This window comes from Chroicocephalus ridibundus, chromosome 2, assembly GCF_963924245.1.
Source record: "Chroicocephalus ridibundus chromosome 2, bChrRid1.1, whole genome shotgun sequence".
Classification (NCBI taxonomy): Eukaryota; Metazoa; Chordata; class Aves; order Charadriiformes; family Laridae; genus Chroicocephalus; species Chroicocephalus ridibundus.
Genome location: NC_086285.1, coordinates 132,853,217 through 132,989,676, shown reverse-complemented (window position 1 = coordinate 132,989,676; position 136,460 = coordinate 132,853,217). Strand labels below are relative to the sequence as shown.

General features: G+C 42.4%; 1 protein-coding gene across 1 annotated transcript; it reads left to right on the top strand.

Moving 5' to 3' along the window:
• Positions 1-50,530: 50,530 nt before the first annotated feature.
• On the top strand, positions 50,531-135,452 carry SLCO5A1 (solute carrier organic anion transporter family member 5A1). The gene is made up of 9 exons (XM_063327033.1): positions 50,531-51,479; positions 84,739-84,871; positions 92,386-92,612; positions 101,100-101,264; positions 106,088-106,286; positions 119,706-119,865; positions 123,639-123,880; positions 126,068-126,132; positions 127,362-135,452. Exons 1-9 carry the CDS (start codon positions 50,531-50,533, stop codon positions 127,805-127,807), a joined length of 2,586 nt encoding a protein of 861 aa, XP_063183103.1. The 3' UTR covers positions 127,808-135,452.
• The last annotated feature ends 1,008 nt before the right edge of the window (positions 135,453-136,460 follow it).

Below are 136,460 nucleotides of genomic sequence, written 5' to 3'. Positions count from 1 at the left end.
GTTACACCAACTGCATTAAACCCCTCTGTCTTACCTTCTACAGTGTTCCTGATCCTGATATAAGTCATGGTGCTGGTTTATGGGTGCTTTTTCGGTATTTTTTCAAGCATTTTTTCATCTGTTTAATTTTTATAAAACCAGGCCAGCTTTCCAGTGTGGTGCAGAGGATATGCCCACAAGCAGCTGCATTAGTTCAGCTGAGAAAGCAGCGTACCATTGAGTAGGAACCGCAATGAATGGATAAGAGGGGGATACCTTATACCGGAACCACGAATGCTTGTGCCAATCTCTGCTAGGACACAACTTCCCGTTGCTCTTGGGGATTTACTTTATCAGCTGTATGAACCCAATAAGCTGAGTTTCAAAGCTGGCACAAAGTATATTCCATTCGTATTGACAACGTTAAACTACAACTGTTTCAGGAAATGGCAAACTGACATTTGGAAATGAGCTCAAAAAAAGTTTACATTTAGACACTTCAGGAATTCTATTATCATGTTGTTCAGTTCTTAGTAGCAGGAGAAGACGTGCAACCAACAGACATATTCCTTGAACACCTGTGTTTAGCTCTGTTGCCAGGGTTTTGCAGTGACTTTTATTGTGTTGGAACACAGTGCAAAGTGCTGTAAAATCCAGTGCTTCTCAAAATGTACTTATTCTGAAGGATTTTGTGCATAATTTTTAATTTTTTATATGCATACATTTCACTGCTTATTTTTAGCATCACAGTGTATTTTTAAACTGAGCATTTCAGTTCTTCATATCTAAAGGACTGAACTGCTTCAACATCATTTTTTTACCAGTTTTCTGTTAAAGAGCTAGGAAATGCTGACTGGTAAGTGAGTTTGTAATGGCAAAATACCACCTAAACATTTTTTTTTCTCCCTTCAACCAGTTCTGCTTCTCAAATTTCTTTTGAACATGAGCTAAATCAGAAATGAAATTCACTTTATGGAGAGTTAAAGGGGTAGGGAGTAATGCATATCTGTTTAATTTCAGAAAGGTGAGACAGACTGTCCTTGAACCCCCATGCCCCGGCTGCAGAGCTGGCTGGCTCACCACAGAGTCCAGTCAAAGGGTGAGTCAACATGTAAACAACAGAGATGGTTGGGCCTGATGTGGGGAGTGGGGCAAATTCCTGAAAATTCATCCACAGCTGACAGAAACACACGGCAGAAGCAGTTGCTTTTACCTGCTTCCTCTAAATTTGTGACATTTTTAGAGTTTGCAGAGTTTAGAGTTTGCAGTGTTACCTCTCAAATGAGGACAACAGGTTAGAAAATATCTTGACGCTAAACCAATGGGATCTTCACTGGGATTTGCTCCTTTGCTTTCCAGCTCAGGGCTGTCTCTAATAAAGACGGGATAAAATCCCCCAGAATTTCTTGTCTGGAAAATTGCTAAGCAATATTTCTTCCCAGCCTTCTTATCCTCAGTGAGGTGGAACCAAGTATTTTTAAAAGAATAAAGGAAATCATAATCCAATCCCCTTCCCCCCTAAAAAGAGGCATAGAAGGGCAGAAGAGATATGAAGATGTGACTTGATCACTTAATGCACGTGAACTGATGGCTACCTGCTATCAAACACAGCAGTTTCATTCCTTCATTCCTGGTTGTGCTCCACTTCCTTTGTGCCGCTACCGATGCTTCTTGGATCCCCCACAAAGAAGCAACTTAGGGAGCAGGAATGGTTTATTTTTTCCTCCTTTTTGTGTTCTTAATATTTTGCCCGTCTCACCCATGAACATGGACCCAGACAAATATCAGTGATGGTGCAGGCAAGAGGGAATTTGTCGAAAAGTCTGCCTCACAGCTACAGGAATAGCAACCAGATGTTTGATAAATTTATCTGTATTATGAAATAACAGGGGGTTTGTCACCCAGCAAGCTACAGTTTATTTACCCAAAGCGGAAAGACCTTGGGAAAGATTCAGGAAAATTCTTTTCCTCCTGTAGTAGCCCAAGGCTAGTACAAAGCTGGGGCAGAGGAAGAATAGGTCTTCACCATCCCAGCCAAGTGTCCTAATCACTGATCTATTCCCTAGTCTGGGGTGGAGATGTCTCTCCAAATTCCTGTGCTGGAGAGTCCTTTCCTGGTGAGAATTTCCTGGAGGGGGGTACATTCTCAGGTAATGTCTCCATCTCCAGAAGTCAGCATGAGGTTTAAAAAACAAAACAGAACAAAAAATCCAAAACTTTTGTGAGAAAGTTCCTCAATAGTTCCCACTTGAGACCAGTGCTTTTTGAAACAGTATTTAGCAGCTGCTGAAAGGCTGCAGTAATGTCACTGACAAAACAGCCAGGCAAAGGGAAGGTAAATGCTGTGCAGAAATAACCTGGTCTCAAAACACCTTGTCTCCCCTATCCTGCACATATAAATGGCAAAGTAGCAAAACCGTGACTAGAAGGAGAGAACCTTGCACCGATCGATTAATCCTTGACCCATTTGCTTCTCAGGTGGTTCTTTGGGGACTGACAAATAATGGATCCAATATTTGGATGCAATCAACACTGACATTATGAGAGTTAATAAAACTCATTATCCTCTGGCAGTTTACTCCCCATGGCAAGGGAAAGGATGTTAATTTAATGTTGGTTTTTTTTTTAATTAACTAATATTCTAAGTAGCCATAAGCCTCTGCCTGCAGTTTATGTTTTAAAAAATGAAAACAAAACGTACAGCAAAGCTTCTTGTGTAGCACAAAGCCTTAAAAATTATTCTACCAGCCAAGCAACCAAAATTAGCATGTTTCTTGATTTTTGAGAGCTTGCCTTTGGGAGATTATTTCAATTTCACTTTTTCTGGTTTCTTGCATAGTAAATTAATGGAACTTTATTTACGCTAACATAGAAACCATACAAAATGCCATTTACCTGCTCTGTTATTGGTGAAATGTATGCATAAGCAGAGATTTGAGACATCTGACTTATGACCGGTACAGAGCAAAGTGGAACAGGCAAATGGCTCAGGAGTTACCCACGTATGCAGGGAGGTTTGGATATAACTGCAAAAGAAAACTCGGACCTACTGGATCTGAAAGCAGAAGAAGGGCTTTTCAGCGTCTGTAGCTGAAATGGAAGGACGAAGGATGTGCGCGGGTGGGTTGTTCACCAGCCCTGAAGGGCAGATCCTTTCAATGAAGATGGGCACAATGCTACTGACCTCTGGGCCGTGCCAGACACCTTGTGCAAACATTCGTCTAAACTTTAATCACTGAAAGCTAAATTCCTGGGATGAGTTAACTAACGTGTATGGCCTTCTTGTAGATAGTCACTGGAGACATCCTCTTGTCCCACCTGGTTTGCATACCTTTTTGGGGTGGGAGGAATATCTCTGTGGAGGTGCCTATTCTGTCTCCACTGGCCGTAGAGGGAGTACGGGTGAGTGGGTCAGACCAGAAGCTTATCTGTTGGGTGGCTGACCAGAGGCAATTCCCACCCTTGTGTAGATGGGATTATTATGACTACTGATAAAACCTAGGGCTCTGATTAAGAAAGCTAAACCAGCATCTTTCTTTGGCATCTGTCATAATGCAAAGTCTGTGGGCAAAGCTTCATTTTATGTAGATTTTACGCAGAAGGGGGCTCTTGGCATATGCCCACCCCACTCGGCATTCAAGCTGGTAGAAGATTATTATTACCTTTGGTCATTATTTTGAAGTTGTTGAAATACATGAGTTATACTGTGTATATTCTGCTGCCAAAGCAGCATATCCAACTGCGTATTTCAGCACTGCCCCCTCCTCCTTGAGCCCAAAAAGCACTGGCCGGGGTGACTGTCATGGCAAACTGGTTGTTCCCTCCCCACACCTCTTCAAAACCACTCCAACACCCATAGTTACAGATATATTGCTACAATGGTAACAATGTACTAATATAGATCATTTTTTTTGAGAAGAGATTAAGTCAGACCAATACAAGATGTCTTTATACCAACACAAAAGCATTGTATAAATATGAATATATAAAACACAGACAAAAATTGGGTAGCATTAGAGATTCAAAAGTGTCCAGGACAGCGTGGTTTAAGAAGTTACTGCCTCCTAAAGGAGAGTTCTCATTTTTAAACCACTCAGGTTCTGCACTGCAACAATTTAGGAGCATGCAACTACTCTAGCCTTGTGTTTCAACTGATACTATGGTAATTTTGACCTGGACCACTACAATTTAAACTGTTCCAGGCAGATTGTTTGTGTTTCTGGCCATACCCTGTCTCTAGCTGGATAGGCAGGACTTAGTCATTTCAAACAGCATTTCTACCCAGGGCTGACTACTACTCAACTTTTCGTAATTTCAGTGGGTGTCTTGCCTTAACAAATTTGGGTCCAAAGACACTATGATAGAAATATACCCTGCCAAAGCCCCCAAGGTGTGTGTGACTGCCCTGGTGACTCATCACATCAGCTAGTTCCACTTACAGCTATGAACTAAAGCCTTGGGGAATGAAAAGTCAGCCTTATTTCAGTGACGTCAGTATGTCTGCATAGATTTAAATCAGAGTATTGCATCCACTGTAGTTTAAATATCTCTTCTGTGTGTTATGTATAGGCACAAATCCACGGTTGTTTGAAAACGAGCCTTTGCAAACTTTAGTTTTGCATTAAAAACACACTCCGGAGTCCATTCTGCTATTGGATCATCTGTCACTGTCTCCCTGCCTGCCCTGTGGCATTCCTGATCCATTAATTGATAAATACTTCATGGACATCAAGCAAGAGAGGTGTATCCCTTGGCAAGTACAAACACTTTATTTACATTGTCTACTGATAGGTCTGTGAATCACATGAAGTGTTTTAATATTTCCACGACAGAGGAAGTCTCAGGAATAATACTTTACAGCCACAGGACCAATAAAAAATACTTTACTCCTATGTGCATTAACCCAGTTGATATAATGCATTAGGCTGAAACTGGCAATGAAGCTGAAATCCAATTGAGGTCAGTTCTTTTTATATGTTGTTTCTGTTTAAGGGCTTTAAGACACTGCCAATCACCTCTAATTGCTCTAAACAGTCTGCATTAAGTGTGATTACCCTGTTGAATTCCCACTGTTGTTAGGGTCTTTATTTTAGCAAAAAGTCTAAGCACTTATCAGATCTTCCTAACAAAACACTTCAGCTGCAGCCCAATACCTTAACCCTGCTGTGCTATTGTCGACTTTCAACTACATCCTGCGTCTAACTATGCCATCTTTGATGGATCTATGTAAATATGGACTGAAAAGCCCCAGCGAAACCTTTTGTTAAGTAAATATGGAAATTCAAATAAGGACACAACACAAATGGTTTCATCATAAAGCTTGTGTACGGCCCAGCTTTATACAATATACTTATTTACATACCTTAAAAAAAATCTTTGTTATCAAAGCTATAGAAATACCAGTGAGACAAATTTTTGATCCCACAGGCTTATGCAAGTCTAGCTTCTAGGAGTTAGAAGATATGGTTGAACAATAATATGGAAATAAAGTTATAAATAATAAGAATGCATTTTAGATATAAAGGGGAGGGTGTGTATACAGAGCATACAAAGACCTTGCTTATGTCACATTTTTCTGATGAACCAAACAGTTCCTGGTGTGGGATTTTGCACCCATAGGTACTAATATACTGCATTTCACAAAGTCTTCATTTATTTATCCGAATACACTGTTCTCTGGTAAACGTTTGCTTTCCTGTTCATAGGTTGGGGATAATAGGACAGGCAAGCCTGAGCTTGCTAGCTTGGTTAAGATAAGCACAAATAAGACTATAGAAGTTAAATTAATCTACAACGATGGTTTAATTTGGGGATCAAGATTTCCTATCCTGGCTCACACAGTAACAGAAAAGCTGATCTATTTTAAACCCTGTTCATATAAATGCAACAGTTCTGGTGGGACAAAGTAGACATATGGTATAGGTACTTTGCTTTCTGTGCTGGAAAAGCCAGTTTGGGAAGTTCCCTCCTTGTGTGATTTTGGAATTCCTCCTCATGGTGATTTTGTTAGCCATATTACCCCAGAGCTGCATGAGCACAACATAGTGGGCTCTAAACTGTGGCATGTGAAGCAAATTGTGTGCAGGTGAGAGGAGCGAAAAAGGAGGAGAACCAGGAAGTTCTCAAGACCTTTTTGCCACCAGAGAAAATGATAGTATAACTGCATTCACAGTTTCAGATAAATTGAGCATAATGCTCTCCCCATCATTCCTTCTCAATTTTCATCTGCTTTTGGGGGCGCGAGTTCCAATACGGAGGAACCTGAAGAGTCTCTAGGATGTCATCATGGTTTCTCAAATCTCTTAGCTATAGATAACTGTGTTAGCTTAGACCACTGGGGTAACAAATGAACAATGATCTCACTGTTGTGTTAGCTTAGACCACTGGTGTCATGAATGAATGGTGAACTCAGTGTTGTTCCGGCTATTTGGTGGCTCCTGCTGGACTCCGAGGATATTAACAACTGCCTTTGCTAGTCTAAAGGTAAAGGTCTGTGCATGCTGCAAACACAATTCTGATTGCAGCATAGATTTATCCTTAGAAAGGAACATGTATTTGACCCCATATTTTTTTTATTTTGCATTCTTAATGGAATGGGTTTGCTTCTTAAAATCGCTTATCTCATCTTTTGTTTCATCTGTTTTATCTGCTGCTCACCTCTAATTTAATTCTACCTACTTACAGTAGGATCTACCTGCTTCCACCCAGTCCAGAAGCTCACTTGGTGTTCACCAGGAAGCCACAAGCTCCCCCCAGGTTCTCAGTATGTTGATTTTGACTTGTCGCAAAGCTTTTCTCCCACCAAAACCTTTAATGTTCAGTTCCAAGCCCTTACTTTATTACTAACAAATCATCTATCTATTTAATTTTTAAAATAGCGCACACGGACACATTATTAACGTGCTTGCTGAAAAACAGAGAAGAGTTTCATTTCACAATATAAATATTTCCCCAAAATATAAATATTTCCCAAAAAGATCTTCGGTCCTCTATGCTCATTGCAAAAAAAAATGGGATTCCATCGAGATATGCACATAAAAAATTATGAGGAAGAGCCTGTTTTATTTTGGCATTTGAAAGGTACATTGCAAGTATCCTTATGCATGTCACAAGAAGTAACTATATTGTGTTTTTTTGGTCTCAAACTCAGCAGTGAGTGGCTATAATCTATTTTAAAAGCACTATCGGTTAAGATACTCTGTGGCTTCTTATAGTGAGTAGATTAGCACCTTATAAATCAGTTCAGGAACCAGAGTTGGCCTAAAGGTGCTGGGAAAACACAATATTTGAGTGTCCCTTGTCCCAGAGACCTTTCAATGCAAATGGATGAGATAAGTGCACAAGGAGGAAATGGAAATCATGAGGCAGCACAGTGAGCTGCAGGATGGCAGCAAACATTATTAGATACAGTGGCTGGCGTGGGGGGAGCAAAGCACAGGGAGAGAAAATGAGGGAGTGAAAGGAAGAGGATTAGAATAGACAGCCAATGAGCAGAAAGAGGTAAATATGCACACAGCTGTAAAGATGTCTCTGGATGTTCAGTGACTTTTGATGCTTTTGTGATTCCATCTACTGCCCGAATCCTAGTTTTATCCCAAATCATGCACTATAAGTAAAGGAAGATGCAATGCATTTTCCACTGCTTGTACAATAGGTGTAGGAGTCCATGAATGCTCTTTTTTTACCCTCCTCCTATCACCATAATAGTTCATCCTGTGACTTTTTATGTTCCTCTCCTTGGGAAGTATCTACCTGCTTGGCATTTGGCCACAGCCCGTGTTCAGAAAGCCAGGCCTTCTCATGCAGGCAACATCTTGTGTAATTTCTGTGATACCTTTATTAGTTCTTATTCTTGTATTATATTAAGTTACATTATACATGAAGTCTTTGTTATTTATTGCCCAGTGGTTGTTTAGATGCTCAGGGGATTCTTAGAAAGAAAATTGAACCGTTTGATAGTTTAAAAAATCTAAGACATAGTCAGTCTTTCAGTTCTCTCAATGATTACAGTGTTTAAATCACATTTCTGAAAGGACTGTCATAGGCACTAACTAACTGTGTTGCCATGTCGAGTTCCTTCATCACCCAGGCATTAAATCCTACGTGAAATCCAGTGGCTGCTGAGAATCCATTCACAAAGAATCTGTCCCGTGTTATGCTCAGGCAGTCGTTGGCTACAATAACCTGAACTGTCCTTCTATAACTTGTTACTTAAGTTCTCTCATGGCTGGAGTGACAATCAAGGAGGAGACTGTGCTTTTGGTGAGCTCATGGTTTGAAGATGAACTGCAGAGCTTCCAATTTGCACATGCAGTCATATAACTAATATTTCAAAAATGTGAGACTTTCCTGTCCCTTGGGACGTAAGTAATATTTTCAGAGTAGAAAGTACCACATAAGGCCTTCATGTGTAGTCTTCTGGGTATTTTGTACCAGTTCAAAGTCTTTTTACTATACTAAAGATTTCCAACTGTGTGAGACAAATGCTCCTTTGAGATTCTCCTTTTGTGTTGGTGCTACTCAAAGACAAATGTGCAGGAGATGCCCTTTTTAAATTCTTTTCTGACTCTGCAGTAGCTTGAGGGATGATCAGAGATGACTTTAAAAGCTGATTATTTCTTTTGAGTTCCCTCATTCTCTCTACAAGATCACAAGTCTATGGAATTTTCTTCTGGCAGTTCAGACACTTCTCGGCATATCATGCCGACTTACTATTCTCATTTCACAGAGAATCTAAAACCTACGTTAATACCTGCAGCTCATGAATGAGAAAATGACATTACATATGTTATGATGCTTCTTCCTTGTTTTACCCTGTTGTTTCTTTGTAATAAGGCGGGAACTGAAATAGAAGTTGCATGCTCTAAGTGATCTGTTTAATAAACAGTGTGAATTCAGAAATAGTCACTGGAGCAACTGTACCATAAGGAGGAGGAAAGTGAGTACACAATTATGATCTCTGCTGCTTGAATTGCAACAATAGGGGCTAATTCTAAAAATTAAGTGTAGTTACTTGCTATTCACCAAGACAGCATACAGTCTTTCAAAACACACTCCAAAGTTTTCATGACTTAAAACCATATAATGGACTATAATATGCCATACTTAGGCTGTAGTTGTTGAATGTGGCCACAAAGATTTTAAGTACCTGTTAACTACTAGTTACAGGTATTTATATAAGAACGACCAACTCCCTGTCTTCCTCCCCAGTGCAAACTCATTAAAAAATATCCTGCACACAAGTAGCTACTAAAAAATTAAGACGTTAAAGAAGGACCACAAATTACGCCAACTCAGGTGCAAAGATTGCCCACAGAAGAAATACTGTAGAATGTAAATAGTCTCAATAACTTTAGAAAGGCTGATTACCAGCCAAAGGTCTAATGCTAGACCTGAAGATATTTTCGGAGCCCTAGGCCTAGTTTTCCTTCTATTTCCCCAATAGCCAAGAAGTCTTACACACTCCAAACACAACCATCTGCCTAGTCAATCAAGAGGATTTTATCTTCCCATCTGTGTCTATCTGAAAGGGGTGTGTGCAGCTCAACACATTTCCAAGACCTTACAGGACTGGGTCCCACTTTGCAATAGCAGAAGGACCCCAAGGAGGGGGCATATTCCCTTTTCCTTGGCATGCTACACAACATAATGGCCCAGTAGATTCAAAGTAGTCTAGGTTGACCAATTTGAATACTACCCAGTGTCTAGAATACCACCAATAATTATAAGAAGTTTGACTTCGCTTTTTGACTTGCTGTGGCCTTGCGTAACACGAGGCAATAAGGCTACTTGAGCCACCAGACCACTAATGGCAGTCATTCCTTGAGCAGCACTTTCAACAGGTTGATTAGCAAAGCCCTTTAGCAGAGATTAAACGGGTTTACAAAACTGATTTTGAGTTGAAGTGTATATTATAACTAGATTTTTCTTTAAAAACACAAACATATTTTATTACTTAGCATATGAAACCTTGCTCTGCATTTCATGGGAGCTAGTGGCTAGGCCTTTGGAGGATTTTATTCTGTCCTATTAAAACTGACAGTTCATGCCTCCACTGCCCTTTCAGAACTTTCTGGAGAGGATCATCTTGAGTGAGCTCTCACTGCAAGTGCAGGACGGCCAAGGGATCAGGGACAGCCAGCATGGGTTTAGGAAAGGGAGGTCCTGCTTAACCAACCTATGGCCATGTGACCCGCCTTCTGGATGCAGGGAAGGCTGTGGACATTGTATATCTGGACTTTGGTAAGGCCTTTGACACCGTCCCCCACAGCATTCTCCTGGAGAAGCTGGCGAATCATGGCATAGACAAGTGTACTCTTCGCTGGGTAAAAAACTGGCTGGATGGCTGTGCCCAGAGGGTTGTGATTAATGGGGTGAAATCCTCTTGGCAGCCGGTCACCAGTGGTGTCCCTCAGGGCTCAGTTTTGGGCCTGGTTTTGTTTAATATCTTTATCACCGATCTGGATGAGGGGATTGAGTGCACCCTCAGTAAGTTTGCAGATGACACCAAACTAGGTGGGAGTGTTGATCTGCTCGAGGGTAGGAAGGCTCTACAGAGGGACCTGGACAGGCTGGCGATGGGCCAAGGCCAACTGTATGCGGTTTAATAAGGCCAAGTGCTGGGTCCTGCATTTTGGTTACAACAACCCCATGCAACGCTACAGGCTTGGGGAAGAGCGGCTGGAAAGCTGCTCGGCAGAAAAGGACCTGGGGGTGCTGGTGGACGGCCAGCTGAATATGAGCCAGCAGTGTGCCCAGGTGGCCAAGAAGGCCAACAGTATTCTGGCTTGTATCAGGAATAGCGTGGCCAGCAGGAGCAGGGAAGTGATCGTGTCTCTGTACTCGGCACTGGTGAGGCCTCACCTTGAGCACTGTGTTCAGTTCTGGGCCCCTCTGTACAAGAGGGACATCGAAGCGCTGGAGCGTGTCCAGAGGAGAGCTACCAGGCTGGTGAGGGGTCTGGAGACCAAGTCGTATGAGGAGAGGCTGAGGGAGCTGGGCATGTTTAGCCTGGAGAAGAGGAGGCTGAGGGGAGACCTCATTGCCCTCTACAACTGCCTGAAAGGAGGTTGGGGAGAGGTGGGTGTTGGCCTCTTCTTCCAGGTGAATAATGACAGGACCAGAGGAAACGGTCTGAAGTTGTGGCAGGGGAGGTTTAGATTAGATATTAGGAAGAATTACTTTACTGAAAGAGTGGTCAGGCACTGGAACAGCCTGCCCAGGGAGGTGGTTGAGTCACCATCCCTAGAGGTGTTTAAGAAACGTCTAGATGTGGTGCTTCAGGGCATGCTCTAGTGGCAGAGGTTGTAGGTTGTTTGGTTGGACTCAATGATCTCAAAGGTCCTTTCCAACCATGAAGATTCTATGATTCTATTAGACGCTATGCCATTTTAACCAAAACCCTATTTCTTCTGCTTAAATATCAACGGAAAGATTTACATTTATCAAGAACAGTGGATATCAAAGGCTGGCTCACTTGTTGGTTGTTAAAACTGTAAAAAAAAAAAAAATCAACCTTCTGGCTGAAAATACACTGTGTTCATGTTGTAGTCATGCTGAAAATGCTAAATGACCCTTCAGACTTTGCGGAGAAACATTATCTATTCAATTAATGGGCCATAAAATGATTTAGGTAAAAGACAAGCCTGAAATGTCTTTAGAAATCCAAGAGAGGAAAGCTAATACTCTCTAATTTCTCAAACTTCAAGGATATAAAAGGTTTAGGAAATGTAGAACATCACTTGCACGGGATTCTGCATAACACTTTAGGAAACCAGAAACTACAAACTGGAGGGGGAGGAGAAGTACAATATCCTATATGCGGTAAAACACACATTAATGCATGAATGCACGCTGTCATTTTCCAGGGGTGATGCATTTAATACACTTTCCAGCTAAGATGACTGAAGAACAAGAAGGTCAAGTGATCTGACCGCAGACATTGGTCAATGGCTCTGTGTGATTGGAATTACTACTTTCCTGGCTCCCACAAACCACTACACCAGGACCTCTCATAAATATATTTGTTTCAATCTGTGAAATAATTTATTATCTGTCATGGCTATTATGCCACGACAAAACAGAAATTTTACATCTTTATTGAAACGTATGCAGAAAATGTTAAAAAAAAAAAGGAAAACCCAAGGACTTGACTTCCATTGATTCTGGGCAATTTGCTTTGAAGTTTTCATCCTATAATTGCTGAAGTTGCAATACAATCTCATCTGTGCAGAAAATTACTTGAATTCTAATTACATTTTTTTTCCTTGCATGTGTTTTTTTTGTCCTGAATATTTTATAGTATAATAGTTTGTCTATTATCAGTTAACAAATATCCTTTCAGTTACACCTCTGTATGGAGATTCTGACCATAGCTTCCATATCTCAGGTTCAAAGAAATTCCCATTTAATCTTTGTCAGGTTCCCTCAATTGGACACTGCACAGCCTTAAGGAGCAATCACGATGGGGTACAGAAGAGGGAGTCACGGGAGCTCCCTATTGCCACACATTTCATGGCAATAAACTGCAGCCGAGGCCCTGTGCAGCCGTAGAATCTTAGAATCATAGATTATCAGTCCAGCGAGCCGTGGTCAGGACACTGGGTTGTTATGATGTTTGCTTTGGCTAACTCAAAATCATTGAACTATTTGAGGAAAACTAATGATTTTCCAGATCTAAATAGGAGGATAGGAAAATGTAGGTGTCTCCAACCAGAAAAACAGCAATTAGCAGTGGTAAGGAGTCATCTGTGCTGTATACAAAATGTTGTCTTTGTCTTTCAAAGGCCTGAAAATACTCGGTGTACCACTGAGTCACACATGGCTGTCTTAATGTGGCTGGTTAGCTCATTATATATATAAAGGCACTAACCAACCTCAAAATATTAAGAAAGTTGGAACTGAGATATTTTAGGCAAACTTAACTTTCATGATTCCAGTAAATTTAATAGAGGTTTATTGCTCTAGGAGATAAACCCCAGTAAAATAGATTTCAGGTGCTGGATGTCAGGATAAGGAAAGCAAAATGCAAGAAACCAATAAAAATGCGTAAATTGTGTTAATCAAAGGCAAAAAGACCCCCTCTAGGGATAGTGAGGTTTTATAAATAACCCTAAGCTTGCTTTCCAATGGAGGTGTGACCTGGGTCTTCCAATCTTCCACATCCACTAGTGACCCTTTCCACGTTGTCGCTGCTCTGAGTCCCTGCCTGCTGGGCAAGAGCAGTGCCTTCTCCTGGTCGGGAGCTGCTGGGTGCTGCCTTTCCTCTGCAGGAACATTGGCTGGGGTCTTTTCCCTCTAGCCACGCTGCAGTTCTTGTGCAAACTGCAGCAATGTAAAATCCTTGAGACCTTTACCTCTCTCGGTTACGAGTACAATTGACCAAGAACTTCAGATGTAACCAGAAGTGACAGGACTGACAGAGAGACAGACATTGCGGTTGTATTATGCCTCCTGCTCCTAAGAAAAAGGAAGTAAAAAATAAATGAGAGAACAACTTATTAGCTCCGCCTAGTGATCGGGTTTTTTCTCACCAACAGGCTGAACATTTTTATACGGCTGTGTAATAACAGTGCGCGTCCAGCAAACCGCAAATCTTGGTAGAGTGGAAATGATGAAGAGTGTATGAGCTGTGTGGGCTTGTCTACCAGAATGACCAGCAAACTGTTCACCCTTCAGTAGCTATGACCAGCACTTGACACTGCCGTGCTGCTGCTGCCAGCACCATTTCCAGGTGAGGTCTCCTCTCGGGCACTCTGATCCAGATGTGTCATCATGAGAATGCTGTCAAGTCGAGAGCTTTCATACCCTCCTTACACGCAGGAGGTAAGACCAGGTTTTATCAAGATTACTTTGAGTTTTCTGTTAGTGCAAACCTCGCCAGGGATATGCCATGATTTCTGTTAGTGTGGTTTATAACTAGCCCACACTGGCTGAGTGCTTTATTATGCGGGTGCAAACGCATAAATACAGCAACATCATTGTTGGTGAAGGCATTGTTATGTTATGAAGGCGTTCCCGTGACTACTGGAGAGACAATGGGACAACCGATGATGGTGTGACCTGACTTTACTGACAGTTTAAATTCTGCTGCGTTATTCCGTGACAAGTACTATGGTTAAAGAAATGTTGGCTGACGCTGCTTTCCCAAGTTCTGGGCAGCGGCTTTATTGCCTGTGCTGAGGCCTTGTGAGAGCTGATGGATTAGCGGAACCCTGTGTATTTGCTGGGATGCTGTGGCAGCTGGTGACACAATAGGCAGCTCTCCTCCATGTAAGCCACTATCCCACAATGACTCCTTTGGTCAGTCTGACGGGATGCAAAGTGAGTAGGTTCTTGGTTTTACAGTAGGTCTAGACCTAGAATATCTAGGTCAAACTGGATGTGTTTGGACTAATTAAAGTCCCTCTTAATTTTCCAGGGCTGATAGTATTTTTTTTGTCTTTATCTTGAACCAATGTGCAGTTGGTGCATGCTGTGCTCTCCAGAAGTGAATTTCTGTGGTGTGTCAGCTGAGCCTTCCTTTTCCTTGGCTATATGATCCAGCAGAGCTTATGTTCATTTTTTAGTGTTTGTAAAGCTCTTTTCAGCTCTCTGAAGCACATAAAGCGCTAACGACCCAAGCCACGGCTGTTATGGTGTACAGTGTTTCTGCAGGAGTAGGCTACTTGGTCTCTTGCTGTTCAGGACAACTAAAAGTCATATAAAGCATTTTTTTAGAAGAATTTAACCATGGTATTTTGCTTATAGTTAGCCAGCAAGCAACATTTCTGTAGGAAATGTAAAATTTTGCAAGATTTGACTTTTTGATATATATATATATAAAAAAAAAAGGTGGACTGAAACCAGTAAATTGTTTGGAGTATGCTGTCTGTCTGCATTACTCTCAGGTGATCTTCTTGATAAAGATCATGTGTGGTGGATGAATGTTAGACTGACGCCCCGGCATGATCTGCCAGGAAACTTGCCCCAGATTTGGCAGAAGTTCTCTGAATATGAGGTGCTTCCAAAGAAACATTTGTGTGCGGAGTGTCTGTGTTCGTCTGTGCCATTTGGCTGCCTTCCTAACCCCTGGTTCCACCGTGGGAACCTCCCCTTGGCCCTCACCGCACTGAGAATAGGAATAGAAACTACTTTACTCACTTTCCTAGTTCAGCGAATTGAGATGGTTTCTGAGCTGCCAAGAGTTCTCATGTAATGGTGCACTGATACCACCCAGAGGGTTTGAGAAAAAACTTGAAAAGGACACCCCCCAGGGTGGCTTTGTGGTTCAGAACTTGTTCCTCAGGGTGGGTGAGGGAGATATTTCCCCCAAAACTTTGAAGCAGGGAGGCAGAAGAAGGGGCAGGGAGAAGCACAGAGCAATAGACTTTCCCTATGTCCACAGGTTTACAGTTCACAGAGGAAGTGGAGAAGCAGCGAGTGGCACCACTACAAGCACTTAAACTGGATGCAGAGGCAACACAGAGGCAGATTAGAAGCAGATGCACCCAGAGCGCACACACGTCTGTGCCAGGAAGACCAGCAGGACACACTGGTTGGAAATGGAGGGCAGAAAGACGAAGAGGCAGAAAGCAGAAGCAGGGAGGATGACGGGGACGCTGTGCTGGCTGCGTGCACGCAGCCACCGCCTCTCACACACATGCGGTCTGCGATGCCAGTGCAGCAGTGTGAGAGCTCAACTCCTCTACACAGCTGATTTCTCTTGTCTGAACTTTCAAAAACCTCAAATATATTTATTTGCTTGTCTCTGCCTTTCTTCGAGTATGTTTGCACATGTGCTTTAAATTAACCCCCGCTCTCTAAGGATAAATCACTGCACTTCAGACCTTCAGGTGGAAGCTTCAGCGGACTTGCAGTCAGGAGGCCGAGAGGTCTTCTGGTGAGCAGGGCTTGGACAGGACACGCTCGCAAACTACATAAAGCAGCGAAATACAATATAGTTATAAAAAGGAGCAGAAATGCCATATTAAATGGATATAAAATGTTATTTTCTCCCCTCCTTTATTTCATAGCATGAATTTCTGGCCTGTATGGAGCTAGTATGACCTTTGGGTGTTTTAGGTGACGTAATATTGCCCTCTTCTGGCCAAATATTGAAATGTCTTTTTTTGGTTGGGGTTAAAGAGTACAGTCAAGTCTTGCGCCCGCGAGAAAACGGGACGGCTTGGCCGACAGCAGCTACATGTTAAGTTAAGCTTAAGAGGCCTCTGTGGTAAGTGTAGAGTGCAGAAAGCCGCAACCACAGCTCTGTAACCCCGCCTGTCGCAGCGCTGCTTGGATGCACCAGTGTCGGTCACCACGCCTCACCACGGCTGGCATCTGGTGGCTCCTCAGCCCCAGGCACTGATTTACCTCAACTTTGCAAATCCCAGATTTAGATAACTAAGATTGGACTGCACAGTGCTTTTGCTATGCGTAAATGCAAGCACTTGTTGCAAATAACCACAAATTAATGTTGCTAGACATAAGTGCTGGAAAGCCTAAGTTAAGCTCCACAAAATCAGGACAGTGACAGTTATAAACTGAGGTTTTTTTTTCTTCCTCTTGCCTTCTGCTTTTTAAGTGCTTTTTTCTATAAGAAAAAAATCCTAAACTTTCCATGGGAAAAGATTTTGTACTGCCATAAGAAGAAAAAAAGGTCAGAATGCTTGTTTTCAAGAGATGGATCTTTATGAATAAAATAAAATCTTGAGACTTGCATTAAAATTGGGAAAATTGACAGCATCACCTGCATTATTAAAAAGCCTAAGCTGTTCATTTACACTTGAGGTCAGTTTGTCCCTGACCATTCCCTTGTCTGTCCTCTAGCCCTGGACTGCAGAATGTTAAATGTACTCTCCTTTTTCAAGACTATGATTACATTTAATATGCACAACCCACATGGACGCTATTCCCAAAATGCAGCAGAGCCCATTAAAGCTCATAACCAAATTCCCTCTCTCTCTTTTTTTATTTATTTGTTTTTTTAAGTTTATGGGAAAACATTCTATGGAAAATACTTGCCATTGCATACAGTAGAACATGCCTGCCAGTATGAATGAAGATGAATTTCTGATTTGTGTCTCACTTTTGGAGTATATAGCATAATTTAAATGTTTGGTAACAAAAAGGCTAGTTTTTATCACTGCAGCAGCAGAGGAAAGCTTGGAAACAGAACTCAGGTGCAACAGAGATGTTTGCTTTGGACCAGAGCCATTCTGCAAGTAGCTGTAGAAGGAAGTCTTCTCTAGTGAAGGACTAAATCTAGGATTTCTTCCACTACTGCAGTCAGACAGCCAGTGCCACCAAGATGCTGCCAGGAGGTGCTGAGGCTTCTGCCTGTCACAGAGGACTGGTGCCCTGCTATTACCAAGGCCTTTCATGAGCTCCCGGGGCAGATGGAGTAGCCAAGACTTTCATCACCTAGCTGAGGTGGGCTGCAGGTCCTGCACGAATAATGACTTCCAATAAGTTGCTACTAAAATCCCACAGGCTTTAAATCACACAGCCTTTTTGCATTTTCTCAGCGATCGTGCTGCAACTGTACCTACACACAGTTAATCCGAAACACTGGATGAGTGGCATCTGGAAGGGGGATCACTTTGTGGAAATTCATGTTAATACATATATCACAAGTCTTAAAAAATGAGGAGTGAAGTATATAATCCAAATGCAGAATTAGTAAGTTATTTGGTAGTTTAATCACAGTGTTCATATGGAGGTCACTGCAGGTACATCTAAACAGCAAGACCAGAGAGAATGTCTACTTCGAGCCCAGATGTCCACTCCTGTTATGGAGCTAGGACGTGTTTTGGGCATCTTTCCTCTCATATTCAGATTTCCATGGGATCAAAACGCAGCACAGATCCAGGACTCATCCAGCCATCTCCCCCCCATCCAGAGTACCGAAAGCAAACACTTAGCCTGTACATATGTCATTGGTTTTGCTCATACTTATTTATATAAGTTCTAACATTCAAGCCCACAGCATGCAGAATTCCCACTGATGTTCAAAGGTTTTTTGGGCTGGTGAAGTCCTGTAGAATCATATCTTAAAGCCTTTGTCTGGAAAGACTTTTGCACCAAGTCTGGCAGCAGTTGTGAGGCTCCATGTGAATACAGGCTCCCACCACACACTTTTGTATGTGCAGGTTAAAGAGACATCTGCTGCATGCAGTGACATGGTGACAGAGGCGGAGCACTCCCTCTTTATGAGGGAAGGAAAACCAGTAATACCAGAGGGTCATGCTGCCATCCAACCTTGACAGGCTGGAGAAATGGGCTGACAGGAACCTCATGAAGTTCAAAAAGGAGCACTACAAAGCCCTGCACAACCCATGCACCAGTACAGCCTGGGGCCACCCACGTGGAAAGCAGCGTTGCATAAAGACCTGGTGGACCTGGTGGTCATCAACTTGAACATGAACCAGCAACGTACCCAAGCAGCAAAGGCAGCTAATGGTATCCTGGGCTGCATTAGGATGTGCACGTTGCACAGGGAGGTGATCCTGCCCTCTACTCAGCACTGGTGAGGCCACACCTGGAGTACTGGGTCCAGTTCTGGCCCAGTATGAGAGCACAAGAGAGGCATGGATGGACTGGAGAGAGTCCAGTGAAGGACAACCAAGGTGCTGAAGGGACTGGAGCATCTCTCCTGTGGGGAAAGACTGAGAGAGCTGGGACTGTCCAGCCTGGAGAAGAGAAGGCTCTGGGGATCTCATCAATGTATGTAAATACCTGAGGGGAGGAAGCAAAGAGGACAGAGCCACTTCTGAGACCAGACTTTTGGACCAGATGCTAATAGATCTAGATCTATTAGATCTAGATCTAATAAAAGGCAAAATGTAATAATAGCTAGAAATGTGTCTGGTACATATTCCTGAACGGCGTTTGTACTAGTGAAAATGCCAGGATTTGCACATCTTTCACAAACAGTCAGCGATGGCAAACAAATGGCCCACTTAGAGCAGCTGCTGATTTCGTCAACATGTCTGTTCATGTCTTCATTTTCTTAGTCAGTGTAGGACAGATGGTTCAAGTATTTAGCTGCAGGTACAACCGCAGCTGGGGTAGGAAGGGTATATTTAATGCAGTGCAATCAACTTTCTAATCTATTTAAAGAGGGTTATCATTGTTTCTTACCACTCAGCAGAAAGAGGGGATGAAAGGACACCAGCACTTTCTGAAATAGAGCAGAAAATTGGGGTTGTTCTTGTCCTCCTATTCTGCCCTGCTCCGCAGTGCACACTCAAACATGCAGAAGTGCTCGTGTTTCTGGATCCCAGCGAGGTATAGATTTAGAGCAAATGAAATAATGGCACAATAATATAATAAGTTGATAGGAAAGAGCTGTTACAGTAATTAAGACTTGGTTATAGATCAGAATAATGGAAGTCACCCACCATCTAAGCACGGAAAGGGGAAAGGTTTATGAGGGAAAAGAGAAAACATTTTTCCAACCTAGCTATAAACTTTAGTTACAAACAACAATGGTATTGATTTTTTTGCCCATTCATATGTGATGTATGCATAATGAAAACATTGACATGGGTTCTGGACATACGTATAAGCAGGCAAAGGATGACAATTGTGAGGCAGATACATTTCTGAGATCAGATAGAGTATGTATGCAACCAATACACTTTAAAGAGACATGACTCCTCGGGGCATGTTTAAGATCTTTTCTCTGACTTGCTGTCTTTGCTCATGATTGTAAGTTTGCTCTGCAATAAATCTGGACATCAAGTCCTATGTAAAATGTGTTTCCATGTCCCTGCTGTTTCTTGTTGGTTTTTGACTGAGACCAGCTATGGAATAATTGCAGAGATGGTTCTGTGGGATGTGACTTTTTTGCTTGGAGTGGGTTGGGTGGCTTGTGCAGAAATACAGCATTCAGTCTGAAAAAGAAATTCAGAGAAAATGCTAGGATAGAAGCTAGAACTGGAAGAATACTGCCCAGGTATTTCCCTTTTCTTTCGTTCTGAAAAATGCATATTTGAACTCACAAAATCATGTTAGATTATTTACATTTTTCAGACCATTGAGCAATGGTCTCATTAAAAAAAATTAGTAAATTTTTTTCATTTGCCTGTTTACAGAGCAACGTTTCAGATTTTTTCTGTTGAGAGACAATTTCATTTAGACCTCCTGAAATTAACGTTTACCCTGTTTTACAGTAGATCAAACAAGGCTTAAACAGTGATGTATACATATGTGGGTGTGTATTCATGTTTCCCTCATGTTCCCCTAGCAGCTTTTGAATCCCATCCTGATTTTGGCCAGGTAGTGATCTCAGAAGTCATGAAGACAGGTGTTGCCTAGGGAAGCCTGAACAGGAGAAAGCTATGCTGTGTACTCACACAGGGAACACATAAGTGGAAAGAACTTCTGGGTGGCTGGACATGAGAAGATGCTTCTGTCAGCACTCACATTTTTGATATCAAAAGTTATTCACACCTAAGATCCAAATTCAAAGAAAATCAGTTTGCTCAGAAAAAGATACCAGCACTTTTTAACACCAAAGCAGTCGTTTAGGTTTTGGCTTAGGCAAGGGAACCAGTAAATCAGCTAGCCGCTTCCTGCCCCTTCTGGAAGGTACTATATTTCAGTGAGATACTTTCAGAACAATTGCCCTGACACAAAGGTCAGAGGCCAGCCAAGAAGACAGAAACGGTAGGAGACAAGGCTCTGTAGGCATCATGGAATATCATGGCTGGTGGCTCAGTTTTTGGGTTTACGCCAGGGCTGGCAGGACAGAGCAGTGCAAGACGGAAGGTACTGAAGGACGAATTGCCCAGCTGCGCACTGTTGCTGTTCGTTTGTGCCCGAGATTCCCACCATTTTGCAAGGCTATCAAGAGAAGGGTCTCATCTTACCTAGTTCATCTTTCCCCTTAAAAATCAGCTGGAGCGTCCAGAGCCTACAGTCAGAAGCAGGTAAGCAACTCCACGGGAAGCGTCATCCTATCTTAAACTGTAACTGCCTTCCTCAAGTGCCTATTTCTTCCCACTGACTGACAAAGAGGTTCACAAAACCAGCTCAAGCTGCAGCCCTAACTTATAGATGGATTGAATTAGGTGAGTTAGATCCTCTCCAGGTTGTCCAACAAAGCCAGGGAGTGACTGTGGTGCACAGACCCTTTTTGCAGGGATTGCAAAGCTTGCAGAAAGTACTGGCAAAAGTTTGATCAGTTCCTGCGCCAGGAGAACTGGCTCCCCTGATTACAATACAGCAGACAGTTAACTGCACTTTAAGTTCCTTCCTCATTAATATTTCCAGAAGTAGGAAGTGTTGCTATAATGCTATTTTTTAATGTTGGTTTAAATCATTCATAGCATTTACAAGGACTCTGTTTTGTCATCGCAGTTATTGACCAGTTATGTCTCTACCACACTACCACTGCCCTTTAAAAGATGACAGAGGTTTTCATTTTTAATGAAAACAAGCTTTAAAAATACTCTTTGAGAACACTTCATTTTCCTTAATGCAGTCAGCTGAAAATACCCAGACTTTCCAAACGCATTAATTTCTGATTTCCCTCTCCTCCCCTTGCTGGGTCAGGTTGAGACTTTAGGGCAGTGCTTGTGCGGTGGCCAGGGCTGTCTTCCTCCTGCGTGACACGGCGAGGGGCATCGCAGCAATGAGAAGTCAAATGCCAGCTGAAAGAGGGATGTTTTCCATGTGGCTCTTGCACATCCAAATTACAATGAAATGCAGGCTACGGCGAATAAAATGTACAATATCCCCACCTTAGTTTATTCTTTTTGTTTGTTTTTGTCTCCACAGAGGCCCACAAAGAATCACTTTAAGCGTGACTTACAAGTAGATGTATATGTATGCTCCTGCTCTCTGCTTCCCAGGTAATGATCCGGTCTGGAGGCTATAATTAAGACCACACGCTACCTCCTTAGTGACTGCAAGAGAAGCTCATTCCTGTTTTTTCCATCTGACAAATGAACAATTCTCCTTCCTGCCTGTCGGCTGTGAGGCAGACCAGGACCTGTTTCAAAGTGACTGGCCTGCCATCCGGTGATGGTGAACCATCCTACACATGATGAACCAGACAAAAGACATGGAGTTCCCTGTATCACTGCAGACATAGGGCAAGACCCTTCGGGTGCCCCGAGTCAGTGTAACTCCAACAGTTGCAGCAGAGATTTAGGACAAAGTCTGTGGTGTCCTTGCAGAGATTGCCGAGGGATTTTCTTTGCCTGTGCGGTTCTTCACATCACAGCTTGTATGGAGTCTCTTCAGCCCTCACTAGCATGACTCGGTACTCCTGTGAGGCAGATGGTGTCCAGATGGATAAGCTATCTGCCTCATCTCAGCCAGCCAGAACAGCCGGGGAACTTGTGCGAGGGCAGTAACTGGTACCAAGGGAGGTCATTAAGGGATTTCTTTGTAGAGGATGAGCTTTGGCATCCAGGACTTGCACATGGGAACTGTACTGTCTGACCTTTAAAACACAGTTTAATTAAGATGGACACTCAGTATATTTGCGTCTACAGGTTTAGTTACTGAGACACAATGCCACACAGCCATGGCTGCACCACTTCTTGCCCTGGGCTGGCTGGCGTGAAACCAGCCCTTGCGGCTCCGCAGCACTCCCGCATCTGGAGCTAACAGGGTCCTGGCTTAGATTTGCCTGCCCTTGCTGGGGTGGGACAGACCCTTTTCCCACGTGGGGGGTTGTGTAGGGAGGCTCTCGTATCCCTCTGTGCTGGGGTGGCAGGGGAAGGCCTGTCCCAAGTGGCCCCTAGCCATGCTGGGCAGCACACGCAGGGGTGCCCCTTGTCTGAAGGCAGCATGGAGTCCGGTGGCGATGTGGGACCGGCTTGTTCGATATGTGCATGGGAAGCGTGTTTCATTTTCCTTTCCACCTACACACTGGTGTACAGGGAGAGCCAAGGCTGCTAACTGTTGGAGTTATTTTGTCTTCTGGCATGAGGGGTGGACAGGAACCCCACCTGCACTGGCACCGCATGGCTCGTCTGAACACTTTCTTTTGTAGGTAAAAGCACTGTCCTCACAGGGCTGGAATTTGATCAATGTAATGAACCAAAGCTGGTTCCAAAGTAGGGCACTCGGGAGCAGAATCTGACCCCCTACTCTTTCTCTGCCTTTTGCCTTTCAGGCAGACAGTACAATGCAGTTATAAGGGTGACTGCAATGCTGTGGTGGTACGTTTGAATCAGAGTACATAGCATTACTACTATGTGGTTTATAATAAAGATACTGTGTCAGATTCTTTTCTTTTGTAGCACTACCTGAAGAAAATGATGTCCACTTCTGTCGGTATGGTGCTTCTCACTCCTTCTAGCCACAATTTCCAAAGCACTACTGCTTGCTGTAACTGTCCCTCAGCAGAAGTGGAAATCACAAGACAGATGAATGTTACCAGATGAAAGAGTCTTTTTAACACTGTCCATATCACTTTTGGTTTAGTGGACATTGCAGATCGTTGTACCTTCCTCTGGAACATGGGGTTTTCCTACAGGCGATCTCAAGGTGGAGTTCTTAGTTGTTCTTGTGATATTTATCCCAAACATTTCTATTTTCAGTGAGTCAGCTTGGGAAAGAAATCAGAGGCACTCTACTGCACTTGCGTACTATCAGCTCTTGTATAGACAAGCTTTTTGACTACATCCATCTACGTGTGAAATCTTTCATTGTCATTGATATAAAAGGTACAAAGACTAACACAGCAAAAAGAAAAATTCACCAACTGTGGTAATTAAAATTTGTAGAACTTTTTTTTTTTTGTAAATACACACTTCAGTTCCCACATCATCTTTGCTATTCACCTTGAATCAGCTAGGTTAGGACTAGAATTAATCAAGTAGACTTTGCTGTTCTCATCAAGAGTATGAGAAACAATGAACTGATTGGCATTTCGTACCATAGCAGGCTTTAACAATCATTAAAAAACAATTAGCAGTGATTTGGCTTGTTTGCCTATTGTTTTGAAGAAATGCTATGAAACTGTGCTATTGTTGATGCTAATTTTAAAGTAGATTGTTATCCAGCTGCTCTTCAGTGGTAATACCTCCAAGGTTGTGTTGGGACCAGCTTGATGCAGTTTGGATGAACTGACTGCTGAAATCACAGCTGTACCCTGAGCTGCCTGTTAAAACCTGCCCTCACTATGCCCAGCTCCTTGCAGACAGTTTCTTTCCAGAAGCTTTTTCCTTCTGCTTCACACCCAGAAGTCCCCGACCCTGTGTGCGTACAAGCCTGGGAGGAGGCGGCTGTTCACAGGTGCCTGTCCTGATGTGTCCCCAGGAGGCTGGGGACATCCTCAGGGCAGCTCAGCCCTGAATAATCTGTTATGGCTATTTACTGCCGCCAAGAATGAGGCAGCCCCATGCCTAACCGACAGCAATAAGAGCATCCAGTAAAGTCCCTTGCTGCACTTAACTACTGGTTTATTGGAGGCAGACTCCCGCAGTCCTGAAATATCTCTTTTGCTAATATCTTCCCTCAGTTCCCCAGGAGCAGCCAGGGTTATGGATACCCACACTGATAGATGTCTGATACACATGTTTTTTAATAACTGAATCATAAAATATTCAGTAACCCCCAGGACTGCAGTGCCTGGTCTCTAGCCATGACCTAGCATAATTCTCTAAGCAGCTGCCTCTCAGGGCCTGAGGGCTTAATTTAGAGTCCACTGAGGTGAGCAGGAGCTTTCTGTTGGCACTGGTGATGCTGGATCTTGCCCAAAGGCCCAGATCCTTCATCATCTTATTCCTGCAGGTGATCCTTAAGCAGTCTGTGCTAGGAGCATTATCTGTGTTACTGCTGCACCATGCTGGCCTCCCTAAACCTGAACAAGTATCTCCTGAATCTCTTTCTTCCTCATGTATTACTTGGGCGGGAATTTGGGTGTTATTTTTTCTCTGGGGACTCGGATCGATAAGCATAGGTAGAAAGTCCTGCTATGGATCTAGCTGACATTTGATGCTGGACCCGGTTTGAGCATCCCTAGGGAGCACGGCATCATGCAGGGCAGACCTATGAATTCTGGGGTTGTAGCAGATCTATTAACATGCCACATTTCAGCCTGACCTGTCCATTACAGTTAGACAACCCCACGTTACATGGTTGATGAAACATGACAGAGCATCACAAAGGGCTGCTACATAATCTGGAATAAATATTGGGACTAATTCTGCTTGGAGGTCTGAGGAGCAACTTTCACCAGTATAAAAGTGGTAGATTCCTATTAACAATGAGTTAAAAATGCAGAACAGTTGCTTTTTCATAGTGGAGGCTTGTGTTATCTGACTGCAGAGAAAAGGATATAAAGTTGGGCAAATTGCATAAAAAGTCCCCATGTCCCCCACAAATCACAGAATCACAGAATGGTAGGGGTTGGAAGGGACCTTTAGAGATCATCTAGTCCAACCACCCTGCCAAAGCAGGTTCACCTAGAGCAGGCTGGACAGGAACGCATCCAGGAGGGTTTTGAGTATCTCCAGAGGAGACTCCCCCACCTCTCTGGGCAGCCTGTTCCAGTGCTCTGTCACCCTCAAAGTGAAGAAGTTTTTCTTCATGTTGGGATGGAATTTTCTGTGTTCCAGTTTGTGCCCGTTGCCCCTTGTCCTGTCGCATCTGTTGACAGGATGCATCTGTGAGCTCCTGGGCCCACAGTTTGCTAGAGATAGGTGCTCTGGCTGAGTGTCTGCAGGTGTGAAACTGGAGTCTGCACGGGGAAAAGCTAAATGAGCAGCTGGCAAGGCAGGGACAGGAGACAGTATGTAAGGGAGGCACTCACAGGCCTTGCAGGGCATGAGGTCTCATGGCCACACCACATAAATCCCATTTCTTAATCACGTACAGAAAAGAGGGCTTGGTTAATCAATCAAACCTGATTAGGCAAACCTGTCTCAGAGCTGCAGGTGGTTCAACTCTACCTGTGCAGCTTCTGGCCGGTGGACTTTGGATCTACTGTCGGGACATGCAATTACAGAGAAAATTCCCAATTTGAAATTTGCCAACTTTGAATCTGTCTGTGTTATTTTCAGCTGTGAGTTCTTTTCTGCTTGGTTGCACTGTGTCTTTAGAGTAGGTTCAGGGTAATGTAGTCACCGGCTTATTTGTGGCCTTCTTTATTATCACGGCTCAAGTGAATGCCTTCTGCAAGGCATCACCCCTGAGGATACCACTCGCTGAATCAGTCTTGCGAGCTCTTGTAATGTACCTGCAGCCAAGCACAAAAAGGATTCACAGCTACTAAACATTTTCTGGCCACTGGAGGAACAGCTTATCCCAAATGCTGTTCTTGGAAACGAGAACGGCCCGTAGCATCAGCCCTGTTGTTTTTCTAGCGGCATCTCTGTGGCATTGGCGAAATGCACTGCCCATTAAACAATGTATGACTAATACCCTTAATGGCTACATTAGAGGGGGCCTCTTCTTAACTATTTTTTCCTTGATTCTTGGAGGTGAGGCTGTGGGATTAAACAGTGCAGCAAGAGCCAAGGGCGTGGGGTCAACTTTCAAAACGGTACACGATAGAACTGCAAAGCAGAGTACGTTAGAGAAGTTACAGGGAGGAGAAAACTGGCTGCAGCTGGACTCATCCAGGTCTTTCTCAGCATTTCTGAATGCTATCGATGTGTATTAACATAGTTTCTGTGTTTACTCAATATTTGGGCTACTGATAGTCAAAGGGCCAGATTTACAGCTTAATTGATTGACATGGGTCCTATAAACTCAGCCAAGTTTGTACCGCCTGATAGTCAAACGCCAAGTAACGTTTTTGAAATGTAATTTTAATCACTACCTGCAATCAATACAAATGCTATTTTTAATCACTGGACTTAATGGGGAGATTGTCACTGCAAGTGCTGTGAGCGCAGAGTAAATTCTGCTGTTGTCTCTCAGGCATGTTGTCATCCCTGGTCCCCTCACCCTGGGCATGGGTACCCGAGGGGCAGCACAGTCAGACTCAGCCCGATTTCTGCTGTTCCTGCCCAGTCCTGGACTCCTGTTTTGCAGGGAAGGAGCAGCCTCAGACTACCTGGCACTGTGACTGTAGCTGCGATAGATGCTCAGGAGCAAAGCCTTACTACACTGTCTTGACTTCCTGCCTGTAATGTTAATCAAGCTGTCTCCTTTGGGAGATTAAATTGGTAGGCACATTTTGTTGGGTGCTTTCCAAAGCAGCAATACCATTCTTTGAATCAAATGAACCACTCTTTGAAGCCAACCGTCCAAGTTCATGCTTTAAGTAACTTACATCTAATCTTAGTTCCATACTCTCAGTTGCTATTTAAACGATTTTCTGCATCAGGATGTTTTATTGCCGATGACACTGACTTTTTTTCTTCCTTTACTTTTTGTTCTGAATGAAATGGAAAATCCTGTACAGATACGTTTATACATGCCCTTTATGTACATTTATAAGGGCTTGCATGTGGGGCTTGTGACAGAAAGTGTTGGTCAGCCTTAGCTGGAAGGGTTTGTTACTAATGCTGTCAATAAGAATGTGTAACATACCAATAGGACAGGATTCAGCCCCAGTGGTGGCTGTGGAGATGCTCAGCTGTGGTAGCCCACAACTTTGCATATACCGTGACACATAACAGTAATAGGAGGTGCAACCACTCCACCTTCTCTCCAGCCTAAGTCCTCATACAAAGGACTTTAACTTCAGTAGAACAAAAGAATCTGCCCATGTGATATAGTTACCCAGTAAATAGAACTTAATATTCTTTTTGAGGCAATGATTCACATATATGCCTTCATATTTGTCTCCATATCTACCTTTTTCCTTTTTGTTCAAGAAGTTTTACAATGAACATAGTTTTCACTATGCTGATCATAATTTCTTTGAGACTCAAAGTGGAGTGCTGCTGTGATGGGAAATTCCACTGGATTAAGCCCAGGCAAACCTTATATGTTTTCTGATGTCCTATGACAAAATAAAGACCTGTGGTTAATGAACTGGTTTAAAAAGCACAATGAAGCATCAAGAATCCTTTCCCAGCATTTCTACTAAAGGCTAAGCATCACTCAGACTGCCTGATTTAGGAGGAGAACAATGCTCTATTTCCATTAACACACACAACAATCTCCCTGAGCAGAAGCTCAGGGAAGGAAGAAGACACAAATGAATCTAGACTGCAGTCCTATCCACAAAGGACCAGGAGGATTTTGAGATTTATTTTCATGCTTTTTTTTGTACTCGTTGTGTTCCTGAGTTAGGAGGAATACAAAATAGAGGACCAAAATCAAGGAAATTGTTGACCAAGGATCTGTCCACTACTATGACTGTGGCCTGGCAGAGATGAAGTCAACATATTAGCTAGAAATTTGTAATCCATTTGGTTGTTTGATCTCTTTGTAACTCATCATCCAGAATATCAGTCCAGTCCTTAACTCATTGCTTTAATAGCATAAGATTGATTTAGTCTGTTCCTAGAAGAACATCTAGCAATAAAGGTGTTCTCGAAGTACTGTAACAAACACGGTAGGAGCAGCAAATCTACAGCCAAGCTGGCCTATCCTAAACTTCCTACCACCTAGACTGGGACAGAGAGAGGGGCACAGTGAAAGCACTCTTTATCAGCATGCTGGAGTGGCTGGGGGACCAGGGAGGTCATCTACCCGCTGCCGAGAGGGAAGCTTTGCTTGGCAGGCATCCCTTTGGCGAGCAGCAAGTGGTTGGAAGGCAGATAGCACTGAAAACATCCATTATTGTGGCAACCTGCTTCAGAGCCATCGTTAAAAGGGTCCTGGGTGAAGATAGCAGGGAGGAAAGCATCCAGAATATTTTTTTTAAATCCTCATAACCGTACAGCCACAGACAAAACGGAGTGGATGGGTTTTAATTTTTGTCCCTCCTGTTTCTGTTTTGCCATCAGCTGTACGCTCTGCTTGAGGCACGCAGCTGCCATGGCATTTTGCAGGGACAATCTTTGTCACCGTTGTTGAATGAAGCTGCCTTTCAGGTGGAGATTTTTTGTTTCTTTGTTCTGATTTGATCCAGCAGTACGTTCTCTAGGAAGAAAACATGAATTGTAAGAATTAATCAGCCTTGATTTGGGATGTGCAGTGCGTGGTGGTGGTGGGCAGAGCAGAAAGCTGTCTGTTATTTCTCCCTTCTTTTTCAGCTGTCCAGATTTGTTTGAGGGTAGGGACACCATCGGAACTACTAAGAAAACTAGTCAAAAGAGGGATCGCAATTCTTTTCTACTGCCAATTGTGCCAGAGGCATCCTCTGTCATTTTGAAAAGCCTGGGCACATGCAGGGTGGGTGACTAATGGACTAATGCCCATAGCACAGGTTTTATTTCATTCGATTACGTCATCTGTAGTTTCAGCACTTTCCCTAGAGGGCTTCTTCACGTCTTTATATTTAAAGCTATTTTTGCCTAAGTGAACACTTATTGCTTTACAAGTCTAGTTACAGCTAAGAAGGCAAGGCATTAACAAGAAGAGGAAACAGAGACAGTAATTTCCTTTAAATACTGAATCCCTTTTGCTGGTGTCTTTGACAGCGACCTACTAAAGAGTCATTGCATGGAGTTAGGGTGTAGCAATATATTAGGCAGGACTCCTAAGATCCCTTTCAGCCTGTTTGCCACGATTTTACGCAGAGATCAGTTTCTTCTAGGCTGTTTTCAGAGGCACGAGATGTGCTGTTCTGGGCTGTGTGCGGGAAGGGAGACACAGCTGTCAGGGGCCAGGGGTTGTCTTTTAATTTAATCTTTCTTGCTCTAATTCACTGAAGTATGTTGTTTACGTTTGCATGGATGGGGGAATAACCTTATTTGTGTTCTGACAATCACTGTGCTGCTTTCCTGGAGGGGCTGATTGCCTCTTAGTAGAGAGGCACCAGGGTCAGAAAATAGCTCCATTTAAATATATAGTTATTTTACATTTAAAATAATCAACATACATGTAGACAAAATGGGCACAAGAGAGGCAGCCTTAACTCAGCCCTGTGATAATACTATACAGTAACCACAAAATCCTGATGACTGCATGGCTGGATTTTTTATAATCAGTTCCTCGATTCTCAGTTTCCCAGTTTATATTGCCTGAGCTTTGGATAATTACAATAGTCCCTTAATGTATTTTACCCTTGAATTATTGACAAGTGCTTTCAACCTTAAATCCACTTAAATGTAGAATAGATTTCTGAAGTGATCATTATACTGTCTTGTCTGTCTCTTCTATTACCCACCAGAGACTATATAATATTTGGATATTTACATTTATATACCAAGGAACTGACTGAAAAACCTCTTGGCTATGCACACATGACAAAATGTGTCCTTCATCACATGGAATGTGACTTGGATGTTACTTGTTCTCCTCCTCCAGTTCTTCTTTTTCGTTATTCGTTGTATAACTTCTAAACTCACCTTGCTTTCTTTCTTCTTTTTTTAATTGGAGTTTCTCTTGAGAAGGAAGTTTGCACGTATTTAATATGACATACCAGACATGCAATAGTAACAGGTACAAAAATAAACTTGACACTTTTTATTTAGTGAGAGATTTGATAGGAATACAATCAACACATTTTTCTGGCTGACAAGGGCAGGATGATTCCTCCCACAGTCTCAGGCTGAATGATTTAATTGATTTTGATAAGACTTGTGGTCATATTCAATTTTCCCTAACCCTATATTAATTTTAATATGGTTTTGATCTGATTTGAAGTCCTTCTCCTGCTTTGGACTATTGGGAATTTAAAAAGACCTTACTGCTAGATATTTACGGGTAAAAAATGAGAATAACCCCAGTATTTTTGGTGTGATGACCTGTGCTGCCCCGTCACTGTAAGAAATCACCAAATAAGCCCAGCGTGCTTGCTCCAGGCACAGCTACTGCCTGACTCCCCGGGGCTCCAGGAAAGGACATTTCCCTCCTCTCCTCCACAAGCTGCACCTTGGCTGACCAAGCAGAGCCTCCAAGGTTTACAGCCAGGTGTCCTCCTGGAGTGGACATCACGGTGCCTAAAGTACGGTTCAGATCTATAAACGTTCTGGACTTGCCTTCATTCAGAGGAGGGAAGCAGAGCCAGACGTGGGAGTGAGCTGAGCCCCTGGCAGCCCAGCTGAAGCTCCGTGGATGCTCTGCCCGCCCGGCCGTGGTTCCCCACATATTGATGTGTTCCGTGTGCAAAGAGGTCTCATCCACACACCTGGCACCTACGCATCTCATCCACGCAGCCCTGGGAATACCCTACACACGTTTTTGCTGTTTCCAGTAATATGCGTGAATGTAATTCCCAAAGCACTGTTTTTAAAACCAGTCCTGTGTATTTGATACTTCAGCAGAAGCCTTTTATAGAAGTGCAGAGAATGGTCTTGATGGGATTAAATAGTGTTCTGTATTTTCAAGCTTAGAAGAATCTGGATTTAGACCTTGGATCACCAAATAGGTAAAACTTTTCATGCTCAGGAGCGTATGAGTACACTTATAAAGTGGTTAATCTCTGTGTCAGCTGAGTTGTTTGCTGGCAATCCTTTGACAAAGGCCTGAGGGGTGTCATGTCTCATGTTTTTATATATATACAAAAATATATAAAAATTGTTTTCCTCACTGTAAATGTGAGATTATGTAAATCTCTGCCATTGATGACTGACTACTTTGGGAATCCTTTTAAGGTTACATCAAGTTTTCCCAAGTTACCTATAATGAGTGATACTTGGAAAGGAAAAGAATATTTTCTTATACTAACTACTGCAAATGATCGCTCTGAGGTGTTACCTCTTAATTCACTCTTCCCCCTCCCAAAAGATCCCCAAATCATTTAAATTGCTGCGCTGGCGACCAATCCCTTTGGACTACTACTTCATCTGTTTCTTTCTTCTCCCTTCCCAAGCAGTGTCACTATCTGGATTTAGACTTATGTTCCTTAAATGGATGAAACTCTGCACACTCAGCAACAGGCAAAAACGCATTTATAAATGGGTTAATCTCTTTGCCAGATGAGTTATTTTCAGGGAATCTCAGCCCTTTCCTCTCTTCTGGATTTCAATATACAGAGGCCCATGTAAAGCTGGTGATATAAATCAGGTCAGCTCTCAGATTAGAGGTGTGGGACCGAGGCAGAGAGAACGTAATCAGTGCCTGCACACTGCTACGATGCTAATGACATGGTTACAAGGGGTAACTTTAATCCCAGATGTCCTATGTGTTCTGCAAAAACATGTCAAGCCAACCTGCCAGGATTTAAGATAAATCCACTGAAATGAAGTGGACCGTGGCCTTTGCCTTTTTTTTTAAAGTGGCAGATGTGAGTTTCAAAAAAAAAAAACCAAACCAAAACCTCATTCAAATGCAGAGATTTAAAAATAGAAGCTAAAACAATTTCAACTTTCTGGCTAGATGGCAGATCATCTGGCTCTAAAAAAAAATAAAAAATTATGGCCAGAATATATTTTAGGAAACAGAAAAAGTTTCATTAGAGCAGTCAAGAATAAAAGCTAAAGGAATCCCATAATATTTCTGCAGTATGACCAGCATCACACAGGTTCTGGCCTTAACTGCCTGCAACAACTGTAATTCAGCATATGTAAAACTATGAGCTGGCTAGTTGGGCAGCTCCATGCTGTAATTATTTCAAACATTAATAATTAGTATTTGGGGAGAGTATTCTTGGTAAAATGGTCTTTTTTTAATTCTTTCCCAAGGTGCTTTGTTATGTAAGTGCACGGATCCCAGATTGGTACTTCTAATTAAATCAGAGGTTTCTTCCGAGGTGAGCACGTTAGATAACAGGGACGGAAAGCAGAGTGGCCAAGCACGCAAATCTTTGAACTTATTTTTAGCTCTTCATCATACTTGGTCCATCTTTCCTCAAATAGATCAGCTACTAATAGCAACAGTGGCGAATTCCAAGTATCTCCTACTGCTTTTGGGACTTGTTAATCCTTTTGTAGGTTCAGTTTGGATCAGATAGACAGATAGTTTACATGGGGAGCCCAACTTTTAACACCGATGCAGGCTTTGGCTTGAAAATGCCAGAGCCACAGCTACAGGACCAGGATTTAATCAAATACAGTAGACAGCACAGCACAATTAGCTCCCATTAGGTATCTGAACCTTTCTGGATATTAATGATGTTTGGGTCCTGCTAGCTCCATCTTTCACTGGGTGCTTTTGTACTTTTGCAGTTAAACTGATAGTGTATTTCTGGGTTTTATTAACAGTGTTTTACTGAGTTAACATAGCAATGTAGCGCAAAATTATATTGATCATTGGTCTTATGCTTACGGAGTTCATGGCTTTGGATAATACATTCTGAGAAACAACCTGATGTTTGGCTGAGTCAGGTAAATTAGAGAAATGATTTCTTAACGGAAAAAAAAAACAACCCAAACCAGACAACTGGGATGCCCCTGGGAAGGAAGATTGCATGACATGAAAACGTTTAAAGAATTCACTCCTTGTATTTAGCAGCAGATTTCAGGACGGGCTCCAGAGTGCCCAGAGCTGCCTGGGTCCTGCCTGCCCGGGGCTCTGTCCCTCTACCAAATGGGTACAAAATGTCCAGGGAGCACCGGGTGCTGCAAGGTGAGAGCTGTGCTTTTGGGTCGAGCCCCTGGTGCTGGTGGGGCACTGGTTGTGGTGGTCCCCGCAGGGAGCGGGGTCAGGAGGCACCTCTGGGGTCAGGAGGGATCAGGAGCTGTGGGGAGAAGACGAGTTGGTGGGTCAGGCCCCTGTACCACGGTGGCACTGAGCTGGAACGGAAAAGCCGTACTGGGAAAGGAGATTGGAAAGGAGAAGGGATTGAGAAGGGTAAAGGAGGGGAGGGCAGATATTTAAAGTTGACCCCATAACCAGGAGGTCAACGGTGGCAGGAGGAACTGTTGAAAGGTGTAGGTTAGAGGAGCAGGGTGACAAAAGTGGTCTTTAGATTGATGTGTGCTTTTAGTACAGGGATACATAGGTGTTACAGTCAAGACATTTAAAAAAGGACGGACAGCATCCTCTACCCATTATACAGGAGGAAAGAAAAAGTCCAAACAGCTGGAAAAGAGCTGCCTACTTCAGTCTGTAAAATAGTCAGAGGTGCAACACTTAATGCAAATGTAGGTGCGCTGGAAAGTGCTGACTTCGCAGCTTTTCTTTCTTCCCTCCTGGTGAGGATGAAGCATGCTTCCTGGGGTCAGTCTGCATTGGTTCTGCGGGGCCAAAGGAGGGGACAGGGTGGTGGAGCCTCTTGTGGAGATACACAGCCCATTTACACTACAGACGTGTGTGTCTCCTACCAAGTCTGAGCAGCTGGGTTTGGGCAAAAACCAAGCTGCGGAATATACCAGCAAGGTGAGCAGGTCAGCATCCTCTAGTCATTTCAGTGGAAATACCAGCAAAACTTCTGGACAAATAATTTATTAATTGAAAATGCGTTTGGCACACTTTGTTCAGCTGAATGTAAAGAAAATGATGATGGCTGGAAAAATGAGACCAAATTAAGCTAAACTTGCCTTTAGTTTAAAAAGCCACTGAAATAACCACACATTTGATTTGGGAAAGTTGTCATTTTTGCTATGTAGTTTTGCTAAGGATTTTTTTTTTTTTAACATGAAATAAAAGATCTCTATTTGAAGTTTGCCAGTTTTTCCTCCAAGTTCTAAGCTAATTACACAGATCTTGAAAGAGTAAATTAGGTATAAGACCTCAGACAGGTCTACAGAACTTATTCAAGAAAAAAATCCTTCCAGCTCTGGTAAGGAGTTATACTTTGGTTAGATAACAAAACCAGTGTATTTTTTTATAAAGAGGTTAAAATACTAATATTTTCTTCCTTGACACATTTTTTTATACCAGAAATTGGTTCTTCCATAAGAACATGACCATTTATTTTTGTAACTTTTCATTCCAGCCTTGGGAGTGAAGAGATCTGAGTTTTATCTAAGTTCACAGTCCTGGAATTTTGATTGATCTGAAAATAAATGAACATTTTTATTACAAAGTCTCCATCGGCTACAGAAGCATGCAGTACTCAAATGCTTCTTTATGCTCATAAATTAGTTTGTAAAAGCCTATTTCATAGCTTCCAAAAAACCCACAAAAATCTCTGGGAAGACATGTTTCTTATCTCTTTTGCCCATCAGTTATGGTCTGCAAGCTTCTTAAAATTAAATTCAACTTCAAATACTCCTCATTGAAAGACATGCGCACTGCAGAACTAAGGCCATGCCCCTGAAGACAAAACCCCTGTGTTGCTTAGGTAAAGGCAATTTCACCAGCTGACGTATGTCAGCAAACTGGCAGCTACCGTGAGCGCCTGAGCACGATGACGACGTGATTTCGTATTTATCTTATGATTGTGCTCACAAATCCATTTAGCTGATTTTTTTTTTCCTTTTTCGTATTTCCACTGAGGTTGTGCACGGTAGGCAGGAGTTGCAAAGCCTTGGACGTGCGCACGAGATTTAACGTAGGACATCATGTGTAAATAGACTGAGCTCGAGTCCTGTATCAGCAGACCTGTTAGGCGCGCGCTAAATTCCCAGACTATGCTACAACGCTTCATTGAATAAAGGCAAAACTTGTGGCATGCTTAATGGTAAATGCTTTGCTGGAGTGGGACCTTGCCCACCAACTTATTCCAGATGGGGTCTAATTCTGGAAATTGCTGTTCCCTGAAATATCAGCGTTACCTGCTGCACAATATGTTTTACTGCTGTCTCTGCAATTCCTCTGCTTAAATGTAGGGACTTAGATGTAGGCAATAACATGGGAATTAGGTGTATAAACTGTGTTATGCTCCATGGAAACATAACCAATGCAGCTGACAGACTGCTCACTGCTGCGTGCTCTTCAAGTCACCCCTAAACAGCAGTCTACACAAGAAGCTCCAAACTCTATTGAATTTGCCTAATGGAAGAATCTAATGCCCTTTGGATGTCCTTCCTGCCCTCCTGCAGAAGTTTGGAAAGGTATGGGTCTCTTCTGTAGCTCGTGTCACATCTGCCACCTTTGTGCAGTGCTCCCAGGAGTCCTGAGACACCTCCAATGGTACTTGACATCTACACTTGGCAAGTGAGTCAAGTACTTTATCTTTAGTGACTAGAGCAGGAACTTCTACACTTAGATTATACGTAGATACCTACATTTAGACACTAAAATGTTCTATAGGGTGGAAAATATCAACATTTACACAAAGTATTTTCATGTTATCCATACGAAATCTATTCCAAAATATTTATATTCTTTAATACTAAAAGCAACAACAGAGACTTGCCGGAGTTTTAGCACAGCTGATTAAAAATCTGTGCTTCCTTACCACTCACTGAATTGGCAGCCGAGCGCCGACCGTATGGGCTTCTTTTAGGGAAGAGAAAGGGCTCTGTATAGCTAAGAGGTGTCTGAAATTCTTCTCTGCCTACAGGGCTTTGAAGCTTTCCTTATAAATTCCTGACAGAAACTGACTGCACAGATTTTATTTTGCCAGCCAGACAAGATAAATGACTGTAGAAAATGTCTTTCTCCCAGGGCCAGCAATTCTGATCAAAAGAACCCAATGTATGGCCTTTCGCAAAACTAGCAAAAGGTATGAGGTTTCAATACCGATGTGCCGTGCATATCCTGAGCTTTAAGAAAGAGCTGAAAGAGCTTTTTGCAGCTGAAGAGTGGGGGAATAAAAAAAAAAAAAAAAAAGATTTCTGAGCACCTTGCCCCAAATGCAGGTTTGTCTAGCGTAGGTCAGGCTGTGAAACATTCATGCTATTCCCATAGTCTTAACTGGTTGTACCTTTCTGCGCTTTTATTTGGATGTGCTAGGATATGGCAGCCTTCAGTCATTTCTGTTATTTTAGAGCACTGTAGACAGTGTTTTACAGCCATTAACCTCTCAGCTATTAAAGCTATTAAACTTAAGGAATTTGAAGCATCTAAGTGCTGGGAATACTTTCTAACTTGTGCATTTCTCTCGTATCCTGAGGTACAAGAACAGATATAACAGAACTTGCGTGTTTATAAGGTCTGTCTGTATAAAAAAAAAATGAAAAAATAAAATTTAGAGCTTACTAATGCATTTGCTGTATCAGATGCAATACTTTGTTACATCACGATGTCTCCTTGATGATCTGGCACAAGCTCTGCTTGCATGATGCAGTTTTGCTCCAAAAGCTAGATTTGGGCCAGCTCGTTTGGCTGAACAAGATGAGGAGAGTACGGAGCTGTGCCATCATGCCAAAGTGAAGCTGGTAGGAACAATTCATCCTTCTGTGGTCTTCACCCTCTCCCTTGTCATGCAGAGACCACGTGCTGCAGGAGCCAGATGTCCTCCTACACACCTACCGGCTGACTTCCAGCACAGCTGGCAGAGCAATGGGACAGACCTTTTTGGAAGGCTGGATGAAGAAGGGGGCGGAGATGGATAGGAGGAATGGAGAATGGAAGCAAGCCTGACACTAATTATTGTACTGTAAAAATAATTTTCTTCAGGATTTCTGACTAAATAAGAGTAGGAAAATACACAAGGTGTACAAATCTTGTTTTTTTTTTCCCCCTAATAACTAAAAAATCCTATATATGAGAAATCTATCAACCAAACAGTAACACTGAAGGGTATAGAGATAGTCGCAACTTGTCTAGATAATACAAGAAAGGTAACCAAAGTCTTAAGCCTTCATCCATTTTATTTTTGTACAAAATCCCACTGACACTAAGCAAAACTGTTCAGAGCTATGTCATTGTACAGACGTACTAAGCATTTTCACATTGGATTAACTAACTGTTCACTGTACGTGTATGAAGTAAAGAGCAAAAGATATCTAGAGGACAACTGCTGCCTTCCCTGTGTGTTTCCTGAAGATGATAGTCCCTGAACCCAGCATGGATGGCCACATACTAGACAACTACAGTTAGGTGAGTTGGATCCCATTCACTGCTTTTAAAATCCCTTGGCCTGATAAGGGGGAAATGAACAGACTTTCAACAACATGAAACTATAATTTATCAGAGATAAAATGGCAATTTTCTTCTAGGTACTTACATTTTCTGTGTCTTCTGCAGCTGCAAAACCAGTAACTAGCAAATGAGAAACATACCACAGACCGATGTCATGTGAATGATGACAGCTTCAGCTGATGACAGTCTACTAACAGATATGTTTCAAAAGAAAGAAAGAAAGGAAGGAAGAAAGGAAGGACAAATTTAAATAATGACCTGGCTCAACACTTGATTATATTCCATATACTGCTTAAAATTGGTCTGTAAAGGTGTCCAATTAATGAGAAAATGGACCTCCTTGCTATGCAGTGTCTGCTCCAATCTTATCTAAATCAGTGGAGCTACATCTCTGTAGCCTCATTTTCAGGACAAAACACAGTGTTTATGCCAGTATTATCGCAAAGATGAGTATACTGAAACTGGCAACTCAACATGAACAGTGCTGAAGGCCTTAATATGGAAATCTTCTGTCTTTCAGCATCCGCAGATTTAATTTTGCATTTTGAGGTTTTAAAATTCATTAAACTATTCCTTGCCTTATTCATCTGAGTCATTCTTCAAACTCCTTCCAGCATTCTGTTTCTGATTAATAGTTATTAAGCAGTAACACCCATCATGTGAAAATGACTATTTTATCCTGGAAAATGTAGCAGTTCTAATAACTCTTAGTATTTCCACAGTGGAATGTGAACATATAGGATACAACCTGAAGCAATGCTAACCTTTTGAAATCTCTCTTTAAAGAATATTGTGTTTCTTTTGCATTTTCATTATGACTGCAAGCTACTATGTTTTCTCAATAGTTCATTTTAATAAAGCTGATCTTTCCTTATGTGTAGTAAACAATAAAGCTGATCTTTCTACTGCAGGAACAATCTATGCTGTAGAAATAATTAAAGCTATAATTGTGCAATATGCCAAAAAGAAGGGTAAATTGGATAATCCAGACATCTGTTTTTGTTCACAAATGCAATGTAGAGATCCATAAACCCATCAAGGGTAAATACAGACTGCTTTGTATTTAAATTCAAATCAACTACCTACAGAAGAGGATGTCTATTTTTTATTAGAATGGTTGGGTTTCAAGGTTCTTAACAATGAGGCTCAGTACATATTTCAGGTGAAACCATGGAAACAGCAGGAGCCATTTTACTCAAAATAGAAAACCCACAAATGACCTTGACATTTAAAAGCTGATGCTGCATGTTGCCATTTAGAATGTGAATGATGGGCATATTATCAAGTCCTCTGTTCCAAAATTGTTCCTGGTCTTCCAAGAAGGAGTATTTGAAAGCTGGGGACTTCTCTCACCCTCCCTTTTTATGGGTGCAAGGTAGGAAAGTAGAAAATATGGAGGAAGACATAACAAACTGTAAATGATGGCAGTGGAGCTTGAGAGGGTGGCACTTGGAGAAATTCACTTGCCTCTGAAGACTATTGTTTGAATTCTGTCTGAAGACCCAACATGTAAAACTTCTCCCCTCAGGTAGCTGAGTGTGAATAGCTTTTTGTTATCAATGTGTGGAGAGAGAGAATTTTTCTGCTGTACATTTCTGAATGATACTAAACATTTCAAAATACTGCTGAATTTAAGGATTTCATCCTTTCAAGGCTTGATGGACAATGTGATTTCTTAGTCTACAACCCCTGCATAAAACCTTAACTTCTTCCATCTTTAACCAGTTGAAAAATGCAAAGGTATTTTGGCTTTTTGCTGTCAAGCTATCCTTCTGGGAGCCATATTTCGCTTCCTGTTGGAATGATATGCTTTCCGCTGAAACGTAATTGCTGGTCCAAGGCTGGCAGGGGGACAGGGGTGTCAAACTTCTCAGCACAGGGGCTCTCTTAACAAAGCCCTGCTGGAAAACACACCTTCCAAGAGGGGCTGCCCACCACTGTTTGTCCCTGTCATGGACCCGCTGCCAGGGACAGGCACCTCGAGTGGTGGTTAGCACGTATGCCCTGGCATCGGCAGCCTGTGCCTTCGCCCTTGCCAGTGGGTAAGAGTGCGTCAATGCGACGTTTGAGTAGGGTTGGCGGTTCAAGACTGTTGGGTTAAGTTCTTTGCTGGCACTAACTTCTACAGAGACACTAACTGGAGGTCATGTTTGGGAGGACGGGGCTGGCACTCTCAGTTCTCCAGTCTGTTCTCCTTTGAGAAGACGACCATATTTTTTTTCCCCAGGTATTCAGGATCCCACAGACATAAAGTCAAAGACACTCCAAAAGAGGTTTCGGATGCATGTGGGTTCTTTGTTTCTCAGAAGACAAAAAATGGGCTGAGTGAGGCAATAACATGGAGAATAAGTGCCTGGCAATGGAGAATTTACCATTGGCTTTTGTGCGGCCAGGATTTTACACTTTGACTTTGGACAGCATTTCATCTCTTGGATGTAGCTAACACTTAAAAAAAAAACCCTCGTTGAATTCACCACTGCCCCCACCTACTAATTCATAGAACACAAACCAACACATTTTGTTGGGATTTTCTGCTTACACGATGAGCAGTAAAAGAGCTAGCATTGGGCACCATATAAGGAGAGAGCTGGAATGCCTACTGCAGCTTGGTTTCCTTCTCCAGTGGTTTTATACAGCTCCATCGAATTCACGCCCTTTCTTTCAGTCTTCAGGTCAGGTCTTTACCTTTATTTATTACTAGTGTGAGTATAGTCTGCGTGTGGATGTGCCCGTATGCACCTAAGTATTAATAGTGTTTACTGGTCTTCTCTTTCACTTTGTTGAGTAATATTTGTATTTCTAAATAAGATTTTTAATACTTAAAGAAGCCTGCTAACATTGCCCTTGAAGCTTTACTTATTTTGCCTTGTCCTCATGCTGGGAGCAGCTCTTCCTTTAGGTGACAGATAGGAAGCTCAATTTCTGACATTTCAGATCCAGCAGTGTCATGGCATGAAAGGCAAAGTAATAGCTGCAGGGACAGCAATGACAGACTAAAAACTTCTGAGTGAAAATCTGCTTTATGAGCATCTTTCTAGACAGGCTTTCCTTTTAAAGCTATTGAGGATTAATTTTGCATAGCCATTTTATATGTAAAATAATTTAATTCCATTCACCACAGGTAATGTTGCACGTTGAGAGTGACTGCGCTGCAGCATTTCTTGTACAAACACAAGCAATGTCCCTGTGGACGAGAAGGGTTTCTGAGGAGCAGTAAGGACAATAAGAAACTCAGTGTTTGCTGCTGCTGACAATCGGAGCAGCAGTCCCACTGATGCTGTATTTGACTCCAAGCCCACCATGAGAACCTTGAGGCCACACTCCACAGTGTGTCCTTGACCACTGCGCAACACCCATGTCCTACTGGTCCCTAGAGACATCTAGTAATAAGTTAACAATTAAGAAAAAACATTTATTTTGAATAAGAAAATAAAAGATTACCATCTGGGTGCCTGGCTTTGGCTGAATGGACTCATGTTCTGCGGCACACCTAGGTCAACACTGCTCAACCCCTAAATTTTCTCAAGTTGTATTATTGGTCACAAACATAACAGACGAAATAACATTTGCTTAGTATCTAAGGCAGGACCCAGTTCCCAGCTGGGGTGAGTGGGGGAAAGGGGCAGATAGAGACTTCTCCCGCCACAGCAAAGTGGAAAACGCATATGCAGAAGAGGGAACTGCAGTCCCTCAGGCCCTCCTGCAATTCTACTTCTGGCAATGCCTCGCTCTATTCTAGCCAGTATTTCTCATGAGAATCTCCCACCCTCCTGCTAAGATTTAGCCTGATAACTCAAGTTAAAATGAGAATAGGCCTCCCCAAAATGTCATGACAATAAGCATTTTACAAGTATCTGTGACCCTCAGCTGAAGAGCTGCACAGGCGAGTGATTTAGCTTAGCTGATACAGAATATTGTCATTTAAAGAGGCACTGCAACAGCCACCTTCCTCGTCTTGACAACAACGAGGTAGCTGGATCACATCAGGAGGCAGCAGTAGAGCCTGCAGTAGGAGACTCAGGGCAGGAAATTCACTGGAGAATAAATGGGGCTGGCTTGCTTTCCCCGCTTTGAGAAGGTCTCCTCCCAGCCTGACGTATCTCCACCCGTCTCTGGTGACACCCAGGAGGCACAAGAAACACCACCAGAGCACCCACCAGCTCAGTGGTCACCACATCTCTGCTCTGCTGCCTCTCACTTCAGCTCCAGTGCAGCAAGTTTCCCCGGTCCCTGCCCAAACGATGAATTCTGGATTGAACTCAGTGTTCACCCTCGGTGGCAGCTGGACAGCTGTTCCCAGTCCCATGGGTAGAACAAACCCAATGGTATTTTCCCAAACCCAGGGGAATCGTTTTGTCCTATAACTCAGATGAGAATTGGGGCCACAGATTGCTCAGGGCAATAGTCGGGTGGTCTTTAACATGGAATGGGAGGCTGCAATAGCTTAAATTTCCCATTGGCTTTCATATCTAAGCCTCCATGACTGCCATGCCTGAAAGCTTTCTTGGGTCAGCAGCTGCAGAGGCTACTGCTTGCTGAAATAAGCCTTCAGTATGCCCACATTAAAAACATGCCTTCAAGGATAAAAGGTGAATACTGTTTCAGCATATGGTTCCTCTTAAAGCATTTCCTTTGGTTCTTTTTTCAGCCTTATAATAATAAATACATAACTTCAGGATAATTTTGCATGCATTCCTCCAAGAGATCTGTGGGTTTTATTTGTATAGGGACCCTAAGGTTATAAAATATGCCCTGCTGGCAAATATTCTTCCTAAAAAACAACAAAACCCTGCTCTCATATCTGGCCTAAATCTGTTTTGAACATTGGTGCGTATTTACCAGCTGCTTTCCTGGCTACTTTTTTGTAACTTTGCTTTTTAGACTGTATTGCTTCAGACCAGATAATTGTAAATAGCTCACTACATTCTTTTCTGGTTTTCATATCCTAGGTAGAGAATTTAACTTAAGTGCTGGAGAGGTACAGTAGACCCAGGGCTTTGAAATGGCTTTACCACTGCAGAGGTAGGGAGTAGAAGTCTTATGGATTTATTTCAGACTATAATCTTCCTCATTTCAGTAGATTTCACCCTTTTCAGGTCTATTGAAATAGGAGGAAGCTTCTGTACTGGCAGTTGAAGAACATTTTTAATATTCTCAGATTTACTGAACCAATTATGTTAAATCACATTTTGGATGGCAACGTATTTCAACTTCTCTTCTTGTCACTCCTTCTTGGGTTACTCTTATTTTGTGCTACCTTTTTCTATATTCCTCAGTGTTCAATTACTTTATTGCTACTCACTAATTAAACTTGTTCATTATTTTATTTAAATGTATTGGTTCTGAATGACACGCACTTCCCCCGGACAAATGCTCTTTCCCTTGGTGTGAAGGCACAAGCTCCGATTCCAGGTGGCACATCGCTAACTCCCATCTGAGGTGACGAGCTGGGGTGACACCTTGAAGCACCAACTCAGACACGGGCACAGTCTAGAAAGACGTATTTGATGTGTCTACCTTTAAACACACTGTAGATTTACTTAGAAGCTGGCAATGAAATTGATTTTTTTTTCTTGCTCTCTGTTTAATGGTGCATTATAGATTTTGTGGGGTTTTTTGCCGTTTTGTACTAAATTCCCCATGTTTTGCAGTTGGTGATGTTTGTGGTCAGGGCCTGCTGTGGCCCACAGCAGACTAAAAGCCCATTGTGTCGTGGTAACTGGGATTGGGGGATGATGACTTAGGAGTTCCCAGACATTTTTATGTTCCTGTGTACTGACTTTCAGAGAGGATATTTTTACCCAGTGGCATTCTTCCACGTTTCTTCTATTGTGGCACTGATATTTTGTGATTTTGCCAGTGTGTTTCCCCTGAGAGAAACTAATGATCAGGTGGGGGGGAAAAACAATGAGCAAATGTTCTATTTTAATATGGAATTTTGAATTCGGATATGGGCAAAGAATTCAAACAGATTCAAACTGTTATTTCGAAGTATTTTGACTTTGTCACTTAACATTTAAAACTCGCACACTTAAAGGCATATAAGTGTAGAGAGGAGAATAATGTTTAAGGATGGTTAAGGTCATAATGCATGTATTAACCAAATATAAATGCATTAGCCTATACATGAATACAGAATTCTTGCCAAAAGGCCGCTGAAAGGTGACATTGAAATAAAGCAGCAGATGCTGAGAAACAAGATCTCTGTGAATGAGAGTGAGAGAAAAATCTGGTTTAGTCTTTGTTCATGGCTTTGATCCCGCATTCAGACGATGCTTCCACGCTTTCAGATGAATGCTTATATCATTTAAAAGGGGGATGTAGTATAGGAACAGGGACTTCTGGGGAAAAAAATGTGAATGTAAAGAGTGAAATGGCATAGAAAGGCACAGTACAACTCCCTTCTTCCTCTCCCATGTAGAGTCTGTGAGTATCTCATGTCTCCTTAATGCCTGATACTGTAGGGAAAAAAAACTCGCTTAAAACCAGAGGTATAGATCTTAGGAAACAATTATAAGCATTAAATGTGCCTTTGCATTCAAGGCATGTACCGTATCTCACCTTACTGCTGCTAGGCTACCACAGCCCTGTATACATTCCTAACAAAGTATCCTGCTGTTTAATAATCTGGTATATTTTACTTGTAAATAACTTGTAAAAAAGACATCTTTGATGATTAGCTGCTGGATTATCTGCCTTCAGATACTCCTTGCTCGGGACTAGAGTGCAGCACTTACAGCACTGCGCTGCAGGCTGAGATGTGGCTCAAAGCCACCCGGAGCCTTGTCACCCTGCTGTGCCTGAGTGAGGGGCTCCAGCCCAGCTCCGGAGCAGAGGAAAGGGTCTACTCCTCTCCCCAGTGCAGGGATGGAGGAAGCCCTCATGACTCTCCCCAGACCTGAGAGACTGCCCATATAGAGGTCCTGTGCTGACCCTGAAAGCTTCCTGCATCCTCCCCCTTCCCTCTGCCCCACCAGACAAATTCCTAGTGCAGTCTGACACGTTGCAGGATTGGGAATTAGAGCCCCTGCCTCCTAGTTTGTCACTTATCATTTATCAATATGATCTCCAGAGGTTAATGGTATGTAGAACAAGAAAATGTGCTTCAGTTTCTCCTTGTTTCTTCTATGCTTTCTCTTCTAGTTTTGTTTTTTATTTTTTCAATTTTATTTTATTCTTTATACTCCTTACATCTAAAAAAAACTGAGACTTTTTACATTCAAATTTATTTTTCAAAATAAGAGCTTTTCTGTGTGTACTTGCATAGGAGACACATAAATAATTGAGAGTCAGTCCTGTTTTTTAAGATGCTCAACTAGCTTGTTCAGACAAACACACTTAAACATTGGGTTTTTGCTTGAGAAGGAAGGTGTAATTTTGAACACAACTGTTAAAATTATCCCAAGTAGATTCACTATAGTTTACCTTCTGAGACTTGGCATCTTCCAAAACAAAACAGTAAGCCCTACAGAATCATCACTATGACTCATCTAGGTGTCATGGGCTTTACCCTTCTACTAGGCACTAAAAGGGGAGCCCGTGTTTATAGGCATGGTGCCGGATTCAGCTCTGCAATGGGCAAGGAATGTCCGATTCCTTCCCTTTGCCACCCTTTGCACGGTGGCCTTATCACCTGCTGCTTCTGACTGGGCCCCCGCACTCATGCAAGCCCACCTCACCGCCTCTCTGTGCCCGATGATCACTGGATGGTCAACTGAACCCATGGCTCCCACTGCCCTGGCCCCACTGTGGACCATGGGGCTGTTCCCAGGATGGGAGGGCATGGCACACGTAGAAGAATGACCTCGGTGAGAAAAGGTATCCCTTTCTTCTCTCATAGGTACTGATTAATGCTGATAGCTGTCACCCCTAAGCTTAACCATTATTTCTGAGACTGTCTTTCTCCTTTCTTCCATTCTCCTATTGCCTCCCTCACATTCACGGTTTCTTGATTTCATTCATGAAAGTGTAGCTAGCTCTTCTCTGGAGACTGGCAAATGTTAAGGTAGATTCTTTTGAACAGTATCTGAGTGTGGTTAAGCTCATTTCTTGTACTAAATGAGCTCTTTAGTTTAGGAGCTGCTGTTATAAGTACTCTCTCTGACATCCCAAATAAAAATAATGAGCAGCTCTCTCCCAGCAGTGAGCTGCCCTCGGGAGTTCATTAGGACACTAGCTTGGTGAGGGTCCCTGAGGAGTGAAGTTACTTGTCCTTTCACTTTATGCTTCCCAACGCTTACGCTCCAGGAGGACCTACAGCCTATTAGCCTCCTAATGCACATCCTGTTTTGCTTATTGCTTTATTAATACTGGGCTGGGAATGAAGAGCAGATGTTGCCCAAAAATGGCAGCAGTGTTAGGGAAAAGGGGAAGGAAGACAAGTGTGCAGATTTATTGCTTTTGTGGCATACCATCAAGTGGAAAACCTGGCTGGAAGTGTGAAATACTGAAGAAAAAGCAGAGCCATTAATTCATGCCACCTTTCAGCTGAGTTCTTCTCTCTCTTCGTGGCCTGGAATAGACCAGGCTGGGGCACCTCATTGGATGTCAGCAGCTCCCTGGATTAGCAGGGACATGTAAAGCCTCAGATCCATCACAACTGAAGTGTGACCTTAAAAAGATGATGCTTTTGTAGCTCTGTTGTCTTCTGAAACTAATAACAGCTCATGAGACTGAGTTAAGGTCTCTCCCTTATGAGGGGCTCTTCCCCTCATCAGTTGACTCTCTATCAAACTGTTCCTCTGCCAAGAGGTCGTGTCCCTCCAAGAACAGCAGCCGAGAGCCCTGTGCGAGCCCTCCCCACCACACGGGAAGGAGGTTGTCAGCTGGGAACTGAGGAACCACTAAGATGAAGGGCCTATCTTCCACTAGTCCTGACTTAATGTCTTTCACCAACACAGCTAAATCAAAAGTAAGACGTCGGCCCACGTCCTTAATCTAGCAAAATGGGAACTACGTTCTTTTGCGGTTGTAGCCGTAAACAAACGTAGCTGTAAACACCAAGTCATTGCTTTTGTGCTTGAGGGATACCATATATTTCAAATTCACTACGGTGAAACTTTAAAAGTAGGAAGTTTGCATAATAGGTCTTAACGCATTTATATTTTATCGTGAACTCGGGTACCATTGTTGCACCTTCTGTAATCAACCTGTCAAGTGAAGAGAGTAATATTGATTTCCCATTCACCACTTGGCACTGGATGCTCATACCCACTGCAGACTACAAATACTCTCCTTGCTCAGCTAACCTGTTATTTAAGTATTCAGAGCCAAAAGTAAGCAAGCAGGGAAGTCAGGCATTTTGGCAGCTGTAGTCAGCTGGAGTAATTTCCTAAAACAAACATCTTCACCTAGTCCCAAGGACAATTTTATCTCTTGATAAATTGGCCACTGCAGAAAGAACTGAAATTGTACCTGTTTGCAGGCTGTACTGTTTGTAACTGCTGTGAAGGCTGGGAATGCTGCACCCTTATATTTTCCCATGGGATTGGAGAACGCTTTTTTAATATCTGCTGTTATTCTGTGATCTCATGAAAATTATTGTTGGTTTTTTACAATAATGGCTAGGAATCCTGGTCATAGAACAAGATCCCAAAGCTGTTGTATAAATACATGATCCGTAAGGCTTACAAACTGCAGTTGTTGGTTCATCATATACCAGTTCAAGTGCAATGGAGTTACTGAAGTTTAATGGGTTGCTGCCTACCAGCTAAATTATACACATGTTCTCGGGGGGGCTCAGTGAAATGACTGAGTTTAATTAAGAGCTCGTCCTTGTTGAAAGGGGTCTCTTCCTCTTTCCCCATGGACTTCCTCTCTTCCTTCCCTTTTTTTTTTTTCACAAGTTCTTGTGCTCCCATCCTTGCTGAAGTGATCCAGCTCATAAAACCAGCAAAAAAATGTTTCTTTCCCTTGGGTTAGTTTCCTGCCACCTCAGCTTACTGAGGGCTGAGCTGAGTGCCAAAGCCGGTGAGAAGGAAGCTGCGGCCATGAGGGGCTGAGAGTGGAAGAGGAATGAGAGGAGCTGCAGCAAAAAGCTGTGGGATGATGGGGTAGAAAAAAACATGTTAGGGACCTTATGTAGAAATAAAGAATCATCGAGATGAGTTTCTCAAGAATCCCTGAAAACCTACCTACCTGAATCAAAAAAATATTAAAATTACAGGCCTAGCTAACCACAGAACTTTGGGTACCTTATCGACAGGAGAAATCTGGTGAAAACCTAGGGGAAAAAAAAGTATTGTTTTGGCTTTGTTGAGATTGATCTGTTTGAGTGCTAAGCAAGCACAAAGAGGTATTAAGCACAAGCTTGATAAAAATTGAATATGGTATCCTGTGAAACTATCTTATCGATCAAGATTATAAATAAGTAAACAAAAGTGGTGAGTCAGTCTTAAACACTTATTTTTTTTTAAAGGAGGGGAAAGAAATCAAACATAAACCCTGTGTCCTGCCAGAAAAGCACTAGCTATTCAGAAACGTGTAGGATATTATACCTCTTTGGTATATTCCTTGGCATGGTAAAACTTAGGGCAAAAAGAGGAACACCTGATCAGTTCACTCTCTATCAAACCATAACAAATGTAATAATTTGCAGGACTATCTAGGCTTACTTTAGTACTAGAGATTTAAAAACAGAGGCTTGAGAGGAAAACAAACCAGTGCAGCTCAAGACACTACACAAACTGAGAGAAGGGGATTAGGAGGAAGCTCCATGAGGAGTAAACTCCAAACTACTTTTCCCAGGTTTTGTGTGTGTTTCCCACTTCTGGAGGTGGCTCACATTGGAGACAAGAGCCTGGATAAAGTGGATCATCAGGTGGCCTGGCTTTCTATTTTCCTAAAAAAAAAAAAATAAATTAAAATTAAATAATTAAAATAATAAATCTCTTTGTTCTTTCCTTTCACTTTTCAGCAGATGCTGAAATTGAGATTTCGTCTTCCGAATATTTCATTACCTTTCCCACAACACATCACACCACGGAGCATCCTAAATGCAGCCTTGGGGCTGACGGGCAACCGTGCCGACTCTTGGCGGGGCAGGGGGGTGTCCGCTGACTTTTCTCACCCACGGCCGCGAAGCTGCAGCTCCAGGGGGGAGGAAAACAAAGGTTTTTTGCCGGCCCCTCGCACAGCCGCCCGGCTCACCCTCCGCGAACTCTTGCCAGGGGATGGAACTTATTGTTTTATGGTTCTGCCCTGGCGGTGCGGGTCGCGGGGGCCCCGGAGCAGCTCCCTGCCCGGCGGCGAGGGGAGGTCGGAGGGGGACGCGAGTTACCGGCCGGCGTCGCCCGCCCCGGCGGCGCCCCGGACCCGGCGGCGGGCGGCGACGGGCGCGCCTGCGCTCGGCCGAGCCGCCCGGGGAGGCGGAGGCGGCCGAGGGGGACCTGGCGTTGGGTGACAGGCGGGGCGGGGGCGCAGGGCCCGGCTGGCTCGCCGGCTCGGCCGCCCCCCCGCGCCGCAGGCTCGGTGAGTAGCCCCGTCTTTCTTCCCCGCGGCGGCCGGCAAGGAGGGAGCCCGGTGCGCCCCGCCGGCTCCCCCGCCCTGCCCGCTGCCCACCCTCCGGGGGTGGGGGGAGAGCCGAGCCGCCGCCGGGGCGCGGTTGCCGGGGCTGCCGCTACCTCCCCCGCCCGCCCCTCTGCGCGGCCGCACCGAGGAGACAAAAGCGGACAAAGGGAGGCAAAACGCGTGTTTCGCTGCCGGGGTAGGCAGGGCCGGGCATCGCTCGGCGCTCGGCGGCCACGCGTGTCCGCGGGCCACGGGGGACAGCAGACGGGCCAGCTGGGGCGGCGAGAGCGGCCCCGGGGTGCCGGCTGCCGGGGTGCCCGCCGCCGCTACCCGCCCCCCCCGCCCCGGCGTCGTCTTTGTTCCCCTCTCCTCCGCCCGCTGCCGTTCCACGGGCCGCCGAGTTGTAGCGGAGTATTTATTTCAGCGTGTTTATTTTTAGGCTGGAAAATAAAAGGCTTGGCACGGCGACCTTTGGCTGTCGCACCCGGCGCCAAGTAAAAGGGTCGCGCTCTGGCCGGGGCCCACGGACGTGTATGTCCGTCCCCGCTCTTATGTAAATCCGTCTGCTGTCCCCAAGGACGCGGTCACTGGGGCCGTGGGGCGGCGGGCGCTCCCCGGAGCTCAAGGGCTCACGGCAGACCCCGGGGTCGGGCGGGCAGAAGCCGGGGCGGCGGGGAGGGGGGGGCGCAGGGGCCGGCGCCGCTGACCTCCCGCGCTTGCTCTCCGCCCCGCAGATCGGCAGCGAACCTTCCCCCGCTCCCGGAGCTCTTGTCACCGGCGTCGGCGGCGCGGAGAGAAGAGGAGGATGCGGGCGACGGAGCGGCGGCGGGCGGCGCTCCCCCGCGGCGGCCGGGCCGGCGGCGGGGCCCCAGCGGGCGGCTGCTGAGCGCGGCGCCGCGGGCATGCGGCGGCGGCGGCGGCGGGGAGCAGGAGCCGCCGGGCAGCGGGGACGCCCCGGCGGGCGGGCGGCCCCTTGAGCGAGACGGAGGGAGGATGGAGCCACAAAGGACTTTGGCTGACACGTGCAGCGGGGCGGCCGGCGGCCGCGGCTAGGGCCACCCCCCTCCCCTCCCTCCTCCCCTCCCCGGTATGCTGCGCTCCCGCCGGGCCCCTCAGCGCGCTCGACGCACGGCGGCGATGGAGCCGGCCGGGCTGCACTGAGGCGGCGGCCGGACCCAGCATGGCCTCTGCGGGGACCCCGCCGCAGCGGTGCCCCGGGGCGGAGCGGCCGGCGGCGGCCGGGGGGGGCCGGGCGGAGGCGCCGCGGTGCCGCAGCCTGCCCGCGCTCGGCGGGGCGGCGCCGCGGGGCCGCGGGGCCGCGCTCGGCTCCCCCCTGGCGGCCGGGGGGGGCGGCGGCGGTGCCCCGCCGAGCCCCGCCGCGGGACCGGCTGCCGGGGACGGACGGGGCGGGGGAGCCGCCGCCGCTGGCGGGGCTGCTCGGTCCCCCAGCGCCGCCGCCGGCAGGACGGAGCGCGGCCAGCCGGCGGCGCCCGGCCGAGGGGTGTCCCCCGGCCCCCCGCCGCCGCCGCCGCCGCCGCCGCTGCTGCTGGCGGGCCCCCCGGGCAGAGCGTGCCTGCGGGCCGTGCTGGCTGACTCCCGCTTCTTCTTGGTGTGCATGTGCTTCCTGACCTTCATCCAGTCCCTCATGGTCTCCGGCTACCTGAGCAGCGTCATCACCACCATCGAGCGGAGATACAGCCTCAAGAGCTCGGAGTCGGGGCTGCTGGTCAGCTGCTTCGACATCGGGAGCCTGGTGGTGGTGGTCTTCATCAGCTACTTCGGGGGGCGCGGACGGAGGCCGCTCTGGCTGGCTGTAGGGGGGTTTTTCATCGCCCTGGGGGCTGCGCTCTTCTCCTTACCTCATTTCATCTCTCCGCCGTACCAGATCCAGGAATTGAACTCCTCCGTCAGTAACGAGGGCTTGTGCGTGACTGGCAATGGCACCGCCAAAGAGCAGTGGGACTCGCCGGCCTGTGTCAAGGACTCTGGCGGAAACGACCACTCTCTCTATGTAGCTTTATTCATTTGTGCCCAAATCCTCATTGGCATGGGCTCGACACCCATCTATACCTTGGGACCAACCTACCTAGATGACAATGTCAAGAAAGAAAACGCCTCGCTTTACCTAGGTAAGGCATCTAAGTACCAGGGTGCTTTGAAGGCTGAACCCCAGGTCTCGCTGAGGGACCTGTTACAGCTACTTCTGCCCTGTTCCTTCTGCACAACATCTGTGCTAAGTTTTCCTTCTGAAGTGAACTTTTGAAGTAAAATTGCCGTGCTTTCCTGTTTTAAAATGTTTTGCAGAGTGGTGAAGAGCCGTGACAGGTAGTGTCTGTAAAAGCAGCTGCACTCACACCCTCCTGCACGGGGAACGGGGCAGCAGAGAAGGTCGGCTTCTCTGACGCTTTTCAGCATTTGGCATTAGCCGGTGACTTTTTCAGAAAGCAATGTTAAAAGTTTGCCGTGCCCCTTCAAGTTACTTTTTTGCTAATACAGAAGCTCTGCATCATCCCTTTAGCCTAGAGTCTCTATCTATAATGTTAATGTTTTATAAGCACTTTGAGAGATTTTGGCATGCTTTATTTTACTTTTCCAGCATTCATTTATCTTTAACTAGCAATGACTTTTTGGCTGGCATTTATAAATTATCCGGCAAATCAGAAAGAGTTAAAAAAAAGGTTGATAAAACAGCAAGTAAAACCTTCAGGGTTAAGAGCTCGGTTACAGGAGCTCAAGGGTTTCAACAAAATCAAAGTCCGATCTGGCACCTGGCTTTCAGCAGGTACAGACAGGTCTTCCTGATAGTCATTCTTAGGATGGGAGAAAGGGATTTCTCAGATAACTGAGTGCTAAACTTTTTGGGAGTTTGAACATGATAACGAACACCATACGTTTTTGATTGTGTAATGTGTAAGAAGGCTTGACTATTCTCTGAATTTGCATTAGTATCTTACGTGGTTCTGTAAGAAATGAGCCTCATGTACCCCTTCAAATTCTTTTCCAATAAGGAGAGGCACTTACGGGGCTGAGGGAGCTGCCAAGGGATTTTGGATGCTCAGCATTACCATTTGCAGTTCAATTTACTTTGGCTTTACGATAACCGTGGAGATAATCATTCCATGTAAAATAGACGTGCACAAAAGGAATACACTCAGGGTGTGTGTGTAATTACTTTATTAAGCAGAAGTAGTGATCCGGATCAGTATTTTTATTCCTTTTGACCTGTTCTTCAGCAATTTGGCTGTTCCCTGAACCGTTTTAAAGCCATGCGCAGTCTAAGTGCGGTGTCTTGAGAAAGCCTGAGGCACTGTTGGTTTTTGGAAGGAGGCAGAGGTATTATCTGCGGGGTTTTTTTCTGTTGTTTTCACAGCATTGCTAATCTGCCTGATGAAATAGTTGACAAAGTGTTTTCCTGCTCTTCCTCCCCTCTGAGAAAGGTTAAGTGGTATGGAAATTTAGATTAACCCGGAAACAACTTTATTGGCAGTATGAAAAAGCAAAGAATCTTGTTGCTGAGGTTAGTAACTGTAGTTTGGAGCAGCAGAGAAGGGACCGAAACTTTTGCAAACAGTCCTCAAAAACGTGGAAAAAAGGGAAATGGAAAGGCTGTAGGGGAGGAATGAAGGGTAAAAGAGTTGAACGCTGGGAGAGGAGGAAGGAGGAGGTCGGTGGTCGGAAATCCTTGCTCTGCAGGAGAAACGATGCCTGCCACCGAAGCGCTTCTACCACAGGAAATTGTAATTAAGTGACTCAGGTAACTTTTAATTGCAGCAAAGATCATCCTTAAAGTTAACAAAGGTAAAAGACACTAGCAGCTGTTGGAAGACTGTGTGTGACCCTGTCGCCAGGCACTAAGTCAGCTTTGATCTATACCGGCAGTACCCTCGTAGAGCTGAAGTTCCTATGTAGTGACTGAGGAGGTGAAGATGAGGTACCCAGCTACAGCGTACATGAAAAATGTATGTCTGTGGTCTGATTGTGTCCACAGGGAGAAGAATTAAAATGAACACAAAGCATGTTCAAACATCGAGTGAAATGTACCATCACCTCCTTTCAGTCTTTAAGCTACTCAGGGCTGGAAGCAATGTTGCTTGCCATTGGAAATCTTGGTATTATCTTTTTTAAATAGTCTGAAATTCTGAGGAAACTTTTAACTTGTTCAGGTTTGAATATTTATCTCACTTTATTTAGACTTAGGCCAGTGACTTTTTGAGGGGCGGGATAAAACCTGAGTTCTGTGAAAAAAAAACCAACATTGTTTGGCACATTGATGTGAACAAACATGGGTTTTTTTTTTTTAGCTTCTCAGTGGTTTGGAATGTTTCATGTCCTCGAGGAGAGCAGTTTGTGGGGAGCAGGCAGCTCAGCCGGGCACAGGGATGGGATAGAGGTGGCCAGGGCATGGCTCCGCAGGCCAGCCACCGCACATCTTACGTTATGCAATGCCTGTTTCTCAAGGCAGTGGGATTTTATTACTAGGGCAAGCTATGCAAATGATGTCAAAATGTAAAAGGTATGTATGCGTGTAGCCATGAGCTAACAAAAAGTCTTGGAGTGGGGCCTGGGAGCAGAAGTTTTGAAAAGAGAGGAAAGCCCAGTGAAACAGATCCCAGTCAGACAGATACATGTATCTGAGCAAGGACAGTTAATTAAAAAACAAAGTATCCTCTAACACTAAGTGGAAGGTTGCTAATGTGTGTGATTGTAATCATGCTGCTATTGCATTCTATGTTGTTTTTTTTTTTTTTTTCCCCAAAGAAAAGTAACATTAATATAAAGATGTGTTCGTTTGTCTACAATCATGCACATAGTAAAAGTTCCACCGAGCTGCAGAACTGAAGAGCTCTTCAGCCCCGCCAGTGTGCCCACTAATCGTAGGTCAGTAAAGCCCCCCTGAGTATCGCTAATCCTGATTCTGCAAAAACTCACCTTATGTGGCTGTGGAAGCTATTTTATTTATTTTCCAAGTTAATCCAGCTCAGGGCTCGAGTGGCAATAGCATATCCTCTTAAGTGTAGGCATGCGAGCTCAATGTGGACAGCTGTTTTAACATTCCTGGCTGGAAGTCCTGCTCTCAAAAAACATATTTGATGCTTATACATAGTCTCTTGGCTGCCTACACTTAAGTCCATCTGTCAGGGTGGCACGGCGCCAGTTTACAAGGTGGTATGTCATTTTTAGTAGGACAAAGGTGCCAAGCGGGGACGTGTATTTGGGCCGCTGGCATAGCGATGTGCGAGCTCACTCTTCTGTGGGATGTTTCTTCCTCGTGAAGGCAGTGCCACCTCCGGGTCCTCCTGCCCCTTAAACCTGGTGGTGCTTTGATGCCCTGATGCTAACTTTGAGAAAATGTATGACATCAGGCTTGGAAACAAGTCGTGATTGTAACAGGTGCCTAGGAAATATAAGAACCAGCTCCCTTAATCACAGATAATCCAAAATGGAAGTTGCACGCTTTCTGTAAAAACTGGGCAATCACTAAGTTGTCTTTGTCAGCTCCTAAAGTCTCTTCCTTCTGTGCGCAGCTGTACTGTAGCATGTCTGTTGTCAGCTGCCCGATGTGTGCAGGTTCTCCTTTTAATTAATTAATTATTTGAATTAATTGCCATTTAAGTTGGAGTTGAATTGGACTTCGTGAGCCTTGTTTTGTACTGTTGGTGGTGTTTCTGCTACTTGTCAAATTCTAGCACTTACAGCATGTTTTGTGCTTTTTCGAAACTTTTTTTTTTTGGTAGGGATCCAGTAATTTGCCTTGAATGTGAATTTACCTCGTAATTGTATCAGGAATTTTAAAAGCAGTTTTCTTCAGTGTGGCAATTTGAAAGGGACGTTTTATTAGTGCAATTACAATGCCGGAATACTTTTAAACTATTTTTCTTCTTTAGCAAGTGTTTATTATAATAAAAAAAGGAATTTGCGTTGAAAATTCATGCATAGAAAGTCAACGTTAGGTTTTACAGAAATATTACATTAATGAGAGTATTTGAGCATTCAGGAATGGCTTTCAACCAGTACACCCCAAAAATGGATAGTGGATTAATTAGTAATTGTGCTAAGGATAGTTTGTTTCAGTTTCCGGAATGATATAGGCTGGTCAGGATATGATATGAGAAAAGGGTCTAAGCCAGTTTAATTTCATGGAGACTCTCCATAGTTTTGGGAACAAACCGTAATTACAAAACACAAAGATAAAGCTTTTATGACATAAAAGCTGAAAAATTGGATAAACCTGTGTAAATGGGTTGGTGCAGATAATGGCTTGAGAGCCAGGGAAGAAAATCCTTTCCTAACCTGGAAAAAGAATAAATATTTAGACTAGTTTCAGAAATGTTTTGGACTCTAGCTTTGTTTTCATGAGGATCATTTGTGGGTTGCTGTTCCTAGCATTAGGTAAACCATTTCACTGTGACTATATTCTGCTTGGAAATCACCTTCTTACCAGTGTTTTACAGCTGGATGCTCTGTGTACCCCTCATGTCTTTTACATAATTCCCCCAAACCTGTATGTATGTAGATTGTATTTACTGTATTTCTAGTTAAATCTACCCCTATATCCATGTCCCACCTGGAAGGAGAGGGCAGAAGGAGTAGTTTCACGTACTCCATCAGGAACCCACCGCCCCTGCCTGGGTCCTGAGGCAGAGTGCAGCTGCTGAATGAACTGTGTCTCCGTAATGCGCCGTTGCCTGGTTGTTGGCATGGGAAGCACAGGATTTTTGTGCCGCTGGGATTGATTTGTCTTGGTCTGGCCCCTTCTGGGATTATGGATGCCACCGGAGGACAGGAGCTGGAGCCTGCCAAGGGCATCAGGTCCTCTGTACGGACACTGCAAGATCACTGAGGTTTTCCAAGGCTGGAACAGGAGGGACTGTCTGGAAGCAGCAAAACGGCTGACCAGCATTTCATTTTATTGTCATCATTCAGTCGATGATCACTTGTGGTTTACATTGAATATGCTTCCTGATACTTGGTACCCGAAAAGGCTAGTTCCTACAGGGTTTTCTCAGCATTGATCCCTATACTTAGTAAACCCTACACACACAGTACATTTATTTTTACAACATGCCTGTGAGGAGGGAGGATTTTATGAATCAAAAATTGAAGCAAAAGGGCATTGAAGCTGAAACTGGCAATGCTGTTCACCAGCATTTTTTACTGCTTGCTGTATTTCCCTTGTAAAAGAGCAGCGTGCTGAGCTTATTCCTCAAATACAGGATTTTAGTTTATCTGAGTGAAAGCCACGTCTTGGTTTATCCATAGGCTAACGCTAAGACTTGGCCCATCAGCAAAATCCTTTTTGTGCAGACTTGTCGTTGCTTTGTTTGCAGACCCAGCTGGGCAGAGCTGCGCTGTGCCCTCGGCTGGGCATAGGGAGCATTTTGGGATGCAGGTGAAGTGACTGCAGGTCTGTTTGTGCCTGTGGATTATGCTGTTTTCCCACACAGATGATTTAGCACACAGTGGGTTCGGTATTGTGCTTCTCTGGCATTTCTGTAACATCTTTTTTTGTTAAAACGCTGATCAGGCAGCAGGCACAGTTCCTAATAATTACTTAAAGTAGTGCTATGCAGGTTTATTATCCGTTCCTATAAGTGAGGAAATAGAAACATAGATTTTACTTTTCTTCTCCACTTTGTCTCCTGCTCCAAAGGTGGACTGATAATTTTTTTTTGTATTGTTATCCTATATATAATTTCTTTAGGCATTTAGAGAAGGTGGGGTTTAGTGTCTGTGTAAGCAGTGTGAGCATACAGTGAGTTCAATGAAAGGTGGGGGCAGCCTTTCCTCTGAAGTTTTCTGCCCGAGGGGTTTAATGTTGTGAGTGATACACCTTCACTTGCCCTGCCAGTGTCACGTCCCTTAGGGATGCTTCCTGCATCTCTCCTGCGGTGTCCTTGCCATGACCTGTGTCATTGTTCACAAGCAGTTGGATTGACAAAGCATGGCATGAAGTTACTGGCAAAATGTGCTTTGCCCTTCTTAGGAGCAAGAAGAGACTTAGGCATGTGCTTCCCTGTTTGTCTCTTTACTTTTATATGAAAGGAGAAAAACTGGGTTGGATCCAGGGGTCTGAAATGCACTGAAGTCTCAGGCCTGGTTGTGTTCCTTGCTTAGCATTTGTCAAAATGCTCAGCGTTTTGTTTCTGAGCCTGACAGTGCCCTTTTCACCTGCTGGAGCTTGGGAATGGTGTTTTCTCGGAGATCAGCTCCTTTCTTCTCTGGCCAGCTCTGCTGCAGGGCTGGTTTGGGCAGACAAGTGTCTGAACCTGCTGCGGTCCCCGGAGAAACTTGGAAACTTAGATGTGAAAGTGGCCTTTAAGTAGCAGCTTGTTTGTACCTTCTCCCAGGAACTGAAGGCTTGGGACCTAGTGTCTGATTACCCCAGGGCTGGAAACTTTAGCTCTCTAGCTCTCTGCTGGATACCGTGACTATTTTGTAAAGGGTCACTGTAACTACTCCTGTTGCAAGTGGATTAGAGGTGCTTTGTGTTTCCTGCATTTTTCCCTTAACTTTCATTCAGTGGTGACTCACCTGGGAGGACTTAATTGCTGTGAAAGTGCTTATGCAGTCAAAAGAGAGGAGACCGGATTTCTCCCTACCATCATTCAAAGATACCTAGGTTTCTGTCTTGGCTGTGCAAGGAACATGGGCAATGGTAGAAATGAGGCTCAACCTGCTGTTTCATCCTGAAGGCCAGGATCTAAAAATTCTGATTTTTAAAGTAGGTGGATGGATTTCATGCGTGGATATTAAAAGAGCAGAAAAGTAACTCAATCAAATCAGACTCTTCAGTCTCGCACTCTCTTTTTAATCCCATTTTAAGTCTTTTTCACCCTGATAGCACTTTTAAACCCCTTGTTACTTGGGAAGCATGAACTCAGTTTTCCTTTTTTGTTGTTTTTACATGCCTTTCCCATTTCTTCTGAAAACAGTTGTGGAGTTACCATGCAAAAATGGCACATACTTCAGCTAGTCCCCTCTGGCAGTTGTTGCCTCTGTTGATTGTAGGGGTCAAAGTAAATGTTAGCTCTGCTTCGCGTTGCTGATGGATGGGACGGTGCCACATGGACTCTGAGGGCAGCGCAAACCCATCACCTGCCTTTGTGTGAATCGTTGGAAGAACTGTCAAAATCTCAGCTCCAAGTCCAAGGGTGCCTCTGCAACTTCCCCTCAGCAGCTCTGGGAGATGCTGGGAATCGTTCGGGCTGTAATCTGAAGGCGCTGAAGTGGCACAGTCGGAAGAGGGAAATGTTTTCCCTGGGGAACCTGTGGAAGTGAGAGCTCTGCACAGGGAGCAAACAACTTGTGGTTGATGAGAAGCTCAACATGTCCCGGGAATGTGCACTCACAGGCCAGAAAGCCAACCGTATCCTGGGCTGCATAAACAGAAGCGTGGACAGCAGGTCAAGGGAGGTGATTCTGCCCTTCCACTCTGTTCTTGTGAGACCCCACCTGGAGTACTGTGTCCAGCTCTGGAGCCCCCAACGTAAGAAGGATATGGACCTGTTGGAGCGAGTCCAGAGGAGGGCCACGAAGACGATCAGAGGGCTGGAGCACCTCTCCTATGAAGACGGGCTGAGAGTTGGGGTTGTTCAGCCTGAAGAAGAAAAGGCTCTGGGGAGGCATCACAGCAGCCTTCTAGTACCTAAAGGTGGCCTACAGGAAAGCCAGAAAGGGGCTTTTTATAAGGGCTTGTGGTGATAGGACAAGGGGTAATGGCTTTAAACTGAAAGAGAGTAGATTTAGAATAGATATTAGGAAGAAAGTATTTCCTGTGAGGGTGGTGAGGCACTGGCACAGGTTGCCAGGGAAGCTGTCAATGCCCCATGCCCGAAAGTGTTCAAGGCCAGGCTGGATGAGGCTTTGAGCAGCCTGGTCTAGCGGAAGGTGTCCCTGCCCTTGCCAAAGGCATTGGAACTAGCTGACCTTTAAGGTCCCTTCCAACACAAACCATTCTGTAATTCTGTGATTCTAGGAACTGTGTTGGCCTTCTGAGTCCTGGCATCCATGCTTTTATTCAAGCACTGTGGTGCTTTTACCACGGCTCAGTTGGACTATCTGAGCACATGGGCTGAAGCTAGCAAAGTTATGACAGCAGACAACTCTGCAGTGTGCGTGCAGCTAATTTCACTTGAGTCAGCCAGATCTGTACCCCAACTCCTTCCAAATGCCCAGAAAAAAACAGAACATGATGGGAAAGAATATGTCAGTGTCCGGCAGCACGGAGAAGTATGGGCTGTGTCTTGCTTTGCCACTGCACAGTTGGGAGTTTGGTCATCTGTTGTGCTGTCACAAGGCCAGAAATTCAGACACACTGCATGGCATTAACGGGAGAGCTAATGAACCAGGGTCTTTCCTCTTCCCTTCTTTTCTGCCACAGGGAATTTGTTCTTACCTGTGAAGTGGGGAAGCGTGAACAGAGAAACTCAAGTGCTATTTTATGCTGCCGTTAGACCTGATAGTCTAATCTAAACCCACTAATTCTCATGTAGGTAAACAGCTTACTTGGCAGCAAAGACAAATTACACCAGTGAAAAACATCGTACACTGGTATGAATTACATTTCATGGTAAATTTGTAGGAGAGACGCAGTTGGAAAAAAAAACATGTATATTTTTACTTGTAATTTGAACAAGTGGTTGCAAAAATTATTTGAAGAAAATAAATGTGAATTGTATCATTTGAAGTACTTGCAAAACACAGCAAAACGTGTTCGCTAATTGTATGTTCCTGTGCTGTTCCTCTTTGATTTTCTATTCCAGTTTCAGTACAGGTTCTTTTTAAGCAGCTTGCTTTCTATTCATTATCTTGCTGGGATATTTTTTGGTTGCTCCCGTTTTTTTCCTTGCATATATGTACAGTAACACTTTCTTTGCCTTGCACCTTGCACAGTAGGACCTCAATCTGACTGTTATCCTCTGTGCCTTTTACCCTTGGTGTTTACAGGATTAGAATGAAAGCCTCAAGAGTGTCTCAGCATTGATTTTCTTAAAATACAGTGCTGCTGTGAAACCATCCACCAGCTCTTCAGTTGTTTGAATTTAGTAAGCTTTTGTAAATTAGCAACTACTTTCCATATTTATCTGTCTGTTTTCAATCAGCATCTTCTGAGTGATAAAAAGTAGATCCTGGATGGATTCTTCTGTGGTTGTATCCTTTCCTTTATGGATTAATTAAGCTATCCTCTAGAGTCAGAATATTTCAGATAATCCCTGTATTAGCTGAGCGTATCTTCTCATAGATGCTTTGCTAGCCAGGGCATGGTATTTGCTGTTTCATGCTCAAGTTGTAGTTTACCCCAGTGTTTGTCACAGATTTGTTCACAGTGCTTTCCTTCGGGTGTCATGTGGGCCCTCAAAGGTGCCAGCAGGCTCCTGAGGTCAAGCGCTCCCAATGACACCTTAGATCCCACTTCTCCTTTTTTTCAGTCCCTGGTTAGATTAAAATCTAAATACCCGACCTCCCCAGAAGTCATTTTAAGAAATGTGTTTTTGTAGATAAACCAAAGTAGATAGTGAAATAGTTGTGAGCACTGCTGTGGTGGCTGCTAACCTGTAATTAGGCAAACAAAATGTGTTAAGCAAGCCCCATTTGCATCTAAAAATATCTAAAGGAAATACTCTGTAAGATATTATCTGATGTTGCTGGGTGTTAAGCTTTCCCTGTACTTAAAGAGAAATTGCTGTATTCAGCTGAACTGTTGACTCAGTAGATTTTGCTATGTGTAAGACAACTGAAAACACTACCTTTTCCACCGCAGGCCCCAAAAGAATGAGCCCATATAGGCTCGCAGGTCAAAAGCATGTGAAATTCATGAGCAAAATCCCCTGAGGATGCTGATAGGTGGGACTTGTCAGCTGAAGAGAAACCAGAAAAGGTGAAGGAGAAGGGGAGGTTTAGTGCCAGCGGCGTGGGACCGGCAGTGCCTCTTTGGTGCGCTCCGAGGTGGTGGGGGGCAGAGCCAGAAGAGGAGTCCTGGGGCCGATTCCAGATGGAGTTCATGGGAAGGGCTGAAGGTGCTGCTGTAAGTGTCTGTGGAGTCCAGGAAAGCCCCTGGCAAGTCCCGGGAGTCTTTGAGATGGAGAAAACAGAGCAGCTTTGTTTCTGCCTACGCTTTTTTTGGCCCGCAGCTCAGCATCTCCCGCTTTTGCCCAACATGCCTCTCCACGCCGTTCATTGAACCCTGCCATTTCAGTAACTGGAGTTTAAAAAATAATAACAAAATAGTTTGCCACTTTGTGATTTTTAATCTGAATTTACATTTCCATTTGTTACTTCATCCAAGTGAGTGAAGACCTTCTGGAGTGAATTAGCTTCAGTAATAACCCTCCCATTTAAAAAAGTAAAAAATTCACAGAAGACCGCTACAAAATATTAGAGTCTGTAATTTCTGTAAACATGATGGGCAATTTATATCAACTTGATTTAATACAGCTGTCTAGTGACAGAAATAGTGAGGAGATCCCTAGGGAAATTTTATAGTCATGGAGGAATACAGATAACACATGAGCTTTTGAGTCTGCAGTATGGTAGTGCTGATGCACACAAATTCAGGCATTTATCTGCTAACTTATATAATTGGCCTAAAAGAGGAATTTCAGAAAACTGCGTTTCTTGTGCTAATAGCATGACTGAGGGCAGGAAGTGGGGTTTTGGGGTTGTCTGAAACAAGTAGGTGTTTGTTACCACACCTGGAGGTCCCCTTGTACAAAGAGAGTAAAAAGGCTGTAACTCAGCACTGCATCACTGTAGTGTAATGCCATACCGTAAATAATTTTTCAAAGGAAGAGCTAAGGACTGAATTGATGCTTGAAGGAAGAGCTGTACACTAAATTATAGTTCCTAAATAGCAAATGCACTCTCTTGGTATGTGGAAGCTCTGTATATTCATTGACCTCAGTGACTAAATAATTTACTGGGACAGTGATCATAATGCCAAAGATATAGCTAGGCAGTGTGAATTCCTTTGGCTGCAGAAGCAAAGTAGGCAATGATATCCGTATGTTTACTCCCATGGCTTTTCCAAAAGCTCTGGGAGAAGGAAGATGAGCGCTGCTAAAAGAGTACTCTTTGCATTTTGGAGTACCTCTGTGCCTGGGCCTATGCTATGACCTTTCTTCATTATCTTTGCTCCTTGCCTTACTTGGTATTTGCTAGCAATTGATTTTTGGTTTGATTAGGACATTTTTTGCGCTTATTGAGTTTATGGGTTATAAGTGTCCAAAGCTGGAGCTCCAGCTCATAACCTGTAAACTCTATAAGCTCCAGCTTTGAACACTCGGAATCAAGTAGGGCAGAGACAGCAAGTAGGGAGGTATTTCACCTTGAAAGGCAAAATAGAAAGAGTGGGTAAGGCTACTGCACCCATGGATTTGTGATAATTAAAAGAAGATCAGCTGTCTATGAGAAATGAGGTAAAACTGATTGCCTAGCTAATGGGAAAGGAGTTGAAAAAAGCTTTTAAATGTGGTGAGTTAGAAGCCTTGGGTACGTATATCCCTTCTCAGCCTACAGTAAGAATATGAGATTCAATTTATCAGAGAAAAATAGAGGAATATATGAAGTAATATAATTTTAAGAGTTCCTACACTGATGTTGTTAGAGCAGCTATTACTCCTTTGGGTAAGTAGTAATATTTTAAGTATTCGGATAAGGTAAAAATGAGCTGTTTATGATCAGATAGATCTGTAATAAACTTCCCTTCATCCCTATTCCCCTCTTTATCCTCCCCTGCATCCCCACACTCCAAATTTAAATCCTACAAAAAGAAGAGCTTACTGTGGGTCTGATGCAGTGTGATGCTTTCAGGAAGCCCCCATGTTTTAATTCTTAGAGTTGTACTGTATATTTATGCATATCTTGAGTATTACAAAGACTGAAGAAGGGATCTATCAAATGTCATAGTTGCAGGGTGTGTGAGAAATGACATCCCATTGTTTGCCCAAGTTGGCATACTAGAATCTTTTGCTAACTGTTGGGTCAAGGTTGACCACTTTCCTGTAGGAGAGGAAGATGTAACTGGTACGGACAGTGAGAGGACTGCTGAATGGTTGTGGTAGAAGAGTTTGATAGCCATGAGGTTTATATTAGCAGATAGGCATCCTACACTATGAGCCAGCTGCTTTTTGTTTGAATTGTGCCTGACAGGAAGAAACTGGTGTAGTGTATTAGGAATGTAGTGAATTTCCCTTGTCTAGTTTAATAAGATGCTCATATCAGTTAGTTTGTGGTCTAAGCATTAAGGTTTCTCCAAAGTACAACTGCTGGGCTAAGCAACTCTTCTAGTGCTGGATTAATCCCAGTTTGCATGGCCTGTCTGGACACATTAGAAGAATTAGTAGCGTAGCATTAGAAGAGACACTAGCGTAACCCTTGTGACTGTGTTAGAGAGTCCCTGGATGCTCTTAGGATTGCTGTCTGCTGCTTTTCTTTTGAATCAGGATACGGAGTGTGAGGAGCAGCATGGTTATTTTTGTATGCAGAGGACTGAAAAATAATACAATTCTGCCCTTAATGTAGGCTATATTGCATTCCTGTTAAATTAAAAGCAAAAGACTTGTTGACTTTTTTGCTTTTCCCCGTTTTCTTGAGTAACAAAATGGTGTGGAGCTCAGGGAACTGACAGCTGGTGGTTTTCTGATGTGGGGGATTTGCCTCGAAGAATATATGTGTGGGTGTGATGATACGAGGCAGCCTCTTCGTACAACCCCTTGGTGATGTGCTGTATACTCTTGTTATACATAGTGCCAAAATAGACTGTAATCCTCTTACGTGGGATTGTGAAGCAAGTAATAATAGAGCACAAGTCAGTGCCGTCGGTTCAGAGCTGTTTTTTTGATAAACATATTTGTCATTTGTATCTCCTAGATTCTTTAGTACTTCTTAACCTTTATATGAACTAAGTCCTTCTCTTCAGCTGGAAATGTTAATGTTGCACAACCGTAATGTCAGCTGCAATCAAGACTTTTCTATTCATCTTCCTAATCGATGCACTTGCTTTAAAAAGGCCACTGAGATTTTGAGTTTTATAATTCAGCTCATTTCCTAACATGAAAAATTCAGTTGAAGAACAACTGTAGGGTCACTTGGTCCGCATGAAACGTTTCCACTGTCTTACGAGGCACCCTGAAAAGATGTGCAGCAATCAGAGTTACAATCTGCAGGCTGTTCATCCCATTTAGAAAACATGAAGTTGGCTGCTGTGCAGCAGGGCAGGCACGAGAAGCGTGTGCTGGAGCAGAGAAGCAATTAGCTCTGCAGCAAGCGCAGTCACAGCAGAAAGGAAGGTCTGGAGGCATTTAATTAATACTAATGCTTTTGTGCTTATGGAGGCCAGAGTCATGATAGGTTACTGCTGCCTTGGTCTTGTGGTTCCCAAGTCTGGCATCTAATGAACGTTAGATTGAGAAAAGCTTTGCAGAAAAGTTAATAAATCGCAGCTAACTATAGGCACATTCATATTCCCCCTGAAGATAATGAGGTACGCCTGATATTGGATGGGAGTGGGATCCGGTCTGTAAAGCTTTTTCATTTTTAATCAGATAATAAGTCCTCTTGGGATATTTGTACCAAATTTATTTAAGTAATCTGAAATAATGAAAATGCATGTTGTTTATTAAACATTTCTCAAGTCACCAAACCAATTAGGGAAAAATAAAACAGAGTTTCTTTTCCATTGTGAAAGGAGTTTGGGCACCGGTTTCATTTTTATTAGTCTGAGTTTGATAGCAGGAGTACTTCTGTTGGAAAAATGTTTAGCCATCAGTGTGTACTTATTTGCATAGCTTGATATTTTGAGATGCATTTTTGCTCTTTTATTTCCAATTCCTGTTATTCAGCTTCCCTTCTTTCTTAGGTGGGAAATACGTGTAATGTCCCTGTTTGAAGACCACTGTCTGTGTAACTCCTCTCCCTCCTGTTTTCATCCAGTGTGTTGCTCAAGACATATTTAGACTCCAGTAGGCTGGAGAGTGTGAATTTTTCCATTTGCTCCCACTGAGAATATCAGCTCTGTGGCTTCAGGTTTACCTGTTTTGACATTTTGTAAATGTTTCCCTGACGGGTTTCAGCAGTGCGCATTAATAAGAGGACGATCTCTGTGATGATTTACTCTTTGTGCAGGAGCACTAGTATAATCCAGTTTGAGTTGTATTTGTAATCACAGACAATTTGGATAACTGTAAGGGGCCATCCGCAGACTTTTCAGTTTTGTTTAGAGATTGCCTGTGTTTAGGTAACCCTATGTCACCTCTTCTACCGATGGTTATCTGTGCAAACAGCTTTATTGTTCCATTTTGGGAGCAAACTTCCCTGTCAAATTGCATTTAATATATTGTTGTATCGCACTGATTGTCTGTTTCTACATATATTCAGATTTTGCAGGTATTGTGTAATTAAAGTATTGCACATCACTGTATGGTCCAAGAGACACATATCAAGGTAGTGTATACTTCCTCCAAGGAATAAATCAAAAGTACTGGATTAGAGTCACAATGTTTAATGATTATTTATGTCTCAAGAAAAAAGCTGAACAGAAACATTTGGTTTTGCTATTTTGGTGGATTTTTAAGTGTATAGTACTTGGTTTCCTTAATCATCTGGGACTCCCCAGGTGAATGCTGTTAGTGCTATGGTAATAGCTTACAGGTCTGGTAGATGAGCATAAGGAGTTGAATTCTGTATTACAGGCTTCTGGATACCCTTAATAGCATTGATATGCTGTTAATGTAATGCAAAAAATAAGGGTGAGTGTTAACTTGAGTTGGATCTGGAGACCCTTTTCCCTGAAGGCTGTTCCCTAGTTTTTGTCAGCCAGCAGATGTGTTTTCGTGTCAGCGTGGTGTGCTGCCTGGAGGGAGGTCTTCTACCGCACCGCTCCTCTCCTTTGGCCATGGGTGTGTGCTGCTGCCGCTTCCCTGGCCCTGGGTTCAACGATTTTGTGACTGCAGCGTGGATTGCCTCCGAAAACTCCCTCACTTCCAGTGTCAGGGCCAGGTTCATCCCAGATCCACTCCCTCCTGTAGCTTGCCGGTGGCTGCCGACCCTTGTGGGAAGGAGGGGGACAACCAGGCATCCTGGGGAGCGGGTGGGAGGGGGACAGCCGGGGCACACAGGCAGTGGGTGGCATCAGGAGCACCTGGGGCAGGAGCCTGCAGGCACCTGGGGGAAACCACACGCAGCGGCTGAACCACAGGCTGCCGGTGGTGGTTTCTCCAGCGGCCTGAAGAGGGGCAGCTGCAACAAACATCGGAATTTTTAACAGCTGCCTGAAACTTTCACTCCTTTAGTCACAGACTTTCTTGAAATGAGCGGTGTTTAGCTGAATAGCTCATGTATTTTTAGTATTTTGGAAAAGGGGATTTTTCTTTGCAATCCTATTTAGAATGACATCTTCCTCATTGCACATCTTTCAGTGGAAAATTTTCTCTGCAGGTTTTATGCAATATTGGATATTGAAAATAAATGATAAAACGATAAATGAAAAAAAGGTGATAGGGATTTATCACTCCCCATAATAGACATGCTCCCTTTCTTTCCTCTGTACTAAGAGTTTCTCCCAGCATCTCCCAGAGACAAGCAGATGTCTCCCCAGGACGCTGCCAAACTCAACCACCTTCTCCCTTATCTCGGACATTTCATTTTTGTTTCTGAAAACCAGGAGAAATTTAATTCATGCTGAAGTGTCTGTACTGTAATCTGCTTTCGGATACTGTGATGATGAATCTGATCTAAAAAAAAAAATATTAAAAAATAGTGTAGAATAACCTTTGAGATTAAGTACTGTCCTTTCACTGAGTAGGACATAGGGGGGTGGATGTTACAGACTAATAAGGTATTTCTTTTGATTCCAAATATTCTTACAGTGGAAGGTCAAAGAATTTTCATTTTAAAATTAATAAAATAGGAAGATAGAGAAAATACAGTAATGTATTATCTTTTTTTTAGAAATGGCAATAAGTGGAAGTAGGTGGTCCTGCAGAAGTGTTGGCTGGTAAAACAGTGGTAAATAGTTGTATCCCAGATCAGCGCTTCTGTTTTCCACCCAAGAGTCTTCAGGATATTCCTGAAACTGAGCAATAAGGAGAGAAAGGTATTTTCTAATTTTGTTTCTTCCTGTGACAATCTGAAGACATTTCATTGACTTCTATGGATTTCTTTTTCTGTATCACATCAGTGTAAAGGAGAACACAGTGTGATCTAAGCTTTTTACTTTCATTTTTAGGCCTGTGCAGATAGTTTATTTTTTAGTTCGTCTCCTGAGCCAGTTCTTCTATGACTGAAACATATTTTCTCTGATTATATGAAAAGTAAAAACTAAAAAAAAGAAATAAATAAAATACTCTTCAATAAAAGATTTTCTTTCTGGGCACTTATAAAGTTACAGCTGAAATGAAGGGATGGATTAATAAAAAAGGCTAGGGAGGTCAATATCTGTCAGCTGTGTGCTAAAAGTCCCAAAGGTATGAGGCTGTTGTTCCTCTTCTGGAAAAGGAGATGCACGCTGTTAGTTTTCTACGCATTGTTTCACGTGTGTGAAACTGAGAAGTAACATTTTAGTTCGGTTATTCAGCTACATTTGCTAAGAACAAGTGTCTGATTCTGCTGCCATATCTCTGCTGCTGTTGTCACTGCAGTGTTTTCATCTTTTAGTTGCTAAGTTTTTCCCAACAGTTTTCATGTTTGAAAGAAACATTTGCCTGAGTGGTTTATTACACAAATTAGCAGATGGCGATTTAACTGCACTTGATCCAGCAAGAGTCTTGGTTCGGAAAGTACGTCTCCAGCTCTGAAAATCTCCGCAAAGCACTTACAAAGCGGTGAGCAAAGTAGTAGTTGCCGTGCTGTTTGGGAGCACAAATGGAGCAGCCGTGACATGTTTAACAAGGGTTTATGCAGTTTTGGGGGTTAGAATTGGCCTCTAGACAAGGATGTGTTACTCCGGTATAACATACAGTGACCTCAGTGATACAGCGGGTGAGCTGCTTGGTTGAGGAGAGGAGGAAATTATGGCAAGAGGTATCTCAAAGTTGAATTTACTGTGTGATCTTTGATTCCTGTATTGTGTGGATGAGGCTTACCATGATATAGTTTATAGAACAGCTGAAGAACTTCACCTGTATAAGATGTTAGAGTAGATGAAGGTCTGTATTTCTCGGAAGTTCTGCAAAGCCCCTTTTTTGACTTGTTCTGTTTTGTCTGAGCCATTTATGGTTTGCATGTAGTGTCAGCGCTGATGACGGAAGTAGACTCGTAATCTTTGAATGTTTTCTTAAAATTTGTTATACATGTGCAATTTAGGGATAGGAAAATGTCAAATATAATTATCTGTGTAATGATATAAAAATACGGATCTAAGCATGTTATATTAACCTATAAATAATTTACATAACATTTTTAGTTCAAGGGAATGTGATAACCAGAGAGATTTTTGTTCTGAAGGCAAATGTTTTATTGTAGATTGTATTTTTATTTATGGAGTTTATTAGAAGCAAGTATGATTTAAAGAGTGATTGAAAATTTAAGAGTTTTCTTGCTAGTGTTCTCACATTTGATTATCTTAACTTTCACATTATAACTTTACTTGTTTTGTAGGAGACAAAACTGAGGCTTACATCGCATCTTCAAGTATATGTGTTTTGTGAGAGCTGTGTTGAAACTCTGTACCATCACGAAACTCTATACTATCACAGACTAATCTCATGACCATATAGTTTGTTAAAATTATCAGTACAATGCATTACAATTGCAGTTAAGTATAACCTGCAATATAGAAATGTATTGCATGCTTTATATTTGCCCATTGAAGGAGTACTAGAAGTTTATGGTTTTTGGTGATTAACATTTTTACTCTTTTTCTCTGCCTATGATGTGTGTGCTTCCCCTTGTTTTGTTGGCAAATCTATCAGTATGAATCTGAAAATGTAGTTAAGGGTCCAGCAGTGTGTCAAGACATCTCTCTTCTGTCACATGTTGTAAAAAACTCCCGTAGAGTGGAAAGATGCCAGATCGATTTTCATTAGACTTGGAAAAGCTCTGACAGCAGCAGAGACCGCTGGTAACACTTGCAATCATGGCTATTCCAAGCAACTCCAGTATCATTCTTTGAGGACCTCCCCGTCAATCTCTCCCTCTTGCTGTCAGAATAATTTAAGAACTGAGGTTAAGATTTCCCAAGGAGCCTAAGGAAGTGAAGGGATCTGACTTTCAATGAATTTCAGTGGGATTTAGGGCTCAAATATAATTTTCTTTGCAAACATAAGCCTGAAGTTTCAACAAATAACTTGCTTGTGGTAAACTGATTGAAAGCTGTGATAGGCTGCAGGTTGTGTACATAAGTGTAATCTTCCAACTGAATCTTTCTGGCGTAACTAACCAAAAACACGTTCCCTAGGAGAAGGGATTCAAATGGACAAAGATACTAGAAAAAAAAGTCACTGAATGGCTTGAGTAAGCAAAATCTAAGTCATGAAATATATTTTATTTTCGTTGGTACTTAACACCTTATTTCCTAAACCTGACTGAGGAGTTTCTATGTGTTCAGGCATCGGTACCAGCTCCTGTTTTTCTGGGATGTTCTTGCTCTTTGGTTGTCTCAGAGTCAGCCGGGCAGAGAGGAATGCCCCAGGGTGGCTCAGGACAGCCTGAAGGCTCCCTGGCTGTTGTGGCCTGTACCGAGGCCACCCATCCTTGGGCTACCTCTGCTAAACGCTCAACTGATACACCAGTGAAATATGTAAAGGCCAGCTCTGGTCCTTCCCTTACCTGCGTAAGGGCTTCAGAGATGTCTTGAGGCAGCATGGCCAGGAAGGAAAGGTGAAGAAGTTTCTTGTCTCTTGGCATCCTTCTTTGCAAAGGATGATGACTGTTTCTTCAAGATCTACTGTGTTAGAGAAGAAAAGAGAATTTGTGGGATAATTTCGTGCTTTATTGGGCCAGAAAGGTCTGTTATGTTCATTTACTCTGACATCTGTGTTGAATCAGATTTCATTACAGCGTTATCCCTATGCAAAGCTCTATTTATATAAAACCATTTAGCTTAAAGTGAACCACTCGCAGTTAGAGAGTCTGCCACATCCCTAGTAATATGATATAGTTCATTATCCTGTAAAAAAAGTTACTGCTATGAAAGTGTCCCTAAAGTTGGCTGAAAGTCATTTGTACGTAGCCTCTAGCCACCATCTTTTTCATGTCTGTCTGCTAAATGTGAAAGCATCTTTTACTATCGGAGAATAACAATATGCTTAATAATCTGCTAATCTAAGTAGTTGAGAAACAAAGCTGTCATGTGTAATTCTACTCACAGAAGACAGAAAGAAACAGAATGAACAGTCTCTATTTAAAAAAAGTTGCAGACTAAATAAAAGGATGTTGGCCAATTTTCCCCAAAACATGTCAGCTGAATAATTAAATTACCTAATTAGTGAAAGCTGATTTTAAATTTTTCAGTTTTTGTAAATCAACCATGTATGGTGTTTTGAAATATCTTGGAAGGATCCCTGTAAAATAAATAATTTTCTCTTCGAAATGCTAGCACTGCAAGTCAGTAATACTTCTATATTTTATTAACATATTAGCATATCTTACTGTGAATGGGAATGAGCTGCAAATTGAGCCCTAAATCACAGTGACAATTTCTATCTTAAAAAGGAAGACAAATGTAATTATAATATTACCATTAAGGAGAACCTTTTGTAAGAGTAATTACTTTTTCAATGCTACACTTGGTATTTAAACTATGCCATTTAGTAGCGATGATAAAGATGTTCTGATGGTTTTGCTCTGGCAAATTATGATTCAATTAAATCTTGATTTTTGGGATATATTGATTTAGTATTTTTTTCATGTAGGAGAAATGATTTGGTTTTGATAAGGTTGAAATATTTAACCCACATTGCGTCATTTTGACCTTTATGTAGGAATACCAGTTAGCGTTTTAAAAAATCAAGTTATTTTTACTTGACGCATAGACAAAACCAAGCTAAACCAAACCATGTAAAACACATTACTTAATAATGTCAAATCAAAATATTTTCATAATTTTTGTTTGATTATTGACTTTGCATATCAGTACCTACTTTTCCCTGTGAGATGCACATTCATTTCTTTCAGGACCCTAACTATTGTATGTCTTTATAGAATCAGTTTGTTACTAACAAATGGTGTCTGTGGTGGTTTTTTGTTTGAAGCAAAAGTATGAATGAATTTCCTTTCTTTAGGTTTCTTAGAAAACTGTATTCCTCTCTTTTCCCCATGACTTTCTGAGATCTCCATTTCTTTTTCCCTAAATTTCTTGTATATGAAAATTCACGTGCCTTGATCTATTGGGTTTAGCAGGGCTTTTTCAGGGATTGACAGCAGCAGCTCTGTGCTCCTGTGTCCTGTTGCATGGGACTGTGTCAAGAGTGCCAGGATCTCTTGGGAACAATTTGTTTCTCCGGGGGGGCACCCATTAGCTCCTTAACTATGGGAAAGGAAGGAGGTGCTGGGGTATTTCATGATGGCATTTCTCCATAGGCTGGGATATCTACACAAAGGTGAAGATAACCCTTTCCCTAAATTAAGGTTATTTCTTCTTTAATTCAAGGTATTAAATCCCAGGAGTCTTTTAGTTCAGTGAATCCAAGGTCACAGTGATGCTGGTATTTGGTGTTGCCGTAGGGAGATACAGAAGTTTCTTCTGTTTTGCTGATACTAAGGCCATGTGGTCCGTGGTCAGGCTTGTCATGGCCTGGGCTCCTTGCAAGTCTTGTTAGATAATATTAATCTAAGATCTAAGACCTGGCTATCTAGACCTGTCTGTCGAAGATCTGGCTAAGCACTGTTTCCTTCTAAGTGGTTTTACTTCTCCTGCCCTAATTCTATTAGAATTTGTAATTAGAGCTATTGAGAACATTTTGCATCAAAACCAAAAGCTTTTTTGTTATGGGCAGTGGTGAAGAAGACAGGGGAAGCCTGTGATTTTCATCATCCATCTGTTGATAAGGAGACTGTGCTTGAATGGTGAAATTAACTTTGGTGCTGCAGCAGAACACTCTGAGGTTTCCAAGCAGAACATGGAGTTGAAGGAACTCTCATGTCTGTTTTATGATCCCTCTGTGGAGACATGGAGAAGGACAGACCCCCTACCCAGAACCCAAAGCTCAAATTTTTTTCCAGAAACAAACATTTCAGCATAATTCCAATTTCATGAAAATGCCCAAACAATGTTTGTTTCTGTGAGAATAAAGAGCAAATTTTGAAACTCTGGAGGTTGTCATAAGATGGTGGTGTTGTCCTATAGCCAAAATAAATAGCTGCCGCTATTTATAACTGTTACACATGGATGGAAATGTTTTTCAGACTCTTTGAACTGTAATAATATTTTCAATGTGGTTTCAAATATGGCTCTATGTCTCTGCATTTCACTTTGCCAATTGTTATTTAATATTTTTTTTTTATTGAGCCTATTGCAGCTTTCAGCCTTTCTGAATGTAGAAAAATAACTTCTTTAGCAACACAATAAATGTTAATAAAACTAACAGGGTCATCTGCAAATTACTGGAATAATGTCCTTTTGCTTACAGGCAGATTTTCAGTCAGATATGAGTAATGAACTGTAATTCCTGTTGTTTCAGTTGAAAGATGAAAATGTAAGTGCAATTTACAAAGAAAACAAGAAGAAATGCTATTTGGCTTGCCCTTCTTTGCAATCTATTAGCAAGAGGTAGTCAAGGGAAAAACAATCACCAACATTTTCGATAATTAACCTGTGCCTCCTAGGCAGAAACTAATTTTTGAAAGGAAATTAATTCTGAGAGAACATGATTGAAATAATTTCCACCTTCTTCGTTCTTTTGTCTTGCTGCTGGGACAAAGGAAAAATGAGTCTATATAGAAATTTTTTGACTGTTAGCACCTAACCTTCCCTTTCAGTAGATACTTGGTCTGTCTTCGTTTCTTCCTCAAAGTTTATTTTCTTGGCACAAAGGGTCTGGTTTTGGATAATGAGGAAGTATGCAAAATGTGTGTCAAACCCGCCTCTGAAAATCATATATTTATGTGTGCCGTTACCTGGTTTGTGCACAATAACCAGTAAAGCCCAGATCTGTTGACAGTAGGTGTTTAAGGTACATAGACTTTGCTAAGGAACTGGTACTTATTCCTGGTTCTTCCCATGGTACGTGATGGCATACTCTAAAATCTGGTCCTGTGCCTGACGAATTTCAGCAGGCTCTTCCCCTGCTTTTCTTCCAAGAAAAACATTCTCCCAGCAAAAAGAAACGAGAGGACCTGAACGATATATTCCTGCCTGCTTATCCTGTTACTCTGCCTGAACGTGATATAAAACTAGGACAGATCCAAATATTCTGAAATACTCCTCTGGGTTGGGTTCTGCTGTTGTTGTAGCTATGGACCTGGGCTTTGTCACTGCAATTTTAAATTCCCAGGATTTGAAAATACTTCAGTCCCTTTCTTTCATTTGATTATTCTTGATCTACCTGGTGAGGTCTGCTTGCAGGCCAAATTTCAGCTTTCACTGCTTGATTTTTTTTAGTTATGATAACCTAAAGAAAAGGGGATGAGATGCAAAGGGGATGAGGCCCAGTTTAATTAGAAGTAATACTAGAGAAATCAAAATTAGTTTTAAGAAGTTGAGACCAACAAAGTCCGTAAGCACGTGCCTGGGGATAGTCCCCAATGAAAATTAAATGTGTGTGTGCGCCTTCAACTGCCAAACCATTAAAGAAAACAAAGCCAAGCAATTAATAGGCAGAGATGAGATATTCCCATTTGACATGACTTAACGGAAGGAATGACTATGAGTCAAGAGGCTGCTTCAGTATCTCTTAAAGACAAGCAACATCTTCAGTGTCCTCTCAGTCGGAACATCACCGAGTAGTAGGGCAGAAGTGCCAAATCCTGCCTGCCTCGTGAGAGTAGCCCCACTAACTTGTAGGATCCTACTAGCGCAAGTGATGAATTCACTACTGTGGATTTAGCTTTCAGTGTTTGAATGACAATGGAATTATCTAACCTGTTATTTCTTGGATTTGGGATGTTAAAGGCTTTTAAAATAATTTGGAGTAGTAAATTGCTTAGGATTTAGGTTAGTGGTTATATACAGTAGATCATTTTCTGTATGGACATGAACATTACATTTATGATGTTTCATTGAAGGTGACTTTGGGATGCCCACAGATCAAGAATTCAGAAGGAGCCAAGGAGTCACTCAGTGAGTATTTACATGAAGAGCCAATGTCTCTGCCTAGTTCATATTAGCTAAAGGTATCCACAAAAGAAAACACCTTTAAGAAACATGCTCTTTTGAAAAGTTGTGGTTTGGGAACTCACAGCTAGTGACCTTCTTGCGATAGGTTAAGTTGTCTTATGTTTATAATACAACATACTGAGAGAGACTTGAAAAACGGGAAGGTAACATGTGGAGCTTTTTTTGAGAACAGATTTCCAGAAAATAACAGCCCAGAGCAAAGTTTTGCCTTTCAGTGCATCGTTGGGCTTTCTCACTGCGTTCGGCACAACTAGTGTGTGCATCTGTCTGAGAGCCACATTTCAATAACAGCACATTTCCGAATCAAATTTCCCTATGTGTGGAAAAACACCTCGGAGGTTTAAGAAAGACAGTTTTCATTGCTTTCGTACTCATGCATTTAAGTAGTTATTGACACTTATGTTTTTAAAAAACATTTCCTCAGGGGACCAATGCCTCTTAGTCCGTGGAAAGACTGTCAGAGCGTTTTGTTTTCAGTTCAGGTTCTGATCATACAAGTATAGACAAGCTTATCTTTGGTCACGCAAACCATTCGCATCAGTGGGGACTTTCCATATGCTTCAAGTTAGAGATAGCTGTGTGTGCTTTTGGAATACCGTCACCAGAAGGTTCTTGCCTTCAAATTGGTTTAAGAGCCGATAAGGCTGATAAAGCCTGATTTGCTTAATTATCTGATCTAAGAATTTCCTCATGCATGTTGTCTAAATTCAGTTAACCACACTGATATAGAAACTGCATTCAGAAATTGCAGCTGTTTTCACTGAACTCTTACAGCTGATGTGTCTTTTTCATATTTACTTGCTAACCACAAGTCATGCTTGGTAATATTATCAGCAAATGTTTATTTATAGGTGAATATAAAGAGAGGAAAGACAGATTTTGAAGAAAAAAAAGAAGTAATATTTGTGTTTCCAAATGAAACAGTTGTCTCTAAAGAATGGGACAGTCTCTAGTTGCCTGTTGGGTTTCTACTTCCACAGTTCTCAGGTTTTAGGAATAAGGAAGTAAAGATTCTATTTTAAGTACAGGAGTAGTTTTTCTTGGGGCAATCTTTTCTTAAGCCAAGTATCTCTAAGGCTGAAATGATGTGTTACAAGTGCAAGCCTTTATTCTTTGTTTTCAAAATGAAAACATTTTCAGTGTTTTCAGATTTTGGATTGGATGCACACACCTGTTGATAGCGTCACCTAGAGACAAGTTATGAGACCTGTGAAATTTTGATTTAAGTTGAATTGTTTTGTAGTCGCTGTGGCTCCACAGCATAGCAAGTGACTGGGAGCAGCAGTGCAGTGAGAGCATATATGAGAAGTACACTTTGGGATAGGCAGCCTATTTTAGCTTGTTTTGTTTGGGCTTATTTTCCTGTTGGTTTTTTTTTTTTTTTTTTTTTTGGTGATGTTAGAATTGTATCCTGTGAAAATTATTATAGTTTTTTAGAATATGACCACAAATGGAGAATACAAAGCATAAAGCAGCTTCTTTAAGCCAGGGAATATCTGTTTTGATATAAATCATATCTTAGTAATAAATCTGTAAGAGAAAAATAAAAAATGTAATGCTTTTCGTCTGGCATTGGCAAGTCACTGGACATATTTGTACTTAATTTAACTTTCAGCATTTTGTAATGGAGTGGTAAGCTGGACCATTTGTTTTAGTTTGCATGGTAGGCATGTAAAATTATGCTTTAGTTATGCTTCTCTAAAAATTTGTCTCCCGCATCTGTGGAATCTGCTTGTGAAAATAGTGACAAATATATTCTATACAAAGATCAAGGGAGGGTACTGCAGTAGTTTTGTTGCTCTATTTATTGTTTTGAGCGGAGCACTGGATCTGAGAGACTTTTAAAGTCATGGTAATGCTAATAGATTTTGAAAGGAAATGATTTAAAGGTTTGATCTGTACATTGTTATCTAAACTGCAATAATGCTCAAAGCATTGTTTTTTCCTGAGCAAATAACCACATTAAAGAAAAAATCCTAAAGCATGTATAGATAGGCTTGTCTGTGTGTTCATGAAGAAAAGAAGGAAGTGAACTGATTTCCTGACTTAAAAGCTTTTGAGAAGTATGCCTGGCCTCTGCTCATAACTCCTCTCAGTTTTGTGCCCTCAGGCTCCAAAGAGTGGTTAAAACTTACCGTTTTTTGGGTAGCTTCTGTGTGGGTGAATTAGACGGATGAGGTAAATACACCTTTATGAATGGGACCAATGTTCCTTTGAAAGCTGCTTTATGCTTGTCCCTTGGTACCCCATCGGGGGGCTGGGACGTGAGAGGAACAGGGGAGAGTTGAGACATGTTCCCCATTGGAACCTCTGCCTGTCAGCTTTGTTCTGCGGGGAAATAAAAACCTGCTTCTCTACCCTAGAGAAATATCCTGCTGCTTAGTCTCCAGTGACAGCGTAGCTCAACTTTCCAGGGAAATGTGCTGCAGTAGGACTAGAGAGGATGCTGTGGTACCAGAGCATGGTGATGCTTCTTTTGCTTGCAAAATCCCAGATAGTAACCTCTGTGACTATCTTTGGGGTTTTTTTTTTTTTTTTCCCTATAGCCCCCTAAATTTCCTGACGCATAGAGACACAGTCAGGATTATATAAAGTTCATCTTGCCATTTCTGGTAAAGCTCACTCCTCAGGTCGTAGACAATTAACTTATAAACATGAGGCTTTTCTTGCAAATTCACGAGTGTTTTCTTTTTTTGTTGTTTTTATTCTCCTTTGTGCTGTTCTGTCATGATGAGTGTTGTTAAGCAGGTGGGACACTGAGTTACTGCTTTGGTGAAGTAAATTATACACCTGGACTTTCTACACTACTGCATGACTATGAGGGATTAAATTTATCTTTTGTATCTCTGTTTCCCAATCGATACCCTCATGCTAATGACAGTTAAGTTTTTGGAGTAAAAATTTGAAGTCTACAGATATAAAAGGATTATACATCTTTTATACGGCTCTTTTATGGCTCTATGTCACTAAAAAGTATCATCCAAAGTCTAGCAAAACTGCCATACTATTCTGACAGGAAAAAACATGCATATGTATGTGTGTATGTGTGTGTGTGTGTATATATATAAACCTCCAGAATGCACGCTGTAGCTTTTGCAGGATATTGCAAATTCTAAACTTTCATTGAAAATAGAATAAAGTTCAAATTCTGCTTGCCTTACACATGTATGAAATGAACAGTTGTACTACGGTGACGTGCTGCCAAGATTTGAACAATGGGGTGTTTCAGAAATGTTCCTCCTCATCCAGTGATAAACTCTGTGTGGTGGCATGTGTGTGCACACAGAGATGAGAGGCACTGAGCAATATATGCCTTTGTTTTTACTTTTTAAACCAAAGTGGCTTTTTTAGAACCCAGAAACCAGGCAGCCTGTTGTCACCCACTAGTGTTGTGTACTTTCTGTTCATCTAGGCACAATATGATGCCTGCGACTTTAATTGGTACTAACTTTACTAATATAAAAAGGCACAGTCAGAGGGTTAACAACGTATGCATTTGAGGATGCCAGAGGGACATGTGTTACATGTTCTCGTATGCACAATGTATTGAAGTTGTTGCTTGATGTGATTAGAGGAGGAAAAGGACATTCAAAGTATTTTTATGACCTCTGTCTCAGTATATTTTTATAGTGTGAGTAGATTAAAAAAAATAAATCTTTGGCAATGAAGTTATTTCATGCATGTGATGTGAACACAGGGATTTTCAGACCCGCAGAGGATTCAGTACATCTTATTGTAGTCATAGAGACTTTGCTGCAATAGGCTCTACCTAAAGCTTTCTTTTGAAGAAAAATCTCCTATGAATAGAAGTAATAGACAATATTATCATTTTGTCAAATGTGTAAAAATGGCAGCATTCATTGCAACATGTCCCAGAATAAACTTTTCAGTGAAGAATGACATTGCTTGTTCTTATTTTGCCTTGGTAGGTAAATTCCATGTGTAATTCAATTACTGTTGCTTTGATTCTCTCTCTCTCCCATCCAACATCTTGGCTCTGATGGATGTTTGTGACTAAGCCTGGCTACCCATAGCCAGCTGCAGTTTCAAAACTAGACAGCCTTGCTGGTATGGTATCATGCCTGAGATAATATGCCATGCTGAGGGCATACTCAGTGAGGCAGAGAAGCTCCTCAGGTACCAAACTTCAAAAGAATTAAAAGAACCGTGTCTGGATATCATGGGGGCAAATGGGCATTCGACTAACTGTGTCTAAACCAGGACAATTTTACTTGTCTACAGTCTAGGTCAGAGGTGGAACTATGATTTGAAAGCCCAGGTTTGGGAGAGCTGGGAAAGGCTATCCCTCATCACTGAAGAGAAGCTGTACCCAGAGGAAGAGGTATAGAATCATAGAATGGTTCAGGTTAGAAGGGACCTTAAAGATCATCTAGTTCCAACCCCCCTGCCATGGGCAGGGACACCTCCCTGCTCAAAGGGTTGCTCAAACCTCTGCTCAAACCAGGTTGCTCAAAGCCCCCTCCAGCCTGGCCTTGACCACCTCCAGGGATGGGGCAGCCACAGCTTCTCCGGGCAACCTGTTCCAGTGCCTCACCACCCTCACAGGAAAGAATTTCTTACTAATATCTATTCTAAATCTCCCCTCTTTCGGTTTAAAACTGTTACCCCTCGTTCTATCACTCCATTCCCTGATAATGCAAACTCCTCCCCACAAGGCTGAGTTCTTCAGGGAAGAGGGAAACTTGAAAGAATCTGCAAGGTCTTTGGCCTTTGAAATTGTCTTAAATACCATGTAATTTTAGTAGACTAACCTGTGCTTTGGTTTGAAGCCTTAAGATCCTACATCCCAGCAGCAGCAAGCTACGACAGCCTTCTGGGGAAAAACTTTTGCAAGATCCAGTCTGAGCTGGTTGTGTTGAATGCCATGAGTAGTTCTCAGATGGCTCTAATTCCGCTAGGGGTGGGTGACCTACATATGCACTTTCCTAGAGAGACCCACATTTCAAGAGGAGTGTACTCAGTGACTTGCCAGCGCTGAAGATGCATGGCTAATGCAGTAACTGAGGGGTACAATTTTTCATTTCAGTGAAAACCAATCAGAAGAAAATGAGATGAATGTTGTAACTTGTAACCTGTATGTCTATATTAACAATAGTTTCCTAATTTTGTCTTTTGAAGTTGATTTATTGTTTGGAGTAGAGCTATAACTTGTAGAATATACCTCATCTCTATTTTATCATGGGAAAGGAGAAGTTACTATTATTTTGTAGCCTAGTTTTTTATAACTTAAGAAATTTGAAAGCAACTTGCAAATCAAAGCACCATTCAGGGTTATGGCTAGGAGGTTAAAAGACAAATCCTGGATTTCCTTAAGGGCAATTTAGAAAAATCATCTGGATACCATATGACCTACTCCAGCATGTTCCCTGATAAAAATGTTTGTTACTTCTGTTGATGAAACTTCTTGGCTGTTGAATCAGTGCAACTCCCCAGATCAAAGTCCCAGATTATGGCCCAAAGAGGGAGGACCAAAAAGAACTAGCTGAAATGCCGGGTTAAATTTCCAGTTTAGTATCCTTTCCATATCATCCAGTAATCTTGGTGGCCTGTTTGGGAATCAGGAACCTCTTTGTTCCTGGATGTTGGGGTGCATAGCTGTGAGGGCTGTGACCAGATTTTCAAGGGTCCAGGAGCCTGGAGCAGCTTGCCAAGGTGACTTGCCTTGGAGATTGCTTTCCCTTCACCTCCACAGCAAGGTTTGAAGGTTTGGGGCAGATTTTTTTCAAGTACCTCATTTTGAATTCCAAAATCTTTTACTTGCCATGCTATATCTTTAGTCCTATTTAGAAGTCCAAATCAGTTTATTGCACTTGCTGTCTGGTTTCTGATAGTGGCCATTACTAGGTGCTGAGGAAGATGCTACAAAGTGTCTTGAAATGGCAATTGTGGAACTCTTCTGCTCACAGGTTACCTTCTGCCCTGGACCAGGCACATGGGGGCTTTCTGTTTTCTGAAAGATCCATAAGTTACATGTTGTCTGTAAATTATATTAAAAAAAAAAAACAAATCCAAACTTGAAGCCTGAACAGCCTACAATAATTTAAAAATACTTTTGAAATGGTGAACAGCATTCCCTCCTCTAGTGGAGCAGTGTACAGTGTTATTTTTATCTTTGCTGTACAGTATTTCTGCTTATGAAGAAAACCCTCTGAAGTTACCAGGTGTACAAAGTACACTGCCTGGGTAGTGCTTCTAAGCCTAAGCAGTTGCTGCATTTTGCCTGTTTCAGTGGTGGAACTGAAGCTGAATAAATGCAGCATAAGTATTTTTTTCTGAATACTGAAATGAATGGATTAGGTCACTCTTTTACTTCCTTTGTGTTTCCTCCGTAAACTTTTAGAGATCTGAGTTTGCTGTAGTTGTTTGAATCAATTTTCTAAGAAAACATTTGTAGAACAAAATTTATTATGGTGGATGGAAGTTGCTTTTTTCCCCCCCCTCCTTATGATGTGGATTTTGCAAATAAGAGTTACTGTGGGGTTTATCTAACCACTTACTGCTAAGGAGCAGTGTTGCAATGTCTGATGGAGCATTTTAGGCATACAGAGAACTGTTTACAGTCAATCCAGAAGGGAACATGGCTGGAATAAATTTAAATAGTGAACACGGTTCTGGAAACCATTATGCAAAAAGGACTTTAGCAAATCTAATTATTTGAAATTGCAGTTTCATAAAACCTGAAAATGTGTTTAAGAAAGAGTAACTTAAAAGTGATAAATCTGTTTAATCAATTTGTAGTCTGGACGCATTTTTTACTATAGACAGTTTGCATTTTGTGGTAACTTCTGTGATTTTTTTTCTCCTGCAATATAGCTCTCAGGTAGCAGCCCATTTTTGCTCATGAGAATGTTCTTCTTTCTCTTATTTCAAAACATAAGATGAAAATGTATACGCTATTTTGGTTTAATCAGGCAGATTTAGTGATTTCTTTTTGCTTGTTTTGTCTCTGAGATGTAATTAACTATAACTGGTAATGCAGAAGCCCAAGCTCAAAGAACTCAGTTACACTTCCCCAGTTGCTGCAGTCCAGGATGCAGCTGGTCTGATTGAGGATGGGACCAAACGGGATGGAGTCTGCATACTGCCATGGAGAGTGGCTGGTCCAGAGAGACCATGTGGAGACAGATTTTGCGGTGAAGATGATGTTTTCAGAGAATTAGATAATCAGTTGTTTTTTCATGTGCTACGTGGTGGATCTGCAGCAGCTGAGCGAGTGGTGGTGTGCTGCTGGAGCTTGGGTTTGGCCCTACCAGACATGTGAGTGGACAGCAGAGACCATCCCTTACCACCCCTCTTGCCTTTTGTGCTTACAGCCAGACAGTACGGGAAGCAGGGCAGAAGCATCTTGAAAGGGATGAGTGCTGCAGGATGCATTAAGGAAGGAAAGAGATTGAGCAGGGGAACAGAACAGAACAGAACAGAATAGACTATTTCAGTTGGAAGGGAACTACAGTGATCATCTAGTCCAGCTGCCTGACCAATTCAGAGCTGAATAAAAGTTAAAGCATGTTATTTAGGGCATTATCCAAATGCCTTTTTAACACTGACAGGCTTGGGGCATTGACCACCTCTCTAGGAAGCCTGTTCCAGTGTTTGACCACCCTCTTGGTAAAGAAATGCTTCCTAACGTCCAGTCTGAACCTCCTTTGGCACAGCTTTGAACCATTCCCATGTGTCCTATCACTGGATCCCAGGGAGAAGAGCTCAGCACCTCCCTCTCCACCTCCCCTCCTCAGGAAGCTGTAGAGAGCCATGAGGTCGCCCCTCAGCCTCCTTTTCTCCACACTAGACAAGCCCAAAGTCCTCAGCCGCTCCTCACAGAACATGCCTTCCAGCCCTTCCACCAGCTTTGTTGCCCTCCTCTGGGCACATTCAAGGACCTTCACATCCTTCTTAAATTGTGGGGCTCAGAAGGGCACACAGTATTTAAGGTGAAGCTGCACTAACACTGAACACAGAAGGATAATCACCTCTTTTGACCAGCTGGTTATACTGTGTTTGATGCCCCCCAGGATGCAGATTGCCCTCTTGGCTACCAGAGCACGCTGTTGACTCCTATTGAGCCTGTTGTCAACTAGCACCCCCAGATCCCTTTCTTCAGTGCTGCTCTCCAGCCACTCCTCTCCCAGTTTATACTTGTACCTGGCATTACTCTGTCCTAGACGTAGAATCGTCATTTTGACTTGTTAAATTTCATCCCATTAATCATTGTTCAATGCTCCAATCTATCTGATCCCTCTGCAGGGCTTCCTGTCCCTCAAGAGAGTCAACGGCACCTCTCAGTTTGGTATCATCAGCAAACTTGTAATGGTGCATTCAACTTCTGCATCCAGATCGTTGATAAATATAGTAAAGAGAACTGGCCCCAGAATTGAACCCTGAGGAACACAGCTGGTGACTGGTCGCTAGCCAGATGTGGCCCCATTCACTACAACCCTTTGAGCTCTACACTTCAGCCAGTTCTTCACCAGTGCACCGTGAACCCATTCATCCCATAGTTGGACAACTTGTCCAGAAGGATGCTGTGAGGAACCTTACTAAAATCCAGAAAAAGCCTTACTAAAATCCAGAAAAATGACATCCACCACCTTCCCTTCATCCACTAGGCATGTGACCTTATCATAGGAGGATATCAAATTAGTTAAACAGCACTTTCCTTTTGTGAATCCATGCTGACTGTGCCTGTTGATTGCATTAGTCTTTAAATGCCTTTCAGCGGTACCCAGTATAATCTTCTCCATAATTTTTCCAGGAACTGAGGTTAGACTAACAGGTCTGTAGTTCCCTGGGTCTTCCCTCACGCCTTTTTTGTGGATTGGAATAACATTGGCTAGGTTCCATTCAGCAGGGACCTCCCCAGATTCCCAAGACCTTTGGTAGATGATCGAGAGGGGTCCTGCCATAAGATCTGCTAGCTCTTTCAGTACTCTGGGATGAATCCTATCAGGCTCCATGGACTTGTGAACATTCAGCTGATACAGCTGGTCCCTTACAAGAGAACAATCCTTGGAAGATGGCTATTGTCTTGATGTTGTGGTCAAGATAGTATGGCTCTTGTAAAAGGTGTCTGAATTTAAGGTTGTGATAACTGACCTTGGCTTAGTTCAGAAGTTGATTTGTGATTTGCAAAAGTAGAAAAGGAAAGGAGTCGAATTGTCGTGACTTAAAGGCAAGGGTACCTTTCAAAACCTGGAAAGAGCAGGATTCCTGAATCTCAGCACTCATTTCTTGTCAGCAAACAGACCAGATGTTTCTGTCTGCTCTTGCTGGTGTCTCACAACTATGCCTCTACTGGGAGAGGCAGAAAGGTTTCCTGTGTCCTAGGTCCCATTGCAGCTTGTCCCCATGCTAAGATGTAGTCTTTCCTTGCCTCTGTCTCTCCCTTGCTCCTGACAGCACTGGCAGGCAAGCCAAAGGGGAGCTGCGGTGTTTTCTCACACGTGCCCTGGTGTGGATGGCTGAAGGACCAGGACTGGAGACAGGACTCTGACGAGTACCTTGTAGAAGACACAGCAGATAGGAGCCTTCTATTGGTATCTCCTACTCTGTTATTCCGACTTATAAGGATTTTGCTCTCATCCAATGTTCAGACCGTGATGATGTTGTAAAATGTGTGTCTGTGTGGTTGCACATGAGAAACGTATTTTCATTTTATTTGCTTTTTAAATTAGGAAATCTCTTAAAATAGCATTAAGATTTTAATTTAAAAGATCAAGTGTTCTGAATACGGCAGGAGTCTTGCAGGAAATATGGTACATTTGGTCTGCTGGTATCAGAATCTAAACCAGGGGCAAGTCCATGGCTACTCTGATAAAAACATAATTCTGTCAATCTACGAAATAGGAATATTTCATTTCTTGACCTCGATAATTCTTTTAAAGCCAGTATTAGTCCGATGGTAACTAAGTTGGAATGTTGTACTTTGTTCTTTGGTGTCTTACACAATTATTTGGTGTCTTACACAAAAGAGCTCTGAAGGTTTTAGGGTACAAAACTCCCTGCTTTAAAAAGCATCTTTTACTTTTGGGTTTTACATGTAAATAACTAATGAAACATTCATTTTATTGATGTACGACTCTGACTTTTTATTTCCTCAGCCATCATGTACGTAATGGGAGCGCTCGGCCCTGCAGCTGGATACTTGCTAGGAGGACTTCTTATTGGTTTCTATGTTGATCCTAGGACAACTGTTTATATTGATCAGAGTGATCCCCGATTCATTGGAAACTGGTAAGCATCAAGCATTTTTCAAAACTACTTTCTAAATTGTGGGTGGGGAATTGAGACAGGTTGGGAAATCCTATCTCTTGAGGGCTTGTTTAAGGTTGTAGAAGGAGGCCAAGGAAGAGGAGGTTTCTGTCGACTACACACTAGCCTCTGACAGAGAGGGAACGCTTGCCACAGAAGCAAATGGGCACATTGCATGGAAAACCTTCTGCTTTTGGCTGCTCCAGGACAGTCTTTGACTATGGTGGGTGTTGACTAACAGTGCTCGGCACAGCGATGGCAGGACAGAATATCCGTGTTGCAGGAGGCCATCGAGGATCACTCTGTTGCCCAGGGCTGAGCCCCTCTGGCGGGAAGGTGGATTAATCCCTTCTTTGGTTTTCCAGAGCAGGCAGCATGAAACGCTGACTCTGCTGCCCAGATGAGAAATGGTAGACTGTGTTTACCCTGGTCGAGGAGAAGAAGGTAGGATGGGGTTAGAATGGCCTTCCTAGTGTTGTTTCTCAGGGTGATGGCTTGTGTTTAGGCAGCAGATGATGTAAACCATCATATTAGTCTCTAGTAAATAGTAGGCTTTCAGCAGTGCTGAGATGTAACAGCCATAATTGTTAGCTGATGTCTTTGGGCAGCCTTTGATATATGGGCTTCTTGGAAATGTCTCTTTGAGGAAGCAGGTCTTGAGGAGGCTCTAACGGGCTTTTCTCAGATAATTCATAAATCTGCCTTGAAATTTTTGTGCAAGCCCAGAAAAGACTTAAGTTCATTATCCCAGGAGGAGACCTGTACTTTCGATGTGTAGGGTGCAGTGTCAGTTCTCGTGCACTGGATTTGTTTTTGTCACTGTGCCATCGCAGTCAGATCGTATCCGTTTCTGTTTATCCTGCAGTGATCTCTCCTGACAGCTTGATGTGAAAAATTCCCTCTTTGGAGTGTTCTTAAGCCTTTGAAGATTTATCGCTGCTTTATTTGTCTTACTTAGTGCAAGAGCACTGCTGCACAGGACTGTCTAGCTGAATTTTCAGTGAGAGAAAGGCAAACCTGAGTGCTCAGTTAACCTATGACCCTGGGATTAATGACTCTCTGTGCTTTCATGTATGTACTGACTTATCTCACAGAAAAGATTTGTCATGTGAATGTGCTGCAGCGTTAAAAACATGCTTTGGCTATTCTTGAATAAACGATTAGAAATCAAAGCAAAATATTATACATTCTTTGTAAAACTCTTATGTTTCATGTGTTTTTAAGGACATGTCAGAACTGGTAGTCAGCATCTGCTCAGTACTTCTCAACAGAAATCATAAACTGGCCCATAAATATATTTAATAATTGGAATCAGTGGGGCTGTATGAGTGCGGGGTAAGCTTTACTTGTGACTTTATCTATAGTGCAGCCACTGATGTAGCTGCCTTATAGCGTGGGCATATCTGTGTTTTAACTTAAACAGCTCGGCTGAAGGTTAAATAACCAAAGCAGCACGGACACATCAGTTTGCTGCTTCTTGGGCTGTTTGCACCAAGCTCTGTTCTAGAGCAGATGGGCAGCCACTACTGCTCGTTTAAAGCTAACTTGGATACATGTGCATTGCTGACATAGGCAAATGCATCAGAGATCAGGCAAAAAAATGCCTGTCCTTGCTCATGGATTACAAGTTTAACTGTCCTCCCTCAAAAGAGTGAGTGGCAGGGATGGGTGCCCAGTGCCAGGGGGGGATCCCTGGCATCCTACAGGAATGCTGTAACCACTGAGCTCCATGGCAAGAGTTGTGAGAAGTCACCTCTTACAACCATTTCTGTTGGGCAGGCTTTTAGAACATCTACTGCACCTTGCAAGCAAAATAGGGAAAAGAGCCTAGTTTGGGCATTTGGAAGATTTTATGTCACATTGCTAAATGCTTTTTATGTATCATCTCCAATGTTTAATGTCACCTGAAGAAAGTATCTTGGTGTTACTTTGTGTGTCAACAGAAGTGATGCAAATACGATTGAAGCAAGGGCAGGAAATCAGCTATCATAGGATCTCAGCAGGCGAGTCATATTCTAGCCAGCATAGAAAAGTAAAAGTCATTTGGTTTCCTTTCTCCATCATGTTGATTAAATCTGTAGCGACTGGCTTTCCCTGAAGGGTGTTCCAGGCCCTTGTATTACTTTTTCTTTTTTGGCTCTTTCAATTTTTTGTCTCTTTAATGTCTAAGAAGTGTCCCCGGCTACGAAATCTCTGGTAATTTGTTTCATAATCTGTGGTGGCCTCTCATAAAAGTTCGGTGGTGTTCATAGCATCTGCACCTCATTCTCTTTTCTCTTTCTGAAGCTTTGTCTACCCATTAAAGTGAAGACTCTGACGGTATGAGGATTGGTCCTGCATCCCTTGCTGCTCACTGGCTGCCCAGTTGCAGAGGGCTCTGAAAGTGTAGACTTTCATTCCACTGAAGTCTATTTTCTGGGACTGTGACATTTTCTCCTTGGAGGGAAGTGCCACATAGCCAAGATTATTTTTATTTGTGTAATCTAACAATTTGAAATATAAGAGCAGTCTAGCACTTTAGCTGACACACTTTTTAAAAGTAGGTTGCAGTTGAGAGGAGTTAATGGGCAGTCGTATTTGAGATTTCTCAGCCTCGTCTCCTTTGAAGTGACTTTGATTCTCATCTTTCTTTTATTAGCGCTGTAAGGTTTCTAACATAACTTATTGCAGGGACCCAGTGGAAAAATTCTGTTATTAAAGGAGGTAGTGATTACAGACAAAACAGTAAATACAACAACAGTGATATAAAAAATTACAAAAATTACAGTAAAGCCTATTTTTTCACTTAAGCTGTTCCTTTCTAAGATGTATACTGCATATAGGCAGGAAAGGTAAGTGAGTTTATCTTTTGTGAAACCTGATAAAAAAAGTAAGTAGTTATTTCTCAGGGATGTTTCTGATCTGATTTTTCCTTGAGTTTCACAGAACTCGTGTTTGTGCTCCTGGGTTTTGCACACCTGGGCTTTCTGTAGGTGCTCTGGGCTACATTGCAGCACAGCTGTCGATGCCAGCCCATCAAATGTTTAAAACTGTTTTTTATTCAACTGTGATAACTGTAGGGATATCTGTTAGAAATCATCCATCATGTTGTTGTCTTTGAGAACTGTTAATCTGCTGTATAGGGATCTCATTAGTTGTGGAGTAGCCCTTGGCGGTCTGTCAGGTGCTTTGAATCAAATTTTCTTTTGCTGACACTTTTTTGAGTGTTTGCCTATTTCTGAATCTGTTTAATACTTGGATCTTCCCATATAGTCTTTCATTGGCATTCCACACAAGAAGTTTAAAGGAATTCCTCCAGCGCTGTCTGGTCCTTCCTTAGCTTTAATTGCTTTTATTTGAGGTCCTAAGGCCTGTTTAGATGCCTTTGAGGTATTCTGCTGCATATTTTCTTTGACAGACAGAAAATCAAGGGTGTTTTAATTAATACAGATCCTGTTCTGACCTCTCATTTCCCATCGTAGGTGTCCTTATTATTTTTGATATTGTCTTTTGCCTGTTTTCCAATTCTTTGATATTTCTCCAGGAAGATGTGAAGCATAGATGGTGCAGATAATTGCATCCAGTGCTGCATTTGTGACATCTCCAGCACTCGGTGTGCTACCGTAATGGTCCCTTTGGATTTGAATTTCATCTCGTGCTACATCACAGGCCCCCCCGTCTCCTTCACTGTTTCCTGCTGAGTGGGTGGTTTCAGATTTCTGTGTATTATTGCCACTGATGGTTTCTTTGATCACTGCCTTTGCAGCTTCTGCCTTTGAGATCCTGTAAGGGATGTTACTACATTTTTATACAGTCTACCGATTTATTCCCTGTCTGATAGCGCTGACTAATCCTCCTAAAAGTCTGCTTTCTAATCCATGTACGTTATCAGCTAAAATGAATGAATAGAGGATTTTCTGTTTGCGTAATATCAAAACTAGTCAAAACTTTCAGTCTCTTAGATTTGCCTCCCAAAAGCTTCCTGTACAATCTTTCTAACAAAAATGGTGGTAGACATGGCTGCTTGTTGCGTGTTTGCCTTTGCATAATCATTTACCACACAAACCATTACACATGCCTATGAATTTGCCTTCATTTAAAAATACAGTTTGCAATATTTTTGCATTACAAATATGAGGCCAAATGTTTTTGTTTCTTGTGCAAGTAATCCTGTCTACTCAATGTATGTTTAAAGTTTGAACAACTATATAATTAGTAGCTTCCTGTTGTAGCTACTGATGTAAAAGGTAAAAATTATTCTTGTATTGGGTTTGCATGGCAAGGTTTTGGTAGTGGGGGGGCCTATAGGTGTGTTTCCTGTGAGAAGTTGCTAGAAGCTTCCCCTGTGTCCAATAGAGCCAATGCCAGCCGGCTCCAAGATAGACCCACCACTGGCCAAGGCTGAGGCCATCAGTGACAGTGGTGACGCCTCTGTCAGAACATATTTAAGAAGCTGAAAAAAACCCCAACTGCGCAACACCAGCAGTAGTCGGGAGAGAGAGAGGAGTGAGAATGTATGAGAGAATCAACTCTGCAGACACCAGCGTTGGTAAAGAAGGAGGGGGAGGAGGTGCTCCAGGTGCTGGAACAGAGATTCCTCTGCAGCCCATGGAGGATGCCATGCCGGAGCAGGTGAATGCGCCTGAAGGAGGCAGTGACCCTGTGGAGGGCCCACGCTGGAGCAGGCTCCTAGCAGGACTTGTGGCCCTGTGGAGAGAGGAGCTCACACTGGAGCAAGTTTGTTGGCAGGACCTATGAGCCATGGGGGACCTGCGCTGGAGCAATCTGTTCCTGAATGTCCGCACCCCATGGAAAGGACCCACACTTGAGCAGTTTGTGAAGAACTGCAGCCCGTGGGAAGGACCTATGCTGGAGCAGTTTGTGGAGGACTGTCTCCTGTGGGAGGGACCCCATGCTGGAGCAGCAGAAGAGTGTGAGGAGTCCTCCCCATGATAAGGAAGGAGCATCAGAGACAACGTGTGATGAACTGACTGCAACCCCCATTCCCTGTTCCCCTATGCCGCTCAGTGGGAGGAGGTAGGGAAATTGGGAGTGAAGTTAAGCCCAGGGAGAAGGGAGGGGTGGGAAGAAGGTGTTTTAAGATTTGTTTTTTATTTTCTTATTTTTATTCTCTCTGATTTGATTGTCAATAAGTTAAATTCATTTTCCCCAAGTCGAGTCTAGCTTGCCCATGATGGTAATTGCTGAGTGATCTCCCTGTCCTAATCTTGCCCCATGAACCTTTTGTTATATTTTCTGTCCCCTGTCCAGTGAGGAGGGGAGTGATAGAGCAGCTGTGGTGGTCACCTGGTGTCCAGCCAGGACCAATCCCCCACAGTTCTGTAAATTGTGATTTGAAGGCAAAGAGCTTCAGTCTTTCATTGTCACAGGTTGATATTGCAGTAATGTGGTTGACTTCACTGAAAATTCCAAACACTAGTGTGGATTAGTGTGGTGGGTTGACCTTGGCTGGATGCTGGGTGCCCACCAAGGTTCTCTCGCGCTCCCCCTCCTCATCAGGACAGGGGGAGAAAATACAATGTAAAGCTTGTGGGTCGAGATAAGGATGGGGAGGTCACTCACCAATTACCATCATGGACAAAACAGACTTAACTTAGGGAAATTAATTTAATTTATTGCCAATTAATAACAGAGTAGGATAGTAAGAATTAAAAACAAAACTACAAACGCTTTCTGCCCCGTCCTCCCTCTTAAGGCTCAACTTCACTCCTGACTCTTTACTTCCTCCACCCTGAGTGGTGCTGGAGGATGGGGAATGGGGGCTGCAGTCAGTTCATAACACTTTGTCTCTGCTGCTCCTTCCTCCTCATGCTCTTCCCCTGCTCTAGTGTGGGGTCCCCCCCAGGGGAGACAGTCTTTCATTAACTGCTCTAGCATGTGTCCTTTCCATGCGGTGCAGTCCTTCAAGAACAGACCGCTCCAGCGTGGGTCCCCCATGGGTCACAGGTCCTGCTAGAAAACCTGCTCCTGTGTGGGCTTCTCTCCGCAGGCTTCCTGGCCGGAGCCTTCTCCAGCACAGGCTCTCCATGGGCTGCAGGGTGGATATCTGCTGCTCCGTGGGCTGCAGGGGAGTAACCTGCATTACCATGGTCTTATCCTGGGCCTGCAGGGGACTTTCTGCTCCAGCATCTGGAGCACCCCCTCCTCCTTCTTCTCTCACCTTGGTGTCTGGAAGGCTGCTTCTTTCACATTTTCTCACTCCTGTCACACAGCTGCTGTCCAACGTTTTTTAAGCTTTCTTAAATAAGTTACCACAGAGGTGCCACCAGCATCGCTGGTGGGCTTAGCTTTGGGTGGTGGTGGATCTGTTTTGGAGCTGGCAGGAGCTGGCTCTGCCCAACATAGTGGCAGCTTATGGTGTCTTCTCACAGAAGCACCCCTGCAGCCCCCACCCTGTTACCAAAACCTTGCCACATAAACCCAGTACAATTAGATTAGTATATAGTGAAAACTGCACTTTCAGTACACGGGAGGAACTCTAGGGGTGAATTCTGGGGTTGTCCTTCTTTATGGAAGCATCTATGTGAGTTTATCCATGTTTACCTGTAGTCTTTCATTGCAAGATGAACTTAGAGGAGAGATTATGTTATCTGATGCTCTACTATCAGCTTTCTGACTGCAGAAGGTTAACTCTAGAGTACTTTCTAGTAAGGCCCTTTTGACCATCTGTGTTGCTGTGGTGAAGTTCATTAAGCTGCTTAGCCTCAGGGAGGATAACAGTATGACTGTGATCTGAAGAACACTTTTCTGGCATCCCCTACATTGCCCCTTCTGCGGGTAAGTCCCTAGACATCCCGTGTGAGCCAAGGGATCATTGAAGGGTTGTTTATATCCCATTCTTATAAGACAGAGGGAGAGAAGAGGGAATTCTTTGTGAAGGGATGTTTCAGGTTGTGGTCACAGAGCAGAGCTGCAAAGTTTTAGGCATAAGCCCTGGCATGAACTGCAACACAGTTGTTTACAGTCAGGCTTAGGGAGCTCTTCATTGGGAAGGGAGAGAATCAGATGGTCAGGGCAGCGAGAGGTAGGCACTGGAACACAGAACAGATTTAGCCCTGATATATCCATCTAGACATTTTGTCTTCTCATGCCATGCATAACCTTTTTCATGTTCTCCAGAGGAATACTGTATTGCTTTACTGGGAATTATCCAAGAAAGGCAAAGTAAAAGTAAGTATCTACTTCTCAGCACTTGGTAATGAATAATTACCAAAAGTGAAAATTTACGGGAGCTCAAAGCTGACACTATTTCATAATATTTGTTGGGTTCTGGATAAATCTCTTTGCCAATAGACAAGCCAACAGAAACATCTTGTAATTGAGGGCTTTAGTGCAGGGAAGGCTCTCCCCCTCTCCAGTCCTTTACTCTTAATGTCAATGTTCTATATTGTGCAAATAGGTCTCTCCAGCCAGTACAGCCTGTAATAATCACTTTGGCTTTTTTTATTTTGTGTAATGTGTTGGCTTTCATTTCTGTTCCTGTCTCCTGGCATTAGGTGGAGTGGATTTCTCCTTTGTGCCATTGCAATGCTCCTTGTGATATTTCCCATGTTTACCTTTCCGAAAAAGCTCCCTCCTCGACATAAAAAAAAGAAAAAGAAAAAGAAGATGAACTCTGATGATGTTTCAAGTGATGATGAAGTCATGAAAGAGAAAACAAATAGCAAAATACAAGCAGACAGTGCAGTTCCTGCCTCTATGGGATTTGGAAAGAATGTTAAAGGTGAAGCTTGTTTTTAATTTTTAAATGTTTAAAATTTTGTACACAGGGTCATCTAGGATTTTATGAGTGTAATTAAAGGTAGAGTTTTGACATCTGGTATTTAATATTAGTTTTGCTATTGAGATTTTAATAGATGGTCATCCTCTAAAATTACAAAATGCGGTGATGAATGTTAAGACATCCATTTACTTAAATTGTTGAAGTGTTTAATGTGCACCTGTAACAAACAGGTAGCCTATTTCCTATAGTTATTGGACCTTTAATGTCAGACATATTTGTGCACCTTGCAGTTTCTAACTGTCACACTTTATTTAAGCTGTCCTTCATAGAATAAAGTGCTCTTCTAAAATACACGTGAAACAAGTAAAAAGAATCCTAGTATGTGGGTTCAATTACATTCATGCATTTGGGTAAGTTAATTGAGAAAGATTATTTGTTTCATATGCCTTTCCTAGCTATTTTGTACTGCAAGCTATTTATTTTCAGAAGGCTATGACAAATGAAACCTGTGCTAATTTTGAAACAAGAGGAGATCAAAAGATTGACAAGTAATAGAGATTTTTATTTTATTCAAGAAGCAAACCATTAATGTGAAATCTAACAGTAAGTAGTAATCATTGATAAAATGCCATGGGAAGAAGGGCAGTGTTGTTAAAACTTAATTAATGTGAACAAAGCATATACACGTGGAGTTGACAATATAGGCTTAACAGTGTGATAGTATTGCATAGTATAGGACAAGAAGGAAAGTGCCTTAATTCCGTTGTGTTGTCAATGCTGTTGTGTCCTCCTGGATTCCATGACACGAATTCTGGTCGTGCCATTTTGTGGTTGCCTGATGAATGCAACTGGACCAGGAGAAACCATGAAATGTCATTTGTACCATTAGATGTAATTCAAACTCAAAACTTCTAAGTGTTTGTTTGTTGACATGAACATTAGTATTACTTTTTCATTAGATATTAGTCCAGGATATAATGATTGGCAGATTTTTTAATGACACACATGATCACTCTTTTTATTGAGTGGACAAGGCTTAGAAAACCAGTGTGCTGGTTTTAGACTAAAACCAGTGTAATTTTAAATAATGTTTACCCACATGCATATTGATTTGCTCTACATTGCATTTACATCTGTACTCTTAGGGTACCTAAAAGTTACTGTTATTTTCTATGGAAGTAAAGAAAAAACAGAAGACTGGGATTTGCTTCTGGTGATTTTATTAGCTTACAAAACAGCATCTTAATCAAAGCACAGAGCAAGCAAGGTAAACCTGCAATATCGGATCTTTCAGAACCGTGTTCTCCCTTTGTTTGCAAAGTACCTAAGAAAGTGATGGAAAAGCAAGAAAAGCGTGTTGTCTACTTCCTTCTTTGAAGACTGTTCCCCATATTTGTGAGTCCCCGTACTTAGTGTTTTCTCCTAAATCCATAAAGTTAGCTGTGGGTTTTTTTGGCCTTAAAACCTACTGGCCTCTGATAAGCAAAAGTAGTTCAGGGATACTCCTGTCAAGGTTTTCTCACTAACTTAGGATAGTGGGAAAGGGGACTTCAGTCTTTGCTGGGCTTCTCCTTCGTCATTGTGGGCAATGAAACAGCAGAGGGACTGCTTCATCCTGTAGGCGTGCCTGGAAAAGGTACAGATGTTCAGACAAACTCTGTGTCTGGATGAGTTTGCTAATGATGGTTCTCTGTTTCTGTACAGAATCTCACCTTCCAGGTCATGTTATGTCACTACAGGCACAGCAGATACACAGAAAACAAGTATACTCTTAGGAGAATGTTTTCTAGTACTTTTTTTCACAGAAATTAAAATTACTGTATATCTCATTTTAGCATGTATTTTATAATATATACGTGCCTAAATGTGTACCATACCTTCTACAAAATCCTGTATTAATATATTAGCGGAGGCACCAAATTAGAGCTTCTCATAATCAAAACTTTTCATTTTCTCTAGAGGAGAAACTTCACCACGTGGAACAGTGAAAAGCAGCATTGTATTCCGCATGTCAGAAAGATACCAAGCGGGTTGAGATAGCGCAGAGAAAAGTATTTTGCTATAAGCTGATAATAGCTTTCCCATTAGGTGTCATTTACCCTAGCAAAGAGAGCCTGCAGCAGGAATGCACTATCATTTAATTATTTTTCAAGTTTAAGTGAGCTTTATGGAATGAGATCATGCCTCAAGCTTCTCCGTTGAGGTAATTTAGTTTATAATGGGAAAGAAAAAAGGATCACATGTGTCTAAGTCATTTAGCATTGCTTCTTCTGAGATGCAATGTACATTTTATGCTTCCCATTGAATTTTGGGGCTTCATCTTTTTATAGCACGATGGGCAGAAACTCCACTTAGGCAGTAGCTGGGAGACCGATGATTTAGTAGGTCATGTCTTCTGTTCTGTACTAATAAATATCAGTGATGTTGTAGTCTGCCATGACAGAGGTCAGTGCCATTAAATCTGTAAAATCTGTGCAGCTTTGGTAAGGAAAGTCTCATGGAAGAAGCTGCTTGTTTTGATCTTCTGATATGATGTTGTCTTACCTGGGAAGCCTGGCAAAATGATTCTTGTCCTGCTGTAACTCGTCGTGATTTAATTAGTTCTCTAGGTGATAAAGGAACTGAAAAGGTATGACAGGAGAGGGATGGGGTCTTGCAATTGCTACCAGTATAGCAAAACTGGCTCTGGCTGCAAACCTCCAACTTCAGTGACCTGAGCTTTATTTTGGCCCATGGTAGAGCTGGGATCAGATAAAAATGCAGTTACGCGCCTTTGCTTTTTCTCATGTTTCAAGACGCAAAGGCTTGGAATTCAGTCTTTTCCTATTTGTGTTGCAAGTAAACAAAGTAAGAGGGAGATTGCTTCTTATGCAGGTATCAAAAGTATTAAATAAAACATTAAATAGGTCATGGGAGGAAGAAAATTGGATGCAGTTTATTGGGAGAAATAGAGGTAGTGTAGATAACATAAGCTAGAGGAGATTTATCATGAAGAAGCCACAGTTCAATCCCATACATGCAGATAAATCATGAACCTGAGCAGACAAAACCACTGTTTTCATTTATTACGTGGATGTCCTTAGGGTTTTGTGCCGTGGAAATTGTATCTGCAGTCCCTTTTACTTACCACTATAATGAAACTTGCTGTGCAACTGGATAAAGGAGCAGTGTAAAGAAAACCGATGTATATATTACCTAAAATGTACTGATCTAATCTGAAGGGTGATAATTAATTGCTTGTATTTTGTAGTCTTTGGTTTTCTTTTCAATGTTTTGAGTTTTGTCCCTATGTGCAGTCCTTTCTTAAATGTGGAGTATTCCTGTCTGCCTTTTCACATCTACCAGCTGTCGCATGCCCTTTCCAGTCAGTCCCTGCCAGGGATGGAGGCAGGATAATAATGCTTGTCAGGGCATCAGCAAAGGTAAAAGAAGCTCCTGAGGGGCTCATGGCTGTAGGGTAAGACCACTGAAGTGCTCCCCCATCACAGGATCCGGACTGGAGTTTCAGCAGTACCTGAAGATCAGTTGGCAGGGATCGGAAGAGGAGGAGGAGGAGGAGGAGGCAGTGGTCTGTGTGCAGGGGCGCTTGGTGAGCACAGTAAATGTCAAAGAGTTCAGCAGACCGTGGGCTGGAGATCCTGCTATGCCACTGACCTTGAGCGAGTCGCTCCCCCCTCGCCCTTTCTGAGGCCATCTTGCAGAGCTCAAAATAGAAGAGATTGGCATGGCCCCATGCAGTGATGAGCAGTGCTAGCGGGAGCCTTGTGGAGCTGCTCTAAATCAAGTTAACAAAAGTAATAATCAGATCAAACTCGCTCCCAACCTCCCTACTCCTGATGGGGTATTAGGGGCTGTTCAATGGTCTGGCCACCACCTAAGTACTTAAGTCCAGTTTTGGGCGCCTCACCACAAAAAAGGTACTGGAGCGGGTCCAGAGGAGGGCAACAAAGCTGGTGAGGGGTCTGGAGAATAAGTCCTATGAGGAGCAGCTGAGGGAACTGGGGTTGTTCAGCCTGAAGAAAAGGAGGCTGAGGGGAGACCTTATCGCTCTCTACAGCTACCTGAAAGGAGGTTGTAGCCAGGTGGGGGTCGGTCTCTTTTCCCAGGTAACAGGCAATAGGACAAGAGCAAATGGCCTCAAGTTGGACCAGGGGAGGTTTAGACTGGATATTAGGACAAATTTTTACACTGAAAGGGTTATTAAACATTGGAACCAGCTGCCCAGGGCAATGGCTGAGTCACCATCCCTGGAGGTATTTAAAAGATGGGTAGATGTGGTGCTTAGGGACATGGTTTAGTGATGGTTTTTGTCGGAGTTAGGTTGGTGGTTGGACTAGATGATCTGAAAGGTCCCTTCCAACCTAGGCAATTCTATGATTCTATAATTCTATGTCCTGAAAATGCTTGAGGAATTGAGTTGAATGAGGTTTAAATGGTATGTGAGTAGATTGAAATGAAATGAAATACATGGCAAAATATTATTCTAGAATTTAGTGATTAGCTCCATGCAGAATATATTTGAAGTACTCGTGTGTGACTGAAAATGCTCATTTCCATTCTGATAAACAAACCAGAAATCCTGTCTCAAATCTTGACCCTGCCTTGTACTGCGCGAGAGCAGAAGCTGCCCCTGAGACCTCAGTGTGGATGCAGCCTCCTTCAAAGCTGGAGACCTAGATAGTGCTGTCCAGGCACGGAACACCATCAGAAAGGAGGTCTTTTGTCTGATATCTGCGTCACCCTAACAAGGGCTTTCCTGATGGGCTACAAGAGGACAGTGCTGTAGACTGGGATGGTTTATTCCCCTGGTTGTATTCGTTGCACAATCCTGGGCTAGATGCACAGGAACGGGGATAAAAGAAAATAAATTAAATTATGAAAAAGGAGATGAAGTCAATATTATTTGAGTTTTTATTGAAATTCTGTTTACAGTGCTGTAAGAGTTTTGCTCAGAGCAGTATTTACGAATATTTGTATTGCTCGTGTATTTTTCTTATGCTTTTCCCTCACCATGAGTCAAGCAGTTGTCCAGCACGCTAGGGAAAGAAAATGAATGCTGACTAGGGAAAAAATATTGTCAAAGACATGAAAGGAAGAAAATTGTCAGTAGAATAGCAAACCAGTCAGCAAGACAGGTTTCAATTTACTCTTAGTTACATATTAGGTTATTTAAAAAAAAAAAAAAAAAGGAAGAGGATGTTTAAGATTTGAATTACTGTCCAGAAGAGTAAACATGTTTGCAGACATACTAAAAGATCATTTCAGTTTTAGGAACGTAACCGGTAGAGATGTATTTTTTCAAATGACAGAATGAGGGAAACTGCAAGTTCTTAAAGGTTTGTTTCTGATGCACGCTTGCAAAAACAAGAGATGTTTTTTGAAGACCTCCTAAAAATCAGAACCTGACAGGTTTCATAATGGCCTTGAAAACAAATCCTAGGCCTGTGCTACTTACACAAAAATAATGTGACACCAAAATGTTTTAAATGCATGATTGATTATGTAGTACAAAGGATCCTTGAAATTTTTAGCATTCTTGCTTTTTACTAGAATTAGTGTGGCTGAAAGATATAGTGCCATTTTACTGTAGATTTTTAAATTCAGAAGTGTAAAACAGATTCTGCCACACAGGATTTGACTATAATCGTAGGTGGAAATCAGGGAAAAGCTAATTTTGAATATGTATTTTTATTTGCAAATTTCTTTACTATATAGCAACTTTTCCTTGTATGCCAGACAGTTGTGCTTTATAAGTCACAAGGAGCTTCAGCCCTCAACTGCTGCAAGTGGTATGTATCAGTGCAGCAAGCAGGAATAATCTCTCTTTATTTCATGCCAAAAATTACAGTAATCAGCAGAGCTTTTCCCTGAAGAATCCTTCACACGGGTGTAAGAGAACTTGTGCTTATTCCAAGACACTGAGTTTTATCTATCAGTAGAAATCCAATTTGAAAATACTAATTAGGTTTGAAATTAATAGTGACCTTTAAACTGAGTGCTGAGATTAGATACAAGTAGGAGTTGACAGAAAGTACAGCTCTACATCTGAACACCAGAGCAAAATGTTCGTTAGCTCTGCAGTTCTTTACCTGAGTAGTTCTTCAGTATCTTTAGATCAAAAATTCTAAACCACACACTTCCCTGAAGCTCAGTTTTACCTGGAAGACCAAAACTTTACCAGATGTGTTATTTGGACGAGGCCCTTTAAAATAATGGATTTAGCAAAGATCTTGGACTCAGCCCTTGTCCAATGACTTCCAGTTCATTTCTACAAAGAGCACTTTGTTCATCATCCTAATAAAATGATGTTTCTCTCTGTGATGTCCAGTCTTCTGAAAGTAACTCTCTTACTATTTTCTTCCACGTGTTTTCAGCACAGGTGAACAGCTGCCACCAAATAGCTCAGTTTCCAGCAGGGCCGATCCTGGCACCCCTCTTTCTGTTTGCTGACTCCTTTCTCACGGTGGCAGCAGCACAATCATCGCCGCTTGCTCCTGTTGCAGGGGGAGAAGCGCTCAGTCCTGTGCCCCGCGCCCAGGAAAATCCCAGGGAACAGCCCCACTGCATCCCTATGGCAACCTTTTTCTTAAACTGTGCTATCTAGCCCCATGAAAGGCTTTGCAAAAGCTGGGTTAGAGCATCTTCGTTTCTTTTTGCATCTAAGCCCCCATCAGCTAACCCAACCCAACCCAAGGCAACCCAAAAATAGACACAAAGCCGAAGCTGATGAGGTTTGAGGGCTGACATCTGATGGTATTGTAGATCTTTCATTTTTTTCCTCTCTTTCATTTCCTTTTGAACAATGAGATAAATTTCGATTTAGCTGTATTTTGAACATACAGCATATTTGCCACTAAATGCTATTTTATCTTTGTACATGCTACTGTAATGTAGTTACTGAGGTGGACAGTTGCATTACAGTTTCCCCATATTCATGTTGATATTATATGGTCTCATATTCCAGTTATCTTGTTTCTTTCTGTTCTTTTATTGCAAACAGTGCCACATTTTTTTTAAAAAAAAGCTGTAGGTGGTAAAAAACATTAAGATTCAAATATATGAGTGCTTCTTAATATGATTTATTCATTACTTATTTCCACCAAATTTTGTATTTAACATTGAATATGTTTCTTCATTGAGGCAGCAAGAGAGCATTTGACTACATTAAAATTATAAACCCTGTACTCGTAATGAATGCAGTATAGATTTTGACGACTGGCATAAGCTAAGACTGGGTGCAGTCAGACAACTTAGGTGCTAATTAGCAGCCTGACAAGTTCTGACAAGAAGAGAGTCTAAATTCTGTTTGCTTTTATACAGATAACCTACTGGAGTCAATGGAGAAAGTGAGACAGATTTTCGACTTGACATCTTTTAACATCAATAAAATTCTCACTCAGGAGTTCTTACTCAACATGTATTTCTAATGGGCGCTCTTGTCATTGAATTCAATGGGCTTTGATACAAGCAGCTTTCAATTTCTGTACAAAGCAAAAAGCAAATGAAAAGAACCCAAACCGTAGTAGGTTAGATAGAATACTTGAACAGAAAGTCTGATCTCAGTGGAAGAGCCAAGGAAATAAAGACATATTGAAAATCACACCATCTAATCTGAAAAAATTAAGTCTTGAATAGAGTTATCATTATCTTGTGATGATACTTTGACCTTACTACAGGACTGAATTAGAAGCATTGAAGTGTTTCTTTTAACTACAGTGCTGAGTGTCATGGGGTTTTGATATTTAATTTGAGGATAAATGCAATGTCTATGAATACTTTTTCAATTTAAGCTAATGATGTGCTCTCATTTTTAATTGCTTTTATCCCTACCGAGAATATGAGTTGTATGTAAGGTATGTTGAAATTCATTGATATCATTGACATCATTTTGTCAGTATGCTTTGTCTGCATCTATTGTAAATACTTCTAAATCGTGTAAAAAAATGTTTAATTAAAAATCTTTTGGTTCCCGTTTCAAACTGAAGTAGTATTATCCCAGCTTTCCAGGCGTGGTCCTTGAAGGAGAGAGTTACAGGGGGAGTACATGATCTGTTTTCCTCCTGTGGAGTGCAAAACTCAGTACTGTCAGTTCAGCAGTGTGATACGCATTATCTCATAGAAAATTTCAAAATAAGACATGAGAATAATTCCCAAACCACTACATTTTATTGCTGTTTTTTCTCTCCTTTATAGTGTTACAATGTAGACCTTATTTTTTCAGAGGGTTTTGTTAAAACAGACCTCAGTTGTGTTTGTGAAAAGTGGGACTGCAGCCCTGGGGCGGTGCAGTGAGATAGGGCAAGAGCAGGCAGCGAAGGCTGCAATCCCAAATATGCGCTCTCCCTTCCGCCTAGCAAATGTAGCCAGATGCTAGCAAGCCATTATTGCCAGGCCATCTCAAAGAAAATCAGTTTGTTTTGTTTCAGTTTGCTTTTGTTTCTCGCTCATTATTTATAACATTCGTTTGTCATTTTTGTCATTTTATAGAGCTTCCAAGAGCAGCTGTCAGGATCTTAAGCAACATGACATTCCTTTTTGTGAGTTTGTCATACACAGCTGAGAGTGCCATTGTCACAGCTTTTATTACCTTCATTCCCAAGTTCATCGAGTCACAGTTTGGCATCCCAGCTTCCAATGCCAGCATCTACACTGGTAAGGCATTGCCACGTAGTGTAATGTTGAAAGGGTTGGGGTTCTTTGACTAATGAAGTGAATCAATGTAGGAATGAACCAAAAACGTGCTTGTCAGAACAGGTGATTGGATCCAGCCTTGTGTGTTTGCTTAGATATTCAGGCTGTTCTTTGATGTTTGCTATATGTGTTTAGTAAAACGTGAACCCATTTATATTGTTAAAGGGCTGGTTTTTTTTACATAAGCCTAGACAGACATGTTAATGGTCTTCAGGGAGGAAAAATGCAACAAAAACAAGCTAGAAAACCCACAGGCATTACTGCGGTTTGTGTGCCTTAAAAGATCTTTTAAAGCTGTTCTTATTTTATGTGAATTTTACTTCGTCTTTGATCTTTAAAATATACTAATCTTTCTTTTTCCCCAGTGATGAGTTGTTTATCTGTCCCATCCTTCAGTTATCTCTCCCCTCCAGGCTGGTGGTTTTCTCCTTATTTACTTATTAACATTGAGCGCACAACGATCTAGTCTAGTCAGGAGAGCTCCCCAAATCCTCTCCCACCTGCCATTGCACATCTGAGGCCCCTCTTTTGCAGGAGTGGCACTTCCCCTGCTGCTCTAGCAATGTCCAACTTCTAACAGAGCTACAAACCACAAAATTTTGAGCTTCGTACTGCTCTACAGGAGGGAGAGATATGAATTTCCATAGGCAAAGGGGCCAAAACGTTGTGCAGAATTGGGGCCCATGTCATGCTGATCATCTCCCTTCTCTGCTAGCTGCATTGAAGACACTTGTCTTTATAAGCATCTTTTTGACTTCTCCATAATGCTTCCCATATAAAATAGCTGCTAATTGCTAGGCAGGTTAGTTCTTTGCTCACCCACGCTTCCAGATATCGCACCTGAGAAGGAGTGATGAAGTGGAGAGTGAGTTGTTGGAACAGGGGTGAAGTATGGGGTGAAGATGCCCAGGGGCATCAGTCAAGGAAAAGACAGGAAGTAGTAGAAGAGAGAGAGACAAAGACACAGACACCTCACAAGGGAATCACTTGTCACCTGTGGTGGCTGGAAGAAAAGCAAGGAGTCTTTCTAGGGCTCGGAGGGGAAATATCAGAGAAGCACCATGTGCTGACTTCTGTTTGAGAACTTGCTGGGATGAGATTTTCTTCAGGCCATGAAATCCCTGTGTTCTGTATATGAGGAGGAAACATGGACTGATGGGGCCGTGATTCTATCTGAAGCTTAGGGTAGCTACACACGCATAGGAGTTTTGCTGTAATGAGTCTTGATGGGATTTCTTCTCCATAACTAGCTTCATTCTCAGTATAAATCAGAAAAATTCTTGCCAGGCGAAACATTCAACAGTCAGTACATCAAAAGAGGAAAAAATGACATGACCCTATCCAGGGTGTGAAGCTATTAACACCTGTTGTTTTCCCTGTTATAAATTGCTTGATAAAGACTATTATAATAAGCCAGAAGAAGAAGAAGAAGAAATAGCTGGATGTGCAACACAGACAAGTGAGCACTGCTTCTGCAACCCCAAAGCCTAAACTTAGCATTAAAGTCAACAGTTGTTAGTAATTTTTTAAATTCTTTCTGTAGAAAAAATGGGAAAAGGAAACTTGGAGATTCTGTATTAGATTGCTACTAGATTGCTAAAAACTTCTGGTTAGCAAACGGAGGGCTTACATGTTATTTATATTACTACATCTGTAATTCATATGTACATTGCCATCTGAGTACATGTGGTTGCTGAATCTCTTTATGTTGCTGATGTAATTTTTTTATTGGTCATTTTCCATCTCAATGCATAAGCAGGGATTCTTTATTCAAGTCTCAATTTGTTTCTATTTTTAAACAAACCTTAATCATCAGCAAAAATGCTCTGTGCTAAACTTGACGTCCTGAACTCGTCCCTCTTGTGCTGCAGTCTTGTCTTGTTTGGAGTTTTGTTTTTGGTGTGTAGAGCAGGTGGCATTCAGCCTCCAGGCTTTCTCAAGTCCAAAGAAAAATGAACTTTGACTTTTGGTTACAGGTAGATCTTCGACAAATCCAGGTTAAAATTTCAAGTGCTTTGCTAGCGGATTTACTTGTGAAAAAAGAGAGTTACAATTCAAATAATTTGTAATTGGAAGAACTGCACACTATATATTATAAAGCACCACTCTGGTAACTTCTGCTAAAATGGTTATGAACACATTGGACCTACCTTTAGTTCTAGAAAAGATACAACATGTAGCTCAGACAGAATTGGTTTGAAGATCTCCATGACATTCCCTTTGGAAGTGTAGCCCGCTTAGCAGATATTTCTGTTCCCAGACTATTAGTAGCTGTTAAGATCATCTTGCTGCTGTGGAAAGCCTCAAGTGCCGCAGCATCCTGACAACAGCAAAAAGGACAAAGCTTGAAAATTGCTGACTGAAAGCCGATATTGCCTCGGAGCACTTGTACCCAGGAGTGTATTTGGCACACACACAATTCCTGTAAGCCAAACTGTCATAAAATGAAGGAGAGTGCAATGTAACAGCTTAGTATCAGATCTTAAGCTTTACTCCTCTAAATGCCTTTGAAAAAGAAGAGTGCATGTCCTGATTAGATGTACATGCTTTGCTTTGCCCTGGAAGCTCTTCTGGAAGCGCCCTGTAGTAACTGCGTTTCTTTGACAATACATCACTTCTGATTTCACATCCCCTGCAGAAAAAGAGGGGCATAAGGATGAAGAGTTTGTACTTAGGGCAAAAGAAACCTGTCAGGCTTCCTGACATGTAAGAAGGAACAAGCACTTCTTTCTGCTGCCTTCACCACAAACAGTGAAATCTGCTCCTGTCCTTCCAGTTTCTCCCAGAGAGAGCTTTTCCATCCCCAGCTCCGCTTTGCATGGAGGAATTCGTCTTTATCTTCTTCTGTGTAGGCTTTTCTTTACCTTTCCAGCCTCCTGAATGATAGCATGCCTTGGCGGGCAATTTTCTCATGTTCTTCTCATTTTTAATGTTCTGATCTTCATCGTGTGGCAGAGGATGGATAAAAACAGCAGCGCAATATAACTCACTAATGGAAGAACCACTAACCTAATGCCTCGCAGAATATTTACGTTCTCAGTTTTGACAAGGTACAAGACATAGACGCACAGGTTCTCAGTTCTAGTGAGAGGCTTTTCCATTCTCCCTGCCCTCAAGAGGGTAATAAAGAAAAGGTAAATTCAGGTCCAAAAGAGGTTAAGAACTCAAAGCTAAGCTGTAAGATGGAAGGAAGAAGAATAAAACACTGAGGTTAATTTATTGTCAGTAAACCCTTACCTTGGGCTAGATCCTTGGTTCGTATAACTGATGTGGCCATGGAATTGGTCCATGGAATTTGGTTCACCTGACAGGGGTGTTTTAGAAGGCATTGCAAGTGATCGCAGGCTGCCTTCAGCGTGGATGTGGGCTTCTCTGACACAGATTTCATAGAGCAGGGCATGCCTGGTAGACTCAGATGGCTGAGTTACCATTTTCACCCAGAGAGAACATTTTCAGTGCAAGTGAAAGGATTTGCATTCTCTCTTTCCCTTGTTCTTATTCAGTCATTGAAAGTGAGAGTTATAACAGCTCGGGAGAGATAACAGCTTTGAACTTTGTGAAAATCATTTAATTCCCCTGGGACTTGTACATTTAAATTCTGCTCTTACGAGAAAGAGTTTTGAGTCTGTGAAGGGTTATTATTAAGAATCTTCCTCATGAAATGACATTTTATTTTATAATGCTATTGGTGATGGCAGTATAATTAAGACGGCAACTATTTTTACCTCTTATTTTTACTTTCATGATCTCAAAATTTTAATAAATATAATGTCCCCTTCGCCTTTCAACAAATTAGGAGAGAATGACAATGTTTTGCAATAATATTAAAGATGTTTGCAAGTGATAGTCTCACTGGCTTCGTTAAAAACAAGACCAATATCTTTAAGAATTTGGGTTATAAGGTTTAGCTCCTTCTCCCTAGATGCAGCTGCCAAAAGTTGTTCAAATCCCATATTTATGTGGAATGCATCTTTATTAACAAAGACCTTATTTAAAGACCTTCTCACATGTCAGTGAGAAGCAAAAGCCAAGGGAAGTGACGAAGTGCAAGACATTCACTGACAACACCGCCTCAGGCTCTGGGAGGTGAGGACAGCCCCGTGACACGTTGCTGAACTGCCCCCTTAAAACTGCAGCAGCAGAGCGACAGAAATTTCATAGCCGTGTCTTTTCTGCCTTAAACTTACCCTAATACTAATTCTAGTATCTCCATTCCTTTAATCATGTTTGATCAGTTCACACTCCACAGGGCTGTGCTGAGATGAATGGGGCTGCCAATGTAGGCAAGTGCTATTCAGCTTGAGTAAAGTATCCAGAAGGCAGAATCTGCAGCCAGGCTCACGCGTGAGCTCCCAAGTGGGAACGCTTCTGGGGTCCTGCCTGAGGGTTCGCACTTGTGCTGCGCTGGAATTAATCATGAGAGTAGGAAGAGGAAGGTTTCGAGCCAAATCTGGATTTCTTCAAATTTTCAGTGATGAAACTGAAGCAATGTGTATCCTTTCTCCCCCTTCTAAAATAAATACAAAGCAATGGTTCTACTTGTAAGTACAATAGTTCTCTTATAGTGCTTTGGCTGCTGGTAATATCATAAGGAGGCTTTTATTAATTCTTTGACAGCACTCCAGAGGTTTGAAAAGTCTGACTCAGTTTGCTAGCAGAGAATCAGACAATGGGGATCTTAGTGCAGCATTTGTAGTCATCTAATTAGGGAATGAAACCAATATTTATGTTTTATACCATTTCTATAGGTCCTGTTTTAATGTTGCTCGATTTCTTCCTGGCAGGTGTGATTATTGTACCAAGTGCTGGTGTTGGTATTGTCCTAGGCGGCTACATTATAAAAAAATTGAAACTCGGTGCAAGAGAGTCTGCAAAGTTGGCTATGATCTGCAGCGGTGTGTCTCTGCTCTGCTTTTCAACTCTCTTCATTGTTGGATGTGAAAGCATTAATCTAGGGGGAATAAATATACCTTACACGACTGGGTAAGTATCTTGAAATCACCTGTAGCAAAACCAGCTTTTTCCAATAAGCCTGATAAAGAAACGTAAAAAATGCTGATGGCTGATGTATTGAAGAAGCCACATGTTCAAAAGAGAATTTGGTTAAGTATTGTGATATAAACACACACTGTTACTGCGTGGCCCTTAGGTTTTGCATCTAGTTTATAATGAAGCTTATGCAACAACTCACCTTTTCGAGGGATGGGAAAATGCATTACAATGGATTTCAGTGACTTTTACAGGAAAATAAGAATAGTATCCTCTGTAGATTGCTCAGAGTTTAGTTGGTGTTTCAAAATGTTTTCTTTTCTGCTCCTGAAAATTGTGAAAATACCGAAGGGATTATAAAGATTATTTCGGAATAGGTTTATTATCACCATAATACTGTCTTGGTTCTACAGTCCCCATTTAAGAGGAATCACTTGGACATGTGCTATCAATATTCATGGTGTACGCTGCTTCTGAACCCCTTGCTAGTTTTAGGAATGCCTTCCAGTGCTTGCTGGATCATCATCAAGACTTGGGCTAGATCATAACCCTTAAAGGTATATAGAGAATGAAGAAGGTTGTCATGAAAAAGAAGGTGTGGATGTAGGAAGGAATTGGGAGTGAGGGATTTAGGCTGTGACATTAAGAAATGCATGGAAGGGCATTTTTTAAAAATGAGGGATATTTGGAAGGAAGACAGTGTGGTAAAAGTTGTGGGAAGGTGTTTCACTGGAAGGTAGTTCCTCAGAAGCCTGATCATGAGCTTTTATTTTCTTTCATATTTTGGGGTTTGGAAGACAGTGTAGAAAAAGCAGGAAAAGAGATGATCAAATGGGGAAAGAAAAGAACTGCAGTGAGGCAGTGAGCATGCCAAGTGAAAAACAAAGAGGAAAAATGGGAAGCAAGGGAGGAAGAAAATAGGCACTGTTTATACAGAGAATATTTTGCCTTGCGTGTTGCTGGGTGTTACTACATTGCTGTCAAACCCTAATCCTAGAGCAAGGAAAACCAGCAACTGAAAGTCATGAGCTGATGGAAAGCTGGTTCACTGCTTTGTGTTCTTAATACTTAGAGATAAAACTTGGTGCTGAGGGGCTGACTGTAGAGGGGAGCAGCATGGCGATGTATCCTCGTCTGAGCAGAGTGGGCTGAAGAAGGAGAGAACGGGGGTGGGAAGGGGGTGGAATGCTGTCATTGTCCACCTTCTATTGATGTTTGCGACAGCCTGTGGGCGTAGATGAAAAAATGAAAATTTTTAGGAGTTAAAACATAAATTTCAGATAGCAGTTAATTGAACTGTGTGGCAAGTCAGAATGTCTCTGCCTGGCTAATGAGAAGGCTGTAGTTTCTGTTTGTGAAAAAGTGCTATTTAATTTAAATCTACTTCTAACCTGAAGACAAGGTGAACTATTGCTACGTAACATATAACCTTCACACTGGAATTGTAAGAATATCTAGTTTTTTGGTTTTTTTTCCCCAGTAAGTAATAACATTTGCAGTAAGTACATAGCATAAATTGAAAAAGGCATCTGTTCACAGCTGTTTCCAAAGTTTGTGGCAGCATTACTTCTTTACCATCTTCATCTAATTGTTCTTATTGAGAAAAGAGGTGAGGGATGGTAATAACAAAATTCTTCAAAGAGTTGAGGTATGTCAACTCTTTGAAATCAGTATAAAAACCAGTATGCGTAGACTGTAATGTCATCAGAAATTGAGAGTTACTGGCATGTTGTAAAGCATGGTTCAGGAGTTTGCAGCCCCAGCCCTATATGATTTTTTTTAATGCAGAAATCAAATCCAAATTTATTATCAAAATGATAATAAAGAAGCATCACTACACATAAATTCATCTTGAATATCTGACATGATAAACATTCTCTTAATCCTTATGGTCAGTATCCTCAGTTGATAGCTTCAAATCTTTTACTTGGTAGGCAACTCTTTAACTGAGACATCAAAGAAAGTTATTGTGCTTGTAACAAAAAAGCATTGCTTTCATTTTGAGGTTTAATAAAACACATACTTCATTCTCCAGTTCCAGTGCAGTGCAGCGTGATGGACATCAAAGCCAGTTGAACAGGACAGATGGGAGAGGAGAAGCAGTATAGCTACTTGGTTCAGCGTAAATGCCTTGCATGATGCTCTACCGTAACACGGCTATGCTGGGTCTGACGTCTGAGCTACCTGGGCTGGCAGCAGCCCAGACGTCTCAGCTGCATTGGGCAGTGGGGACATACCCTGCAGGAGAATCTTCTCTGGACAAACATGTTCATTTCTACTGTTCGGTTTTTTACATTTAAAAAGTAGTTGGTTTGGGGTTTTTTTTTGTGATGAACCGAGGCATAAACCAGTACAGAGGAGAGGGATAAGCTGGGTTTTAGTTAACATAGAAGTATGGGCGTAGCAGTACTCAGCAAAGTAGGCAATGATATTTCATAATTCAGTATGTTTCATAACTCAGTATTTTTCTAACTGTACCAGCTGGGAGGATGTGGATGGGACCTGGAGGCATGCACAGATTAGAATACATTTGCAAGGATTTTCTGCTGGTTTATGTTGGGCACAAGCAGTTTTGCTGTTGTTGTGTGTCATCAGCAGTTCTGTTATCAGGAAGGTCAAGGGCACCTCTGTATTCTATATACATCTCAGCATATTAGAACCTGTTGTTCCGTGCCCCAGCCTTGTCTCTGAAGGCATGTTTGATATTTGAACACAGTGTAAGGAGCCTTATGTCAAACTGCATTATGGCATCCCTTCTCTTGCACCATCACCAGCATCCAAATGGGAAGTTCTGAATCAGTGAATTGTCTCCCTTTCCAGACAGCTTTTGAAGATCTCCAAGGATGGAGACTCCACGGTCTCCCTGGGCAACCTGTACCAGTGCTCGCTCACCCTCACAGTTTCCTGACGTTCAGAGGGAACCTCCCATGTTTCAGTTTGTGCCATTGTCTCTGATCCTGGCACTGGGCACCACAGAAAAGAGCCTGGCTCTGTCTTCTTCGCACCCTCCCTTCAGATATTTATATACATTGATGGGATCCCCCTGAGCCTTCTCTTCTCTGGGCTGGACAGTCCCAGCTCTCTCAGCCTTTCCTCAAAGAAGAGATGCTCCAGGCCATTAAGCACCTTAGCGGCCCTTCACTGGATTCTGTCCAGTCCGTCCATGCCTCTCTTGTGCTGGGGAGGCCAGAACTGGACCCCGTACATCAGGTGTGGCCTCCCCAGTGCGGAATAAAGGGGAAACAGCAGAGATCAGCTGCTTTTGGTTGTTTGTAGACCTGTCTTTTCCATGTTTTGTGGTGCAAGGCAACTAAAACAGGCTCCATGGGGAACTTACTCATAGTGACAGATTCCTGGATTAGTTACGTTCCGTCTCTCACATTTCTGGTATGTAATGAATCAAAACAGACCCTTTTTGGTTGCTTTCTGTTGTTTTGGTGCAATTAAGGTTTAGTTAAAGCATGCAATTGACTTACTGAGGCACTTCGCATAAAAAAAAATAATTCTGTGCTTCCTCTTGTACCACCAGTTTGGGTTTCTGTTATTCTTCCATCTCTTTCAGTCCAATCAGCCAGTTGGATCCCTTAACTTGAAAGCAGTGACTAATTGGATCAGAACAATAACAACAAAGAAGGAATCCAGCTAACACAGTGAGAGGGTCCCTTGTTTGACAGCTACACAAAAATTGCATCATTCCTGTGATTCCAGCTGCTTGCCAACAAGGAGCTGCAGATCTCTGCCATCCAGAATGTCCTTCAATACCAAACCAAAAAATATCACTATCAATTTAAGATAATCTTTTTTATCATAGAGGCCAATATTAAGAGTATAGAAATTATGTGGTGAGGGGTTATCTCCTTTCCTTTGTATTTCCCTGGCCCTGTAGGTTGCTAGAGTGATTTAAATAAATAAGAATAAAACCATATGCAAATCAATTCTTTGTTTAGATGTTATCAAAATAGAGTCAGGCACTGTTTGTTTGTTTTTTTTTTTAAAACTGCACTTCATTTAGATTCCTCATGGGAAGAGGGTCCACCTTTTTTTTCCAGTATGTGTGCATTGACTGCCAGCACAATGAGGGTTCAGTCCAAGCGTGGGTATCTGAAATAACAGGTCACACAGCTCTAAAAACTCCAGGCGATAAATCTCGCCTTATACTTTCCCTTTTCTTACTTTTTTTCCTATACCACAAGCCTTCCACAGAGTACTAGTTGGAGAGCAGAACAGGATTTAGAAAAAAAAATGTTGGGAACTAGAGTCCCTTTTATCGTTAGTCACATCTAATAAAGGTCTCCTCTTTATTAGCTTTACCAGCATTGTGTCATGAAGACACAGAACAGTTTCCCCGAGAACTGAACAAATGGGATTTGTCAGATGGGATTCTGGGTTTTGTCCCAGCACACACGTTTAGCAAACTTGCAGTTGAATCTCACTAATGAAAGGAGCGGCGCCACTGTTTGTAATGGAAGGAATAGTTCAGGAAACGCTGTCGTCTGGGGCTGGTTTATGTTCCCGTGCTCCCGGGTGACGGGTGTGTGTCCTTGGCCGCTCAGGTGCAGCAGCGCTGCAAGTTGACAGCATCTGCAGCCGCTGAAACGAGCGGGGCAGCTGTTTCCCAGAGGAAGACTAAGTAGCTTCATTTCCATAAGACCCTGCTCTTTCTGACCCGTGCCGGCAAATCTGTGATGTGCTGTGCAGTAATTCAGGGATCGGTGCTCCGTTTTCCTTCGTGGAGAGTAGGCGGCCTCACAGTGTCAGAAGGCAGGATTGGTAGAGCACTTTGCTTCAGCTTATTGCTGGAAAAATACGTACCTTCGAGAAAAATGATCCCCTCCTGGGACAAGTGTTCATAGAAATCTGTTATAATATGTATAATATAGTAGATCACATGTGATGAAAATAGGGTTACATAGGTATGTGTCAGTAGAGATTTCATGTCCCCAGCATCTGAATTCATTCATCCTTCATTAGTTTCCCATCATCGAAAGAAGAGGGAACAATGAGTGGACAGTGAAGGTAATAAACATGAAAGCATGAACTTTTTACAACTGTCTGATAATGAGCTTTTGGAAACAGAGTTAATAGATGATTTTGTGTATTACAGGATGAAAAAAAAAATCTCTTTGAGTGCAAGGCAGTTACTGTAAACAACAAAAAAATTCCCCCAAATAAACCTTACAGTGATTTACTGAGGTACAAAAGGTGATGAAAGCTGGAGCGACACAGCTTGCAGTAGCTTGTTATTAATTTGAGCATATTTGCTTTGCGTGTCTGTAAACTTAAGGCTTCTTCTGGGGCAAACAAAAAAATTCCCCTGAGATTAAATTGTCACAGTGGTCTCGGTTCAGTTTCCAGTTTCATGCTTCTCATTTCTGGCATGCCTGATTTCATTCACCTTTATTTTTAAGCTGATTTCCTAACCTCCGTGTCACGGTAATGTTCTGCAGTGCAGCTGAAGCCAGTTAGCTACGGAAGCGGAGCGAGCCGGGGAGCTGGCTGTCCTGCCTCTGGAACAGCACAACCCATCTGCTGCTGAGAAGGGTGTTACGTGACGGGGGGATAAGAGGGCAGAAGAATGCGTTTCACGGGGTGGGAGAGGCTGGAGAGGGGAACCCGAGCTGTGCCGTTCCCGGCATCCTGGCCTGTCCCCGGACCTGTCCATGTGCAGGGCGGCAGAGCCCTGCTGGCAGCAGGGACATGGGCATGAGGGTCTCCCAGGCAGGCTGGGGAGCCACTGCTTACCCCAAGTATTCAGGCATCTGGGACATCCAGCCCAGCAGGCTGCCAAGGAGCTTGCAAAACTCCAAAAACGCTACCTCTCTTGTTGGCGTGAAAAACTTCTGTCACTGCGCTGCTGAAATCAGCACGTTCCTGAGGAATGTTGGGATGATTCGGTGTTTTCCATCAAAGAAGAGCTTCTGTTGAGAGATTACTGGAGAAAAGTCTGCCTGTTGCTATATGACTTGTTGCTGCATATTGCTCTCTGGAATCCAGCGTGATATAATAAGACAAGTTTCAGCTGATAGCTGAGAAGGCGACAGAACCAATATCAGTCCTGGATATTTAATTTCCTGCTCAAGCTGTGACTTGTTTCTAAAACTGTGCCTTGTTTGTTTATGGTGCAAGAAAGAAAACACTCAGAAAGGCTTTGGTTAACATCCAACTAGACCATAAAGTGTAAAGTTGCTTCAAGAGCTAAATTCGTGAACCTGATTTGTGTGATCAGTAGGCAGTCAATAAATATTTAAGAGCGAGTTCGTAACACTTACCGGCTGCAAAAGTGCCCAGCTGGAAAGACAAGCATATGCAGCAAAAGCAAATAGGGGTGTATAAACACATTAAAAATGAGTAAAGTGGAAGCCACTAAGCAGCAGTCGTGCTGCATAGTGTCACTGATGACAGGAGATGAGGTGACAGATGACATGGGTGACAGTCGCTGTGTGTGGAGTAGCTCCTGAGCTGAGTCTCTGATCTATTCGGGTGCCGAAGATGGGGGCAGAAGAACATCTCTTGTGGTCTGTGGGGTAGCTAGGATGCAGTAAGTCTGATCCTAGCTGTTTAACTTTGCAGCAGTCCTGCCCGCACATTACAGATGCGAAGGCAAGCAAACAGCAGCCCTCCTGAGGCTCTGCAACCCTGGCAGTCTGTGAGCCTGTGCACAGGGTCTCGGGGGTGCAGCCACAAACCCAATCCACATTCCTGTTCAGCTCCTGCCTGGCTGAGGAGGTGCTAAAATTCCCTGGATATCTACTGATCTGCTTAGAGCAGAGATACTTGAGCTAGTTTTGAACAGCAGTGGCCTCTCTGAGGCACTGTTGAGCAAGACCGAGAGCCGGGCAAACAAGGCAGCACAGTTAATTCGATATTACGCTGCAGTGCCCGGTGTGGAGACGTTGTGCATACCAACATAATTCCCGAGGCAAGGTTTTTGCTTACAGCGCGTGCGCAGGTACTCGTGCCCCGACAGAGCTCAGTACTTATCTCCATCTGGTTTTGCAGATTCTGCAGGGATCAAACTGGCATTTGTTCTCAGAAATTCAGGTCTTCTGGACTGGGGTACACAGGGACCACAGGCAGAGACAGGATGGTGCCTGCAGCTCCACTTACCACTTAGGAGTGAGAAGGCAAAGGGCAGAGTCTTCTGCTGGAGTTGGGGGTTTTCGTACATATATTCTATTCTCTGGAAGAGGCCTTTAAATTTCGCTCCTGCAACCTCTCCTCTTTATTGCATTCATCCATTCATAGATTACTTCAATATTCTTTGGAAGCCGGGTTTTCATATCTAATCAGTGGACTACTGGAGAATGAGGAGGACACTTTTTGCTTCCATTTGTGAAAAAAATGTCAGCTAGTTTAAAAGTATCAGGCAGTAAGAGGAAGAAGGGACAGCCTTGTGTCATGGAGCTAGGCAGATCCCACCTCCTGGGGGAGGATCCAGAAGCTGTGCCCCTCTGTGTGTTAAGGCCAGAGTGACTGTAGCCATGAGCCACAGCATCTTGCAGTCTGTGAAATGCTGGTGAAAGGTGGCACATGGAGTATCCAAAGTAACCTTTGTAAATAAGCTAATGACCCACCAAAAGGTTCTGGTACCTCTATAATAAAAGCCATGAGAAAAAAATAATCTAAAACAGCGTTCTCAAAGCACCACCTTTCTTCACTGTTCAGCTACCATACTCTCTTGCTATGAAGAGTCCCAAAACCATGCAGGTGACAGGCCTGGCCCTGTCTTCTGAGCCAAACTAGGTCTCTGCCTTTGTGACCACTGTGGAGAAGGTAGAGGAGTGCATTGACTGAAGAAGGACTTTGGGACATGTTTGAAATAAGTGAATTCTTTCCAAAACCCAGATTAAGTATATTTTGGACTCTTCAATCTCAGAGATTAGTATAGTTACCTATTCTCAAGGACTACTGAAGTGAAATAAACTATTGTTTGTATTTTGTTCAGAGGCCTCCAAGTAACCAAGCATAGACTCTTGTGTGGTTTTAGAAGATCCTATGCTAGAGAGCCAGGTAGGTGCAGGTGTTCAAGCTGCTGTGACTCAAAGATGGGAAGGAAGCATTTGAAATATGTCCAAATCCACAAGGAATGTATATGTGTTTCCCACTGATACCCACTTTATTAGCATTGGCCACTATATTTAACAGTTATTGCGGAGAAGGTAAGAACTGCCTGATAGTGTGTTTTTGCTAGGAAGTCAGGAAGTTGGTTGCTACAAAAGGTGCTCATCGTATGCATGGTAGCCTCTACCTAGCTATTTAGTCAGAGAAAATCTTGACTCAGAACTACTGATGTCTACTACAGAACTACAATAGCACCATAACTGCTATGGTGGATATAGGGGAAAAGAAAGGAGAAAAAATGAGGAATGTATAGAGATGCAGAAGAAAAAAAGACTACCCAAGAGGGGAACCTAACTTTAAACCTTCTGAAAGGAGATGTCCCTTGGAAGAAATGGCTTCAGTCCTGGTCCCTGCTCCGGATCTTGCTTGTAGATACAGCAGTAGAGAATTATTGATGAGGAGACATGGATAGGATTGGGATCATGTTCAGCTTCAGCAGGAAGGATGGAAAGAGATGCCATTCTGGAGCTTGCTGATAAGAACGTCATCAAGGAGATGTAAGTTTGAACCCCTTCAGGTTGAGGAGGACCTGGGACCCCAGTGTTCCCACCTCGGGCAACTGTAGAGCTGATGAAGAAGAGGAAGTTTCCTCTTCCACGTCAGAGGAGATCTGTTATAAATCCATGAAGTACGGTATTTCTGGAGAAGGCTATCAGCACAAAGGGGCAGCTTTTTGCTCCGTGTGTAGGAACTCACTGAGGTGTCTGCAGTGGGCACCAATATTCCTATACAGTGTCAGGGTGCAGTGTGTGTCCTCCCCTCTTCTAGGAGCTTGATCACCTGAGTTAAGGAGTTCAGCTGGCTGAGTCCGGGGTCAGCTCTGTCACTGATAAGAGCTGTTATGATCAAAGCTGGAGAGGAGGGCCTGCCCCTCCTTTCTCTTGAACTTGCTGTGTGATCACTGGACTGATCATTGTGATCATTGTATCTGGACCCAGTTCTGAGCTGGTCTTGCCATCGCTCTCAGCTCCCATCTCACCTTCCCTGGCCAGGGTGCCAGCCAAAAAGTCATAGGGAGGGAGGTCGGGCCCTCACTTTCCTGTTCTAAATTTTTGGAGATCTTAGAAGTGGCAGCTGTCTTGAATCCTTCCAGAAGCTGTCTTTCTGACTTTGGTATCTGAAAGGACAAAACTTCCAGGGTTTATGGGTTCCTTCAAAACTTCATGGGTTGCAAATTACAACCCATAAAGTACGTGGTTTAAAACTGGCCGTCTATCTTCGGAAAAACTTGTATATTGCAATACTGAATATTGCAGTGTCTAGCATTTGAGTACTTTGAGACACAAAATAGCATTTACAAGCCTAGAGTAGAGCTATGACAGAAACTAAGACTTACATTTAAGAGCAAATCCCAGAAAAAGAAAGCTACTTAAGCATCACAGGAAACTATAGATTGCAGTTCTGAAAACATAATGAAATGGTGTTTTTTCTAAGTAATGGGAGAAGCTTCGGGTGAAAACGTTGATGTCAGCTGCTTTTCAGTTGTCAGTGGCTTGGTATCTATCGCCTTATGCAGTGAAGAGGGAGCGCAGGTGCAGACTTCAGGAACCGTGATTTCTTTAGCCAGAAAGTTATTTAGAAAATACGAGCTAGGGCCCCTAGCCTCAGACAACCGTATCACTTGGAAATAGATGGGTATGAATAAGGTCATCCAGGTAACTTTTCCATTGGCTTAATGCATTCATGTTGCTGGCAGTATTTTAAACCCAGATAAAATTCCAAATGAGATGCAGAGCATTGAACCCCACTGCAGACTCTTGCTTTTCCATTTACTAAATTAATTTAGCAACCTGAAACAAGACAGAGAGCATGGCAAGTGTAGCAATAATAGGTATAAATATGATATGGGCCATTTAAAAGTTCATGCTTGTTATAATTTGGCTGCATAATGGCAGCAGAAGATAACTTAGGTTTCAAGGTGTCTGCATCTATATCTAAGCAGAACAGTTATTTTCGTTTTGGTACCTGAGCTAGCATGTTGAGTAATAGCATGGATAAAAGATAATACTTTATGCCTACACCTTCCGGCATAATTCCTTCAGATAATACTAGATGTGATTATATTAGATTAGTTAATATTAGATGTGGCTTATTTAATTGCAACTACAAGATCTCACTAGAGCTTGCAAATATTTTCCTGTTGGCCATAGGAACCCCTTAAGTTTGTTTTTTCAGGAGCCCTCATGTGTTCAGAGTTTACAAGCAAAGTTGTAGAAGTGGGGGCTGTCAGATAAAGCTAGTAAGAGCCAGATTCAAAACAAACAACAGCTCATGTAACAGGCTGCGCGCTACTGAAAAATCCCTGCTGTTGGATATTGTAGATGCAAAAAAATTTAATCTTAGCAGGAGAAGTACAGGGGAAAAAATGGGGTTTATTAACTAAAAAAAACACATCAAACTTAGAAAACATTTTGGGCTGAGACTCATTAGAGGCTGAGAGAATACTTTTCTGGGGGAAGTTAACTTGCCCTGTTCTTGCTTTTCCCTAGTCATCTTCTTATGGCTGCTGTTAGAGATAGGATACCGGTGAAGAGGCAACCGTGGTCTCAACAGACGTTTTTATGTTTCTAGAGGTTTTCACAGAAAATGTACACATACAAGAATAAGTTACAACTAGTCTTTAACCAGCCAAGGCAAAAAAGCAATGCTACAAAACTCATCTGAGCAATCCCAATAATTGAAAGGGCCAAAGGTAGTATAGTAGCTCTTCATAAACTAGTCCGAGGTTTTCAAGAAAATATGCTCATTAAAAGTAAATGGCTTTTCAGACCAGTTATTTGTCAGAAAAACGTGATATCATCAACTACTTCCTGATTAATGAAGAGCGCCTAGATAATAGAGATTGACATCTTACATCATCTGATATTAGCTCTACATACACTGGGTCCAATCATGCCATTCTGTTTTTAGTTTGGTAACAAACAAACTAATATCCATTCTGTCTTTCTTTAAATTTTTCATTTTAAGTCTCTCTGTTTCTCTATAATCAGAATTCGTATACACAGGAGTTTTTTTGTATATACAGGTTTTTACTATTCTTTTCTTTCAGTGAGGTTGCCTTTGTAGGTGCTAACACTTTTCCCCTTTTGCACTGTACTCCAAGCTTTTATTCTACCCAGGAATGTTAAAAGTCCAGTGTCACCTTGGGCTTTCCTTGGGAGTAGCTGGGTGTCTCCTCCAGGGTTTGTGCACAAAGCTGGGCTTTTCTAAATGACCTGAGAGTTGTTTTGGGCAGGGCTGAAATGATATGGTAGGTAAAGCAGGAGCTTGTTAATTTGATGGCTGTGTGACTTAGTCAACCTGAGTCAAAACCTGTGATGGCGACAGCTGGCAGTCAGTTGTAACCAGAGTTGATTTATTTCTACTGATACCAAAAAGCACCATTTGATCCGTGTGGGTTTTTTTCCCCCCCCTTATCTTCCGATGAAGAGTCTGTAATCTTACAGATATGGACTCTGCTGTTACTAGGGCCTTTGTCACTTCTGGATTGAGCTGCTAAATATGAGCCAGCAGTGTTCCCAGGTGCCCAAGAAGGCCAACAGCAGCCTGGCCTGTGTCAGGAACACTGTGGGGAGTGGGACTAGGGAAATGATCATCCCCCTGTACTTGTCACTGGTGAGGCCTCACCTCAAATACTGTGTCCAATTTGGGCCCTTCACTCCAGGAAAGACATGAGGTGCTGGAGTGTGTCCAGAGAAGGGCAACAAAGCTGGTGAGGGGTCTGGAGAACAAGTCTTACGAGGAGCGGCTGAGAGACCTGGGGTTGTTCAGCCTGGAGAAAAGGAGACCTTCTCGCTCTCTACAACTACCTGAAAGGAGATTGTAGCCAGGTGGGGGTCAGTCTCTTCTCCCAAGTAACAAGTCCTAGGACAAGAGGAAATGGCCTCAAGTTGCACCAGGGGAGGTTTAGATTGGATATTATGAAAAATTTTTACACTGAAAAGGTTATTAAGCATTGGAACAGGCTGCCCAGGGAAGTGGTTGAGTCACCATCCCTGGAGATATTTAAAAGATGGGTAGATGTGGTGCTTAGGGACATGATTTAGTGGTGATTTTTGTCAGTTTTGTTAGGTTGATGGTTGGACTAGATGATCTGAAAAGTCCCTTCCTATCTAGACAAGGCTGATACTAACTGATACAGTAAAGTAGAGCCACGGTGGGATTATATGTTTATAAAATCTTGATTCCAGCCACAAGTTGCACAGGGGCACAGTTGCATAGGGGCATTGACAATACTGGCTACCCATTGGCGGCTCAGGTTATCAGGTATTGGTTCTTAGGAGTTTGTCCTTAGCACCCAGGGCAGTGCCATTTTGTGAGACCAAAACTGCTTCTGGATGACCTGCTCTCTCCAGACAGGACCCAGATGTGCCATGCAGAGGTCTTAGCTGGAGGAGAGTGTGCATCAGGAGAGAGCTGTAGCTGCTTCATTCGGGCCTTGTTACATGAGCCACTGAGCTGAGATGAGTCCCATGGGCTACTGCTTTGGTTGGGGTCCCTTTGCATATTCATCCATGCCATGGTGAGGACGTGCCCAGGCTGGCATGGTGCTTGCCAGTGAGGAATTGATGCAGTTCCCTGCTGTAGCAGTCAAGATCTGTTCAGCCACCTGTTTAGAGCAGCAGTGACAGAGAGTGAAGAGCCTGCTTTTTCATGTCTGCATATCCTTCAGCTTTTGAAATTCCCTTCAGTTCCTTCTGAGCATACCACCAAATGCTTCTGGGGAAGACCTAGAAAGTTGTGCTTTGGCAAGATTTCGGGGAATTGTCTAGGCAAGCAGAGTAACCGTTCTTTTACAGACATTTAGTGGAAGCACAGCACTCATCCAGATCTAGAGAGATTCCTGTAGATGTCACATATATGTATAAATAATGCAAGCATTAAATTTTCTGAACAGTTGTTGGTATGTGGGAAGAGATACCTAATAGTTCACATAGTGCTTATACCTCATCACTGAGCCCTTCACTAGTAGTCAACAAATTGCTGCAGCTTAGGATAGACATATGAAATAGTGTTGTGTTAACTCTTAAAGGAAAAATACAACTATTATCCGGGCAAAAAAGATACTGTTTTTAAACTTTAGAATTATCTTTGTATTGCATTGATTATAGTTGATAGCAGGGATGCCTTGGATGTTGTTCTATGATTTTTAAATCATGTACATAGAGTTAATGCAGTCTTTCTCTGATAATCAACTATTAGTTCCAGAGGTAATGAGTAGGATGTTTTCTCCCTCTGAACAGCAGGATATCTGTGCTTGCTCTACTAGCATGTTCTTTTTCTTTTCTTCAGTCCCACTCTTGCCATGGCCCACAGGAATCTGACTGGGAGCTGTAATGTTAACTGTGGATGTAAGATTCATGAGTACGAGCCTGTCTGTGGATCAGATGGAATAACATATTTTAATCCTTGCCTAGCTGGCTGCATCAATGGTGGAAACCATAGCACAGGGGTAAGTCCTTCACCCACCCACATACAACCCGCGAGTAACCGTTCGGGACTGATGCAGATCGAAGACTGCTGTTTCTAGCACGAGAATCCCCCTGCTAAGCTCCAGAGAAGTTGCTCTGAAGCAGACTTGTGCATAAGTCTTTTGAAAGGCTGCTGGTGCTACTATTGCCTGGTCGCACCCCCCTTCCTTTCAGTTACGTACAAATTTGAGGCACAAGTTCATTTGTACCAGGTGAATCCTCCACCCAAGTGAGTGCGAAGTGCCACAGGGTGGGGAGGGCTGGTGTTTCCAGTACAGACTCTGAAGTCCCTGATGGCAGTGGCCTGCACGTCTCATGTTCCTACAGGGTTCCGAGAGGGGGCCTAGAGTCAGTGTCATCTAATTCGGCTTTCTGCTAACATAGGCAGCCATGTCGTCCTGTCTTACTGCGAGCTCATCAGTGTTACTCTTAAGAGTTGTTTTGGCTTTTTTTTTGCTCCCTCTCTGAATGGAATGAAGAACTTAACTCTTCAGGTTGGAAGTGTTTTAAACTCCTGTTTACATGTAGTTATGGCCTGTTTAAAGTCATTGGTGTTTGTGTCAGCCTCATCATTTTGTATGAGTAGCTGTTGCACCTGCACCAGTGTATTGATAGGTCTTTTGTTTGTGTGGCTAGACAAAGGCTGCCCAAGCATTCTGCTCTTGTAAAATAGTTTGGCCATTCTCATAGCCCTTCCCTAACCCTCCTCCAGGCTAAACAAACTGAATGTCATTGAACTCATGTAACTAGAACTTAAAGGATGTTAATAATCCACTTACTTTTTTGGAAATACGTTGCCTGTTACAGCCCAGTCTTCCAGTTATGCTGGGGTGGGGAAGGGCATCCTGCTGATAAAATCACGCCATGGAAATTTGGCAGTTTCCAGGACTGGGTACTGGAAAACAGCTGAAAAGTAGAATCTGACCTAAATAGCAACAGAGCATTATGGTCATGCTCATTTTGTACAAAAAACTGAACTCTTAAATTCTTCTGTTACAGAACTGTCCTTTAAAAAAGGATTAATTAAGAAAGACAGGAAGTAATGCAAACACTGATTTTCTCAGGACTTGGTTGTGCTTTCCAGAAAGCTTATTTATAACGTATCAGTCTCCTGATTTGCAGTCCTGAGGCAGCCTGTGAAGCAAGAGAATGCTAGGTCCACTGTTCTGCTTTCTCAGGTTGACCGGATAAGGGTCTGAAAATTCAGGTTCATACATAGATGCCACTGAGAATAGATTGGTTCCCTTACAGGTTTTTTTTTTTAGAGTATCTTGCTGTTTTTTAATAGAAAATCACTTTGGCCCAATTGGAAAAGAGTGTGGTTAATTTTCATTGTCTATATAAATCTTATTTGTGCTTTGCTGGATTGAGACATAGGTTTAACCTTTGCTACATTTCATCTGATATCAGACTGGCACTATTAATTCATTTAGCGGGGAGGTACTTTTAGAGTATGTACTCTTCGATATCTCCTCTTACAATTTAAGAAAAGATCCTTCGTGGCCTGAAGTTTTAACTTGGTAGCTAATGGTGAATAGAATAGTCTAACATTGGTAGGAAAAAACATTTCTTCATTAAATAATGCGCTACATAGCAGACTTTTAAAAACAACAAATGTAATCTTGTCCCACTGTATAATGCACAAAATGTTGCTAAACTATAACATTTGGATTTAAGTTTATAACTTATAGTGTTTTCAAAATTAACCCTTTAAAAATTGGAATTAGGAGAAAAACGATGCCAGTGTACAGTTCATATATATATTCCTGTACTCTAGCATTATCCACACTTCTAAATACTTAAAGGGTGGGTGTCAGGAGGATGGGGCCAGGCTCTTTTCAGTGGTGCCCAGTGACAGGACAAGAGGTAACGGGCACAAACTTGAGCACAGGAAGTTCCACCTAAACATGAGGAGGAACTTCTTTACCTTGAGGGTGGCAGAGCACTGGCACAGGCTGCCCAGAGAGGTGGTGGAGTCTCCATCTCTGGAGGCATTCCAAACCCGCCTGGATGCATTCCTGTGTAACCTGTTCTAGGTGACCCTGCTCTGGCAGGGGGGTTGTACCAGATGATCTCCAGAGGTCCCTTCCAAGCCTATGATTCTGTGATTCTATGATTTCTATTGTGTCATGTCTGTCTCATTTAGTACACAGACTTGGTTTCTCTGGTGATGAACCAAGGTTGTGTAGTAGAGAGGACTGTTTTCTCTAGGATGCCTGTTTGTCATTTGCATTTGGAAGCAATAAGGAGATTAAGGTGAAGAAGGTAGGAAGAAAGCAGATACTCATGTGGTATTAGAGAGTGGAGTGCTACCTTGGGAAACTGGATTCTGTCATTGCCTTCATTCCTAAGTGATGCTGGGCAAGTGACTTAAACAAAACTTCTCCCAGTTAGTCATTAATCTCATATTCTTCATATTCTGTATGATGGACATGAGCAATAACCAGAAGTGCCATTTGTAGAAGCACTGAGTGCCTAAATCTGTATCTGAAGGCACGAAAAATTACATTTAGAATATATTAAATTGTATATAATGGAACACGTTCTGAAAAAACGGATCCCAATTGTCTCAAATTAGTCACCCACATTTGTGAAACTTTTGATCTGTTTCAGCTACTTAGCTACAAAATAGCGGTGACAACATCAGCACCTCATCTCATAACTGTTTTAAAGATAAATTACTCCTTTTTGAAAAAAATAAGCTATAATGTGAGTGTGATAGAAGAATCCATATGAAATATGAGTCATTCTGTCTTTGTAGTGCAATATGTGTAGTGTGAGGAAAAAAATACCTGGAGCCACATTTTGAAAATGAGAGGTAAAATACTGGATAAATTGATACATTATTAAGATGTTCATCTAAATCCCATGGGAAAAAAATGTGAGGCTATGTCATAGCACAAACACATACAAAGGTATACATTAAAGTTGACAAGCAACCATAATTTTGTTATTTCCTGATGTCCAAGTGCTTAAATTTGCAACCTTAAGATGGTCTTGTAATGTAGCTTCTGTGCATGTGTGGTCCTAGGTTTTATGAAAGCAAAGATTGAAACCAAAACCTCCTGGCTGTAACATCACAAGGGTCCTGACCTGTTTCTTCTCAATCACAGTCCCTTTGTCTATGATATGCCACTTCATTATTCAGTCTTTCATCCTAATTTCATCCTCTTTGTCCGTTCAGGAATCCCTCATGTCCTTTAGTCTTCACTGTTTAAGTCTCTGGTTTCTCCTTATTTTCTGGTTTGCTCTAATATGCATCCCATCCACATCCACCTGGAAGGTCCTGGGCTCTAAGCATGAAGTGCAGCTTGTTGCTTTTTAGCCAAATCTGGGGAGACTTTCATTCAGATGTCGGAAGACACCTCCTGAAGATGGATGCTGACAACGTGCCAAATTCCAGAATATGGTGTTGTCAGTGCTGCTTAAGGAGCGTTTTCTTGCTGTTTTTATAATACAGTAGAAACAAGCTTTTTCTCCAGCCGCCTTGTCAGAAGTGATTGAATTGTTTCAGCAAAATTTTCCCAAAATATTCCAGATTTTTTTCTAACCTCAGCCTAAACATTGGAAGTCGTAAGCAATGGAAAGACAGTCTCAACACGGGAAGTCCTGGCCAGCTTTAAAAATACCTGGAGTGGTAACCTTGCATGTACTTGGGGTAATGAAGCTAAAGACTGAGAAGTACCACGTCTCTGCGCAATGTCTTTCTTGCACGGGTTTTTCATGCGGGAATGTTCTTTTTCACTCTCCCCAGGTACGAAATTACACAGAATGTGCCTGTGTCCAGAGTCGCCAGGTGATCACTCCGCCGACGGTGGGCCAGCGCAGTCAGCTCCGCCTGGTTATTGTCAAAACCTACCTGAATGAGAATGGCTACGCTGTTTCTGGGAAGTGTGATCGAACCTGCAACACGCTTATCCCATTCCTGATATTTCTTTTCATTGTTACCCTTATAACAGCGTGCGCCCAGCCGTCAGCAATCATAGTGACACTCAGGTGAGAACTCAGTTATAGTTTTTAAAGTAATTTTGCTGTGCCCACTATCACCAGCGCCTGTGTCAGAAGAGGCTGGGGCAAATGCAGCCAAAATCCTTCAAGCTTATGTATCCTTGAAAAGTGAATAGAACAGGCCTGACATGGATAGGGTGGAACTTGCTTGTATTTAGAATGTGTAAGGTGATAATCCACTTCAGGAAACATGAAGTGCCCAGTGATTTCCAGGTGCTATAAGGAGAGAATAAGTAAAAGCATCATGTGAGAAAATGATTACTGCTGATGAAATTTTCATCCTTCTTAGAGTCGGTTTGAATTTTCAAATGCAAATGAAAAAATGTTAGTATTTAAAATTATCCTTTTCTCTTTCTTAAAATTTTTAATTTCTGCCACATGCCTGTTTTTGAATCTTCCGTTTTTTTCTTCACAAGAATTTTGAACTTGTACTGTAGTAATGTCGTTGTCACCATGATCATTTAAGGATAGAGAACAAGACATTCTTTATAGGGAAAGGTAGTGTCACTTATTTGTCCATTGGAAAAAAAAGTGTTCAGGTTTTTGGATTGGCTTTTCCCATCTATGCCGTCTGGTCTGGGATTTTCTCCTGGTAGTGTTGGTTTTTTATCTTCGCTCTAATATTCTGAAACTACTGATGTTCTGCTGCTGCTCACAATTAGCCCCCTGTAAAAATAATGATGGCAAATCTTTGTAACATGTCATGGAGCCTTAGAAAACAGGAGGCAGATCAGAACTTGTTTTTGGTCTCCTTCGGCTCAGCCGCGAGCCCAACTCTGGAACCCAGAGGCGCCTGTGTCATCCCCACCAAGGACGAGCACTCTCTTGCTGTCCTTTTCTCGGCTCAGGTGGCTGAGGTTTATGCAGGAGCCTGCTGCTGACACATGGAGGTCTGTGCTGTGTCATGTGGTGGAATTTGTCTTCCAGTTTGCCTTTCAAAAAATCTACAAAATAGGTGCAGGGATCACTGTTAGGACTGTGAAGCCAAGTGCTTGGGAGTGGGCACATCAGAATTCCAGTTGCTCATGCAACTTTAGCTCAACTCCTCTGCACAGCTCTGTTATAATTCAGAGACTTCTGACCTTATTCCTTCTCTCTTCGGGTTTTCCACCTCTACAATAATAAAAACCCATTGTCATTGCACTGCAATTATGCAAAGGTAAACTACAATCAATGAACATTAATATTGCAGTGAGCCGCACAGTAGTGAGGTGCATAAGGGACAATTCCAGCAGGATTTTGTAATGTTCAGTAAAAAAAAGGGCAGCTCACGCACATGGACAGTGACACCCACTGTCTCAAACCACATATTGTGCATAGCGCATTGGTCCGAGATTTGTGTCCCAAGTTTGTTCCCCGATTTCTCAGTTTCTGAGTGAGTGCTTGACTTCAAAACCTTAATTTTTCAGCTGCATTCCTTTGACTGCAGTCTTTTTGTGTGTTTTTATCTTGTATTTCAATGTCATTAGGAGCTGCCTATCTTAATTTCAGACCTTTAAATTAAGATTTAAAAATATTTTTTAAATCAAAAGAAAATTGTGGTTTACTAAAATTGTAGTTGCATTGTGGGATATCATTACTCTGCATTTAGTCTTTTGAAAGCTTGACACTTTTCATTTGAAATCAATGGAAGAAGTCTGATATTACTTGTGTTGAAAAGGAGCAGTGTTTAAAGAGACTGTTTGGATGTTTCTACTGATAGTTTTCCTAAAGTAGCTCCAAAGTGCTTATGGTACGCAGAGATTTGTTAAATTCAGGAGCGGAGTCCAGCTTTCAGCAACTTACTTCTCCATTAATTCTAATTTATCTAAAAAAAAATTAAGAAAATAAAGCAAGGCATTATATGAAATAACAGGAAACTGTCACGAGAAGCCATAAACATTTTGGATGAATTCTCTACATTTCCTTAATGGGTTTGGATCAAAGTCTTCAGGCCTTACACAGGTAAAGAAAGGTTAAAAGACATGATTGAGATTTTGATTAAACAGGGACAGGAAGGGCTGGATATATTTTTTCCTAGGCATAAGAGTTAATAATATTAGAAGCTAAATGGAAGAAATTTAGACCAAGGGTTTTTATAGCTCAGGAAAAAGCCAGGAGGTAGAGCCAGAATGTAATACAATGATTATCTGTTTTGACTGTTTCTTCAGAGGAGGTTTCTTTTTTGCCTGCTAGGTCTGTGGAAGATGGGGAGAGGCCCTTTGCACTAGGAATGCAGTTTGTTCTGTTACGAACTCTTGGTAAGTCTTACAGTTACTCAGCATTTCCACGTTCTGCTTAAATATACCATAAAAGTACTAAAATTCCATAAATCTGCAACTAATTGTCTGACTAACTGTATTAGGAACATAAAATTAACAGCTTCTAAAAATGTTGTAGCTGAGAATGCATTTATTTTTCTTCTTTTTTTTTGTTTATTCCTAACTTTCTAGAACAACATTTTTGTCCCAGAAAGTCCCAGTTTTGAATTTAATTTAAAAATTAATAGTTACTAAATACGGTTTTATAAGGATTTTTTCTTTTTTAGAAACAGATTTTTATTGCTTTCAGTGATAACAATAGCTTTTTGCTTTTTTAACATAAGAACCAATTGTTACTTAATGCCTAATTTCAAATGCTTCAAAGCAAAAAGGGTGCATGTTAAAAGTCTGTTCCACAAAGTAGTTTCTTTGAAGCTCATGAACTTCTAAAATCCTGCCTATGAACACTCTAGGTATTCAGCTACTATGAGGCATGTGACTAGAGCAGGTAAGGACTATGGTAAGAGAGCATGAGGAGAAGCCCGTGTAGCTGCATCTGGAAGTTTTCTTTGAGGAAGGGTGTTTCTGACTTATCTTAAAGGTGCTGTATTTCTGGAGAAAGCAGGAGCATTCAGTGGTCTGGCTGCATTTTTAGCAGCCGTAGAAGTTAAAGTCTGTTTCTGAGGAAGATCTATTCAAAAGAAAATGTACAATTTTAGTGGTTTTACCGCTTCCGTCCATCTGCAGTAAGAGAAACATTTTGCCATCTTTGGGGCTTTTTCTCCTTAGTCTAAAGGAGTAGCCGCCGCCCTTTCCCAACTCGTGAGTAATTGACGTTCAGCAAGTAATGCTCTGGAGATAGCATTGTATTTTGTTCCTCTCCTGTATTTTATTTCCTGAGAGCAACATTGGATTTTTTTTGGGGGGGACACATAGTTCAAGAAGAGCTATCTGGGGATGGCAGATTGAAGCAGTACCCGTTGTAAGGTGCTGCTGCACTGTCTTCTTTGCTTGAATTCTTTCCCATTTGCGGTACGTTTCGTGTGTGGGATAAGTAGTGTTGGTGGAAAGATCAGCTGACCAGCTTTCCACATTTTACATTTCATGCGAGAATAGCAGTGTAGAAATCTGAAGAATTCTCGACCTGTTTGTGTGAGGCATATAGTTTCTTTAGAAGTTTTCCACTATATGCTGACATGTATTATTTCTGTTGCTATTTTTTATTTCAGCTTACATTCCCACCCCAATTTATTTTGGGGCTGTTATTGACACCACGTGCATGCTTTGGCAACAGGATTGTGGCGTACAAGGATCTTGTTGGGAATACGATGTCACCTCATTTCGTTTTGTCTACTTTGGGTTGGCAGCTGCTCTCAAGTTTGTGGGATTCTTTTTTATTTTCCTGGCCTGGTATTCCATTAAGTGTAAAGAAGAGCAACTGCAGAGACAGAGATGGAGGGCTTCGCCGGTGAACACTGTGAGTGAGATGGTTGGGCAAGTTGGACCCCAACAAAACTATGCACGGACTAGATCCTGCCCTACCTTCAGTTCCCGAGGAGACATCAGTGTGGCACAAGGAATGAACTGCGTAGCACAGACGTACCCCGGCCCTTTTTCAGAAGCAATAAATTCCTCAAATGAAAATGCATTGGAAGAAGTCACTGCTGAGATATAGACCCCTGGCTTGGTAATGTAATACTTAGTTTTGTTGGTTGACTTAATTACGGCGCCTTGTAAAACACCTGTGCCTTCTATTTTTAATCTAAATGTAATACATGATAAAACCAACAAAGCTTAATGCAAACAACCATAGTATGTTCCTGAGGGCTGGATACCTCAAACCAACCCAAGTTCTTATTTCTCTCCTCCCGACAATGGAGTTTTAAAAATTGTGTTTGTAATTATTTCAGATGTGTCCGTTAAATGTCCATGCTCTGATCTAATACAATGTAAGGGTGAGGTATTATGAACAGCAAAAGTCAGTGGAAGAGTGACAAAAACTCATATCGTTGATGTCTAGACGTCACAAAAATGCTTAAATGTATTGTCAACTTTATATTCGCAAATCGTATTTTTAAGAGATATGTAATTACTGTGAGTTCTGCTACAAAGCACAATTGAACTTGTTTAAACTATGCAACTTATTTGGATAATTGTATGTGCAGCGAATTAAGTTTGAAGTTTGCTTTTAAAGACATTACTGCAACTGAATTTGAAAGGGGCTACTTTCAGACATAAGCATTAAACTAAAAAAGAACAGAAGGTTTAAAGTACTGTTAAAACACGTTAAGCCATACAAAAGTTGTGCATCAGGTAACATTTGCAAATGCTGAGTTGTAATATCTTTATCCTGTCAAAATGTGCATTAGTTTTCATTTGATGGGATGTAGTCATTCTTCACAAAGTACACAGGCTAGGAAAGTATAATGCTTACAGTAAAAAAATTCAGTATTAATTTATAATAACATTAAGATGAAAGAATCATGCACCCATACCAGAGCAGATATGTGCATATTTCTGTAATGTTATTTGGGTGGCCGTTACTGGCGCCAAATCCATACTTTTCCTCAAGAAGAAAAATAACCAATTATAGCTCAATAAGAAGAGCTTGGCTGTCCTTCAGAAATGCGTGCCAGTCTAGTTCAGCTTCAGTGAACAAATCTCGAGGGAGATCTAATGGCCTCATTTCATGTCTGAGCGGCCGCCTGGGACCTGGCGGTCCCCTTGCAGCTGGCGACAGTGCGGGGCTGGGTGCCATTCGCTGCCCGATGCAGGAATCAGCAGAGACCCTTCAAGTGGGCTGCAGGCAGCCTGCCCACTGCCATGCCTGGTACGACGCTTTCCCCTCCACTCCTGGCACCACTGGGGTGCTGTGCTCCCCGCCACCGAGGACAGCTGGGGAGGGGACACCAGCTCAAACTCTGGGTCTCTCTCGTTTCTTCTGCCTCTCCCGCTGCCCGGTGCTGGGCAGGCTGGTGGGACAGGTTTGGAGGTCCTAGTTGCGTGGTTTGTCCCACACGTGGCTGCCTTTCCTTTTCTCAGCTTCATTGAAAGCTTCATTGAAGGTGAAGGGCAGGTCATCTCTCCTTTGCCCTTCCAGGGGAAGAGCTAAGAACAGAAATTTTCTGCAAGCGTGGACCCACAGGACATGATGTGGCCTTTGCTTATTCCAAATTACTGTAGTGTTTTCTCCCCAGGAAATGCTGAGACTTTCTAATCAAATGTACTTGGCATCTCATTTCTTACCCTGGAGGCTTTGTGGTGCCATGCTTATGATGTACTAATGATGTCTCAAAGGGCAGAGAATGAATTCAGGTGGACACTAGGAAGTCAAAGTTGTATTTTGCCCTGCAGGGAAAGTCTTAGAAGTTTAGGAAATTAAAAGTCTTTTAAGAGGACACAGTGATAGGCAGGCTTGGATTTTGTGATGTGAGGGGCTTGTGTGAAAATAAATAGAAGAGAGCAGAACTTCTACGTATTTTCGAACAGACTTATTCCCGGTTTCTTTTTTAATTTAGCAATGATTTCATTTATTAATGAACAAACATTATATGGAACCAAGTCCTTGAAATTAAAGACAGTACTCTCCTTGGCATCCATTGCGTTATCCTGGGAAGAGTAGATTTCCCTCTCCTTCTCCTTTGCCGGCTGCCTTCCCCCATCTCCTGGCTCACCCTGGCCGGCACATGGGGCTACCCACTGGGCTGGTTCCCCTGCTTGAATTGGTGGCTGCTTATTTCAGAACGTCTCAGTCCATTTGTGTGGCTTGTAATGATTTCCACTCTCTGTGGCTGTAAACTCAGATGCTTTTACTCCAAACTACAAGGTAGAGGAATATTGTTTTAATCACCTCCTGCTATTCGATACATATTAATAGCTTTTTGGGATCAAGCCACCAGGCACAACACATCCTCAGTCCTGTGCCAGCTGAGCTGTTAGCTTCTAGACTTCTCATCCCAAGGAATAAATTTCTTTGGCTCAGAGGTATTTGGCATATATTTTTTTGCCATAGGAGATCAAAATAGATGATAAAAGTGTCTCCTTTTGCTCCAGTCTCAAATGCTTCTTGCACCATGTCAAAAATTGAGGCAAAGTAGTAGGACAAAATGTAATTGCTGCAATTGCCTGTCACCCATCCATTTTAGTCACACACCCATTTTAATCAGCATGGGATGAGGTGAAGAACGACAATCTTTTCAAATACCTCAGAAACAGAGCATTTAGGGAATTGTAAAAGGCTGGAAATGAATCATCTATCCTGATCTATTCTGTTTCATGCCGCGTGTGCGCTTCTGTTCCATGCGAATAACAAGGGAGAGCAGATTAGGTTTGTAGGATTGTCAGGAGCTGACACTGATGGCAGAGAATGAGAGTGGTAGAAGTGACACATCTGCAACTGCTGCCACTTCTCAGCTGATTTCACGGAAATTCAGAGCTTGTGGGAATGGAGACCATTCCTTTTTAGGAATGGGCTTTTTAGGAAATCCTGACACACTTCGAAAAACATTCATTTTTTTGAAACATTTGAGAAACTGGAATGTGGAGGGAAAGGTGTTCACTTCGGAAATACTTAAAAAGCCTTGTTTACATACTTTCAATAGCCTTTTAACTTTCCTTTCAAAATTATATGCAAAACAAAACATAACATAACATAAAAAATCATTAGTATTTTTTGATTATAGATTATTTTGACAATGTGAATATATTTCTACAAAATCACTTATTAAGTTGGCATCCTCTGAAAGAAAGAAACCCCAAACTCTGGCCAGTTTTTGATTGATTCCTGAAGGAGGCTTTATTGTGAGTAAGCTGTACCAGCCTAAGCCAATAATGGCACGCAGGGGAAACACATTAACTTCTTGAAGAAGTCAATTTCAGCATTGTCAACCTTGACTGAAATATGGACTGAGGCCTGCTGAGCAAACACTATTTTCTGAGGTGGTTGTTGCTGAAGGAATCAAAATGGCCAGAGAAGTTGTGTGCATCCCTAGCGGCAGTCATGATTGACGTGTGGTTCTAAGTCAACTCAAAAGGAGAAAGAAGGAGCTTTATCACCCAGTGAAGGTGGCCATGCTTCCTTCTGCTGTGAAACCCTCTGACCAGGGAATATAAAATTCTGTTGACTTGTAATTTCCATCACTTTCCCTTTTTACCCCCAAACACTAAAGTTTGGATATCAGTGACCACAAGAAAACGTAAAGCAGGGGTCCTGCTCACCAACAGGCTGCTATCGGTAGCAAACCCAAGTCACCTACCTGCAGTTAACCAGCCAGGGACAATATGGAGCAGCAACACCCCACAATTAACTACAAGTCCACAAAGTGCCATCATGCCATCACAAGGACAGATATCCTCTTACAAAACTTATTCGTGATTTAGAGTGATGGACATGAGAAGTATGCTCAATATATGGACTTGGCTGAACAGGTAATCGTCCCTGCTTAGCCTCCCACTTATCCCTGTTTCCTTAAAAAGGGAAAACTTCAGAAAGGGCATTGCCATGTCCTTGAGTGCTTGAGTGTAGCACCCTCAGGAGATGGTAGAGCTTTCGGGGGTTGTGGTCTTGGCTGGAATATCTGGAGAGTGGGACTCTGTATTTCTAAGTCTAGGCAAAAGCCCTGTGGTTTTGGTCCTTCTTTTTCCCCATGAATGTACTGGATATAATATGGTACAATTTGGAACTGGTGGCATTTTATGTCCTTTCAGTGTAGTGCAAGCAGCTGAAAGAAACATGTTGAAAATTGTGGTGCAATTTATATTTAATTGGAAACTTTCAGTTCTTTGACCAGCCATTGTATCTGTAAAAGTGCAGGTAGTAACTTGCAGTTCCTCAGAATTTCCCATTCTGTAAGTGAAGCAGGGGCACAAATCTCCTCCTAGGTATTAGAAAAGTAAGTTTGAAAGTCCCTAAATTAGTTACAAACACTTGAGTATAGTGTTTTCAAAAATATGTTTGTTTTTTTTTTAAATATATCTTATTAATTTGTAGCATTAACCATTCATTATGGCTCTGATCCAGCAGAACACTTAAATATGTGTGTAAGTTTATATACTTAAGTAACACACTTAAAAATAATGCATGTATTGGACCGAATCCCATCTGCATTCAAAAAGGAGTTCCTTTACCCAAGAGTAATTTCCATGCTGAGTTTTTTTCACCATGGAGTCAGGGATCATTGTAACCAGAATAGCACAAAGTAGCACTCAAGTACTCCCCCGTGGCATTCATGTGTGGCTGCTTATGTATTTGTCAATGGAGGAAAGCTTTAATTTTCAAATAGAATTCAAAATATTTTCTGGACATGCTCAAAGATGCATTCTAGCTCTTTCCGCCATTCACTTGTTTTATTAATTTCGGGATGAAAATCTGTGCATTATGTGGGGAGATAAATTAAACAAGGGTATCTTCCTGACCTTAAGTCCAATTAAATTGCTCAAGTAACGCTGTAGGTTCTGATTGTGCCCTTTCACAAAATTTGGACCTAGAGGATCAGATGACAAATTTTCAGTATCCCGCACAAACGGAGCGGAGCACTGCCTGCTCTGTGTAACTCCAGCCAGCATGGCTGGGAGAGCGCTCACCACCTTCTGTACTGTTCTTGCGGGTTTTCCCCCCAGATGCCTGCAGTATTGCTGCCTTACTACGCTTTCTTTGTGTCTAATAGCACAGCTCTTCATCGTGTTATATTGACATAAAACTGATGATAAATAGGTCCAAAGTGTCTTACGGCAATTTTGGAGCCAGATTCTCAGCCTCATCGGTCTGATGATGATGCTGAAGAAGTGGTCCAGTACCTTGGGTTTTACGTTAACAAGCTGGTGCTTCAGCAAGTGTGTGTGAACTAAGTGATATCAAGTGCTTGTTTAGCTTTTATACTCTGGTCACTGGTGACAACTGCTGTTTTCAGAGATCAAAGACAAAATATTTCCTAAAGAAGTTTATCTTTTTCTGTTTTCTCAATAATGTGTCCTTTGTAATGGCATAGGAGATGCCACGCTGCACGCTGCAGTGTCTGGGTTCCCCCAGTTGAATCCATCCAGCTGCGGTTGCTTTCCAGGAGCTTAAAACGCCTGGTAACAGAGATTTACCCGGACTGCAATCCGAATTGGCATAGCTTTGGACAGAGTGTTTGCCCCTTGTAGATTCAATCTGTATCAACACACTTCAGGTTCTTCACCTATTGGACTTGATTTTATAGACATTTTTATCCTTCAGAGTGCTTAGCAGATGGACGGTTGACATCATGGTGGTAGACTCATTCTTTGGTATAGAATTAGGGCTTTCTTTTTTTCTTATAATGTCTTGTTTTACAAATAACAATTCAAAAAGGTTACATGTAGACATTGTCACAGAGTAGAGATGTGGCGCCTTCAGTATCGGATCTAGGTATGTCCAGGGTTCACATGATTCATCGTCTTTACACTGAACATCGCTAGTACATGTTATGATGTGGCCAAAGGTTTGAAAGCCTACCTGATCCTCAGGAAGGAAAGTTTCCCTATCCTTTCCACAGAATATATTACATAAATTAAGGAGGACAGCTAACAATATCCATATCCCATAGTCATATCCATTACACTAACTACAGTTAGTAACTGTAGTTTTTAGCACACACACACACCCAGTCCTCAGACTTCAGATAAGCTATTTTATTTTGTCTTAAACACAGACGTAGCTCTGCAAGTTCAAAGTAGCTCCAAACTTTTCTTGGTTTTAAGTGTTACGAAATAGATGCTTATTTATTCAGGTTCCATTCTACTCTTCCGGTTATTATATTATCTGTTGTGTGTACTGTATTTTCTTATTTTTCCTATCTCAAACCAGTTGTCACAATGTTATCCTGTAACAACGTTTTGTTCATGATATAGATTAGGTGAAAAGGTGTGGAATTCATGAAGGGCTACAAAAAGCATCCAAAACATTGTTCACCTCGAGGAAGGGTGAGACAGCTTGATAATCTTTGGACAGATGACTAAACAACGCTGTGGTGCTAATAGGTACTGAAGTATTTTATGATGTATTCACTATGACTTAAATGACATAGTCAAGGCATGTCAATGATGCAACTGCATGTGTTTTTGTTCTTAAAGTCTGGACTGCTCCAGCAAAGACAGTGTTTGTAATTCCTGGTGGGCCAATTCCTACCTAGCTCTTCTGTGGGAAAGTCGTTTCAGGAGGCAGTATAGGATTTGGCCCAGCGCTGACAGCTAAGGTAAAAGCTATACAGACCACAGAAATACATGTAGGATGTATTCGTCCTGCTGTAGCATGTTACTGAAATAAAACTGAAGAAACTGAAAATAAATCCTACAGTAACGACAAGAAACACTGGAGTAAATTCTGGGACCCCTTAACCAAGCCACGTTAATAAGTGTGTGAATTAATTTGAGGATTCAGATCTGAAATACTAATGTTCTTCCATGGAATACCAGAAAAAGAGGGGTAGAATAAGATCAAATTCTACCTCTAACAATGGAAAAGGCCAAATTTGTTCAACTTTCTAGTGAGCTATGATTTAAAACAGAGGGGTTTGGTTTTAAAATCTTGAAGACAAAAATTTTTCCCTTCCAATTTGAATTCTGAAGGGTAATTATTTTGTGTTGTTGTGTCTGGACTGATTATGCGGAAGAGGCATCTGTATCCTAAATAGCACTGAGAGGTACACCTCCGACTGATAGGCCAGAAATGTGACCTCTTTAACAAACTCCATATTTGAAAACATGGCGGGACATTTCAAAATAAAAAAAAAAAAAGGTACAAAATCATCCGGAACTGAGTTTCGGATGAATTGCGGATGACTCCAACTGAATTTGGAGTCAGTGTGATCCACGGTTGACTGAAGCCTTTCCTCAAAGAAGACCCGCTCTTTTCCCCAGTTGAGCAAACGGGAGATTTGCCCTTGGCTGCAGCGCATACCTCTACCAAACAATTTTAAGCAGAACAGCAACGGTCTGGGTAATATGTTAGGAGCATGGAGTGGGCACACTGCCTGTAACTGTTTAGTTTTTAAAAAAAAAACTCATTATTAAGCAAATGTGTAGAGTATTAAGGAAATTTGTAGAGGATGTCTGACTGTATGAGTGTGTGGGTGCTGTGCTGTGGTAAAAAGAGACTAATTGGTTTATGCGGTTTGTTTTGCATACATTAGGCTCCTTATGGGGTTTTTTAATTGATATTTATTTCTCAGCAGAGCTTAGAATAATTTTAAAGCCGTGTAACACATCATTTAATGAATCCGTTGTCAGCATCTGTTGTAAACATGTGTTTACAAAACAAACTCTTCAATACTTGATATTTGGAAATAAAAAATAGCATATCCCGTGTGTTTTATTTCTGACAAAAAAAAAGAAAATTACAAAAAAGGTATGTTGGTAGCAATCATTCTGGATCAGGTGATGAAGTATTTTGTCTTTTAGTGCATAGTCAGACAAAACCAAATCTTTCCACTGAATTCTGTGACAACGGCATCACAACTAAGTATTGATCATGCAGAAATAAACTGTAAAATTCCACAGCTTCCTTTAGCATTAAATTTGGTTGATGTTAGTTATGTGCTAAGAAATACAAATTTGTTTGAAATGGATATTGACAGTTCAAAAAAATACATAGGGTACGAGTCTACGTGCATCTACGCTGCTCAATAAAAGAGCACCAGGGCATGAACCCAAGGACCGGATTCCTGAGGTCATCACTGCTTAGCGCTTAGTTCACTCCTTGGCCCTGAGATGGGCCAGGCCAACAAACTACCTCCACGCGGTTTGTGGAGAATGACTGTGCCACAGGTTTGGTTCCCCCCATTCCTGCAGCTGTGCAAAACCAGAGGGTGGTGAGGGACCCCCCATGTCCTCATGCAACACCACAGGGGCTGCAGTACACACTGCAGTAACATGCCGTAAGAGCTCTAGTGGTTTCAACACAGACATTTTAAAATTAAAACAATTGGAAATTACACTTTGGGTCCATAGGAACATCAGCATAAAACCAAGGGGAGACCCAGGGCTAAATGCTACATAATGTGGATGGGGCCAGCCTGGTCTAGCAGCGTGGGTGTTCATACAATTTGGTTTTGGAGCTAGATTTTCCACTCTCTGGACTCACTTTTATTTGAAAGTATAGATGTATCCATGGGTGGAAATTCTGTCCCAAGGCAGCCTGGTCTTCCAAGATCAAAAGAACAGCAGGTTGATTTTTCTAGACGTGTTTCATTATTGAGCCTTCACAGTGAAAATGTTTTGACCTGTAGTGCATGTTTCACGGCTGGATGAGCTGTGGCTTGTTTCTATGAAACCTTCTCACTGCTTGGTGTACTGTGAATACAAAACTTTGC

Bases quoted from the DNA above. Each gene is read 5' to 3' on its own strand.
- SLCO5A1 (XM_063327033.1), top strand. From the start codon at position 50,531: ATGGCCTCTGCGGGGACCCCGCCGCAGCGGTGCCCCGGGGCGGAGCGG. The intron at 84,872-92,385 runs GTAAGCATCAAG...TCCTGGCATTAG, and splicing joins CCCCGATTCATTGGAAACTG to GTGGAGTGGATTTCTCCTTT. The intron at 119,866-123,638 runs GTAAGTCCTTCA...CACTCTCCCCAG, and splicing joins GTGGAAACCATAGCACAGGG to GTACGAAATTACACAGAATG.